The sequence below is a fragment of the Oryctolagus cuniculus genome, chromosome 11, assembly GCF_964237555.1.
Source record: "Oryctolagus cuniculus chromosome 11, mOryCun1.1, whole genome shotgun sequence".
NCBI classification, from domain to species: domain Eukaryota; kingdom Metazoa; phylum Chordata; class Mammalia; order Lagomorpha; family Leporidae; genus Oryctolagus; species Oryctolagus cuniculus.
The window spans coordinates 116,894,705-117,023,322 of record NC_091442.1 but is presented as its reverse complement, the minus strand read 5'-3'; the positions used below and the strand labels follow the sequence as shown (position 1 = coordinate 117,023,322).

General features: G+C 45.9%; 3 protein-coding genes and 1 long non-coding RNA gene across 15 annotated transcripts; 2 read left to right on the top strand and 2 right to left on the bottom strand.

Annotated features, from left to right (window-relative positions):
- Positions 1–8,714: 8,714 nt before the first annotated feature.
- XPNPEP3 (X-prolyl aminopeptidase 3) lies at positions 8,715–90,649 on the bottom strand. Of its 11 annotated transcripts, XR_011380293.1 has the most exons (12): positions 90,509–90,649; positions 67,664–67,780; positions 48,865–49,272; positions 46,103–46,305; positions 41,863–41,925; positions 40,163–40,276; positions 29,465–29,550; positions 18,080–18,260; positions 15,233–15,353; positions 11,855–12,719; positions 11,183–11,779; positions 8,715–10,366 (listed from the first exon to the last, which is right to left on the bottom strand). XR_011380293.1 is itself a non-coding variant. In XM_051834048.2 (11 exons), exons 2-11 carry the CDS (start codon positions 83,029–83,031, stop codon positions 12,553–12,555), a joined length of 1,503 nt encoding a protein of 500 aa, XP_051690008.2. In that variant the 5' UTR covers positions 83,032–83,091; positions 90,509–90,644; the 3' UTR covers positions 8,715–12,552. The 11 variants fall into 11 exon arrangements, 7 of the variants coding, with proteins under 7 accessions (XP_051690008.2, XP_051690011.2, XP_051690009.2 ...); XR_007914733.2 differs by having other exon boundaries at positions 11,183–12,719; XR_001795781.3 differs by lacking the exon at positions 11,183–11,779.
- Positions 34,088–38,475, bottom strand: LOC138844445 (uncharacterized). Its single transcript, XR_011380295.1, has 2 exons — positions 34,282–38,475; positions 34,088–34,216 (listed from the first exon to the last, which is right to left on the bottom strand). It is a non-coding gene; the product is annotated as an uncharacterized lncRNA (long non-coding RNA).
- Positions 81,390–82,701, top strand: DNAJB7 (DnaJ heat shock protein family (Hsp40) member B7). The gene has a single exon (XM_002721396.5). It carries the CDS (start codon positions 81,390–81,392, stop codon positions 82,317–82,319), a length of 930 nt encoding a protein of 309 aa, XP_002721442.1. The 3' UTR covers positions 82,320–82,701.
- Positions 90,650–90,710: 61 nt separating the features above from the next.
- On the top strand, positions 90,711–125,080 carry ST13 (ST13 Hsp70 interacting protein). Of its 2 annotated transcripts, XM_002721397.5 has the most exons (12): positions 90,717–91,252; positions 98,222–98,279; positions 100,128–100,203; positions 103,684–103,754; positions 107,355–107,421; positions 109,014–109,098; positions 109,237–109,347; positions 112,595–112,697; positions 114,927–115,043; positions 116,893–116,941; positions 122,418–122,551; positions 124,204–125,080. In XM_002721397.5, the coding sequence occupies exons 1-12, from the start codon at positions 91,143–91,145 to the stop codon at positions 124,330–124,332; spliced, it is 1,110 nt and encodes a 369-aa protein (XP_002721443.1). In that variant the 5' UTR covers positions 90,717–91,142; the 3' UTR covers positions 124,333–125,080. The 2 variants fall into 2 exon arrangements, with proteins under 2 accessions (XP_069909073.1, XP_002721443.1); XM_070052972.1 differs by lacking the exons at positions 122,418–122,551; positions 124,204–125,080 and adding an exon at positions 120,693–121,010 and having other exon boundaries at positions 90,711–91,252.
- The last annotated feature ends 3,538 nt before the right edge of the window (positions 125,081–128,618 follow it).

Sequence of the window (128,618 nt, the reverse complement as noted above, 5' to 3'; positions counted from 1 at the left end):
TAATCAAATAAATCTTAACAAAGAAAAGAAAGAAACCATGAAGGCCAGAAGGAAGTAGCCAAAATAATTTTTTCAGTGAGGAAACAAACCAAAAAAACCTGTTGACCCAGATCTTATACACAGTGAAGATATCTTTCAGGGATGAAAGAGCAATCAAGACATTTCAGACAAAGGAAAACTAAAAGAATTTGTCCCCAGCAGACTTACACCCAAAAGTGGCTAAAGGAAGTTCTCTGAGATAAAAAATAAAACAAGGGATCTTGGAATATTAGGAAGGAAGAGAGAATATAGTAAGCAAAAAAATAGGGGTGAATACAGTGATTTTCTCTTCTACCCATGAGCTTGGTTAGATGTTTGACAGTTGTAGTAAAGTCAGCGCACTCTCTGATTGGTTCTTGATCTGCAGAGAGCAAACAGTTAAGATAACCATAAACAGGGACCGCGCGGGGAAGCAGGTAAAGCTTCTGTGTTTCACACAAGCTGATAAAACGTTGACACCAGTAGACAGTCACAAGTTATGTATATAAAAACATAAAAGCTATACAAGAAAGGTACACTGGAAAACACTACAGCTAAGTCAAACTGGAATTCTAAAAAGGATTAGATTAACCCATGAGGAGTTGGGAAAACAAGAACAGATAAATAAAAAGAGAGCAAAACTGTAAACAAAACATGAAATGATAGAATCAACACATTAATAATTACATTACATATAAATTATCTAAATATAACAATTAAAAACCAGAGAATAAGAGAATGAATGAAACAGTATGACCCAACTATATGCTGTCTACAAGAAATTATGATATAGTAAGTTTACAAATAAGAGGATTGAAAGATATTTCAGGGGCCAGTGCTGTGGCATAGTTGGTAAAGCCACCGCCTGCCTCCCATATGAGCGTATGGCTGCTCCACTTCCGATCCAGCTTCACTGCTGTGGCCTGGGAAAGCAGTAGAAGATGGCCCACGTCCTTGGGCCGCTGCACCCATGTGGGAGACCCGGAAGAAGCTCCTGGCTCCTGGCTTCGGATCAGCACAGCCCCGGGAGTGAACCAGCAGATGGAAGACCTCACTGTCTCTCTCTGCCTCTGTTCCCTGTAACTTTGCCTTCAAATAAATAAATAAATAAATAAATCTTTTCTTAAAACAAAGAAAGATATTTCATACAAACATTTATCAAAGGGAAGTAGGAGTGCCTATATATATTTTTTTAAGTTATTTATTGGGGCCAGTGCTGTGGCATAGCGGGTAAAGCTGTCACCTGCAGTGCTGGCATGCCATATGGATGCTGATTTGAGACCTGGCTGCTCCACTTCTGATCCAGCTCTCTGCTGTGGCCTGGGAAAGCAGTAGAAGATGGCCCAAGTCCTTGGGACCCTGTACCCACTCAGGAGACCTGGAAGAAGTTCCTGATTCCTGGCTTCAGATTGGTGCAGCTCCAGCTACTGTGGCCATTTGGGGAATGAACCAGTGGATGAAAGACATTTTTCTCTCTGCCTCTGCCTCTGCCTTTCTGTAACTCTGCCTTTCAAATAATAAATAAATAAATCTTTAAAAATTATTTATTTATCTGAAAGGCAGAGTTACAGAGAAAGAGGGAAAGACAGAGAGAGAGAGAGAGATCTTCCATCCACTAGATTACTCCCCTGATGGCTGCAACAGCCAGGCCTGGGCCAGGCTGAAGCCAGGAGCCAGACACTCCATCAAGCTCTCCCATATGGGTGCAGGGACCCAAGCGCTTGGGGCTGTCTTGTTTTCCTTTCCCAGGCGCATTAGCAGGGAGCTGGATCAGAAATGGAGCAGCCAGGATGAGTGCCCATATTAGTATCAGATAATGTAGACTTTGGAGCAAAGAAAATGAGACAGAGATTAGATGATGTTTCAAGAGCCAATCAACTGGGATGGAAGGAGAAAGGGAATGTCATTATGTTCTTAGACTTGTATCTGCAAATCATATTGACTGTTAAAAATTAAAATAGGCCGGCTCTGTGGCTCACTTGGCTAATCCTCCGCCTGCAGTTCCGGCACACCGGGTTCTAGTCCCAGTTGGGGTGCCAGATTCTTTCCTGGTTGCCCCTCTTCCAGGCCAGCTCTCTGCTGTGGCCAGGGAGTGCAGCGGAGGATGGCCCAAGTGCTTGGGCCCTGCACCCGCATGGGAGACCAGGAAAAGCACCTGGCTCCTGGCTTCTGATCGGAGCAGCGCGCCTCTTGGAGCGGCCATTTGGGGGGTGAACCAATGGAAGGAAGACCTTTTTCTCTGTCTCTCTCACTGTCTAACTCTGCCTGTCCAAAAAAAATTAAAATGAAAAATGAGGCATTTAATATGTTAAAATAAAAGAGTCAATTGACTAAGAAGACACAGTGATCCTAAATGTGTGAAAAAAATCTGTGCTGCAAAACGTGGAGAGAAAAGATGGGCTGCGCCTGGTGCCATGGTGCAGCGGTAGCTGACGCCTGGGTCCCCAGGCTCCTGCCCCGGCTGCTCCACTTCCAATCCAGCTTCCTTCTAACGGCCTGGGAAAAGCAGCACAAGATGGCCCAAGTGCTTGGGTCCCTGCACCCACATGGGAGATCTGGAAGAAGCCTCTGGTTCCTGGCTTCGGCCTGGCTCAGTCCTGTTTGTTGTGGCCACTTAGGGAGTGAACCAGCAGATGGAAGATCTCTTTGCCATCTCTCCATCTGTCTCTATAACTCTTTCAAATTAAAAAAAAAAATCTTAAAAAGCAAAAAACAAACAAACAAAAAACCAGATGGGAGTGGTGCTATGGCGCTCTGAGTTAGGCTGCCACTTGTAGCACCAGCATCCCATATGGGCGCCAATTTGGGCCAATCCAGCTCCCTGCTAATGTGCCTAGGGAGGGTCCTGGTGTCCCTGTCACCACGGGGGAGGCAGGAATGAAGTTTCTGGCTCCCGGCTTCATTAGACCCGGCCCAGCGATGGCCACTGCAGCCGTCTGGGGTATGAACTCTCTCTCACTCTCGCTCTCGCTCTCTCTTCCCTCTCTCTATAACTTTGCCTTTCAAATAAATAAATAAATATTTAAAAAAGAAGGAAAAAAATGTGACTATGAAAGAGTAACCAAACTGTAGAGGATTCAGAAAGGTGGAATGAAATTCAAGAACACAGCACTCGCCGGCTGCTGATAGGCTGAGGAAATGCCTGTGTGGGTGAGGGGAGCAGCATTATTGAGGCGGCAGAGTCACAGCGGAGACAAAGTGAGGACCGGGGAGAGAGACAGAAGGAAACAGACACGTGGACCTGCACAGCACTGTCTGAGGGCTGACGTGGAACGCGGCCGGCTGCGAGTGAGAGGCTGGAGGTGGAAACTGGAATAGGCTGTGGCTATCAGCGCGTCCTTGAGCAAAGCACCCTGGTCGCCGAGGGAGGACACCTGGTGCAGACCTGCCTGTGCTCACCAGTGCGTGACCTCAGGCCCCTTTGAGAGGGTCGTGGACAAAGCCCCGAGCACCATTCTTGCCTCTGAAATTCCGAGTCTGAGAGCGCTTCCACTCACTGGCTCCGCGTCTGCCTAAAGGAGCAGCATAAAGTGCGGGGCTCCACCTGGAGCCTCTCCAATACTGGGACCAGCCATCACGCACCCCCTTACTTTTCTCTTCTCCACTCACAACAGCCTCTGCTCTCCCAGCCACTTTCGTGACAGTTATGTGCATGCTCCACACCGCCATCACTGAGGCAGAGTGAGACTCTGCAGAGCCTGAGACTCCACACTGAGTTAGCATTTTCATTCTCGCCGAATCACCCAAGTACTGCCAGCCGCAAAAGGCTTTTAGCCGCCTTCTTCCTGTGGCCCACATGCTAATACAGTTTTTCATTAAAATATTTTTTTTTTTGACAGGCAGAGTGGATAGTGAGAGAGAGAGACAGAGAGAAAGGTCTTCCTTTGCCGTTGGTTCACCCTCCAATAGCTGCCACGGCCAGCCCGCTGCGGCTGGTGTACCGTGCTGATCCGATGGCAGGAGCCAGGTGCTTCTCCTGGTCTCCCATGGGGTGCAGGGCCCAAGCACTTGGGCCTTCCTCCACTGCACTCCCTGGTCACAGCAGAGAGCTGGCCTGGAAGAGGGGCAACCGGGACAGCATCCGGTGTCCTGACCGGGACTAGAACCTGGTGTGCCGCCGCCGCAAGACGGAGGATTAGCCTAGTGAGCCGCGGCGCCGGCCTATTAAAATATTTTTAATGTGACAAGAATTGCATAGCACAGCACTGAGCACTTTTGGCACTTCCGAGTGTGTTCAGTGGCACTCAGCACACACACTCATTGTTCCGCCAGCATCACCACCAAACTTCTTCCCAAACTCCAGCTCACCAACAACTCCACGTCCTCCAGCTCCTGCTACCCACGGTTCTCCGCCCAGGCTCTGTGAAGCCGACTACACTAGCCACCTCATCTCAGTGGAACCATATAGCATCTGTCCTTTTTGCACGTGACGTATTTCACTTAGCATAATGTCTTCAAGGTTCGTCCAAGTTGTGGCACGTATCAGAATCTCACTCCATTGTAAAGTCGAATAATATTCCATTGTACGAGCTAAAGCATTTTGCTTAACTGTTGGTCCTTCCATGGACGTCTGGGTTCTTTCCACCTTTTGGCTATTTTGAGTATTGTGGATACTACTGGACAGCTGTTTGAGTCCCTGCTTTCAATTCTTTTTTTTTTTTTCTTTTTTTGACAGAGTGGACAGTGAGAGAGACAGAGAGAAAGGTCTTCCTTTTGCCGTTGGTTCACCCTCCAATGACTGCCGCGGCCAGCGCGCTGCGGCCGGCGCACCGCACTGATCCGAAGGCAGGAGCCAGGTACTTATCCTGGTCTCCCGTGGGGTGTACTCCCTGGCCACAGCAGAGAGCTGGCCTGGAAGAGGGGCAACTGGGACAGAATCTGGCGCCCCCACCGGGACTAGAACTCGGTGTGCCGGCGCCGCTAGGTGGAGGATTAGCCTAGTGAGCCGCGGCGCCGGCCTGCATTCAATTCTTTGGAGTGTATCCCCAGAAGTGGAATTGGTAGCTCATATGGGAATTGTTTACTTTTTTGGAACTGTTACACTGTTGTAACTATCTTTGTCAAGAGATCTTTTTCAAGCCTTTTACAAGTGGATTCTGTGCCTGTTTTAACTATTTTATGAAATGTTGAAGACAATTTATTATGTGTAATGATCCCTACGGTAAGGAGAATCACTTAAGTATAATGTATAGGCCACTGCCAGGATGATAATCAGTGCAGGAATTGGATGAAGTATATTAGAGACGTTAATCTATGTAACATACAGAGGCACACGAAATACTTTTTCAAGATGAATATATATATATATATTTAAACATTTTTATTATTTATTTGAGAAGTACAGACAGTGAGAGGGAGAGACACAAAGAAATCTTCCATCCGTTGGTCCACGCCCCAAATGGCCCCAATGGCTGGAGCTGGGCCAATCCAAAGCCAGGAGCCAGGAGCTTCTTCCCAGTCTCCCACGCAGGTGCAGGGGCCCAAGGACTTGGGCCATCTTCTACTGCTTTCCCAGGCCATAGCAGAGAGCTGGATTGGAAGAGTAGTAGTGGGGACTAGAACCGGCGCCCAAATGGGATGCTGGCACCGCAGGCAGAGGATTAACCTACTGTGCCACGGCACCACAGGACCCTGGAACTCCATCTGGGTCTCTCACGTGGGTGGCAGGAGCCCAAGTCCTTGCCAAAATTCTCTGCTTCTAGGCATATTGGCAGAGAGCTGGATAAGAAGCAAAGTAGCCGGGATTCAAACCAGCACTCCAATATGGGATGCAGGCATTGCAAGTGGTGGTTGAATCCCCTATGCCACAGCGCCCACCCCTCAAGATAGATATTTTTATAAAAAATTTTATATATCTGTAGTATTCCAATCTCAAGTGTTTTCCTAGAAAAGCATAGTTAGTGGCCAGTAGCCAGAACCAATGGGGTTTTTTTTATTTTTATTTTTATTTTTTTATTTTTTTTTATTTTTTTATTTTTTGACAGGCAGAGTGGACAGTGAGAGAGAGACAGAGAGAAAGGTCTTCCTTTGCCGTTGGTTCACCCTCCAATGGCCGCCTCGGCCGGCGCGCTGCGGCCGGCACACCGCGCTGATCCGATGGCAGGAGCCAGGAGCCAGGTGCTTATCCTGGTCTCCCATGGGGTGCAGGGCCCAAGCACCTGGGCCATCCTCCACTGCACTCCCTGGCCATAGCAGAGGGCTGGCCTGGAAGAGGGGCCACCGGGACAGAATCCGGCGCCCCGACCGGGACTAGAACCCGGTGTGCCGGCGCCGCTAGGCGGAGAATTAGCCTAGTGAGCCGCGGCGCCGGCTACCAATGGGGTTTTAAAACTGGTGGAATTCTGGATCAATATGTTCACCAATTTTTACATCCAGATTAAGTTCTCATCAGCACAATTCTAGGTTTTATGGCTCTAAGTGATTTTTAAATCCCCTAAGCGATGTGCCTTGAAATCAGGCTGGAGACACTGAGGGCTCAGTGCATTCTCGGAACGGCCAGAGATGGAGCTTGGTGCAGCTGGTGCACCCTCACCTGTCAGGATGAGCCTGAGACCCAGACACACAGGCGAGGAGGGGTGGCACCACTCCTGGTCTGCTTGCTTAGCACAGCTGTGGAGTGCTGTTGCACATCCAAGGCAAGGGGCCCGGAGATTCTGGAGCAGCTGGTGTTTCAGATACGTGGGAGCCGCTAGCCAGGGGTGTCCCGGACAAGGTTCCCTGCAGGTGCAGCTGCAGACAACACAGATCTCTGCTCTCCCTGTGCCGGGGACTTCTCCCCTCTGCACAAGAAGCTGTGAGCAGCGTGACAGTTCTAGCAATACATGGACGTTCTGCTAATTACAGCTGGATCATTTTCAATTATTTGATATGAAGGGATTCAACTGAATTACAAATCTATTGTCATTTTACTACAATTAAAAAAAAATTTATTTGTAGGCAGAGCCATAGTGACAAGAGACACAGAGGGATCTTCATCTGCTGGTTCACCACCCAGGTGGTTGCCAATGGCTGGGGCCAGGGCCGGACAAAGCCAGAAGCCAGAACTCCATTCGGGTCTCCCACATTGTCTGTAGAGTCCCAAGTACTTGGGCCTTCTTCCATTGCTTTTCCAGGTACAATAGCAGGGAGCTGGAACCAAAGTGGATCAGCCAGGACTCGAACTGGCTCTCTGATATGGAAGGTAATGTTTTCAGTGGTGGCTTAATCTGCTGTCACAATGCTGGCCCTCACACTATGATTTTAAATGAAAGGAAAAGTCACTAGATTCTTTAAACTTAGCTTCAATTGTAAAGTATCCCTTAAGAGTTAACTCACACAAAGCACACAGTTGTATGGTTTTGAGTATATTCTATTGTACAACTATTAGCACCATCCAGTTCCACATGTCTATCAGCTGCAGGAGCCCGTGCCTGACAGGGGTCCTCCTCCACTCCTCCTGCTCCAGCTCCCAGTCAGTAACCTATTTCCTGTCCTATGGATTTGCCTATCCTGGACATTTCATATAAACAGAATCATACAACATGGAGCCTTTTGTGTCTGGTCTCTTACTTAGCAAGTTTTTAAAGTTTATCCAGGTTGTAGCATTAACGGTTCCATTTTATGGTTGAGTAGTATTTCACTGGATGGATACAAACACATTTTGTTTATTCATCAGTTTAATATTAATAGTTTTTGTTTAAAAAAAAAAAAAACCTTTATTTATTTGAAAGGCAGAGTTACAGAGAGAGGTAGAGACAGAGAGAAAGAGGCCTTCCACCCACTGTTCACTCCCCAAATGGCCGCAACAACCGGGGCTGGGCCAGGCTGAAGCCAGGAGTTTTTTCTGGGTCTCCCACATGGGTGCAGGGCCCAAGCACTTGGTCCATCTTCCGTTGCTTTCCCAGGACATTAGCAGGGAGCTGAGTCAGAAGTGGAGCAGCCGGGACTCAAACTGGCACCCAAATGGGATGCGGGTGCTGCAGGCGGGGGCTTTAACACATTGTACCACTGTGCCCACCCCTAACAGTAAGTTTTTTTAAAAAGAATTATTTATTTGAAAGGCAGTTACAGAGAGAGAATCAAACAGGAAGACACACAGGAAGATCTTTAATCTGCTGGCTCTCTCCCCAAATGGCTACAATGGCCAGTGCTCCATCAGGCTGAAGCCCGGAGCTAGGAACTTCCTGTGGGTCTCCCTTGTGGGTGGCAGGGGCCCCAGGATTTGGGCCATCCTCCCTGTTTTCCCAGGAATGTCAGCACGGAGTTGGATCAGAAGTGGAGAAGCCCGGACTTGAACAGGCGCCCTTATGGGATGCCTGCATTGTAAGCTGCGGCTTAACTCGTTGCACCACAGCTCTGGCTCCAAAGTCTCTGAGTTTAAAGGTTAACACCTACCGGGGGGTAGGAGCTGCACTCATGCAAACGGATCCACTTCCTCATGCAATCCACTCTAGGACACGCGTGGCTATGACTTACAGTCTTGAGAGATTACAGGGCTGCCCAGAGGCGCAGGGGTCAGTTCTACGAAGAGTCAGTCTATTAACAGACTGGATCAGATACACGGGGTCTCCTCCTACAGCTAAGACTGTTTTGAGTCTAACATCATGATTTTGTGACAACAGTTAATGAATACTTGGGAATCAAAATATTTTTTAAACACAAATGTTCTTACCTTTAAAACTGTAACTTGAGATTGTCAAATTACACATACACCTTACTTCCATATTATTTTGTAAGTTTATTTTTAAAATGACAGTAACAAATGGTTTTCCCTTGCTGGGGAATGATACATCTATTTTCCGCGAATAAGGCTTTAAAAAGTAACAGCGTTTTGTCCAAACTGAACTTGTATATAATTGCACAAAAGTCACACAAAGCAGTAAGAAATGCCAGCAAAGATGGAAGCTTGCTCAGAGCCTCATGGAACACACCCCGAGTCCTTGATTCCAGGTCACCTGACGCAGACAGTGCTGATGCTCACCCACGTTCTTGGTGCCACACATGCAGAGACCACAGCAACCAGAACACTGTGGTTTGTGACCGCGGAATGCTGCTGTGTCAGGGTTTAATGATGCACTCGTCTGCTCATTACTCTAGAAACATTAAAAACACTTCAGTTTAAAAAATATTTGCCCAGCTTCGAAACATACACTGTCTACTTTAAATTGTATTTTAGGAAACTAAAACTACAAAAAAATGAAGCACACCTTAAAAATCTGTTCCAAGCTGGGTCCTTTGTGTGCCACCATCTGTGGCCCTTTACCCTCTCTCCCTCTCTCGCTCTCTCTCTCTCTCTCTCACACACACACACACGTAGCATTACCACCCACCACACTAGCTGAGGTTGGCAGATAAGAGCTAACTCAAGTCGCAAGTCTTTCTGGCCGCAGCCGGCAGGAACACTGTTAGAGGACGCGGGGTCCCCCTGCGCTGGAGGAGGAGTGCACTGCGTTTTGCTCCTGATCTTGACAAGCCCAGGAGGGGAGAGGTGGCAGCCAGGCTCACACCTGCAGCCTTTGTATCATTAACAACGCTGATGAGGGTGTTGGTTACCGGTATTCTGAACAATGCAACAAGGCCAAATTTTTGTTTTAATGATATAGAATGTCTTTATCTGGAGATTTATTTGGTGGATCTTAATCTCAATGCAGAAAGAGATGTCTTCATGTGAGGGTTCTCCCTTTCTGAACTAACACAACTTAGTGAGGAAAAAGCCCAGTGTTTTGAGGAAAAAGCCCAGTGTTTTGAGGAAAAAGCCCAGTGTTTTGAAAGATGATGCACAGGAAGCATTTTAAAGTCGTCACCAGAGCTCCTTCTCCGCTTGGAGGCCACAACAAGCGAAAGAGAACTCTTGCCCCAGCATCTCTGCTGTGGTGCTTCAAATAAGAAACACAATCCTGGTCACCTGCTTACGAGGGAAAAGAGCGATTCCTGAAACACACAGAGGTGAGCGGCACTGGCCAGTCAGATAAGCTTCTGCTTAGATGGTGTTGCTAATGATCCAGCCACAGCTCCGTATCTAGGGAGAAAAACCCCAGTGGTAACTTTGGAAGACGCTTTCTCACGATGCAGGCTTTCAGTAGGACACCCGGTGTACGTGTGAAGTACCAGGAAGACTCCTGAGCCAGAGGACACTCGGGCCGCAGCTGCGGTACGGCCCAGGAATGAGGGACACTCGGGCTGGGCTGTGGTGCGGCTCATGGATGAATGAATGACATCTGGGCCACGGCTGTGGCGCGGTTCATGAATGAATGAAGGAGATCACTGCGCCGTGCATACTTCTCTGTAGCACAACACATCCTGAGTGTATCAGACAGCCACGGAGGCTCACTGTGTCACCTGACTCAAACGCTCAGCCGCTGTGGTTAATCTGGGATTCAAAGAACAACGTAGCTAGGTGAGCAGGAACTAAAAATCACCAGTCACACTCACTACCACTAACATCTGCAGAAGAACTTGACTGGAACCTAACCACAACCTGGACCATGTCCAAGTTCGCTGCTTTACATAAAAGCCACGGAGGCTTTGAGCTGGAAGGCTGAAGTCCTCAGAATATGACCTACAGGAAGAACGGGAAAGTCCTTCTTCCCAGGACTGGAAATGAAGAAGGGAAAGAAGCCAAGGAGGGGGCTGTGGGGGCACAGAGGCCTGGGAAGTGAGAAGTCAGAGCTGTGGATTTCCTTCTCGCCTCTTCTTTTAGGGACAGCACAGGACTGAGAAGTTGGAGGGAGTCAGGGCAGCTGTGGGGGGTGAAGCCCAGCCGCGTAGCCAGGGGCAGCAAAGCTGTGCAGATCTGCATGAGCACTGTCAGGATGCGATTTCTACCACACTGGTTACAGTATCTTTGTCTCCTGTCTGCTTCTGGACCTATACTGCAAGTTTTCCTGAAATAACGAGCAAACTTCTAACACTGCAGAAACTGTTAATCCCTCAACTTGTGCCTAACCTCAATATGGAAAAAACAAAACCAAAAAAACCCACTTTAAATTCATGCTCTACCAGTTCGCAGGTTTTGTGTATCTTAGGCCCATATCTACATATAAGGGAGGTGAACACACTGGCTGTTAGTGCTTCCCTCTCCCAGAGATGCTCTGAGTAAACCATCTGCAGCCCCCCAGCCTGCTCCCCACACAAGCCTGGTCGCCATAACTGTATCCAGTGCTGGGTACAGCTCTCTACTACTCACCTTCCAGTGCTGACATCAGGACAGGTAAGGAATAGAGGATGCCTACAAGTACTGGGTGGATCCCATATCGCTCTCTCTCTCTTTTTTAAATCAGAACTAGAGGAAATCACAGGTGGACAACAGGGGTGCTTCTCTGAAAACTGGGTGCCACGACTCTGACTTAACAGGGCAAGTCAAGCATCTGCCTCAGGCCAGTGCAGACGCTCCGGGAGTGGCCTGATCAGAACCTAGAGGATGTCTAGGAAAGGAACCATCTTAAAAAAAAATTATGTGAGAGACAGAAAGAAGGAGAAGAAGGAGAAGAAGGAGAAGAAGGAGAGAGAGAGAGAGAGAGAGAGAGAGAGAGAGATTTTTTCTATCCACTAGTTTACTCCCCAAATGCCTGCAACAGCTGGGACTGGGCTGGGCTGAAGCCAGGAACCAGGAACTCAATCCAGGTCTCCCACAAGACGGGCAGGATCCCAACTACCGAGCCACAGCCACTGCCTCCTGGGGTCTTCAGTACTAGGAAGCAGGAACTGAGCCTAGCACTCTGATGTGTGTTGTAGACGTCTCCATTGGTGGCTTCACGAATGGCCCCCCAGGATTCATCTTTAACTGAAGAGAACAAGTGCTGGAAGTTTGGATCTGCAGTAGTCACATACCTACTCTTCCACTCCTTCATTTCCTTACCGAGAATTTAAACAGGCAGCCAAACAGCAAGAAGAGCTCGCTCCACAGCCAGTGTTGTTGGAATTGGGACTCGGCTGAATGGTGAGACAAACACAGCAGTGCCCTGCAGGCTCGTGTGGCTCCGGGAGAACAGGCAGGCAGGAGTTAGGAGAAGTACTGGCCACCCGCGATTACAGGCAGGTGGCCTTCAGCAGGGTCTGGGACAGGCAGGCAGGAGTTAGGAGAAGTACTGGCCACCCGTGATTACAGGCAGGCGGTCTTCAGCATAATAGGAACTTTGGTGATTAGCTCTAAATACAGGCATCATACAAACATTGTATGTTATCAGGAGGATCTCAGCAAAGTGCAAAAAATACTCTGAAAAAATAAGATAATTTTCTCCCTGTTTAAATGTGTAATTGGAATGCATGGACATACGTAACCAACACCCTTTTTAATGTTGATAAATTAAACTCGCTTAGGTCCTGAGCTCCAGAGAAGTCATGTTATCAAAGAGGCAGTCACATAGCATTTAAAAATTCTCTTTTCCGGACTTCTCTCTACTTGAAATAAAAAACCCACAGATGTGACTGCACACAGCCATCAGCTGCACTCCAGAAGGAAGGCGTATAGACAGGCACACAGGAGCCCCTCGGGGCACTCGTGCAGGGATGGCCGGGTGCCCCTCTGAGCCCGAGATGCACGTGGGGCCGCGGCGGTCAAGAGGCCCTGCTGCAGATGTGCTCGACGTCGCTCAGCTCCTTGGGGCAGCCCGCAGACAGCACGAGGGGCGAGTCCTGAGTCACCACCACATCGTCCTCGATGCGGACGCCAAGGCCCCGGAACTTCTCTGGTGCATCTCTGTCATCCTCGGGAATATAAATGCCTGAGAAGCGAGAAGGAGAACGTGCCGATCAGCAATGGCAGCTGAGCGAGTCGGGCAAGGAAGTTCACCTCTCTGTTACAGCTCCTTCACTTGTAGTACCGGACCTCAGTGGTTCTCACTGGGTCCAGCTGTGAGGAGCCAACGAGATAATCCACATAACATGTCTGGTGCATAATGGTCCATAAATGCTAAGCTACCATTAATACAGCTGTTATTATTGATTAATTAAGTTTTATTTATTTATTTGAAGGGCAAAGTGATAGACAGCGAAGAAGAGACAGAGAAAGAGAGCAACATCCCCCATCCACTGGTTCAGTCCCCAAATACCTGCAACAGTCAAGGCTGGGTCAGGCTGCAGCCAGGAGCCAAGAACTTCATCTGGGTCTCCTACAGGGGATGTAGGGGCCCGAGCACTTGAGCCATAATCTATTGCATCCTAGGCACATTAGCAAGAAGCCGAATCGGAAGCAGAGGTGGGACTTGATCCTAGGCACTCAGATATGGGAGGCAGGCATCCCAAGTGACGGCTTCACCCTCTATACCACAGTGATAATGTCGATCATCAGTCTGTCATATTTTAGAGTCTTAAATGGCCCATATAAAATGACTTTGGGGCCAGTGCTGTGGCATAGTGGGTAGAGCTGCCGCCGCCTGCAGTGCCAGCATCCCATGTGGGCGCTGGTTCCAGTCCCAGCCTCACCACTTTTGCTCCAGCTCTCTGCCGTGGCCTGGGAAAGCAGTAGAAGATGGCTCAAGTGCTTGGGACCCTGCATCCTTGTGGGAGACCTGGAAGAAGCTCCTGGCTCCTGGCTTCAGATCGGCCCAGCTCTGGCCATTGTGGCCATTTGGGGAGCGAACCACTGGATGGAAGACTGTTCTCTCTGTCTCTCTCGAATTCTGCCTGTCAAATACAATAAATAAATTTTAAAAAATGACTTAGTTAATGAGCGTGTCAGTGTATGATGGGATGCAGCAGACTGTCTTAGTTTTCTCTGGCATAATAGTCTCCTGAGAAAAGGGCACTTTGTTCAAATGAAGATAAAATGTATTTCAATAGATTTTAAATGTATTAACATTTATATATTCTTAGCTTTAGCAACCAGAAGCTGCAGAAATTGTCATTATACATTTTTCCCCTCCTCAAACAATAAAATAAGAGAGAAACAGAAAGACACTAATGTTTGTTTGGAAAAATCTACAAGCCCCAGGTAGAAGCTTCCCTAATCATAAGGTCAAACAAATACCAGGGCTTTTCCTCTGCTTTTTTTTTTTTTAATAAAATTTATTCACTTGAAAGTCAGAATTACAGAGACAGAAGGAAAAACATAAAGGGGGGGGGGAGAGGGAGGGAGGGAGGGAGAGAGGGAGATCCTTCATTCGCTGGTTCATTCCCTAAATGGCTGCAACAGCCAGGGCTGGGCCAGGCTGAAAGCCAGGAGGCTCTTCTGGGTCTCCCATGTGGGTACAGAGGCCCAAGCACTTGGACCATCCTCTGTTGCTTTCCCAAGTGCATCACCACGGAGCTGGATCAGAAGAGGAGCAGCCAGGACTCGAACTGGCGCCCATATGGGATGCTGGCACTGCAGACAGCAGCTCAACCTGCTGTGCCACCACAATGCTGGCCCCTAAGGCTTTTCCTTTTAAAGAAATTATAAACTTCTTCCACTACCCCCACAGAACTGCTTTGTGACAAAAAGATCAGTAAAAAAAAAAAAAAGAAAGAAAAGAAAAGAAAAAAGTGTATTCGAAATCTAAGGAAGCAAGCATATACTGACTAGGCTGGGCAAAATCACACCTAAGGCCACAGACAGCAAGTATGACCATGCTCAAAGGGGTATAAGAGCTTTCCCAGCCCTAAGGTGTAGAATTTGAGGTTAGAACATTTGAAAGCTACAACTGTGATCTGTTTGGATAACAAGAGCAGCAATAGTGTTTGAAAATCAACTCTGGTAACGCCAATCTCCATACTCCACCGTGGCTACCACTGCCCTCCTGCTGCCGGCCCAACACCCAGGACTGTCGCCATCAGGCAGTGCACTGACTGCTGGCCTTCGGTGGAGCTCCTGAGAAAGGACCTGGGTGCCAGGACTGGGGCAACGCTGGGGAGTGCAACACAGGGTGCAGAGGGGCTGCAAGTTGAGACAGGGAGACTGCGCGTCTCCTGCGTGCAAGCCCTGGGCTCCGGAGCTGTGAGGGCCCCCACCGCTAACCAGGAGACTAGGACAAACCAGCCTCGGCAAAGGCAGGATTAAAAAGATTCATTTCTTAATATCTGCTCACAGAAAGTATTCCCCATCTGTTGTTTATTGAAGCAGTCAAATTAAACAAACTGTGTGATGTTAAATAAGAAAGCTAAAGATAAATCTAAAATAAAGTCACTTTTTACACTTGTGAGGTTGTTTTCCTGTCTCTTCTAATTTAATTATGTTGGCTCAGGCAAAAATGGACAATGTTCACGTCACACTACTACTTTGTGTTGCACAGGACCGGAGGCTGCTGATGCCTCCCCTTACCTGGTTCAATCGTGATCACCATCCCCGGCTGCAGAGGGAGGGAACGGGGCATGTCTGGAGTGTCGTGGACATCCATCCCAAGGTAATGGCCAACATGATGAGGGCAGTATTTTCGAGCAGCCTGGAAGTAATTATCACAGTATTAATGCGGCAATAACTCCTAAAGGGGAGAGTTCCACATAGCATATGGATATATGAGCACGTGTTGATATACCTTCCCCATGGTCCCGTCAATCAGTCTTTCAATTTTTATTTATTAGAAAGCTAGACAGAGAGAGAGACAGACAGAGACAAAGACCGTCCATCTACTCACTCACTGCACAACTGGCTACAACTGCTGGAGCTTGGCCAGGCTGAAGTCAGAAGCCTGAAACTCAACTTGGGACTCCTGTGGGGTGGCAGGCACCCATGTACTCTGGCCACCATCTGCTACCTCCCTGGGTGCCCAGTAGCAGGAAGCTGGAATCAGAAGAGGAGCTGGAACTTGAACCCAGGCCCTGTGACACTGGATGTGGGCGTCTCAAGCAGGGTCCTGAGCACCAAATGCCTCCCACCCACCACTTATGTTTAAGCTATTTTTGGGCATATGATTAAGAGATAAATGGCTACCTCTCAGCCGGAGCTGTGGCTCACTAGGCTAATCCTCTGCCTGTGGCGCTGGCACCCTGGGTTCTAGTCCTGGTCGGGGTGCCGGTTCTGTCCCGGTTGCTCCTCTTCCAGTCCAGCTCTCTGCTGTGGCCCAGGAAGGCAGAAGAGACCCATATGGGAGACCAGGAGGAAGCACCGGGCTCCTGGCTTCGGATCAGCACAGCACTGGCCATAGCGGCCATTTTGGGAGTGAACCAACGGAAGTCCTTTGTCTCTGTCTCTCTCTCTCACTAACTCTGCCTATCAAAAAAACAAAAACAAAACAAAAAAAAAACAAAAAACAATCAACCAACCAAACAAAAAAAACGGCTACCTCTTGTATGCAGCACACCAATGGAATTTTAAATGATTCACATTTCTGTTCTCCATAATAAATATACTACACACATGCTAACTTGCGGAATCCCAGCAATAACTGTGGCAAATGAAAATCTCTTAGGGAAGATGAAGATGTTAGAATAAATCATCTCTTCAGTGCTCACACACACCCTCGGGAAGCCTACTCTGGAGACCCTAAAGATCTCAGAGCATCTTGTGGGGGAGGCATAAGTATTGGGCGTTTGACCGGTGTGGATGCTTCTGTAAGTTAGCTGGAGATTTGTTGGTCTAAGCAACAGGAAATCTAGAGCTTCTTTTCCATTGATAGCAGAAGTCCTGGCAGCCTAAAGTTGGAGGTGGAGGATGACCAATGGTCTGTCTGGCTTGACCACCTGGCATTTTAATTTAATTTTTTATTTTTTTAAGATTTATTTTGTATTTATTTGAAAGGCACAGTTACACACACACACACACACAGGTATCTTTCATCTGCTGGTTCACTTCCCAGATGGCTACAACAGCTAGGGCTGGGCCAGACTGAAGCCAGGAGCCAGGAGCTGTTTTTGGGTCTCCCACATGGGTGCAGGGGCTCAAGCACCTAGGCCATCTTCCATTGCTTTCCTGGGCACATTGGCAGGGAGCTGGATTGGAAGTGGAGCAGCCAGGACTCAAACTGGTGCTCATATGGGATGCTGCTGTCACATGAGGTAGCTTTTATCCATGGTGCCACAATGCTGGCCCTTAGCATTTTAATTTTAAAGTTAAGGTTTTACAGAACACCATTATAATCTCGGTATAGGAAAAATTCATTCCAAGACATTGGTCACTGAACATACTACTCAGTTTCAGCAATATGCAGCAGACACTTGACCTTCCGAATCTCCACAAAAGGATTGAGAGTTCACCTCTGGGGTGGGCACTGTGGCACAGCAGTTAAATTAAGCCACATACCTGCATCCTGTATCAGAGTGCTGGTTCAAGTCCTGGCTCTTCCACTTCCAATACAGCTACCTGCTAATACATCCTGGGAACACAGCAGATAACAGCCAAGTACTTGGGTCCCTGCCACCCACGGGGAGACCTGGACGGGGTTCCTAGCTGCTGGTCTGGGCCCGGCCCAGCCTTGGCTACTGTGGGCATTTGGAGAGTACACTAGTGAATGAAAGATCTCTCTCACTTCTCTCTCTGACACTCTTTCAAATAAATACATGAATATTTAAAATACATTTTTTAAAAAAGTTAACTTCTCTTTTTTGGTTGCTTTTAAATGCAATTTTAAATATTTATTACATTTTATATGAAAGAGAAATAGAGAAAGAAAGGGAGGGATTTACCATCTACTGGCTCACTCTCCAAATGTCTGTAACAGTCAGGGCTGGGTTAGGCTTTAGCCAGGAACCAGGACTTCAGTCTGTGTGCCCCACATGGGTGACAGGGACCAAAGTACTTGAGTCATCACCTGCTGCATCCCAGGGTGAGCCTTGGCAGGAAGCTGGGCTGAAAGCAGAGTTGGTTTTGAATCCAGGCACTCTGATGTGGGATGTGGGTATACTAACCGGCAGCTAAACTGCTGGTCAAAAGCTGGATGCACCTCTCTTCCTTGCTTCCTTTTTTTGTCTTTCTCTATCCTGTCTGCACTAGACTTCATTTTATGTTTTCTGAATACGAAGCTGGTTATGCACTCTGCAATGAACCAGAATGTGCTGCCATCTTCTGGAAGAAATGAGTACTGATTCTCTTTGTTTTAATCCTTGTTGAAGCTAAATCCTTGCAGAGAAAGAAAACCAAGAGCATTTCTAAGTCTAATTAGCTTTATATAAGGTAAAAACCAAAGAGCGTGTTAGGCATCAATGAGAACGGGGGTCCACAGACGTGCAGTACCTTGAAGGCATTATTTTCCTTAGTGTTCCTCACAATTCCCAATGCTTCAAGCTTCTGTCCCGTCAGTGTCAGCATCAAGCTGTAGATGTTCTCCAAGCTTGTCCCAGGGGAGCACAGGGCCAGACAGTTCTTCTGAATCTCTAGAACAGCTTCATAGAGCTCTGCCTGCGGGGCGGTGAACCTGGGGAGAGCAGAGCCAATTCAGAAGTCCGAACTCAGAATGATCTACTGCAAGACGTCTGCTTCTGTCTCAGGAGGGTGATGACAAGGCAGGGTTGACATGCGCTCTCTAGGAAACACGATGCATTTTTGCAGACAGGATCTTGACCATGGCCTGGGGGCTCAGTAGGAAGTACAGTGATCCAAGTGACCAGCAGACACTCGGCAGCTGAGGCTGGAAGGTGCAGCTGGCTGGGAATGCAGTCCGAAGGCCAGGCCAGGTGCACTCTTGATACTTTCTAATACCTTAGAGAGAGGCTACCACTGGAGAAGAGAAAAAGAAAAGAAGGAAAGCCTGGGACCCACCCTGACAGCTGAAACAGATGTCATGGAATAAACGAGTCAGGATCTCAAGGTACTAGAAACTCACCAGTACTGAAGTATCCTCAGAGTAACACTCTTTAGCAATCAGGTGAGAAAGAAGTGAGCTGTCTTAGCAGTGTTTTCATCCACTGCTGATGTGGATGTAAACCAGCACAGTCGATTGAATCCAAGGCCTTAAGGCTGCTCATGTAATCTGACCTAGTGACTGTGCTCTACGGATGTGCCTAAGAAAATAGTTTTAAATTTGAAAAAGTTAATGCACAAAAATGTGCACTGTGATTTCTGTAACTGGAAGACATCAGACAATTTCTAAATGTCCCCTAGCAGAATGGTTAAGTCTAACAATATAATAGGATAATGAACACCTATATACCCATCTCCCAGGTTCAACCATGATCAGTATCTCTATGATTTTACTGTCCCAAGACAGTATTATTAAATAATAATTTTTTTTTTAATTTTTGACAGGCAGAGTGGACAGTGAGAGAGAGAGACAGAGAGAAAGGTCTTCCTTTACAGTTGGTTCACCCTCCAATGGCCGCTGCTGATCCGAAGCCAGGATCCAGGTGCTTCTCCTGGTCTCCCATGGGGTGCAGGGCCCAAGCATCTGGGCCATCCTCCACTGCACTCCCGGGCCACAGCAGAGTGCTGGACTGGAAGAGGGGCAACAGGGACAGAATCTGGTGCCCCAGGAATTTCTTCATGGTTTTCCACGTGAGTGCAGGGGCAAGGACTCGGGCCATCTTCTTTCCAGGCCTTTGCAGGCTTTCCCAGGCCATAGCAGAGAGCTGGATCGGAAGTGGAGCAGCCAGGATTTGAATTGGTGCCCATATGGGATGCTGGCACCACATGTGGTGGCTTTACCTAGTATGCCACAGCACTGGCTCCAACAGTGAAATTTTTTTTAAAATTAAGATTTATTTATTTATTTGCAAGTCACAGTTACACAGAGAGGAAAGGCAGAAAGAGAAAGAGAAAGAGAGAGAAAAGTATTCTATCCAATGGTTCACTCCCCAGTTGGCTGCAATGACCACAGCCACGCTGATCTGAAGCCAGGAGCCAGGAGCTTCTTCTGGGAATCCCACATGGGTGCAGGGGCCCAAGGACTTGGGCCATATTCCACTGCTTTCCCAGGCCACAGTAGAGAGCTGGATTGGATGTGGAGCAGCCAGGTCTCAAACCGGCGCCCATCTAGGATGCTGGCCTCAAGCCAGGGCGTTAACCCGCTGTACCACAGCACCAGCCCCCAACAGTTCTCTTTTAAAATGAAATTCACATACACTGAAATGCACAAATCTGAGCTGTACAATTCTGACAAATGGATGTACCAATCCTGATAAAGCTGGGGACACTGAATGCCTAAATTCTGCTGAGTCATCGCTGCCCTAGAAGCAGCTCTCCTGCCATGTCTGAAGTTAACCCTGCTTTGCCTGAGAACCTTCCTGGAAGTAGTGGCCTCGGTTGCCTCTAGACCTGTAAACAGACTCAAGTCGCAGCAGGCTCCAAAAGTGTACCCATGCGGAGGTACAGCATAATTCAAAACCAACTGAACGGCTTTTCCAATTTATATGGACGAAAGACAGCAAAATACATATGACAAATGGAGATTCACAGTGTGGGGTTTTATGGGTCCACTACACAGATTCTGGACTCAATGTCATAGCTTTAGGGTCTGAGTAGCTCTAACAGTTTGGATGGTTGGTTGGCTGAAACACGGTAGCCTAAGGTAAACAAAGTCGAATGCCTGAACTTCCTTGGTATACAAGGGTTCTGCCTCAGTCCTGTAATATAAATGCTGCTTCACCTTCTAGCCTGCCCTATAGATGGGGACTTACGACTGAAATTCTTCCTCAAATTTCCAGCGTGCTGCTTTGCCCTACAACATTCAGATATGTCAGCCTCAACAAATGTACTGCGTACTTTCTTTTTCTCTAGAGAATCCTGATTGATACCGATCCATACAGAACATTTACACTGTCCCAGAAAATCCGCGTTTGCCTATATCTCATCAATACACTTACCTCCAGAAGCAAATGCTGTTCTGATTACATTCACCTTAGCTTTACGTACACTAGAACATCATATAAATGAAATCATATATGTCCCCTGTTGTGTCTGGCTGCCTTCATGTCTATGCATCTCATGGTGTTACTTCAGCCAAGTCTTTTTTTTTTTTTTTTTTTTTTGACAGGCAGAGTGGACAGTGAGAGAGAGAGACAGAGAGAAAGGTCTTCCTTTGCCGTTGGTTCACCCTCCAATGGCTGCTGTGGCCGGCGCACCGCGCTGATCCGATGGCAGGAGCCAGGTACTTATCCTGGTCTCCCATGGGGTGCAGGGCCCAAGCACTTGGGCCATCCTCCACTGCACTCCCTGGCCACAGCAGAGAGCTGGCCTGGAAGAGGGGCAACCGGGACAGAATCCGGCGCCCCGACCGGGACTAGAACCCGGTGTGCCGGCACCGCAAGGCGGAGGATTAGCCTAGTGAGCCGCGGCGCTGGCCTCAGCCAAGTCTTTTTAATGCCTGAGTGGAGTTCCCACTGTACGAACAGACCACAATTTACGTATTTACTCTCCTGTTGATGGGCATCTGGGCTGTTTCCAGCTCTTGGCTATTGTGAATAATGCTGTCATGAACATTCCTGTACAACTCTTCTCTTATGGACCTACGCTATGTGGAAGATCTAGGTAAATGGTTCACCGTTCATTTAAATTTAGAAGAAACTGTCAAATTCTAACAGTTCTAACAGTTTCCATTACCATGAGCAATGGAAAAGAGTTTCAGTTATACTGCAGTATTGTGAACACTTGGTTTGGTTAGTCTTTAATTCTGTTCATTCTAGTCAATGTGGAATGGTAGCAAATTGACGAACACTGCTGAGAGGCCTTCAATGCGGAATAGTGGGTTAAACCGCTGCCTGAGCTGGCGGCATCCCACATGGGCACTGATTTGAGTCCTGGCTGCTCCACTTTTGATCCAGCTCCCTGCTAGTGGGCCTGGGAAAGCAGCGGAGGACGGCCCAAGTGCTTGGACCCCTGCCATCCATGTGGGAGTCCCAAATAAAGTTCCTTGCTTTGGCCTGGCCCAGCCCTAGCTGTTCATTTAGGGGAATGAACCAGCAGATGGAAGATCTCTGTCTCTCTCTCTCTAACTCTGCCTTTCAAAAAAATGAATAAATAAATCTCAAGGGGCCAGTGCTGTGGCCTACTGGGTAAAGGCGCTGCCTGCAGTGCCAGTGTCCCATATGGGTGCTAGTTCCAGTCCTGGCTGCTCGCTTCCAGTCCAGCTCCCTACCAGTGCTCCTGGGAAAGCATCAGAGGATGGCCCGAGTGCTGGACCCCTGACCCACGTGGGAGACCTGGAAGCAGCTCCTGGCTCCTGGCTTTGGATCCACGCAGCTCCAGCCCAGAACCAACAGATGGAAGAGCTCTGTCTCTCTCTCTCCATAACTCTGCTTTCAAATAAATAAATAAATAAATCTTTTTAAAAATAATCTTAAAAAATAACTTAGGACTACTTTTACAGCGTGTACAGTCATTTGTGCATGTTCTGTTAGAAGTGTCCATCAAGTCTCTTTGTGAGATACGTGTTTAGTGAAAATTTTATCCCAGTTGCTGGCTATCTATTTTCTTAAGAGTCTTTCAATACACAGAACATTTTATTTTGATGGTCTATTTTATTAATTCCATTTTGCGGTTACTCTATGAGTTCTTACAAAATCACAACATCCAGGGCTGGGCCAGGCTGAAGCTGGGAGCCTGGAGCTCCCATCCAGTTCTCTTTCGTGGGTGGCAAAGTTCAATCACGTGGGCCATCCTCTGCTGCCTTCCCAGATGCAGTAACAGGAAGCTGAGTGGGATATGGAGAAGCCAGGACTTAAACCTACACTATAATTTGGGATACGGGCATCTCAAGTGGTAGTCTAACCTCCTATGCCACAATGCCCACCCTTCCATTTACTTATTCTTATGCTGATACCACATTGTCTTGACTGTTGTAGTTTTACAGTAAATTTTAAATAATATTTATTTACTTGAAAGGCAGAGTTACAGAGAGGCAGAGGCAGAGAGAAGTCTTCCATCCACTGGTTCTCTCCCCAATGGCTGCAATGGCTGACACTGGGCTGATCCAAAGCCAGGAGCCAGGAGCTTCCTCTGAGTCTCCCACATGGGTGCAGGGGCCCAAACACCTGGGCCATCTTCTACTACTTTCCCAGGCCATAGCAGAGAGCTGGATTCGCAGTGGAGCAATGGGACTTGAACTGGCATCCATATGGGATGCAGATACTGCAGGCGGCAGCTTTGCCCTCTATGCCACAGCACCTTCCCCCTGACCTTGTGTTCTTTTAAAAAGCTTATTTGATAGAGAGCAAGTACAAGCAAGCCCCCATCTACTAGTTCATTATCCAAATGCCTGAAATGGCCAAGAATGGGTTGGCCAAAACCAGGAGCTGGAACTTCATCCAGCTCTCCCTGTGGGTGGCAGGGACCCAACTACTTGGTCCATCACTGCTGCCTCCCAGGGTCTTCACTAGCAGGAAGCCAGCCAGGACTCAGAGCTGGGCACGGAGCCCAGGTACTCTGATATGAAGGCACTGAATTAAGTGTTAGGTCAACTGCCCTCACCTGACCTTGTATTCTTTGTGTAAAAAAAAAATGTTTTTATGAGAGAAAAGAGCCAATGTAATGGCCAATCTTTATTGGAAATGTCATAGCACATTTTGATCAGGTTGGTGCGGGGGCTGAGGGGTTATGATGGGTTCCACAGCCAGGGCATCACTGGGTTTCGCCTCTGTGCAGGCAGGACCAGGTGATGGCACTGCTGGCCTCACAGTGGCAGGTCACTATCTGCTTGTTGGTGACAGAAGGGACTGAATCAGGGTCTTCCTGGGTGCCTGAAGCTGCCTTTCGGGGTAGCATACTGTGCAGGTCCAGTCCCTCCTGTGTGCCACCGTGCCCTCCCTCTCTGCATTGACGCCCTCCTGCCTGCGGCAGTGCCACACCCAGCCGACCTTACACTGGAGATCTTGGTATGCCTCTGTGCTCAGGGACACTTCTTGCCAATCTTTGTTCTTTTTTTTTAAAATAAAGATTTATTTATTTATTTGAGAGGCAGAGTTACAGATAGAGAGAGGGGGAGAGAGAGAGAGAGAGGACTTCCATCCACTGATTCACTTACCAGATGGCTGGGCCAGGACAGAGTCAAGAGCTAGGAGCTTTGTCTGGGTCTCCCACGTGGGTGCAGAGGCCTGGGCACTTGGGCCATCTTCCACTGCTTTCCCAGAGAGCTGGATCAGAAGTGAAACAGCTGGGAATGGAACTGGTGCCCATATGGGATGCTGGCACTGCAGGTGGAGGCTTAATGTACTATGCCACAGTGCCGACCCCCAATCTTTATTCCTTTTACTTCCTTTGCTTACCTTATTATCCAAACTTGGTCCTCCAGTACAAAGTTAAACAGAAATGAGAACTGCGGATTTCTTGTTTCTGATATTCTTCCCCCTTTACATTTTAGTTGAAAGACAGAAAGAGAGAGAGAGAAAGCGATCTTCCACCTGTGGGTTCAGTCCCTAAATGTCCCTAACAGCCAGGCCTGGGCCAGGCCAAAACCAGGAAGGAATCTAGAACTTAATCCAGGAACTACATAGGAGTTGTGGGGCCTTAAGTACTTGAGCCATCACTGCTGCCACCCAGGATCCACATTATTATTATTATTATTATTATTATTATTATTTTTGACAGGCAGAGTGGACAGTGAGAGAGAGAGACAGAGAGAAAGGTCTTCATTTGCCGTTGGTTCACCTTCCAATGGCCGCCACCGCCGGCGTATCACGCTGATCCGATGGCAGGAGCCAGGTACTTCTCCTGGTCTCCCATGGGGTGCAGGGCCCAAGGACTTGGGCCATCCTCCACTGCCTTCCCGGGCCATAGCAGAGAGCTGGCCTGGAAGAGGGGCAACCGGGACAGAATCCGGCGCCCCGACCGGGACTAGAATCCGGTGTGCCAGCGCTGCAAGGCGGAGGATTAGCCTAGTGAGCCGCGGCGCCGGCAGGATCCACATTATTAAGACACCGGAATTGGAAGCACAGCCAGGGCTCTTTTTGCTTTTCAAATACAAATGAAAAATAAAAAGTTCTTACAAATCATGAGTGAGTGATTAATTTCATTAAAAGCTTTTTCTATAAATTCTGAAATTATCTTTTTTTTTTTTTTGCTGTATTCTGGATGATGGACTATAATGATTTTTGAATGTGAAACTAACTTGTATAAATATTTTTGGTTATATATTTATAGTGGTTATAAACCAGTATGTTGCTATATTCAATTTGCTAATATTTTGTTAAGATTTTTTTAAAGATTTATTTATTTATTTGAAAGTTACAGTTACAGAGGGAGAGAAGGAGAAGGAGAGAGAGAGAGGTCTTCCATCCCCTGGTTCACTCCCCAACTGGCCGCAATGGCTGGAGCTGTGCTGATCTGAAGCCAGGAACCAGGAGCTTCCTCTGGGTCCTCTCTTGTGGGTGCAGGGGCCCAATGACTTGGGCCATCCTCTATTGCTTTCCCAGGCCATAGCAGAGAGCTGGTTTGGAAGTGGAGCAGCCGGGACTTGATCCAGCGCCCACACAGGATGTTAGCACTGCAGACGGTGGCTTTACCCGCTACACCACAGCGCCGGCCCCTTGTTAAGATTTCAGTGTCCATCTTCTTCATGAGGGATAGAGGTTAAAATGCCTTTTTTTTGGTAATATTTTTACTCAAGTTTGGTATCATAGTTATGCTGGTTAAGTCATGTTTCTCAAGAGATTTGTCCATTTCATTTCAATTGCCATTTGACACAGAGTTGTTCATAACAGTATCATCCTTTTCATAACTAAGATTTGTAGTGATATCTCCTCCTTCATTGCAGATTATGATACATTTTTTCCCTTGCTAGACAGTTTATTACCTTCAATTATCTTTCTAGGGAACAACTATTTGGCCTTACAAATTTTTTCTATTGTTTGCCTTCTGTCTGCTTCACTGATACCTGGTCTTATCTTTGTTATTTCCTTCTTCCTTTTTAACTCTTGGCTTCATTTGCTCAATCTCTTAAAAAGCTTTTTGAGGTGGAAGGATGCATTCTTAATTTTAAACCTTTTTCAGTCTAATATAAACAGCTAAAGCTATAGATTTCTGTTTTAGCTGAATCCCCCAAATGCTGATATGTTTAGGATTTTCAATTGCAATCACACTGTAGTGTTTTCTTCTTTGGCCCAGGAATTATTTATGCATTAAATATTTGGAGATTTAACAATATAACTTATTGATATGATTTTCTAATTTAATCCCACTGTAGTCAGAAAACATATTTTGCAAAAGTTGAGCCTTTTGAAATTCATGAAGCTTAGAAAACTAAAATCTAATTTAGTGAATGCTCCATGTGTACTTTAAAGAACGTGTGTACTGCAGTTGCTGGGTAGAGTATTTTACAAACATCAACACAATCAAGGTAGTTAATGTCATTCAGATCTTTTATATTCTTTTAAATTTTTAGTTTTTCTATAAACTATTAAAAAATATGTTAAAAACTCTTGTGATTGTAGAATTGTATATGTTGAATACTATAATTTTTTATTTAAACAATAAAATATCTTTTTTTTTTTGACAGGCAGAGTGGACAGTGAGAGAGACAGAAAGGACAATAAAATATCTTTTAATAATTTTTAAAAATTTATTAGACTGAGCTTTCATCTGCTGGTTCACTCCCCAAATGCCCGCAACAGCTGGGGGTGGCCCAGGCCGAAGCCAGGATCTCCAGTTCTTCCACATGGGTGGCAAAGAATCAAGTACTTGAGCCATCGTCTATTCTCCCCAGAGAGTGCATTAGCATGAAGCTGGAATTGGAAGTGGAGTCAGGATTCAAACCAGGCATCTGATAGGGCGGGCTGGCACTGTAGCACAGTGGGTAAAGCCACCACCTGCAATGCCAGCATCCCATATGGGTGCTGGTTCAAGACCTGGCTGCTCCTCTTCCAATCCAGCTCTCTGCTGTGGCCTGGGAAAGCAGTACAAGTTGGCCCAAGTGCTTGGGCCCCTGCACCTGCATGGGAAGATCCAGACGATCCTGGCTCCTGGTTTCAGATCAGCACAGCTCTGGTTGTTATAGCCAACCAGGGAGTGAACCAGCAGAAGACGCTCTCTCTGCCTCTCTTTTCTCGGTATAACTCTTAACTTTCAAACAAATAAATAAATCTTTAAAAAAGAAAATACATAGCGTTTTTTTTTTTTTTTAAAGACAGGCAGAGTGGACAGTGAGAGAGAGAGACAGAGAGAAAGGTCTTCCTTTACTGTTGGTTCACCCTCCAATGGCCGCTGTGGCCAGCGCACTGCAGCCAGCGCACCACGCTGATCCAAAGCCAGGAGCCAGGTGCTTCTCCTGGTCTCCCATGCAGGTGCAGGGCCCAAGCACTTGGGCCATCCTCCACTGCACTCCCTGGCCACAGCAGAGAGCTGGCCTGGAAGAGGGGCAACCGGGACAGAATCCGGCGCCCCGACCGGGACTAAACCCGGTGTGCCGGCGCCGCAAGGCGGAGGATTAGCCTAGTGAGCCGTGGCGCTGGCCTAGATTGAGAACTTCTTTAACATTTTTATAGCATTTGTTAATTTCTTATTCTGCTGGCAGCAAATTTTTTCAAATTTTTAAATAATTTCTTTTTAAAACATTATTTATTTGAAAGGCAGAGTAACAGAAAGGGAGAGACTAAGAGAGGGAGGGAGGGAGGGAGGGAGGGAGGGAGGGAGGGAGGGGGAGGGGGAGGGGGAGAGAGAGAGAGAGAGAGAGAGAGAGAGAGAGAGAGAGAGAGAGATATCTTCTATCTGCTGGTTCAACTCACAAAATGGCCACAGTGCCAGGAACTCCACTTGGGTCTCCCAGTAGGTGGTGGCGGCACAAGCACTAGGGCCTTCCTCTGCTGCGTTCCCAGGTGGATTAGCAGGAAGATGGATCCTAAGTGGAGGAGCTGGGACCCCAGCTGGCACTCTAATGTGGGATAAGATCATTCCAAGGCGGCAGCTTAACCTGTCGCGCCATGATGCCCATCCTCAACAACCACAAGTTTTATTTATTTATTTATTTTTTGACAGGCAGAGTGGACAGTGAGAGAGAGACAGACAGAAAGGTCTTCCTTTGCCATTGGTTCACCCTCCAATGGCCGCCGCGGCCGGTGCGCTGCGGCCGGTGCGCTGCAGCCGGTGCGCTGCGGCCGGCGCACCGCGCTGATCCGATGGCAGGAGCCAGGAGCCAGGTGCTTTTCCTGGTCTCCCATGGGGTGCAGGGCCCAAGCACTTGGGCCATCCTCCACTGCACTCCCGGGCCACAGCAGAGAGCTGGCCTGGAAGAGGGGCAACCGGGACAGAATCCGGCGCCCCGACCGGGACTAGAACCTGGTGTGCCGGCGCCGCTAGGCGGAGGATTAGCCTAGTGAGCCGCGGCACCAGCCAACAACCACAAGTTTTGTTTCATCAGAAAACGCTTTTACTTTGCTGTCATTGAAGGAAGATTCTTTTGCTGAATAGAATACCACATTGACTTAAAGATGTGCTTCCAGTGTCTTCCGGCCTCTGCTGTTTCTGGCATCTCTCCTCCATTTCTCTCTAGCTATTTCCAAGATTATTTTTTTGTCTTTATGAAGTCGGCAGTTTGATTATGATTGTAAGTGGGTGGGTGTTCTTTGTGTTTATCTTGCTTAGGGTATGTTGAGCTTTTTGGATCCATAAGTTGGTGTCTTTTACCAAATCTGGGATGTTTTTGACCATTATTTCTCAAACATCTTTTCTGCCCTATTCTCTCCAATTAGGTATGTATCAGCAGTCTCTTAGATTTTATTCATTTTTCTACAGTGATATTTCTATTTCATCAACCAGATAATTTCTATTTATCATCTTTCAGGGGCAGATTTACATAGTTTCTAACTATTTTTTGAAAGCTCTCTGGTGCCTTTCATGTAGGAAAAGTCACAGATTGTTCATAAACTGAAGGCCACACCAGCCCCACGTCCATGTAACCCTATCAACCCACCTGTGAATCCACTGACCACTCCCCAGAATATACCTCTTCTTACCTGGGACCTGGGGACAATACTATGTAACCACTCCCCTTTTCAAAGCTCATAGAAGCTTGATGAAGGGGAGGGGGTTCTCTCTCTCTCTCTCCACCTTGTGGCCCCAGGACCCAGGATGAGCACAGCAGGGTATGGATTTCCCCTTTTACCTTTCCTGGCCCACTCTCCCTAAATGAAGCCCTCATGTGCCTGTGTATTCTTCTCACTTTGTAAATAAACCTGATCACACTGCATGCTGTGTTTGTGCCTGTACTTAGAACTCTTCTCTCAGTGAAAGGCAAGAGCCTAGGATATTAATTTAGGCCCAATCTAGCCCACAACACCTTCAAACAGTTGTTTTTAAATTTTGTCCATATTTCACAACTACCGTTATCTAAGGAGAATTAATCCAATCAAGTTATTCTATCATAACCTAATATTAATATTAAATAACATTAATTAATATTAATTAATATTAACAGAATAACTTGATTGGATTAATTAATTCCATTAGGTTATTCTATCATAACCTAATATTTAATATTAATAACCTAATGCGATTAGAAAATACCTGAATTTATTAAAAAGTAAGGAAAAAAGTGATATGATGAACAAAACAGTCTCAGAAAATACCCAGGACCTTTGCAAAGATCGTTAATCTGACCTAGAAGGGTTTTATGTATTTCTGGATTTCATACCAAGCGTATTCATATTCCAATTCAGACCCTCATGAAGCAGTGAGACGTGTTATTCTGTAGACGCCTACCTGCCATTGACAGGCCACGTACGGGTGATGTCACTCACGTAGCAGGAAGACTCGCAGCCTCCATCCAGAAGCACCATTTCCCCATCCTGGAACAAAGACGGCTGAAGTGAGCGACCTCATGACCATGTCATTTCCTTCTCATCTAAACTACGCCTTTTATTTGCTTCCTTCTCATAAGAAGCACGTCAGATCATTCTTTTTTTCTTTTTTTTAAAGATTTATTTATTTATTTGAAAGTCAGAGTTACACAGAGAGAGGAGAGGCAGAGAGAGAAACAGAGAGAGAGAGCGAGCGAGCTTCTATCCGATGGTTTACTCCCCAGATGGCTGCAACGGCCGGAGCTGTGCCGATCCAAAGCCAGGAGCCAGGAGCTTCCTTTAGGTCTCCCATTTAGGTGCAGGGGTCCAAGGACTTGGGCCATCTTCTATTGGTTTCCTGAGCCATAGCAGAGAGCAGGACAGGAAGTGGAGCAGCCGGGTCTCAAACCGGTGCCCATATGGGATGCCGGTGCTTCAGGGCAGGGCGTTAACCCACTGCGCCACAGCGCAGGCCCCAGATAATTCTTTAAAATTTTATTTATTTATTTGAGAGACAGAGTTACAGACAGAGAGAGACAGAAACAAAGTATCAGATAATTCTTTCAAATGAATTCATACTGTTCAAAGGTGGCACTGTAGAGTGGTTAAGTACCTAGGCTTTGGAATCATGCTTGGGTTTGAATTACTAGGTATAAATATTAGCATATCACAAAAGTTATCATTGTTAATCTTTTTTAAAGATTTATTTTATACATTTGAGAGACAGAGTTATAGAGAGAGCTAGGGACAGAGAGAGAGGTCTTCCATCCACTGGTTCACTCTCTAAATGGCCATAACGGCTAGAGCTGAGCCAATCTGAAGCCAGGAGCCAGGAGCTCTTCCAGGTCCCCAACGTAGGTGCAGGGGCCCAAGGACTTGGACCATCTTCCACTGCTTTCCCAGACACCAGCAGAGAGCTGGATCGGAAATGGAGCAGCCAGGACTTGAACCAGTGCCCATATGGGATGCTGGCACTGCCGGCCAGGACTTTAACTCTCTGTGCCACAGTGTTGGCCCCTATCATTGTTAATTTTTTTTAAAAGATTTACTTATTAGCCGGCGCCGTGGCTCAATAGGCTAATCCTCCACCTTGCGGCGCCGGCACACCGGGTTCTAGTCCCGGTTGGGGCGCCGGATTCTGTCCCGGTTGCCCCTCTTCCAGGCCAGCTCTCTGCTATGGCCAGGGAGTGCAGTGGAGGATGGCCCAGGTGCTTGGGCCCTGCACCCCATGGGAGACCAGGAAAAGCACCTGGCTCCTGGCTCCTGCCAGGATCAGCGCGGTGCGCCGGCTGCAGCGGCAGCCATTGGAGGGTGAACCAACGGCAAAGGAAGACCTTTCTCTCTCTGTCTCTCTCTCTCACTGTCCACTCTGCCTGTCAAAAAAAAAAAAAAAAAAGATTTACTTATTTATTTAAAAGTCAGAGTTACACAAAGAAGGAGACACAGAGAGAGAGAATGAGAGCGAGAGAGGAGTCTTCCATCTGCTGGTTCACTCCCCAAATGGCTGCAATGACCAGAGCCGCGCTGATCTGAGGCCAGGAGCCACGAGCTTCTTCTGGGTCTCCCACGTGGGTGCAGGGGCCCAAGGACTTGGGCCATCTTCTATTGCTATCCCAGCAAAGAGCTGGATTGGAAGTGGAGCAACCAGGTCTTGAACTGGTGCCCATATAGGATGCCAGCACTACAGGTGACAGCTTTACCTGCTATGCCATAGTGCTGGCCCCTCATTGTTAATTTTAATGTTGCTATATAAGTTGGTATCCTGGGCCTTATTCAAATATAATTACCTTTACCATTTAACTTTGGAATATCAGTTCTACTCATGTTCTCTCTCATAATACATATGGTGAAAGAAGAAAATTTGGGGATTTTTCTGTCTTACTACTATTCATGTAGTATTGAAATGATCTATGTTGCAGGCTAAGCCTCCACCTGTGGTGCTGGTTTGTGTCCTGGTTGCTCCTCTTGGGATCCAGTTTTCTGCTAAGGGCCTGGGAAAGCAGTAGAAGATGGCCCAAGTACCTGGGCCCCTGTACTCAGCGAGGAGACCCAGAAGAAGCTCCTGGCTCCTGGCTCTGGCCCAGCTCTGGCCGTTGTGGCCCTCTAGGGAATGAACCAATAGATGGAAGACCTTTCTCTCTGTCTGTCTGTCTGTGGCTCCACCTCTCAAATAAATACATATCTAAAATCTTAAAAATAAATAATTAAATGATCCATGTCCTCAAAGGCAAATCTTATTTATCTAAATAAGTACAAAATCTTGGACAAAACAGAATCACGGGCAAATAAGTACATATATAGCAATGGCAACTTCAAATAATGGATGTAGCTTTTATTTCAATAAGAACATATTTCCTACTAGAAAATAACCAGATATAAAAATATTTTATGAATGTTGACATTATACAGCATAACTGATGTCTTAAAGACCTACTGCTCTTTTTCTAAAAAAAAAATATTTATTTTATTTATTTGAAAGAGTTACAGGGAGAGGCAGAGAGAGAGAGAGAAAGGTCCTCCATCTGCTGGTTCACTCTCCAAACGGCTGCAACAGCCGGAGCTGAGCTGATCCAATACCAGGTACCATGAGCTTCTTCTGGGTCTCCCATGTGGATGTAGGGGCCCAGGGATTTGGGCCATCATCCACTGCTTTCTCAGGAGAATTAATAGGGAGCTGGATCAGAAATGGAGCAGCTGGGACTCAAACTGGTGCCCATATGGGATGCTGATGCTGCAGCCTGGGGCCTTTAACCACTGCACCGCAGCACAGCCCCTTGCTGTTCTTCCTAAAAAGACAGCCTATGGGGTTGGCACTGTGGTGCAGCAGGTTAGGCCACCTGTGATACCACATCCCATATGGGTGCTGGTTTGAATTCCGGCTGTTCTGCTTCCCATCCAGTTCCCTGCTAATGGTCTGAGAAAAGCAGCAGAGGACAGCTTGTGTATTTGGGCCCCTGACACCTATGTGGGAGACCTGGATCAAGTGCTTGGTTCTTAGCTTTGGCCTGGCTCAGCCCTGGCCATTGGTTGTGGCTATCTGGGGAGTGAACCAGCAGATGGAAGATCTCTCTCCCCCTCTCTGTGTAACTCTGAGTTTCAAATAAATACATTTTTAAAACGTAACAAGGCCGGCGCCGCGGCTCACTAGGCTAATCCTCCGCCTTGCGGCGCCGGCACACCGGGTTCTAGTCCCGGTCGGGGCGCCGGATTCTGTCCCGGTTGCCCCTCTTCCAGGCCAGCTCTCTGCTGTGGCCCGGGAGTGCAGTGGAGGATGGCCCAGGTGCTTGGGTCCTGCACCCCATGGGAGACCAGGAAAAGCACCTGGCTCCTGGCTCCTGCCATCGGATCAGCGCGGTGCGCCGGCTGCAGCGCGCCGGCCGCGGCGGCCATTGGAGGGTGAACCAATGGCAAAGGAAGACCTTTCTCTCTGTCTCTCTCTCTCACTGTCCACTCTGCCTGCCAAAAAATAAAAAAAAATAAAAAAAATAAAAAAAAAAACGAAACAAAAAAAAAGAGGCAGTGTTTGAGAATTTTATAGAACTGAGGAAAGACGTAAGCTGACGGACTGAGGAAACAAGAATAAATTTACATAAGATATATCTTTTTTTTTTTTTTTTAACAGGCAGAGTGGACAGTGAGAGAGAGAGACAGAGAGAAAGGTCTTCCTTTGCCGTTGGTTCACCCTCCAATGGCCGCCGCGGCCGGTGCGCTGCGGCCGGCGCACCGCGCTGATCCAATGGCAGGAGCCAGGAGCCAGGTGCTTTTCCTGGTCTCCCATGGGGTGCAGGGCCCAAGCACCTGGGCCATCCTCCACTGTACTCCCTGGCCACAGCAGAGGGCTGGCCTGGAAGAGGGGCAACCGGGACAGAATCCGGCGCCCCGACCGGGACTAGAACCCGGTGTGCCGGCAACGCTAGGCGGAGGATTAGCCTAGTGAGCCGCGGCGCCGGCCTAGATATATCTTTCTTATACATAATAAAACTGATGAATATTAAAGATTTTAAAAGCAATCAAAGTGGGGCTGGCGTTCTGGTGCAGTGAGTTGAGCTACCGCCTGCGAAGCCGGTGTCTTGTATGGGCACTCAGTTCCAGTCCCTTCACTGCTGATCCAGCTCCTTGTTACTGGGCCCAAGAAAGCAGCAGAGGACGGACTAAGTCCTTGTGCCTCACATGGGAGACCAGATGGAGATCCAGGTGCCTGGCTTTAGCCAGGCTCAGCCCTGGTTCACTTGTCTATTTGGGGAGTGAGCCCCCAGATAGAAGATCTCTCTCTCTCTCTCTGTTTCTCCTTATCTCTGTAACTCTGCCTTTTGAATAAATAATTTTTTGAAGTAGTCAAAGCAACAACAGATAGTTTTTTTAAGTCAGCAACTTGGAAAGTCAGAAGACAAGGGAATAATATATTCAAATTGATGACTAAAAATAATTGTCAATCTAGGATGGTTTCCTTAGCACAGCCATCTTTCATGAAAGAGAATGAAACAAAAGTATTTTCAGCTAAACAAAACCAGAAGATGTTCATCAGCAACAGACCTTAATGCAGATGTTTTCTTTCTTTTTTTATTTGTTAAAGATTTATTTATTTGAAAGGCAGAGTTACAGACAAAGGAAGAGATAGAGAGGGTGGGAACTTCTACTGGCCAGTTCACTTCCCAGATGGCCGCAATGGCAGGAGCTGGGCCAGACAGAAGTCAGGTGCTTTTTCCAGATCTCCCACGTGGGTGACAGGGGCCCATGCACTTGGGCCATCCTCCGCTGCTTTTCTCAGGCCATCAGCAAGGAGCTAAATCAGAAGTGGAACAGCCAGGACATGAACTGGTTTCCAAATGGGATGCCGGCAAGACAGGCAGCAGCTTTACCCACTATGCCACAATGCTGGTCCTGGAAAATAACTATTTTTTCTAAACAAAAATATTTAGTTAGGGTGCTGGCATTGTGGCTCAGTGGTTTAAGCTGCTGCTTATAATGCTATATCCTATACTGGAGCGCTGGTTCAAGTCCCAGCTGCTCCACTTCAATCCAGCTCCCCGCTAATGTGCCAGGGAAAGCAGCAGAATGACTCAAGCGTTTCAGCCCCTGCCACCCATGTGAAAAACATGGATAGAGTTCCAGGCTCCTGGCTTCAGTCCTGGCCACTGCAGCTATTTGGGGGAGTGAGCCAGCAATGGAAGATCTCTGTTTCTCCCTCTCTAACTCTTCCTTCCAAATAAACAAATATTTACAACAATATTTACGAAAGGGCACTGCTTTACATTTTTGTAAATCTCTGTCCAGTGGAACAGAAGACAGCTGCAGTCTCCCAGCTGCTCCTGCATTCAGTCTGCTCTGTTATCCTAAAGCCTCCAGGTCCCCTACTGTGCACCTGTGAGAGGAGGGGGGGGAGGCACACACTGTCTTGGTGTACTTGTGAAAATATGTTTAACCTCATGGAATACATACAGCAATGAAAATGAGCACACTACAGCTCTGTGCCACAATATATTACTGTGTGAAAGAAGACAAAATCAGATTTCAAATATACAAAATTCAGAAATAAGCAAAACGAGGGCAGGCACTGGGCCCAGAGGTTAGGTTGCTATTTGGGACCCCGCACTGCTCGTCAGAGTGCCTTGTCTGAGTTCTAGCTCCTCTGCTTCAGGTCCAGCTTCCTGCTAACGAACACCCGGGGAGGGAGCAGATGATGGCTCACGGACTTTGGTCCCTGCCACCTATGTGGGAAATGCAAATTGAGTTCCAGATTCCTGGCTCCAGCCTGGCACAGTCCTGGAAGCTGTGGGCATTTGGGTCGTAAAACAGCAGATGAAGAGATGAGACATCTCCTTCTCTCAAATAAAATGCAAAAAAAGAAAAAAAACCAAAATCAATTATTTATTCATTGCAAAATAAAAACAAAAGCAATTATCATGATTATCAATGGTTTAAGTACAGCGGTTATCCTGTGGGAAATGCTTCTTGGGAGTGGAGGGGATAGTAACATCCTATTTTGGGAGTTATGAACTTTTCTGCAAAGGGTGGGCAGTAAGTAGTTTACTTTGTGGGCCATGCTGTCTCCAGTGGAACTAGTCAACTTTCCCACTGTAGCTAGGAAGCACGAATGGCTGCGTTGCAAGAAAACTTTATGTACAGAAACAGGTGCAGGCTGGATTTGGTGTGAGGGGGGTAGTGTGTCCATAACCTGTTCTATTCTTAGAGCTGGGTAATGGTTAGATGGGTGTTCACTTTATAATTTACCCATTAATGTTTTATTCTTTATTTTTCTAGTAGGAAATTTATATTTTATTTACTTGTAAAGATTTATTTATTTGAAAGGCAGAGAGAGACAGAGAAAGAAAGATCTTCTATCCACTGGTTCACTCCCCAAATGACTGCAATGGTCTAGGCTGGGCCAAGCCGAAGTCAGGAGCCTGGAACTCCATCCAGGTCTCCCATGTGGGTGACAAGGCCTAAAAGCACTTGGCCATCTTCTGCTGCTTTCCTAGGCACATTAGTAGGGAGCTGGATTGGAAGAGGAGCATACAGGACTCATACTGGTGCCCACATGGGGTAAGAGCATTGCAGACAGAGGAGCCACAATACCAGCCATGGAAAATTACATTTTACAATAAAAACCATATGAAGAAAGGAAAGTGGTGGAGAGGTTAGGGATGGCGGTGGGGCTCAATACAGTAAAGATACTGAATTTGCTGAAAAGTCCCCAAAGGAGAGTATCAGGTCCAAATAGTTATAAAGATATGTTCTAAGACATTTTCAAGAAACATTAATTCAAGCTATTCCATAACATTATAAAAAGGAGAGACTATTCATATGGGCTTAGTTTGATTTTGATATGAAAACCACAAAATGACACTGTAAGAAAGAAAAATTATATACCAGTCTCACTCATGAACAAATCAGAATGTCCTGGAGCAGGTGTTTGATGTAGTGGTTAAGACACTGCTTGGGGCCGGTGCCGCGGCTCACTAGGCTAATCCTCCGCCTAGCGGCGCCGGCACACCGGGTTCTAGTCCTGGTCGGGGCACCGGATTCTGTCCCGGTTGCCCCTCTTCCAGGCCAGCCCTCTGCTGTGGCCAGGGAGTGCAGTGGAGGATGGCCCAAGTGCTTGGGCCCTGCACCCCATGGGAGACCAGGAAAAGCACCTGGCTCCTGGCTCCTGCCATCGGATCAGCGCGGTGCGCCGGCCGCAGCGCGCCGGCCGCGGCGGCCATTGGAGGGTGAACCAACGGCAAAGGAAGACCTTTCTCTCTGTCTCTCTCTCTCACTGTCCACTCTGCCTGTCAAAAAAAAAAAAAAAAAAAAAAAAAAAAAAGACACTGCTTGGGGGGCTAGCTCCGTGGCACAGGTTAATCCTCCACTTGTGGTGCCGGCATACCATATGGGTGACGGTTCTAGTCCCGGTTGCCCCTCTTCCAGGCCAGCTCTCTGCTGTGGCCTGGGAAAACAGTATAGGATGGCCCAAGTCCTTGGGCTCCTGCACCCACATGGGAGACCAAGAGGCACCTGGCTCCTGGCTTCGGATCGGTGCAGCTCCAGCCGTTGTGGCCATCTGTGGAGTGAAGGAAGGAAGACCTTTCTCTGTCTCTACCTCTCACTGTCTAACTCTACCTCTCAAATTAAAAAAAAAAAAAAAAAAAAAAAAAAAAGACACTGCTTGGGGGACCAGTATTGTGGCATTGAGGATAAACCTGCCTGTGACGCTAGCATCCCATATGGGCACTGCTTTGTGTCCTAACTGCTCCACTTCTGATCGATCCATCTCCCTGCTAATGGCCTGGGAAAGGCCATGGAGGATGGCCCAAGTGTTTGGGCCCCTGCCACTTATGTGGGAGACCCGGAAGAAGCTCCTGGCTCTTGGCTTCAGTCTGGCCCAGCCCTGGCTGTTGCAGCCATTCGAGGAGTGAACCAGTGGAATGATGATCTCTATCTCTCCCTCTTTCTCTGTAACCCTGGCTTTCAAATCAATTAATCTTAAAAAAATTTAAAAAGGACATGGCTTGGGATGCCTGCAGCCCATACTGGAATGCCTGGTTTGAGTCCTGGCTCCCTGTGCACCCTGGGAGGCAGCAGAGATGGCTCCAGCACTTGGGTCCTTGCCATCCACACAGGAAACCCAGACTGAGTTCCTATCTCCTCTCGTCAGCGTGGCCCAGTTTTGGCTGTTGTGGGCATTTGGGGAGTAAACTAGTGGATGGGGGATCTGTTTCTGCCTTTCAAATAAATATAATAAAGAAAAATATTTTAAAATCACAAATAAAATATCAATAAGTTAAAACTAGTAGTGCTAAAGTTAATAAAATATGCTCAATTTCACTAGTAATTAGGATAATTAAGAGTACAATGAGATGTTGTTTTATGCAAACTAGAATGGCAGAAATTAAGAAGTCCGATAATACCAGGGGATAAAGAAGATGTGGTCAACCAATCACACACAGATGGTGGAAGCATAAACAGTACCAATACTCAGAAAAATAAACTATTATGAGTTAAAAAAAACAGTCACAGTGGGATAGCATAGAATAGGGTACATAAGTAGGCACCATGCTGCTAAAATGTTTTGGCTCTAAGGATGAGCTAAGGATAAGTAACTGGCTCAGGAGTACTAATTTTTTTTTTTTTTTTTTTTTGGACAGGCAGAGTGGACAGTGAGAGAGAGAGACAGAGAGAAAGGTCTTCCTTTGCCGTTGGTTCACCCTCCAATGGCTGCCGCGGCCGGCGCACCGCGCTGATCCGATGGCAGGAGCCAGGAGCCAGGTGCTTTTCCTGGTCTCCCATGGGGTGCAGGGCCCAAGCACCTGGGCCATCCTCCACTGCACTCCCTGGCCACAGCAGAGGGCTGGCCTGGAAGAGGGGCAACCGGGACAGAATCCGGCGCCCCGACCGGGACTAGAACCCGGTGTGCCGGCGCCGCTAGGCGGAGGATTAGCCTAGTGAGCCGCGGCGCCGGCCGAGGAGTACTAATTTTTTTTAAAGATTTATTTATTTGAAATACAGAGTCACAGAGAGAGAGAGAGAGAGAGAGAGAGAGAGAGAGAAGTCTTCCATCCGCTGGTTCACTCCCCAGATGGCCACAACGGCCGGAGCTGCACTGATTTGAAGCCAGGAGCCTCTTCCGGGTCTCCCACGCAGGTGCAGGGGCCTAGGGACTTGGGCCATCCTCCGCTGCTCTCCCAGGCCATAGCAGAGAGCTGGATGGGAAGAGGAGCAGCTGAGACTAGAACTGGTGCCCATATGGGATGCCTGTGCTTCAGGCCAGGGCTTTAACCCGCTGCGCCACAGCACCAGCCCCATGAGTACTCATTTTTTTTAAAAAACTATGCTATTGGCCGGCGCCGTGGTTCACTTGGCTAATCCTTCGGCTGCGGCGCTGGCATCCCATATGGGCGCCGGGTTCTGGTCCTGGTTGCTCCTCTTCCAGTCCAGCTCTCTGCTGTGGCCCGGGAAGGCAGTGGAGGATGGCCCAAGTGCTTGGGCCCTACACCCTCATGTGAAGACCTGGCTCTTGGCTTTGGATCAGCGCAGCGCGCCAGCTTTAGCATGCCAGCCGTGGCAGCCATTTGAGGGGTGAACCAATGGAAAAAGGAAGACTTTGTCTCTCTCTCTCTCACTGTCTAACTCTGCCTGTCAAAAAACAAACAAACAAAACAACTAAAACCCTATGCTGTTATGGCTGGTATTGTGGTGCAGCATATTAAACTGCTGCAAGCAATGCTAGCATCTCATATGAGTGTAGGTTCAAGTCCTGGCTACTCCACTTCCAACCCATCTTCTTGCTAATGTGCCTGGGAAGGCAACAGAAAATGGTTCAAGTGCTTGGGATCCCTGCTACCCACTTGGGAGACCTGGATGGAGTTCTGGGCTCCTGGCTTCAGCCTGGACTAGCCCAGGCAATTGTGGGGATTTAGGGAGCGAACCAGCAGATGGAAGAACTTTAGCTTTCTCTGTGTCATTCTGCATTGCAGATAAATAAATAAATAAATTTTAAAACAAATGCCATATAATTTATCTGTCTGCTACATTTATGTTTGTGAATTAACTGAATATTAAAAGATAACTAGGAAACAGACTTAAAGGAATACACAATTATTCACTTGCAGAGTCCCATGGGAAGAAAGCTATAAAAAGTATGTTTCCTCATAGCCAATAATGTTTTCTTAAAATCCTCCCACCTCAAAAACACATTGGCCCACCACTGTGGATGCAAGTGCTTAGAGGAGTGTGATGAAATGAACAGACGAGTTAGAGGGGAATATGTGGCTATGTGCAGAGGGCCCAATGTGAGGATCAGATGAGAGAATGTCTACAGAACAATTTATAAAGAATAAAATACTTTTCAAATGGTACTCAGTTTGTGAGAGCTGACGGTCAGGGTGCAGTGAGGTTAGTGGCTTCCACGGGGAGATCTGGACCGAGTGGGAGCTGACGGTCAGGGTGCAGTGAGGTTAGTGGCTTCCACGGGGAGATCTGGACCGAGCGGGAGCTGGCGGTCAGGGTGCAGTGAGGTTAGTGGCTTCCACTGGGAGATCTGGACTGAGCGGGAGCTGGCGGTCAGGGTGCAGTGAGGTTAGTGGCTTCCACTGGGAGATCTGGACTGAGCGGGAGCAGTGCTGAAGCACATTTCGTGTACCTTGATGAGCTGATTGTTCTTCACATAGTGCAAAGTATTGGACCGGTTACCACCAGCAACCACGGGTGGGTAGGCTAAGATGTCAGCGCCCCGAGCCCGGCATTCAAATTCGAACTGTGGAAACAACAAGGAGGGATGACTCAAAGGATTTCTGTAGGGCCACTCCAGCCCAGTCTCTCTTCAACAGCTGTACCTCCAACCTGGCACTCATCCCAAGGCACGACTGGAACACTAGTCATCATATCTACGCCAACTTCTTATGCTGTAACTGCAGACCATTTCTTTTATTCCCACCCCACACACTATAATCTATGCTATATATAGTCTTACTCCCGTCAATCCTGTTCTTCAATCTCATTATCGCTATTATTGTTTATGTTTATTTATGTATTTTCATCTATCTGAAAGGCTGAGTGACTTGGGATGTGGGGAGAGGGAGAAAGGAAGAGCGAGAGACAAGGAGGGACAGAAAGAGAGGGAGAGGAAGCGGCAGAAGGAGAATTGGGCGGGGGGGGGGGGGAAGGAGGGAGAGAGAGAGACAGAGCCTGATCTTCTATCCCTTGGTTCACTGCCCAAATGCTTGTTAATAGCCAGGGTTAGGCGAGGCTGGAGCTAGAGGCTTGGAACTCCCATTCTGTTCACCCATGTGGGTGAGAGGGGTCATCTTCTACTGCCTCCCAGGATATGTTAGCAGGAAGCTGGATTGGAAGCAGAGGTTCTGGGAGTTGAATTAGCACTCAGATATGGGATGCGGGTTTCCCAGGGGGAAGCTTAATGACTGTGCCAAACATTATTACTTTTAAATTTATATGTTTTATTTATTCAAAAGGCAGAGAGAGCGAGAGCGAGATAGATCAATTTTCTGTTCTTTGGTTCACTCCTCAATGGCCTCTAACACTTAGGGCTGGGGCAGGCTGAAGCTGGGAGCCTGGAACTTCCATTCAGGTTCTCCCACATGGTGCAGGGACCCAAGTACTTGAGCCATCCCTTACTGCCTCCCAGGTGGAAAGTAGTAGAAAGCTGGATAGAAAGCAAGATGAGATGTGGGCATCCCAAGAGACATTTTAAGCACTGTGCCAGACTGCCACCCCTCAACTCCATGAACAAATCTGTTCCTACCGAGTGCTCCCTGTATTTCCAATGCTTTTCAAATCAGGTCCACAAGAGGACAGAAAATCCATGAAGGCTGAGTTCAGAGATACAATAATGTATGGTTATTGTTTGTTTATTCTTATTTAAACACTGAAATACAGCTGACATTTTTAACAATAGTTCTGAATCACGAATCTCGAAGTTCAAAATGCTAGCGATCTAAATGCCGTGGGAAAGTGAAAAAGGACGCGAGGCAAACTGAGTCCTCCCAGCTTCGCTGCTCCAGAGGGAGGCGGAAGTTGCCGCGCACCTGCCATGATGTGCGGCACCACTGCTGACGGTTCCGCCTTTACATCTGCCTGGACAAAGCTTTATTCGTCCCATCTCATCTTGGTAAGTCTTTCCTCCATCTGCTCTGCTCTGCCACTTTCTTCCTGTGATCTGTAGCAATGCATTCATCTGATAAATTATCCAAGACATCTGAGAACCAAATCCTCCCCAAGGACATGCTGGCTACTACCATCCAAGTCAACCGCATGCCATCTGCACGTGGTGACGCTGCATCACACTGGCCTCCAGCAATACCCTTCCAACCCCCTGAGGCTCACCTTCGCATAAAGAAAGGCCTCCTCCACGGGAGCTTTGCTGGCAAACATGGTCTCTATGAAAGCCTGCAAAAAGAAAGGCGTAAGAAAAGAAAAGTCAGCTATGCCGCTTACTCAAACATCCGAAACACTTCAAATAAAAAGCACTTTTGTTCCAATTTTGCCAACCTGAAGTTGTGACTCTGTAATAAGTTTTCTGAAGGGAAAAAATATTGCTTTGAAGACTATTTCACTAATGACAGACTTCATTCAGGGCATCCAACCTTCCCACTCAGAACAGACATCGAATGCCAGGATAAGCAACATGCAAATTGCGTCCCTTCCAAAATTCATGTTGAAAGTCAATCCCCAGGGGCCAGCACTGGGGCACTGCAGGTAAAGCGCCACCTGCAGTGCCAGCATGCCATATGGGTGCCAGTTCAAGACCCAGCTGCTCCACTTCTGATCCAGCTCTCTAGTATGGCCTGGGAAAGCAGTGAAAGATGGCCCAAGTCCCTGGATTCCAGCACCCATGTGGGAGACACAGAGGAAACTCCTGGCTCCTGGCTTCGGATCGGCCCAGCTCCAGCCCTTGTGGCCATTTGGGGAGTGAACCAGGGGATGGAAGACCTTCTCTGTCTCTCCCTCTCACTGTCTTGTAACTCTACCTCTAATTTAGGTCACTGATCCATTTTAAGTTAATTTTGTATATGATGTCATGCAGGGGTACAACTTAATTCTTTTGCATATGGAAATCCAGTTGCCCTAGCACACTTGACTCATCCTTTTTTAAAATTTTAATTTTTCTTCATCTTTTTAATACCTGACTCATTCTTAATCACAAATATGGCTGAATTTTTTTTTGGAAAAAAAAAAGATTCTGATAAAGGAGATAAGAATGAAATGATGTCCCAAGCCATCCTTGGTTTGAAGTAGCACGTTTCACAATCAATGGAATCTAAAAATGATAGAATCTGAACTTCATAAGGTAGCAAAATGGATTGGAAGGAAACTAAAAATTGAAGGCAGGTTAAGTTCAGGAGCTCCTGCAGATGAACGTGGCTCTTTGGTCAACAGAGAGAGCTCCAACCAAAAGAACCTGGATCACCATAATTTTAGATGAGCCAGCCATCCAGCGAGATTTGTTACAACTAAAATAACTCAGGAGGCAAGATAATGATGGAGAGTAAGAAGCCATAGAGGTAGAGGATATTCAGTGAAGGAAATAAGCCATTTTCCTACATTATTACATACATAAGAATGTCCTAATGAATTCTTATTAAAAATTAAGAATTTGTGATCAGGGTCCAGCATTGTGGTATAACTGGTTAAGCTGCCACCTGCAATGCTGGCAACCCTTTGGGGCACTGGTTCAAGACACAGCTGCTTTACTTCCAATCCAGCTTCCTGATAATGTGCCTGGGAAAGGAGTAGAAGATGGCCCAAGTCCTTGGGCCCCTTCGCCCATGTGGGAGACCTGGAAGAAGCTCCTAACTCCTGTATGGAACAGCCCCTGCCATTGTAGCCATTTGGGCAGTGAACCAGCAGATGGGAGATCTCTCAATCTTTGCCCTTCTCTCTCTGATTTTCAAATAAATACATATTTAAAAAAAAAAAAGATTTTGAGATCAGGATCAGCACTTCTGGCTTTGAACAGAGCTGAGTAAGTGGGTACATTTGGGCTCACCCTAGTCACAGGGAAATCCCTAGCACACCAAAATGGAGTAAGGGAGGGGTCAACCACATATATTTCCAAGTCGGGCAATTATCCTGTCCCTCCCTTGGCAAACACTCAGCCCCTACTGAAGCTGCAGAAATGCTATGGATCCGCAGGCAGCACTGTACTGGTTGTAAGACAGAAACCAGCTCCCTCATGAGGTGCCCCTCTCCTAAGTTATAATCGACACTGTGATAAAAATACCACCAACATGGACTTGATATATGTCTTTGCTGCTGGATCTCAGGAGGATATATAAAAAGGCAGTTTAAAAAACATTCACACCAACTTCTGGGACAAAAAAAATAGTAAATTTGAGATTTTTACAAAAGAAATGAAGTCCAGAAAAGGGGTATGAAAAAATGAAGTCAGGTCCTATCTTTTTTTTTTTTTTTTTTTTTTTTTTTGACAGGCAGAGTGGACAGTGAGAGAGAGACAGAGAGAAAGGTCTTCCTTTGCCGTTGGTTCACTCCCCAATGGCCGCCGAGGCCGGCGCACTGCAGCTGGTGCACCGCTGATCTGAAGCCAGGAGCCAGGTGCTTCTCCTGGTCTCCCATGCGGGTGCAGGGCCCAAGCACTTGGGCCATCCTCCACTGCACTCCCTGGCCACAGCAGAGAGCTGGACTGGAAGAGGAGTGACTGGGACAGATTTCAGCGCCCTGACCGGACTAGAACCCGGTGTGCCGGCGCCACAGGTGGAGGATTAGCCTATTGAGCTGCAGTGCCGGACCCAGGTCTTATCTTACAGCATGCACAAAAAATAACTCAAAGTAGATCAAAGGGGTGTGGTACTGTGGCTGCTTGTGATATCCCATTATCAGAGAGCTGGCTTAGTCCCAGCTACTGTACTTCTGATCCAGTCTCCTGCCAAATGCACCTAGGAAAGGAGTCAATTCAGGGCCAAGTGGTCCCTGCCAACCAGCGGGGAGACCTCTGATAGAAATTCCTGGTTCCTGGCTTTGGTCTGGCTTACACCTGGCTATTGCAGTCATTTGGGAAGTGAACCAGCAGATGGAAGATTTGTCTGTCTCTCTCTGTTGCTTAGACTTCCAAATTAATTAATTAATCAATCTTTAAAAAATGGATCAAAGACTCAGAAGTCAAAATCACAAAACTCTTAGAAGGAAACAGAGGAAAATCTTTGTGATACTGGATCTGATTTTGTGAATATGTGACCAAAAGCACAGGCTACAAAAAGATAAACTGGGAGCCAGCATTGTGACATAGCGGGTAAAGCCACTGGATGCAATACTGGCATCCCATATGGTCACTGATTCGAGTTCTAGCTGCTCCACTTCTGATCCAGCTCCCTGCTAATGCCCCTGAGAAAGCAGCAGAAGATTGTCTAAGTCCCTGGGCCCCTGCCAGCCAGGTGAGAGACCTAGAAAAAGCCCCTGGCTCCTGGCTTCAGCTTGGCCCAGCCCTGGTAGTTGTGGCCACTGGGAAGTGAAGCAGCAGATGGAAGGTCTGTCTCTCTGTCTTTCTGCTCTCCCTGTAACTCTGCCTATCAAATAAATAAATCTTTAACAAAAAGACAGATAAATTGGACTTCATAAAAAAATTTTTGCCTACCAAATGACAGTAACAGAGAGAAAAAAAGCCATCTGTCAATGAGAAAAAATTTGGAAATCATATATACATCTAACAAGGGACAGAAATATAGAATATATAAAGAATTTTAACAACTTGACAAAAAAAGGCAATTAAAAAATGGAGGTGGGTGTTCAGTGCAGGGATTAAGATGCCACATGAGATGCCTAGGTTTACGTTTCTGCTAACATGCACCCTGGGAGGCAGTAGATGATGATTCAAGTATCAAGTCCCTCCACCTGCATGGGACATCCAGATTCAGTTCTGGGCTCCTGGCTTTAGGCTGGCCCAGGCCTGGTTGTGAAATGCCAATCAAAGCCAAAATGGATATCATTTTATGCTCATTACAATGCTATAATTTAACAAACAGAAAAAGTGCTGTGTAGACGTGGTGAAACTGGAACCCTGTGTACTGCTGGGAATGTGAGATGCTGCAACCACTATGGAAAACTATGACAGCCCTCAAAAAATTAAACAAAACGTATCATTAGACCTAGCAATTCCACTTCTGGGTATATGCCCGAAAGAATTAAAAGAGACTAGAATAGATATTTGTATAATCATATTTCACAACAACCAAAAGATGCAAACAACCCAAATGTCCATCAAGGCATGAGTGGGTATTATGAGTCTGCTTCAGTAACCAATTTCTGTTTATTTTCCACTATTAGTGTAGTTATCATAAGGAAAAGAAACAGAATTAACGTTCTAAGGAGAAACAACTACAATTGATAGGTAAAAGATCAATTTTAAGAGAAGGCAGATTAATTCTGTCTTGCAAGGAATTGAGCGTGTCCCTAGATATGTTAATTAAACATACTGAAGTAGAAGCCAGATGCTGACCTGCTTGTGAAGCGATTACTGTATTGAGTCTATGACCTCAAGGTGCCTATTGAACCATAAAAGCTTATGATTTTTTTTTTAATTTAGAGAAAAGTTTTTCGGTAGGAACTGTACCTGTGATGTCAGCTTCCCGGCAATCTGCATTCGCTCAATTTCTGCGGGAGATTTGATCAACCGGAGGCGATGCACCAGCTGCTGGACACCCCGAACCTTGTTCCTACTCCTGGCTTTGTCCTCAGTCAGACGCTGCATGTAGTCAGAGTGAAGCTGTGCGTGAGAAGGCTTCATCCAGTCATACCACAGCGTGCTGCTCTCCGCTGACAATGAGAAGCCAAAAAATACGTTTATAATAAAACTAACAGCAACACCAATACCAACTGTCATAATGACTTGAACAACAGTCAAAACTGTAAAACCTATAGTGTGGGTCTCTACAGGTTACTCCAAACTCTTTTAGGTCTGAAGTAGCTGATGGGCTTGATCATAGAACACTGCCAAAGCTGTTTTCTGAAAATGGCAAGACATTCTGGTTTTTCTGCCCCCAAATTTCAGTGTTTCTTATAAACATGATAGGCAGAACTAAAGCTTTATTCAAGCTTTGATTTCACTTATTACCATTAAAGAACAATTACAGTTGTTCTCTACTTCACTATAAAGCAAGAGGCATAGTTGAATAATTGTACACAAAAAGAAAGAAAAAAGTACTCACATCATGACTTTATGGTTAAAGGGTCTCATTGCTTTACAAAATGATCTCAGTACTGGTGGAACAAGGTTCTTCTCTCATTTTAGAGCAATTAATTACTCACTGCTGCACAAACAGTGCAGTTGATAATATATGCTAATCCACACTTCCACACTTCTCCCTTCAGATCTGCTACTGACAAGTATTTGTGTTGTAAATACTCATGGTTCACCTTCAACATCGGAGACTAAAGCATTTGCTTGAGATGTATAATAAGGCTCATTATAAAAACTATTTGCCCTTAGCACTAGGTCTATATGTGCTATTTTTCTTCTTCTTCTTTGTTTTTTAAAGATTTATTTATTTATTTGAAAGGCAGAGTTATAGAGTGAGAGAAGACACATCTTCCATCCTCTGGTGCACTCCCCAAATGGCTGCAATGGCCGAGGCTGGGCCAGGCATAAGCCAGGAGCCAGAGCTTCTTCCAGGTCTCCCATGGGGGTGAAGTGGCCCAAGGACTTGTGCCATCTTCCCGCTGCTTTCCCAGGTACATTAGCAGGGAGCTGGATGGGAAGTGGAGTAGCCAGGAATCGAACAGGCATCCATATGGGATGTCAGCACTGCAGACAGCAGCCCAATGCACTATACCACAGTGTTGGCCGCAGATTTTTTTCCTAATAGTATCTATGAACAGTATCCCTAACAATCTAAGCTTGAAGAACCGTGAAACAGTATCAGGGAGAAAATTCCAAAAACTCTGGATATGTATTAGTAGCACTACATCCTAAACACTTTAAATAAAAAACCATTTCACTCGTATGTAACGTAGGAAACATTTATCCAATTTGTAATAGATGGGAATTTGTTATACTTTTGAAAAAGTAAAACAACCTGTACTCTCTGTCCTCAGTGTATGAAACCAAAGTTTAATTTCTTTAGATTTTTAAACTGTTAAATAACTATTATTTCACTAATTTTCTCGTTGTCTACTGCTTTTATCTGATAAGTTATTAATACTAAGGATGGTAGATGAGAAGTATTTTTGAGAAACACATTTTATGTGAGGGTTTAACTATCTTGGGTTAATGACATTTAGACTGAAGATGAGTATCTAAATGTAATATAAGAAATCAAAAGCCACAAAGACAGTAATTCTGTGCCCTGCATTTATGTGGACCTTGAAGTTTTAAGAAAGTCTGATGACTTGAACCAGATAATTATTTTGGTAAAATAGAAAATATTCTCATGAAGTAATACAAATAATTTCACCAAACATACCTGAATGGATATATTTAAATGAGTATATCTTTTGCAAAGAAATCTTTTTAGGAAACAACTCTAATACATTCCATGATTGTCAGGAGCATTTTGCAATTCTCTTTTGGAAACTGACTTCAGAAATGCTTCATAAGCCATGTAAGAAAAGCAAATTAAGACTTTATAATCAGGTATTATTTTGGTCTTAAAGGAGTATCTTCCAACTTGATCATCTCTTACTAAATTTGGTTATAAGTAACTTCTGAACACTTTGAAAAACAAAATGCTTCCCTGAGCAGAAGATTTATTAGAACTACTAAGGACAGTTTATGATGTGGCGTAGATTCTGAACAAAGCTCCAGAAAAGGAATCCTAAAACATTCTGAGTGACCAAAATTCACCAAAATAAAAACAGGAAAAGTAATGATCCTGAAGGGACAAGAATTCAACTGTATCAATGTCCCCTTGGAATCCTGTTAAAATACAGACTATGGTTCAGTAGGTATGAGATTTTACATTTCCAGTACCTATTTTGATTTACAACTCTAACATGTATCACTGGAATCACTGGTGATTCTGAGGGACACATGGACCATTTTCTGAGAATAGCGCCTCCTTTTGATAAGCTGGCAAAAGCAATCGAAAGGTCGAAGGTCGACAGGTTAGAAACTTAAGAGTGGCCTATTTTATCCTTTCCTTTACAAGGAAATTCTGGGATTTCACACTCGGACAGTTAGCAGTCACTTATTAATTCAGTGAAGATCTGGCAAACGTGTGAATAATCTTTAAAGCAGCTGGGTCTCGTGGAGACTTTCATGTCCTTCGTGACGCTCCGGGAAATGCTGCTACGATCCCTTCAGGAAATCAAGACTGCGTCTACCAGGGAGGGAGGCTGTTAGTCTGCTGTGTGACTGCCTTCGCTCCCACTTGTTACCTTTCAGTCTGGGCACGAGATGCTGAAATTCTTCTAGCGTATAGGCTTCATCCACTCCGGTCAGAGCTACTGCTCCATCAGGGCCGGATCGTGGACCATCCCAAAGTTCTCGACTGGGGTCTCTCCGAGGCACGAAAAGCACGGCTTTGTGTGATGGTAACTGCTTGCCAGGGAGGCTCTGAAGGACCAGAATGCTGTCAGGCTCTTGGAATCCGCACAAGTACAGGAAGTTGTTGTCTTGGTGGAAGGTATAGGGGATGTCGTTGCTCATGTAGTATGTGGGGCTGGAGAGCACGACCACCGTCTGGTCTGTCCCACTCTGCCCTTGGACCTCCTTGTGGATCAGAGACATCAGCTTGTGCCTGCGGAGTGCATATTCTACCTGAGATAATCCTGGCGTCACCTCCCCTAGAAATAACAAACAAAAGTTACGCTTTGCGCTTCTACAATGCCAAAGTCCTTAAGGAAGCTTAATAGTAGATGGAGACAACCATCTCTTCAGTTTATGCCAGATTTCCTCATAGCACAGGGAGAATTAAGGAGATAATTGAAGTTTCAAATTTCTGTTCACTGCAAAAAATTGGGAAAAAATGATAGGTAAAACATGGTCCTTTGTGAAAACAGGGATCATGAACCCTTAATATCTCTTCTAGTTCTTTGGTTCGTTCTTTCAGTCATTCAAATACTTGTTGAACACTATTATGTGTAAGGCATCATTAGGCACATAATCAAAGTTTTTTTAACAAGTAGTTTTTATTTTTTTAGAATTGTTTTTATTTGACAGGCAGAGTTAGACAGTGAGAGAGACAGAGAGAAAGGTCTCCCCTCTGTTGATTCACCCCCCAAATGGCTGCTGCGGCCAGCGCTCTGCGCCGATCAGAAGCCAGGAGCCAGGTGCTTCTCCTGGTCTCCCACGCGGGTGCAGGGGCCCAAGCACCTGGGCCATCCTCCACTGCCCTCCCGGGCCACAGCAGAGAGCTGGACTGGAAGAGGAGCAACCGGGACTAGAGCCCGGGCACCCAAATGGGATGCTGGCGCTGCAGGCAGAGGATTAACCAAGTGAGCCATGGTGCCAACCCCCTAATCAAAGTTATCTTCAAAGTTCAAAAATAGTAGAAAGGTTCCAATATCTGTGTATGACTTTCTTAAAAGAACATAGGCCCAGGGCCAGCACTGTGGCATACTAGGTTAAGATTCTGCCTGCAGTGCCGGCATCCCATATGGGAGCTGGTTCAAGTCCTGATTGCTCCACTTACAACCTAGCTCCCTGCTAATGCACCTGGGAAAGCAGTGCAAAATGGCCTAATTACTTGGGGCCCTGCCCTGCTCCCACATGGGAGCTCCTGGCTCCTGGTTTCGGCCTGCCCCAGTCCCAATTAACTGGGGAGTGAACCAGATGATGGAAGATCTCTCTCTCTCATTCTTTCTGTATGTAAAGAAAATAAATTGTTTAAAAGAACCAGAAAAGCACAGGCTCTGTGAGGACATAAATTTAAATTTTTTATTTGAACATTTTCTTCATTTATTTTCATTTTATTTGAAAGGCAGAGAAACAGAGAGATAGAGAGATCCTGGAGCTGGCCAGTGCCTGCATCCCATGTGGGCATTGGTTTGAGTCCTGGCTGCTGCACTTCCTATCCAACTCTCTGCTATGGCCTGGGAAAGCAATAGAGGATGGCCCAAGTCCTTGGGTCCCTGCACCCGTGTGGGAGACCTCGAAGAAGTTCCTGGCTGCTGGCTTCAGATTGGCCTAGCTCCGGCTGTTGTGACCATTTGGGGAGTGAACCAGCGGATGGAGACCTCTCTCTGCCTCTCTGTAACTCTTTCAGGTAAATAAATAAATCTTTAAAAAAGAAAGAGAGAGAGAGAGAGAGGGAACAAGTAAGCACTTCTATTTTCTGGTTCAGTTCCCAAATGCCTGCAATAGCTGCAACTGCCAGACCAAAGCAAGACCAGAACTCAATCCAGGTCTCTCATGTGGGTGGCAAGGACCAAGTACTTGAGCCAACATCACTGCCTCACAGGGTGCATTAGCAGGAAGCTGGAATGGGAAACGGGCCGGGACTTGAACCAGGTACTCCTGTATGGGATATAGGTGTCCCGAAGGGTGTCTTAACTGCTGTGCTAAATGCCCACTCTAAAGACACAGATTTTTTTTCCCTGTTTGTTTAATATTATATTCCCCGGGGCTTATAAAAATAACTTGAAAATAGTGGGCATCTGATGAGTATTTGTTAAATGACTATAGTGTTAAACAGAATAGAGTTTAAGGACAATTTCCCAATTTTGAGACCTGGAATAATTTCCCCTTCTGAATTCCCAAGACACAGTAAGACTTTTCTAATAAGACTTTTCACTCTCCACCTTGAATCTGCATTGAGCTGGATATATGCGTAAGTTTCTGGAGGGCTATCTTTGTATTCTCCAAAAGCCCTAAATAATACTGTCTACTTCTTGAGGTTGTTATGAGAATAAAACCTGATAAAGCATGCGGTTCCTAAGGATTGAAGGCTCCCTAATAATCATTTTAAGCTATGGATTCATTCTGTTCACTGAACTGCTTATAGGCACGTATAAACGTTCGACAGAAAATTTCAAGAGCCTTAGATTTCCTTAAAATCACCCCAAAAACCCAGATTAAGAACCTCTGTTATGAAGTATTAGCTCTTTTTTATTATTTATTTATTTGAAAGGCAGAATGACAGAGAATCTTCTACCTGCTGTTTTTTTTTTTTTTTTTTTTTTTTTTTGAGAGAGAGTTTACGGAGGGAGGGGGAGAGGGAGGGAGGGAGGGAGAGAGAGAGAGAGAGAGAGATCAAGAGAGAGACAGATATCAAGAAGAGAGCTTCCATCCCCAGATGACTGCAATGGCTGGGGCTGGGTCAGGCCCAGGCCAGGAGCTTCTTCCAGATCTCCCACATGGGTGCAGGGCCCCAAGCACTTGAGCCATCTTCTACTGCCATCAGCAGGAATCTGGATCAGAAGTAGAACAGCCGGACAGGAACCAGTGCCCATATGCAGGGGTTTTACTTGCTATGCCACAGTGCTGGCCCCATAATTTCCACTTCCTAAAGGAAGCGTTCACCCAGTTAGCACTGTGCTAGCTGCCAGGCAGTCTCCTAGGTGCTGATGCTAAGAATGAGTGCTTGGTGACTGGTGTTGTGGCACAGCAGGTTAAGCCACCATCTGCAAAGCTGGCATCCAGTATTAGCATCCATTTGAGTTATGGCTGCTCCACTTCTGATCTAGTTCCCTGCTCATGCACTCATATAATCACGTTTCCTTTTTTCTAATCACCAGTGCTTTACAAAAATGAAATACTAGGTCAGCGCAGCGGCTCACTAGGCTAATCCTCTGCCTGTGGCGCTGGCACACCAGGTTCTAGTCCCGGTTGGGGCGCCGGGTTCTGTCCTGGTTGCCCCTCTTCCAGGCCAGCTCTCTGCTGTGGCCCGGGAGTGCAGTGGAGGATGGCCTGAGTCCTGGGGCCCTGTACCCACATGGGAGACCAGGAGAAGCACCTGGCTCCTGCCATCGGATCAGTATTTCAAACATGAAATACTATACATCCTTCCGTATCTTGCTCTTCTAACATAATGATACCAATGGACCATCCAAGTCTTCTGGTGTGTCTGTAATGTTTCTTGGGGTAGATGTACTATAACTTACTGAGAAATTTTGTTGTTTTCCCATGTAAAGTTTATCTTTCCAGTAAATTCTTTTTTTTTTTTTTTTTTTTTTTTGACAGGCAGAGTGGACAGTGAAAGAGAGAGACAGAGAGAAAGGTCTTCCTTTTTGCCGTTGGTTCACCCTCCAATGGCTGCTGCAGCCGGCGCACCACGCTGATCCAATGGCAGGAGCCAGGTGCTTCTCCTGGTCTCCCATGCGGGTGCAGGGCCCAAGGACTTGGGCCATCCTCCACTGTACTCCCGGGCCACAGCAGAGAGCTGGCCTGGAAGAGGGGCAACCGGGACAGAACCTGGCACCCCGACCGGGACTAGAACCCGGTGTGCTGGCGCCGCAAGGCGGAGGATTAGCCTAGTGAGCCACGGCGCTGGCTCCAGTAAATTCTGAAGTGTGCATTCCCTTAAGAAAACGATAATTTTTACTTAACTTTTTGGATATCTACAGCAGAGGAAAATGTATACTTTTATTGATGAAATTGGCAAGAATAAAAGAAAGCGGTAATGGAGGGCCTAACAGGCCTCTTCGATTCTGGCAAAGCAGTGGAGAAGGGCTGAGAAGAGCTCCAATCACACTTTTCTTCCAAGACTGAGCTGGCTAAGGGCCGCTGCAGGACTCTTGAGCGAAACACTGAACTCTGTACCAGAGCTAAAGAACAGCTTAACTCACAGGTCATTGCTCACGCTGAGTCTGCCACCGTCACCCAGCACTGGAAACTTCCTGACCACGAAAGCAGTGAAAACTCTTTTATAAAAGCAGGGGCTGATTGTAATTGGTCGATTATCTGATCTTTCTTTTTTAGTTCTTTTTTACTTTTTCTTCTTATTTTCCCCCTTTACTGAGCTTTGCTTTTTGTTACAGAAATGAAAAGAAATAAGAAATTATTTTGTGATATGAAAATTCATAATTTTAATAACCTTTAATATTAGCTCTCATTTTCACCAATAACAAAGTATACATTAACATATGTCAGGAAATAATTTCTGAAAAAAAAAAGACAATTATTTGAAAATTAAAGTGGGATTGGAAAGCCTTCAAACATTCCTTTTTTTGCTGAAGCCAATGTCATCCAAATGACTATATGAGAAATTTTGAAAATACTGGTTGTGTCTTCCTAAGTCTAGCAGTAATTACCAACCCTGTGGAGTGATCATTAACCAAATGCTTCCAAACCTCTGAAATCACTAAGTAATAAAGAACTCTCTATCACAACACAAACACTGACGGCGGGGGGGGACCCCCTTCTTTTCACCTGGGGGAGGGAAGACAAGGCATGATAAAGCAACGAACTCTGAACCCTAGCAGCAAACCTGGCAGTTGTTATGGCCTTTGACCACAGACCTAATCACTATAGTCAATCTGGCCTGAATTTCTTCTGATAAAACTCCATCTGAACAGACTTTCTGGCAACTCTGTCAGGTTGTAAAGTATTAAGAAAGAAAGCCAGTATTCTATCCTGTGGAACCAGTTAAGGATGGCGGGCTGTGTTGACAAGCCTAGTTAACCAATCAGAATGCTAGCTGTCCTAAGACAGGCTCTGCACACAGCAGTCTCACACGCACAGACTTCCGAGAATCTGCAGCCCAGAAGAGCTCTCCCAGGACACTACAGACCGGGCGTCCTCAGAGAACCAGAAGAATGCTTTCTGTTTTTATCAGGCAAGCAGAAAACCCAGAGACAAAAGTGCCAAAGACTGGAAATGGATGGGAAGGTACAGATTTTGCTACAATTTAGGTACGTATTTTAAATTTTTAATTATTTTTAAGAGGCAGTGGGAAAGAGAGAGTGAGACAGAAAGAGTGGGTTCACTCCCCAGATGCCCAGAATAACTGGGGGCGGGCTGGAGTGTGGCTGGAGTACAGCGAGGAGCTGGAAGAGCTATCCAGATCTCCTTGAGGGTGGCAGGAACCCAATCACTTGAGCCACGACCTCTGCCTCTCGGGGTCTGCATTCGCTAAAAGTTGGAGTCAGCAGCCAGAGCCAGGTCTCCAACCCAGGCACTCCAATCGGGGATGCAGGTGTCTAACCACTAGGCAAAAAATCTGCTCCTTATCAGTGTATTTTAATTATTTCATCAAACTAAACAGATTAGGATTTTAATATACTGTGATTTTGAAGACAATGTTTAATATAGTATTTACTGCATATAAGTTCACAAACTGAATTATTATCTAGTTGAAAAATGAAGAGAAAGGAAAAGCTAGTATTTTCTTTAGAACATATAATATAGAACTCTCTTAAAAAATGAAATAATCAAAACTACTTTAAATTGACTTTACTTACAAACATTGGACAAAACAAGCCAGACAGAGAACATACATACAGACTGTATGATTCTTCTGATTCTTATATAACATCAAGAACAGGCAAAATAATCTATGTGGACAGAAACCAGAGGAGTGGTTGCCTGTGGAGGGAAGGACTGACTGGCAGGTACATGAAGGAACTTTCTGGGGGCAATGGAAATGATCTAATCTTGACTGAATTTCAGGTTGTACTGGTACATACGTTTGTCAAACTCATGGAAGTTTGTGCAGTTCATCCTAGGTAAATGTCACCTCGTTTAAAAACACAGTATACTACTTTCTAAACCTGAAATAACTTTTACACTAAGACTTTTCTCAGTTGGATTTCTTCTTGTCAAATATAATGAGACTTGGTGTCGGCACTGTGGCATAGTGGGTAAAGCCGCCATCTGTAGTGCCGGTATTCCATATGGGTGCTGGTTTGAGTCCCAGCTGCTCTGGTTCCGATTCAGCTCTCTGCCATGGCCTGAGAAAGCAGTAAAAGATGGCCCAAGTCCGTGGGCCCCTGCACCTACATGGGAGACCTGGAGGAGGCTCCTGGCTCCTGGCTTTGGATCAGCCCAGCTCTGGCAGTTGCAGCCAGTTGGGGAGTCAATCAGCAGATGAAGACCTCTCTCTACCTCTCCTTCTCTCTCAGTGTAAGTCTTTCAAATAAATAAATAAACCTTAAAATATATATATATGTGTATATATATATATAAAATGAAATTTTAAAAATTCCCAGATGACTACTCTCTGTGATGGGTGCCATGCCCTGCATCATTGTCAGTCAGTCAATGGTGAGCTGGACTCTCTTCTCAGCAACTTACTGAGTAACTTGGGAAGAGCCACCAAAATTCCCTATGCCTCAGTTTCCTCATCAGCTAAACGGCACCTACTTTATAAACTTGTCATCAGGATTAAATAAGTTAACACTGAACGCAGAAGGAACCATGTAAGTATTAGCTATAATTATTACCAAAATAAAGAATTTATTCTTGAAGAGGCTGTCATCTTGGTAATCCAAAGCCAGGCAGACCTTGGAAGAGTAAAATATCCATGGACACAACCATTCATATTGCAGTCATTATTTACATAGAGCCTTGGAAGTCTTTGGCTTTATTACACAACAGGCTCATGAATCCCAAGTGGCCAGTCAGGAGCTTTGCATTGTTACTCAGTCCATTGCAACATTACTGGTTCTTGTCTGGGGTTAATTCTTGCTAATCTTTAACTCAAATTTCTCCATATTAATAAGAATATGCATAAAGGTTAAAAAAGAGAAATAAATAAGTCATTTAAGGCACTAGTATTTACTTATTTATTTACTTTTAAACTTCATCTGGCTCTCCCACATGGGTACCAGGGCCCAAGTGCTTGGGCCATCATCTGTTGCTTTCCCATGCACATTAGCACGGAGCTAGGTCAGAAGTAGAGAAGCCTGGACATTAACCAGCACTCACATGGGATGCCAGTATTACAGGCAGTGGCTTAACATACTGCACCACAATGCTCGCCCCTACACACTATTATTAACCATGAGAAAACTACTATTGTATCTCGAAATTTTATATTTTCCTCCATTATTCAAAAAGAGAGGGGCTGACATTGTGGTGTAGTGGGTAAAGCCATCACCTGCAGTGCCAGAATCCTATATGGGCACTGGTTCTTGTCTCAGCTGCTCCACTGCGGGTCCAGTTCCCTGTTAATGGCCTGGAAAAAGCAGCAGAAGATGGCACAAGTGTTTAGGCCCCTGACATCCATGTGGGAGACCCAGAAGTTCTAGGTTCCTAGTTTTGGCCTGGCTCAGTCCTGGCCGTTGTGGCCACCTTGGGGAATGAATCAGTGGAATAAACATCTCTCTCTGTAACTCTGACTTTCAAAAAAAAAAAAAAAAAAAACTGGAGAAATCCACTGCAATTCTGCACTAGATGACAGTTCATAGAATTTTTATAAACTAGTTTTCAGTATAATGGTATCTCCTTTTTTAGGATTTTATTTATTTATTTGAAAGATAGAGCTATAGACAGAGGGAAAGACAAAGAGAAAAGTCTTCTATGCACTGGTTTACTCCCCAAATGGCCACAACAGCTGGAGCTGGGCTGATCTGAAGCCAGGAAGCAGGAGCTTCTTCAGGTCTCCCACATGGGTGCAGGGGCCTAAGCACTTGGGCCATCTTCCACTGCTTTCTCAAGCCACAGGCAGAGAGCTGGATTGGAAGAGCAGACGAGACACAAACCAGCATTCACATGGGATGCCAGCGCCACAGGTGGAGGTTTAGCTTCTTATGCCACAGCACTGGCCCCTCTTTTTTTTTTTTAAATATTTATTTTTATTTATTTGAAAGGCTGAGTTAGAGAGGGAGAGGGAGAAGGAGAGGCAGAGACAGAGACTGTAAGATATTCCATCCACTGGTTTACTCCCCAAATGGCTGCAACAGCCAGGGCTGGGCTAGGCCTGGAACAGGCTGAAGTCAGGAGCCCAGAGCTTCTTCCAGGTCTCACACAGGTGCAGGAGCCCAAGAACTTGGGCCATCTTCTGGCACTTTCCCAGGTGCATCAGCAGGGTGCTGGATCAGAAGTGAAGTAGTTGAGTCTTGAACTGGTAACCACATGAGATTCTGGCATTGCAGGCAGCAACTTCACCCATTACACCACAATGCTGACCCCACAATGGTTTACTGAAACAGACAGCCAACATATGTCACACATACATGTAAAAAAGAGTAGGTTTATTCATCTACCAAATTATATACATAAAGATAATACAGTTTTTACTTTGCACTAGAATTTAATTCAGAAGCTGAAGAGGAAAACATAATCAATTTGAATAGAGTAGAAAAAAGGGTTGAGGGGAAAAAAGTTACTTTATGAAAATAAGTTGGCTGGTGCTGCAGCTCACTAGGCTAATCCCCGACCTGCGGCGTCGGCACCCCGGGTTCAGGTCCCAGTTGGGGTGGCCAGATTCCAGTCTAGCTCTCTGCTGTGGCCCGGGAAGGCAGTGGAGGATGGTCCAAGTGCTTGGGCCCTGTACCCACATGGGAGACCAAGAGGAAGCACCTGGCTCCTGGCTTCAGATTGGTGCAGTGTGCCGGCCGTTGTGGCCATTTGGGGGGTGAACCAAAGGAAAGGAAGACCTTTCTGTCTCTCTAATTCTGCCTGTCAAAAAATAAATAAATAAATAAGACAATAAGTAGATTTTATGGTAAAATGTTTATGGAAAAAATAGGCCTTGCATTTAAATTAAGACTTGTAGAATATAAAACTTTCAGCATACTACTCGATTAGTATACTCTGTTAAAGTGTACGCAAAGTCATTATTTAGTAAATGTTTGCTGGGGATGATATCTGAGAGGTCTGGGGAAGGCACTTTCTCTATTTCCACGTGTAGCCAATGCCCACAGCTCTGGCTTGTCCTCATAAACCATGAAGCTGCTTAGGAACCAGCTAAAGGACTAACAATCTGAGCGGCAGTGTACATGGGAAACACACAGGGAGTGCTTCAGAATCTGTGTTCTAACCCCGCCCTCTCCGCCACTGTGATTCTGACCCAGCACATCTGTGGGGTCCTGCCTGTTTGTGGAGGGCCCCATCTGGTAAAATGGTGCCTACAGCACCAGCACCCCTGCGCTGCTTCACTTCTCTTCTAGATCCCTGCTAAGGTGTCTGGGAAACGAGCAAAAGATGGCCTGCCACCCACATGGGGGACCCACATGGGAGACCCAGACAGGAGTTCCAGGCCTGGCTTCAGTCCAGCCCAGCCCTGAAGTCACTGCAATTTGGGGAGTGAACCAGCAAATGAAAGATTACTCTCTGTCTCCCCCTCCCCCGTAATTTCCCATCAAATGATTACGTAATTAAATAGGGACAGTGTATACAAAACAATCTATGCAGAATTAAAAGATGCCTATTTCAGTGTTGAAAAATTTGAAATCCATTCACTTTTTTTCACATGCATTTTTTTTTCTTTTTGACAGGCAGAGTGGACAGTGAGAGAGACAGACAGAGAGAAAGGTCTTCCTTTTGCTGTTGGTTCACCCTCCAATGGCTGCCACGGCCGGCGTACTGCGCTACCGCGCTGCTCCGAAGGCAGGAGCCAGGTGCTTCTCCTGGTCTCCCATGGGGTGCAGGGCCCAAGCACTTGGGCCATCCTCCACTGCACTCCCTGGGCCACAGCAGAGCGCTGGCCTGGAAGAGGGGCAACCGGGACAGAATCCGGCGCCCCGACCGGGACTAGAACCCGGTGTTCCGGCGCCGCAAGGCGGAGGATTAGCCTAGTGAGCCGCAGCGCCGGCCTTTCACACACATTTTTCCATGAACTTTTTGAAGGTTCTTTTGTATATTTTGAAAACCTCATCCAAAAGTCTAGGGAAATTCAAATTATTTTCCATCTTTATCATTTCTTAGACATACAATCTTTTCAAGTGTATCAAAATTTCACTATCACCAAATTAGTATCTCTGCCTTTTAGATATCATTAAAGCCAATCACGTTTAACAACTTAAAAAATAATGCATTCCTTGTTCAAAGAACTACAATTAAATATCACTGAAAGATGAGTATCTAACTGATCTTGAGACTTTGAAGGGAAGAAGATTTGGAAATTACCATAACCCACTCTAGAACCAAGCTATCATTTTAAATATTACACCTTTCAATAACTATATGTCTTTTTGATGATAGAGGAAAAAAGGCAAACAGTAAAATAATTCTTTTACATTGTGTCTACACGGCTCATTCTGATCACTTCCCAGTGAACTTGGTCACTGCAGTAGCTGACTGGGGCTGGTGCTGCAGTGCTGAGGGTTAAGCCACTGCTTGCAATACCAGCATTGAGTCCTGGCTACTCAGCTTCTGATGCAGGTTCCAGCTAACGTGTAAAGTACATGTAAAGGCAGGTACTTGAGCCCCTGCCACCCATGAGAGAGACCAGGATGGAGTTCCAGGCTCCTGGCTGTGGCCTGGCACAGCCATAGCTGTTGTGGTTAACCATTTAGGGGGTGAACCAGCAGACAGATGATCTCTTTTTCTGTCTTTCCCTGTCACTCTGCCTATCAAACAAATAAAATAATAAGTAAGTAAAAAATTAAATAAATAAGTAGAAAGGAAAAAATCAAGAAGTGGCTCTAGATACACATTAGTTTTGCTTAGGAATGTAAAAATGTACAAAATACAGGTTTTTAAAAATAATGCTTCATGAGACATCCCACTGATTCTTCTCATTCATTTCTGATAAATTTTGGAGTTTCTCTGAGCTAAATACCATGCTGTTTTGCTAATAACAGCATTACTCTTATGGCAACACCAGGGAACTATAGAGTGTCTTTTTTTTTATTTAAAGATTTTATTTATTTATTTGAAAGGCAGAGCTACAGACAAGAGAGAGGGAGAGACAGAGAGAAAGGATTTCCATCCGCTGGTTCACTCCCCAAATGGCCTCAGTGGCCAGAGCTGGGCCAATCTGAAGCCAGGAGCCAGGAGCTTCTTCCTGGTCGCCCACATGGGTGCAGGGGCCCAAGCCCTTGGGCCATCTGCTGTTGCTTTCCCAGGCCATAGCAGAGAGCTGGATCAGAAGACCAGCAGGGACTGGATCCGGCTGCCTATATGGGATGTCAGTGCTGCAGGCAGAGGATTAGCCTACTGTGCCACAGTGCCGGCCCTGGTGTCTGTTTCTTATATAGATATTAGAACAAGTAGGAGCCAGCACCGTGGCTGATTAGGCTAATCCTCCACCTAGCGGCTCCGGCACACCGGGTTCTAGTTCCGGTCGGGGCACCAGATTCTTTCCCGGTTGCCCCTCTTCCAGGCCAGCTCTCTGCTGTGGCCAGGGAGTGCAGTGGAGGATGGCCCAAGTGCTTGGGCCCTGCACCCCATGGGAGACCAGGAGAAGCACCTGGCTCCTGCCTTTGGATCAGCGCGGTGCGCCGGCCGCAGCGCGCCAGCCGTGGTGGCCACTGGAGGGTGAACCAATGGCAAAAAGGAAGACGTTTCTCTCTGTCTCTCTCTCACTATCCACTCTGCCTGTCAAAAAAAAAAAAAAAAAAAAAAAAAAACACACACACACACACACACCAAGTAGGGAGGTGGGTGTCTGACCCAGCAGTTAAGACACTGGTTAAGAGGCCTTGTCCCATACTGGAGCGCCCGGGTTTGATGCGCAGCTCTGCTCCTGACTCCAGTCTCCTGCTAATGTGCACGTCCTGGGAAGCAGTGGTAATGATCAGTACCCTGATTCCTGCCACTCACACTGGGGACAGACCTGGACTGCGCCCAGCTCTCAGTGTGGCCACTGCGGGCATTTGAAAGTGAAGCAGCAGACAGATGGGAGCTACTCCCTACCACCCCCACCTGCAGCCCAATCCCGTCTTTCAAATAAAACAAATTTTTAAAATTAAAAGACACTAAAAAGTAGAACCACAGTTTATAATTATAACGTAGCTAAGAATGTCAATCACCTTGCTACATGGACTCATTTTCAGGCTGGGTAGCAAGTAGGGGGCATAGCAGTAATCCAGAAGGCTGACCCAAGTTTTCCGTCCCCACACAGTCCCGAGCCCAGGGACAACACTGCCGTAAGGAGCAGGAGCAGAAATGGTCCACAGTGCTCAGATTTCTTTAAGGACAGGACAAGTTCTGAAAGTCGCGAGAATTCAGGAGAGTCAGCCTAATTCTAGCTAAAACTCAGCAGCTCAGCCAGAACAGAATTCCTTTATCTCTGGTGTCATCCTGCCAAGCATTTTCCGAGCTGCGCTGCTTCAGGAAAGCTGACTGAGTTTGGCAAAGAAAACTCCAGGAGAAACAGCTCCCCAACGTTCAGAGGAGATGACCCAGTAATTCTACTTCTAAGAAATTAAGGAAATAACTGAAAACTATACAAAGAATATGCACACATGTACATACATACACCCTTCTATTCAAGAAATAAGTCTATAAAGAGACATACACCAAAATCTCAGTGATTTCCTCTGAGTGGTCAGATAATGGCAAGTTTCTTTTAAAACAAATTATGCCTAGGGGCTGGCGCCATGGCTCACTTGGTTAATCCTCTGCCTGCAGCGCTGGCATCCCAAATGAGCGCCGGGTTCTGGTCCCGGTTGCCCCTCTTCCAGTCCAGCTCTCTGCTGTGGCCCGGGAAGGCAGTGGAGGACGGTCTGGGTGCTTGGACCCTGCACCCGCATGGGAGACGAGGAGGAAGCACCTGGCTCCAGGCTTCGGATCGGCACAGCGTGCCAGCTGTGGTGGCCATTTGGGGGGTGAACCAACGGAAGAAAGACCTTTCTCTCTGTCTCTCTCTCTCTCACTGTCTAACTCTGCCTGTCAAAAAAAAATTATGCCTATCCACATTCTCCAACTTTTCTAAAATATATATAAGCTGTAATATAGTAATTAGGAAAGGGATTGAGATTTTTTTCCAAAGTTTTTCTTTCTTGAGGGACACACTTTTAAAAAAATTTATTTATTTGAAAGTCAGTTTCAGAGAGAGAGGGAGAGACAGAGAGATCTCCCATTGCGAGTTCACTCGCCAGATGGCTACAATGGCCAAGGCTGGGGCAGGCCAAAGCCAGAAGCCAGGAGCTTCACCTGGGTCTCACACATGGATGGTAGGGGCCCAAACACTTGGGTCATCTTCCTCTGCTTTTCCCAGGCCATCAGCAGGGAGCTGTATCAGAAGTAGAGCAGCCAGGATATGAACTGGTTTCCATGTGGGATGCCAGTGCTGGCCTCTTGAGGGACACTCTTAAACATCCATTTATTTATTTATTAAAGATTTATTTATTTGAAAGTCAGAGTTACACAGAGAGAGAAGGAAAGGCAGAGAGAAAGAGAAAGATCTTCTATCCGATGGTTCACCCTCCAATTGGCTGCCAATGGCCAAAGCTGAACTGATCCAAAGCCAGAAGCCAGGAGCCAGGAGTTTCTGCCCAGTCTCCCACGCAAGTACAGGGGCCTAAGCACTTGGGCCATCTTCCACTGCTTTCCCAGGCCATAGCAGAGATCTGGATCAGAAGTGGAGCAGCTGGGACTCAAACCGGTGCCCATATGAGATGCCTGCACTGCAGGCGGCGGTTTTACCCGGTATGCCACAGCGCTGGCTCCTAACATTTCTTTATTTATATTTGAAAGGCAGAAACAGAAAGACGGAGGCAGAGACTTTTGCAGCTGCTGATTCACTCCCCAAATATCCACAAGAGCCGCGGCTAGGCCAGGTTTAAGCCATGAGCCCAGAACTCAATCTGGGTTTCCCATGTGGAGACCCACTACCTCCCAGGGTTCAAATAAGTAGGAAGCTAGAATAAGTAGAGCTGGGACTTGAACGTAGACACTCTGATATGGGCTGTGAGTGTTCTAAGTGGCATTTTAACAAATGCCCAGTCCTCCAAAAGGTTTTTTCTTTTCAAAGATTTATTTTAATTTATTTGAAAGACAGAGTAACAGAGAGAGGTAGGCACACAGAGAGGCTTTTCATCAGCTGGTTCACTTCCCAAATGGCCACAACGGCCAGAGCTGGGCCGATCCGGAAGCCAGGAGCCAGAAGCCAGGAGCTTCTTTCAGGTCTCCCACGTGGGTGCAGGACTTGGCCATTTTCTGTTGCTTTCCCAGGCCATAGCAGAGAGCTGGATCTGAAGAGGAGCAGCCAGGACAAGAACCAGTGCCCATATGGGATGCTGGCACTTCAGGACAGCGCTTTAACTGAGCCACAGCCTTGCCCCCACAAATTTTAAATACTGTCATGTGTTGGAAAATTAACCACATCAAACAAAAAATCTTTTGGAGCAAAGAAGTACTAGATGACACAGGGGACAGTGCTGCGGCACAGCAGGTTAAGTTCAGCTTTCATTGCTAGCATCTCATATCCTGAGTCTGAGTCCCAGCTCCTCCTCTTAGATTCAGCTGCCTGCTAATGTACCTGGGAAAACAAAGAAAGATGGCCTAAGTGCTTGGCATCCTGAAATCCTTATGGGAGACCAGGATGGAGTTCCAAGCTCCTGGCTTGGGTTGGCCCAGTCTCGGCTGTTGTGGGCATTCTGGGAAGTGAACTAGCAAACAGAAGATTTCTCTATCTTCCTCTTTCAAATAAATACATCTTAAAAGCAAACAAACAAACAAAAGATGTTATAATTTTATACCCCATTTAGCAAACTGACTTCAGATGTGCAAAAGAGGTTTTTAAAAAAGTATTATATGGCTGGCACTGCAGCACAATAGGCTAATCCTCTGCCTGTGGCGCCGGCACACCGGGTTCTAGTCCCGGTCGGGGCGAAGGGTCCTGTCCCGGTTGCCCCTCTTCCAGGCCAGCTCTCTGCTATGGCCAGGCAGTGCAGTGGAGGATGGCCCAAGTGCTTGGGCCCTGCACCCCATGGGAGACCAGGAGAAGCACCTGGCTCCTGGCTTCGGATCAGCACAGTGCACTGGCGGCCACAGTGCGCCGGCCGCAGCAGCCACTGGGGGGTGAACCAACGGAAAGAGGAAGACCTTTCTATCTGTCTCTAGCTCTTACTGTCCACTCTGCCTGTCAAAAAAAGAAAAGTATTATATGTCTTAGGCCGGCTCAATAGGCTAATCCTCCACCTGCGGCGCCGGCACACCCGGGTTCTAGTCCCGGTCGGGGCACCGGATTCTGTCCCAGTCGCTCTTCTTCCTGTTCAGCTCTCTGTTGTGGCCCGGGAGTGCAGTGGAGGATGGCCCAAGTGCTTGGGCCCTGCACCCCATGGGAGACCAGGAGAAGCACCTGGCTCCTGGCTTAGGATCAGCACAGTGCGCTGGCCACAGCGGCCATTGAAGGGTGAACCAATGGAAAAAGGAAGACCTTTCTCTCTGTCTCTCTCTGTCACTGTCCACTCTGCCTGTCAAAAAAAAGAAGTATTATATGTCTTTTAGCTTTACTCAAAAATTTACTTTCTGCACCCTACAATCATTTTAACACTTCCATAAATTTTGCATCTCTGGATAGAGAAAGACAAATGATTCATACTTTGGAAATTGTTTTTGCCTGTAAAACTGTATACTTAATAGTATGCCTGATCGTTCCTGTGAAGTTTAAAACTCTGATATTCTGCTTTAAAATTGCATTACTTCCATCCTTCCTTACTCCAATGTCCATAATCCTACATCCAGGAGAGTAAAACTCAGAAGAGTATTCCTTCTCCCCCACAGAAGATACATATGTAAATATAGGAACACGTATGTCTGCGTATTTATCTATTTAAAATATAGTTGACATGCACATAGTTAACATAGTAAGCAGTCCAGGTATAAAGGCCATTATCTCAACACTACAATCACTAGGTTCAAGGCCTAGAAAAATGCAGCTCACCATGTGAAAACTATCTCACCACAAGAAATCAATCATTTTCAAAGCTGGTAACAGCATCAATCCCAGTTTTGTTTTTTGTTTTAAATCAGGCTACAGTTAGGTTGACAGGATAGAGCAATACTTAAAATTGACTGGCTTGCTATTAAGCTTACCTTACAGCTTTGAAAAACTCTGATTTCTTGTGGGGGTCAGTGGTGAGCTGCATTTCCTGAACCTCAGCCGACTTCCCGGCAGGAGCTCCGCCCTGATGAAGAATCACAAGAGGGAGCCCTCACTGAGACGTACTGTGTCATTCGCCGGGTGCAGACAGTGAAAGAGCAATGCATTTCTAAGGGCAATTCACATACCCCATTAAAATACACGCTTACATAGTCAATACACAGAAATCCCTCCCATGCAGAGGGAACAATCCATATTCCTTGACAACCTGACTGCTTTCCTACAAAGCCTTTGGTTTTAGCCCACCTCCCCACCTCTCTGCAATGATATTCATTTACCACAGCTTGCTCCTTAACTGCCTTTAAAAACAAAAATAAAAACACTTAATTCTTAGTTTGAGTAAGAGAGATGACGTATCTTTAAATAGCATCAATACTGAAATCTTACAGCAGAAAAAAATTAGCGCAATAAATCTCTCTGTTTTCTGCATTATGTTTATTAAACAAGATACTACCTCTCAAAACAGTGACAAATATGGAAATATTGCTTAATCTACATAGAAACTTTTTGATAAATAAAATTCTGAAATGAGCATTTTGCATTTTCAAGAAAACACATTTCCTAAAATACTTTTAATGCAGTAGCTCACACAGAACCAAGAGTTAGAACGCAGTTCTAGAAACTATGACTTGTGGGGGCGGGGCGGGGCGGGGGGGGGGGGTCACTGCTCAGGATGCCCTCATCTCATGCTGGAGTACAGGCTCGAGTCCCAGATACTCAGCTTCTGATCCAGCTCCCGATAAACGTGCATCCTGGGAAGTGGTCAAGATGGTTCAAGCATCTGAATCTTGACCACCCACATGGGAGACCTGGACTGAATTCCTGGTTCTTGACTTTGGCCTGGTCCAGTTCCAGCTGTTGTAGGCGTTTGGGGAGTAAATGAACTGATGGAAGATTGCTGTCTGTTTCTCTCTGCCTCTCATATAAAATGAAATAAATAAAAATTCGAAAAAAGAAACTTAGAAAGCAATACAACTTTTCTTTATAAATATCAGCAGTTCTTCTAAGTTATAAGGTTTATTGTATTGGTTTAGACTGGTGTTGTCAATACAGTACCAGTAGTCACCTGTTTATTTTATTAAAGATTTATCTTGGGGCCACCACTGTGGTGTAGCAGGTTAAGCCACTGCCTACAGTGTTGACATCCAATATGGGTGCCAGTTCAAGACCCAGCTGCAACACTTCCAATCCAGTTCCCTGCTAAGTGTCTGGAAAAGCAGTGGAAGATGGCCTAAGCTCTCGGGCCCCTGTACCCACATAGAACACCTGGGAAAAGCTCGTGGCTCCTAGCTTCAACGTGGCCCAGCTCCAGCCATCCAGGCCATTTGGGAAGTGAATCAGTGGATAGAAGACCTCTTTCTCCCTTTCTGTAACTCTGCCTTTCAAATAAATAAATAACTTTTTTTAAAGATTTATTTATTTATTTATTTGAAAGGCAGAGTTACAGAGAGAGGAGAGGCAGAGAGAGAGAGAGAGGTCTTCCACCCACTGGTTCACTCCCCAATTGGCTGCAATGGTCGGAGCTGCACTGATCCAAAGCCAGGAGCCGGGAGCTTCTTCCAGGTCTCCCACGTGGGTGCAGGGGCCCAAGAACCTGGGCCATCCTCCACTGCCTTCCCAGGCCAAAGCAGAGAGCTGGATTGGAAGTGGAGCAGCCGGGCCTCGAACCGGTGCCCAAATGGGATGCTGGTGCTTCAGGCCAGGGCGTTAACAGTGCCAGCCTCAATAAATAAATCTTTAGAACATAATTATCTTATTCATTTGAAAAGCAAGGCCACAGAGAGAGGCAGATACAGCGACAGCGACAGAATGAGAGAGAGGTATCTTCCATCCACTGGTTCATTCCCCAAACGGTGGCAACAGCTAGGTCCTGGCCAGGCTGAAGCCAGGAGCTAGGAACTCTATCTGGGTCTCCTGTGTAGACAGTAAAGATCCAAGCACTTAAGCCATTACCTGTCATTTCCCAGGTACATATCAGCAGAAAGCTGGATTGCAAGTGGAGGCAGGACTCAATCCCAGGCCCTTTTTGATACAGGAAGCAGACATCCTAGGCAGTGGTTTCATCCACTGTGGCACAATGCCCACCCTAAGTTTAAGCTTAATTAAATAAAAAAAATCTATTTAATTAAGAATTCTATTGGTTGCACCAGCAACATGATTAAGTGTACAACAGTTACATGTGGCTACCTTACTAGCACAGATCTAAAGCATTTCCATTTCTGCAAAAAATCCTATTGATGAGCATTGTTCTAAACACAGCACCTAAATGGAGAGACAGCCGTGCTAGTGAAAGGCCTTACCTGGTCTGAGAAGGTGTGGATGTGTCAAGGGGCTGGGCTGGCCCAAGTACCGGTTTGGGATCCTCCTCTCTGGGACAGGCTGGAGGGAGTACCTCCGCTGTGAACATGACACACAACCTGAGGAAAGACGAAGAGGAAGAAATGGAGCAATGCTCTACCAAGTCTTCATGGCACACTGCATTTATCTATCTCCAGTTTGGATGCTTTAGAGAAATGAAAACCAGTATTTGTTTCTTCTGTCCTTTAATATATATACAGATGACTGCTCCTTTGTGCCAAAGCCTGTGCTGGGTTACAGGAAAACAGAATGAGACCAACTGTACCCTAGACTTCAGCCTGCTATCCATCTTCATTTTACATATTCACACACACACACACACACACACACAGCAAAGGGACAAAGAAAGAACTATAACAGAGGAAGGGAACCAACAAAGGCAAGGGAGGATTCAGGAAGGGTTTCACAAAGGTAGCTGGAGGCTGTATCTTAAAATGCAGGAAAAGATAACAAACATCTATTTAAATTTTTATCTATAATTTTATTTGAAAGACAGAAGATTATTCACTGGTTCACTTCCCAAATGCCCACACAACAGAGAGGGCTGGGCCTGGGCCAGGCAGTTGAAAGGAATACGAGGAGGAAGTGGAACCTACAGATTAAGAAAACCTTACAAGACATACTCGATCACAATACATAGCTCTTATACGGCTCCTGATTCAAGCAACACATCACACAACAGCCACTCTTACTACATTTATGAGATAATTGAAATTTTGAATTGCAATACCATATTTGACGTTACTATGAAAGCAGTCTTTTTTTTTTTTGGACAGGCAGAGTGGATAGTGAGAGAGAGAGACAGAGAGAAAGGTCTTCCTTTGCCGTTGGTTCACCATCCAATGGCCGCCGTGGCCGGCGCACCGCGCTGATCTGATGGCAGGAGCCAGGAGCCAGGTGCTTATCCTGGTCTCCCATGGGGTGCAGGGCCCAAGCACTTGGGCCATCCTCCACTGCACTCCCGGGCCACAGCAGAGAGCTGGCCTGGAAGAGGGGCAACCGGGACAGAATCTGGCGCCCCGACCGGGACTAGAACCCGGTGTGCCGGCGCCGCTAGGCGGAGGATTAGCCTAGTGAGCTGCGGCGCCGGCCGCAGTCTTTTTTTTTTTTTTTAAGATTTATTTTATTTATTTGAAACATAGAGTTACAGAGAGAGGCAGAGCTGGACAGAGGGAGAGGTCTTCCATCCTCTAGTCCACTCCACAAGTGATGTCAAAGGCCAGAGCTGAGCTAATCTGAAGCCAGGACCCAGGAGCTGGGCCATCTTTTACTGCTTCCTCAGGCCATAGCAGAGGTAAGGTAAGTGGAGCAGCTAGGACTCAAATGGGTGCCCATATGGGACGCTGGCACTGCAGGCTGGGGCTTTAACCCACTGCACCACATTCTGGCCCCGAAATGCAGTATTTTTTTTAAATTATGTATTTATTTGAAAGGCAGAATCACACAGAGGGAGAGGGGCTGGTGCTGTGGCTCACTTGGTTAATCCTCCACCTGCAGCGCCGGCATCCCATATGGGCACCGGATTCTAGTCCCATTCGCTCCTCTTCCAGTATAGCTCTCTGCTGTGGCCCAGGAGGGCAGTGGAGGATGGCCCAAGTGCTTGGGCCCCTGCACCTGCATGGGAGACCAGGAAGAAGCACCTGGCTCCTGGCTTCGGATCGACGCAGCGCAGACAGTAGCGGCCACTTGGGGAGTGAACCAACGGAAGGAAGACCTTTCTCTGTCTCTCTCTCACTGTCTATAACTCTACGTCTCAAATAAATAAAATAAAAAAATTTTTTTAAATTAAAAAAAAGAGAGAGAGAGAGGGAGAGACAGAGACAGATATTACAAGTGCTGATTCACTCTCCAAATGGCCACAACAGCCAGGGCTGGGCTAGGTCAAACCCAGGGGCCTGAAACTTCACTTGGGTCTCCCATGTGGGTGGCGGCATCCCAAATACTTCCACTGCCTTCCCAGGCACACTGGAAGGAGCAGTGGGACCAATGCTGTGGGGTAGCATTTTGGGCAGCCACTTGCGGTGCTGACATCCAGTTTGAGACGTGGTTGCTCCACTTCCAATCCAGCTCCTTTCCAATGCACTTGGGAGAAGAGCAGAAGATGTTCCAATTGTTTGGGCCCCTGCACTCACATGGGAGACAAAGAAGAAGCTCCTGGCTCCTGGCTTCAGACTGGCCCAACTGCAGACATTGCAGCCATTTGGGGAGTGAACCAGCAGATGGAAAATCTCTCTCTCTGTTTCTCCATCTTTATGTCAGCCTTACCTTTCAAATAAATAAATCTTAAAAAAAAAAAAAAAGTGGAGGAGTAGCCAGGACTGGAACTGGCACTCATATGTGATGCCGGCATTGCAGCAGGCAGCTTAACCAGCTGTGCCATGCCAGCTCCTGGAAGCAGTTTTTTTTCACAGGTGTGACAATGGTGCTGTGGTTATGTTATCTTCTAGAGACATAAACTGAAACATTTATAAAATAAATGATGTGATCTGGGATTTATTTAAAAGTAATACAGGGGGCCGGCGCCGCGGCTCACTAGGCTAATCCTCCGCCTAGCGTTGCCGGCACACCGGGTTCTAGTCCCGGTCGGGGCGCCGGATTCTGTCCCGGTTGCCCTCTTCCAGGCCAGCCCTCTGCTGTGGCCCGGGAGTGCAGTGGAGGATGGCCCAAGTGCTTGGGCCCTGCACCCCATGGGAGACCAGGAAAAGCACCTGGCTCCTGGCTCCTGCCATCGGATCAGCGCGGTGCGCCGGCCGCAGCACGCCGGCCGCGGCGGCCATTGTAGGGTGAACCAACGGCAAAGGAAGACCTTTCTCTCTGTCTCTCTCTCTCATTGTCCACTCTGCCTGTCAAAAAAAAAAAAAAAAAAAAAGTAATACAGGGATAGGGTGAATTGAGGAAGAGATGAACGAAGGCTTGGATAATGTGAGACTGGTTGCAGAGCTAATTTTTTTTTTTTTAAGATTTATTTATTTTACTTGAAAGTCAGAGTTACACAGAGAGGAGAGGCAGAGAGAGAGAGAGAGAGAGAGAGGTCTTCCATCCAATGGTTCACTCCCCAGTTGGCTGCAATGGCCAGAGCTGCGCCAATCTGAAGCCAGGAGCCAAGAGCTTCTTCCGGGTATTCCATGCGGGTACAGGGGCCCATGGACTTGGGCCATCTTCCACTGCTTTCCTAGGCCATAGTAGAGAGCTGGATTGGAAGTGGAGCAGCCGGGTCTCGAACCGGCGCCCATATGGGATGCCAACACTTCAGGCCAGGGCATTAACCCGCTGCGCCACAGCGCCGGCCCAAGAGCTGACAATTTTTTATTTATTTATTTGAGAAGCAGACAGACAAGAAAGACATAGGGAACTCTCATCTGCTAGTTTACTCCCACAATGGTCCCCAGCTAGCAGTGAAATCAGGAGCTGGAACTCAATCCAGGTCCCCTAGATGGGCAGCAGGAATCCAACATCCTGAGTCACAACTGCTGTTTCCTAGGGTCTGCGCTGTGGGAAGCTGGAATCGGGGACTGGAGGCAGAAAGTGAACCTAGGTGATGTGGTAAGCGATATGGGTGTCTTAAGCATTAGGTTCAATGTCTGCCCTAGAGCTGCTAATTCTTAAAGCTGAGTGATGGGTTATTGGGAGTTCATTATACTACTCCATTTGCTCATGTGTATGTTTGAAATTTTCTGTAATAAAAGGTTAAAAAAAAGACAATGTAACTACAGTGAAAAATGAAGGCAGTGTATACTCTGATAGGAAATCTATATCTATGAGTTAAAAGCAGCACGTGATAGTATAGAAAGTGTTTGTTTTAGCTTAGTTCTTTTTTTTTTTTTTTTTTTTTTTTTGACAGGCAGAGTGGACAGCGAGAGAGAGAAAGAGAAAGGTCTTCCTCTGCTGTTGGTTCACCCTCCAATGGCCGGCGCACCACGCTGCTCCGAAGGCAGGAGCCAGGTGCTTATCCTGGTCTCCCGTGGGGTGCAGGCCCCAAGCATTTGGGCTATCCTCCACTGCACTCCCTGGCCACAGCAGAGAGCTGGCCTGGAAGAGGGGCAACCGGGACAGAATCCGGTGCCCCGACCTTAGCTTAGTTCTACTATCTATGTGATCTTGGCATTTTAATCATTCCTTTGTACCTATTTATGAAAAAAAGTAGTTGTATTAGGGAGTGACTTTCAAGCTTCTTTGCCAAAGATCCACAGTAAGAAATATATTTTAAATAATAAACTAACGTGGGACCAGTGCCTGTGATGCTGGCATCTCGTATCAGAGTGCTGGTTTGAGTCCTGACTGCTCCATTTCTGATCCAGCTCCCAGCTAATGGCCTGAGAAAGAGTGGAAGATGGCCCAAGTGCTTGGGCCCCTGCTACTCATAAGGGAAATCTGGACGCAGTTCCAGACTCCTGCCTTCAGCCTGGCCTAGCCCTGGCTGTTGTGGCCATTTAGGGAGTGAACCAGCAGACGGAAGATCTCTTTATGTCCCTTTCCTTCTCTATCATTTTACCTTAAAAATAATTCTTAAACACACACACACACACACACACACACTCAAAAACATACACACATTCATAATATGTAAAAATGCCACTAAATACTACTCTTCACTTCTTTTTCTGTCCTATCCCATTTTTAAAAAAGATTTATTTATTGGGGACAGTGGCTGTGACTTTCAAATAAATAAATCTTTAAAAAAGATTCACTTATTTATTTGAAAGTCGGAATTACACAAGAAAGAGAAGGAGAATCAGAGAGAGAGAGAGAGAGAGAGAGAGAGAGGTCTTCCATCTGCTGGTTCACTCCCCAGTTGGCCCCAATGGCTGGAGCTGTGACAATCTGAAGCCAGGAGCCTCCTCCAGGTCTCCCATTTGGGTACAGGGGCCCAAGGACTTGGACCATCTTCCACTGCTTTCCCAGGCCATAGCAGAGAGCTGGATTGGAAGTGGAGCAGCCAGAACTCAAACCAGCACCCATGTGGGATGCTGGCATTGCAAGCGGCGGCTTTACCCGCTACGCCACAGTGCCAGCCCTATTCCTTTTTTTTTTTTTTTTTTTTTACAGGCAGAGTGGACAGTGAGAGAGAGAGAGAGACAGAGAGAAAGGTCTTCCTTTTGCCGTTGGTTCACCCTCCAATGGCCACTGTGGCCGGTCCGCTGCAGCCGGCGCACCTTGCTGATCCGAAGCCAGGAGCCAGGTACTTATCCTGGTCTCCCATGGGGTGCAGGGCCCAAGCACTTGGGCCATCCTCCACTGCACTCCTGGGCCATAGCAGAGAGCTGGCCTGGAAGAGGGGCAACTGGGACAGAATCCAGTGCCCCGACCGACTAGAACCCGGTGTGCTGGCGCCGCAGGTGGAGGATTAGCCTATTGAGCCGCGGCGCCGGCCTAGCCCTATTCCATTTTAAAAAGCTTTTTTTCAATGTCTCCAAATAATTTCATTACTGTAATGGCTTGAAAGGTGGCCTCAAGAAGGTATGCCCATGTGCCAATCTCCAGAATCTGTGACTGTCACTTTTATTGGAAGAACAGTGATTAAGGATCTTCAAAGGAGACGATTATCTGAGTCGGCTCTAAATCTAGTAAGTGTCCCTTTACAAGAGAGAGATTTGAGACAGAAGGGGAAGACACAACATGACCACAGAGGCAGGGGCAACAGTGATGCAGATAAACCAACAAGCACCTACAGCCACTGGAAGCCGCAAACGGGAAAGCACAGATCGTCCTCCACAGTTGTTGCAGGTGTGCAGCTCTGCTGATACACTGACTTTGGACTTCTGGCCTCCAGAACTGCGACAAAACGACTTCTATTGCTTTAAGCTGCCAAATTAGTGATCATTTGTTTTGGCAGCTTCAAGAGAACCAATCCAGTTGTGAAGAGTTAGGCTAATAGCAACACAATAACCTACTAAGATTACGCCTTGCAGTTTCAGACACACTGAACAAGTCTGTGTCCCTATACTGAGATCAACTCCAGTTGGGGGATGCGGAGCAAGGGAGAGGATCCTCAATAATTTCAACTAATTAACTACGTAAAGCAGCAGAGAGAGAGATTCAGAGTGCTCCCACCCACCAGATCACTCCCAAAATGCCCACAAGAGGAGGGACTGGGTCAGGGCCAAAGGTGGGAGCCAGAAACTCAATCCAGGTCTCCCACATAGGTGGCAGGAACCCAACTACTTGAGGTATCGCCACTGCCTTCCAGGTTCTGCCTTGGCAGAAAGCTGGAAGCATGAGCCAGCCCTGAGTCCAATCCAGCAATCTGATGTGGGATGCAGACATCCTACCCTGTGTCTTAACTGCTGGGTCAAACATCTCCCTCTTACACAAGCCTTCAGAGTATAAACAGATCCTGAGACCAACCCCGAGCCCCCTCAAAGAAGAGACTTCCTATACTCTTACTTGCAAGCACCTACAGAAACAACCTTCCCCAAAGAATAGCACATTTGTTGCTTGACCCTTAACAAATATGTTTCTTCAAGGAAGAGAGGGCACGGGGAAGAGAGGATAGTGAGCGCATATGAAATGGAATAGCGTGAAGAAAAGGAGTATTATTAAAAGTTTCGCAGAGTTGCCTCAGGCTTATTCAGCAGTAAACAATCTCTTATCCTATGGGAGTTCTCATAATACAGGATAGAGCTACATTTTTCCTTACTAAAACAAACAGTAGAAGTGTAGTATATTCAGTCCTTTCAAACCACTGTTGGTCAGCAAAATAATGATCATGGTAGCAAACAGCTGTTCAGTTTTTCATCATGTTCCAGGAAGTAATGTATGTATTAACTTATTGAATCTTTGTAGCTGTATTATTTTAAATCAATTTTGGGATTAGTGACATATTTACACGGATCAAAACTCAAGATATAGGATGGATTCGCAGGAAAAAGCCTTCTTTCCATACCTGTCTGCAAGCTACCCTGTTACCCTTTCTTGAGGCAATGAAGATTATCATTTTTCTGTTACACTTATTTTATCCACATAAAACTAATCTATTCACTGATAGCTCCCTTTTAAAACAAATAGTAGCATTCTATGTTTGAGAGGGATATTATCACAGTACTCCACATTTAAAGATGAGAAAAAGACACTCAGAAAGGCTAAGTAATTTAAGACTTAAGATGAAACATAAAATAGAACAAGGATTCAAGCAGCAGTCTATTTCCAGAGCCTATAACCACTAGACTTCACTGTCTACACTCCCACTTCAGCAGTAAAATAACAGAATATTAAAAAAAAGTTGGGGTCGGGGTTGTGGCATAATGGTTAAGCCGCTGCCTGCAGTGCCGGCATCCCATATGGGGGCTAGTTTGCATCCTGGATGCTCCACTCCGATCCAGCTTTCTGCTGTGTCCTGGGAAAGCAGTGGAAGATGGCCCAAGTGCTTGGGCCCTGCACCTGCATGGGAGACCTGGAGGAAGGTCCTGGCTCCTGGATTCAGACCTGTGCAGCTCCAGCCCTTGGGGCCAACTGGGGAGTGAACCAGCAGATGGAAGACCTCTCTCTCTCTCTCTCTCTCTGTGTCTCTCCTCTCTGTGTGTAATTCTGACTTTCAAATAAATAAATACATACTTTTAATAAAGTTAACCAATTCGCTTTTTTTAATGCTCAGATGAAAGAACACTAGCATGTTCAATGTTTGTGATTTGGACACTCACAAGCAGAGGAAGGTTAACCCTAACAAATTAAAACAAGTAACACTCTCACATAAGATATAAATTGAGTTTATTCTCAGTAAACTAACAAATCAAGTCTCAATAGCTTTTAACTTACATTCAAGAGAACAGGATCTTTTGCCCACGGTCATATTACTACTAGCAAAGCCGGTGTATCGAGTCCCACTTCTCAAATGGCCAATTCATTCTCAACACCATTTCCTTAGTTTAGGCCTCCTCAATTCGCTGAATTGCTACACTATGCTCCTAACTGCTCTGCTTGTCTTGAATCTTGTCTTTCTTTTTTAATTCATCCTCTTTGTGGTAAGCTATTTCCAAAGAGACCACTTGTATTGTAGTCTTTTGCTTCAAATTCTTCAGAAGTTTCTTCAAGATCTGTCCTAACTTTCAAATTATCCACATTAATGCTATAAGCTTCAAACTCTTGAGGTTAACCATTCATGATCTTGACCCCGCTCTCTAGTCTGGCATAAATCTTAAACAACAATGCAGCCACACTCAATCTCTTGAAGAACACCAGTCATTCTGTATCGTAACAGCATCTGTCTTCAAAAATAGTTTTTTCTTGCTCTAAAATGGACTTTGCCAGCTTCTGTGGTCACATCTCTAAAGTCTCAGCTCAAACATCACTTGCGCAGGAAGCCACCTCTTGGACGCCGCACGCACTGCTCCTAATGCGCATGTTTCTCCTCAATGTGCCTATGCTTGTTTCTATTTTAATCCTTACTGTACCGCACATAATGGCTAATTAGCTTGACAGTCTATTAGAAACCTTCAGAAAGCAGGGACGATTTGTTAGTTGTCTTTATTCTATATTTTGAAGGTAAAAAGTCAACGAGTCTGGCTTATGACTGGATGCAGGGAGCAAAGAAAACACAGGAATGAAGTACAATTTTTGGTTCAAACAAGCGGGTCCAAGGGTTGTGCTGTTAAATAAAAGAGGAAAGTTTCAGATACTTATTACAATGAAGAGGCCAAACAGTCAGTCTTAAGTTCAAGGGGGGAGAGTGACAGGCTTTATTAGTGTCACAGGCACAGAGACGGTAAAATCAAAGCTACGGGACTGGTTATGACTTAAGTCTCCTTAGGGAGACTAAGCGTGACAAACACAGGAAAAAGAAGAATGTGATATTTAGAAAAAGTTATTTAAGAAGGACAGGCTCAAACTATGGAAAGTGTCTCAAAATAATAACATGAAAATCACTGGAGACCCAAATGACAATTTTAGCAGAACATAGAAGACAGAAGCCAGACTGGGGTGTGCCACAGAGAGAATGGGATGTCAAAGTTCAGACACCAAGACAACAATTTTAAGTTTTGTTGAGAAGGGAGCACAGATGGGGCTGGGCGCTGTGGCATAGCGGGTTAATGCCCTGGCCTGAAGCACTGGCATCCCATATGGGCGCCGGCTCGAGACTCGGCTAGTTCACTTCCAATCCAGCTCTGTGCTATGGCCTGGAAAAGCAGTAGAAGATGACCCAAGTCCTTGGGTTCCTGCACTTGCGTGGGAGACCCGGAAGAAGCTCCTAGCTCCTGGTTTTGGATTGGCGCAGCTCTGGCCATTGAAGCCAACTGGGAAGTGAACCAGTGGATGGAAAACCTCTCTCTCTCTCTCTCTCTCTCTGCCACTTCTCTCTCTGTGTAACTCTTACTTTCAAATAAATTAGTAAATCTCAAAAAAAAAAAAAGGTAGCAGAGAAAGAGGCAAGGATCAAAGGGAGGGGGTAACTGCAGAAGCAGATCCTTGTGTCACACTTTTTTTTTTTTTTTGGACAGGCAGAGTGGACAGTGAGAGAGAGAGAGACAGAGAGAAAGGTCTTCCTTTGCCGTTGGTTCACCCTCCAATGGCCGCCGAGGCCGGCGGGCTGCGGCCGGCGCACCGCACTGATCCGATGGCAGGAGCCAGATACTTATCCTGGTCTCCCATGGGGTGCAGGGCCCAAGCACTTGGGCCATCCTTCCCTGCACTCCCTGGCCATAGCAGAGAGCTGGCCTGGAAGAGGGCAACCGGGACAGAACCGGCGCCCCGACTGGGACTGGAACCTGGTGTGCCGGTGCCGCAAGGCGGAGGATTAGCCTAGTGAGCCGCGGCGCCAGCCTGTGTCACACTTGAACAAATGCATTCTACCGAGCAGAATTTTTCATTCTTGAATTTTTCTCAGTTTCATAGGTTTTCAGTATTTATTTGGGAAATGTCTGAACTCTCTTAAGTCCTGGTCCAGAGCTAGCACTGTGGAGTAGCAGACTAAGTCACCGTTTGCCATGTTGGTATCCCACATGGAAGTGCTTGGTTTGAGTCCTGGCTGCTCTGCTGCTTTTTTTTTTTTTTTTTTTTTAAAGATTTATTTAGTTATTTGAAAGGCAGAGTTACAGAGAGAGGGAACCAGAGAGAGAACGAGATCTTCCACCCACTGGTTCACTCCCCAAAGGGTTGCGACTGCCGGAGCTGGGCCAATCTGAAGCCAGGAGCCAGGAGCTTCTTCTGGTTCTCCCATGGGGGTACAGGGGCCCGAGCACTTGGGCCATCCTTTGGTGTTTTCCCAGGCCACTAGCAGGGAGCTGGATTGGAAGTGAAGCAGCTGGGACTCAAACCAGGGCCCATATAGTAGTATGCCAGCACTGCAGCTGCGGCCTTGCCCACTATGCCATGGCATCAGCCCTGCTCTGCTTCTTATCCATCTTCCTGCTAATATGCCTGGGAGGGAGTAAATGATGATTCAAGTACTTGGATCCCTGTGACCCACATGGCACACCTGTATGGAGTTCCTGGCTCCTGGTTTCAACATGGTCCAGCCTGGAGGTTGTGGCCATTTGGGAAGTGAACCAGCAAATAGAACCATTCTTCTCTGTCATTCTGCCTTTCAAATAAATCAATCTTTTAAAAAAATAATAATTAAAATAAAGTTTGGTCCAAGATGTTTATGGTAAAAAGGAAAGGGCAGAATTCGGACTCAAACTCAATCTTCACTAACAGGTCATGTAGCCTTAGGCAAATTATGTCTCAGAACCTCCATTTCTTATGGACACAAACTATTTTACAGGAGTGCTGTCAATTCCAGGAGACACTGCGTGTAAATTACTTGGTAGTGTGTGACTCAGGGTGAACTCAAACAACGTTCAATATTATTAGCATGACTATCTTCAATGGCAGGCAAATACAATCACATGTATGCCACACACAAATACATGGAAGCACATACACTGGAGAGAATTTATTCAGTCATATTCAAACAGAAACATTCAGATCTGGCAAATGATCTTGAAACCCTATCTGGGAACATAAACTATAGTTTATTTCAGTAAAGTATTATTTGAGAGATGTATAAATACAATGGTAAATAAAACAGGCTAATTCTATTTTCTCACATACAACTCATTATTCACATACTAGCCACTCATTCACTTAAAATTTAAGCCGCAGCTCACTAGGCTAATCCTCCGCCTTGCGGTGCCGGAACACCGGGTTCTAGTCCCGGTCGGGGCGTCGGATTCTGTCCCGGTTGCCCCTCTTCCAGGCCAGCTCTCTGCTGTGTCCAGGGAGTACAGGGAAGGATGGCCCAAGTGCTTGGGCCCTGCACCCCATGGGAGACCAGGATAGGTACCTGGCTCCTGCCATCGGATCAGTGCAGCGCGCCGGCTGCAGCGGCCATTGGAGGGTGAACCAACGGCAAAGGAAGACCTTTCTCTCTGTCTGTCTCTCTCACTGTCCACTCTGCCTGTCCAAAAAAAAAAAAAAAAAAAAAAAATTAAATCAGATCAGTAAACTCTTATATCCCCCTTGATGGCTTACCACTGTACTTAAAAAGAAAAAAATACTAGTTTTATTTGCAGTAGCACCGATCTGTTGAAATATCTATCAACATGGCTAGTAGCTACCATATTAGATCACTATGTGGCTGACTGCCATTTGGTCCCAGAAGCCTTTAAAAAAAAAGATTTATTTAATTTATTTGAAAAGGCAGAGTTACAGGGAGGCAGAGGCAGAGAGAGAGGTCTTCCATGCACTGGTTCAATCCCCAAATGGTCACAACTGGGGCTGGGCCAATCCCAAGCCAGGAGCCAGGAGCTTCTTCCAGGTCTCCCATGTGGGTGCAGGGGTCCAAACACTTGGGCCATCTTCTACTGCTTTTCATGGCCATAGCAGAGAGCTGGATTGGAAGTGGAGCAGCTGGGACTGTAACCAGCACCCATATGGGATGCCTGCACTGCAGGTGGCGGCTTTACCCACTACACCACAGTGCTGACCCCCCAGAAGCCTTTTAAAAGCCAATCTAAAGTGGCTCTGCTCTCTTCATATTACTCGATTTTTTTCTTGCCTATCACACTTATCACATTTTATCTTCTTAAATTTGTTTAAAAACAATTTTTATTTATTTGAAAGGCAGACAGACAGTACTCCCCAAATGCTCACAACAGCTGGAGCTGAACCAGATCAAAGCCAGGAGCCCAGAACTCAATCTAAGTCCCCTATATTGGTGGCAGGGATCCAACCACTTGGGCCATCACCTGCTGTCTCCCAGGGTACTCATTAACAGGAAGCTGGAATGGGGAGTTGGTCCATGCCTTGAACCTACACAGTATGATACAGGATGCAGGCATCCAAAGCAGCAACTTAACCAAATATTTGTTCCAAGTTATCTGAAAATATTTTATCTATTATTTGTATTTTATTAAAATGTAAGCACCATGAAAACTGTAACTTTTTATTGAATACTGTTATCATCAGTGACTCAAATTGTGCCTGGCACAAAGTAGGTATTTGATAGCTACTACCAAGTACATAAACATACACTTCTGAAAAATCTTTACATAAACTTTAGGTGGGGGAGTGGGTGTTTGGCCTAGAGATTCTGGGAGACAGTGGTAACTCATCACTGTTTTTCTGCCACCCACAAGGGAGATGTGGATTATATTCCTGGCCCTTGGCTTTGGTCCAGGCCCATCCTCAGCTCTTGCGGACATTTGGGGAGTGAATTCATGGATGGGAGCTCTTTCAAAAAAATAAATAAAATTTAAAAAACTGTAGGGGGGCAAAGTTATCTTCTCTAATGACTACCCACTGGCACGCAGAAAGCCTGCACAATAGACTACTTCCTCTGGGAAGCATGTATTCCCTGGCACCCCTTGTCTAGCCAGGTTGTCTGTCCCATGATTCTTTAGCATTCAGGGCTTTCCCTATCACAGTCCTTAGTATACTGTGACTGAGATGTTTCTATCTCCTACTGAACTTTTTTTTTTTTTTTTTTTTTTTTTTTTGACAGGCAAAGCTAGACAATGAGAGAGAGAGAGACAGAGAGAAAGGTCTTCCTTTACCGTTGGTTCACCCCCTAAATGGCCGCTACTGTGCCGATCTGAAGCCAGGAGCCAGGTGCTTCCTCCTGGTCTCCCATGCGGGTGCAGGGCCCAAGCACTTGGGCCATCCTCCACTGCACTCCCGGGCCACAGCAGAGAGCTGGACTGGAAGAGGAGCAACTGGGACAGGATCCGGCACCCCAACCGGGACTAAAACCCGGGGTGCCGGCACCGCAGGCGGAGGATTAGCTAAGTGAGCCACGGCGCCAGCCTGAACTCTCTTAACTGTAATAAACACATCAACTAACTGAATTTTTTTCACATAATTCATTAACACATGGAAGAGCTGGAAAGTAACTAAGGCTCACGGTCATATGACATAAGTTGATACAGTGGCATTAGCAATACTTCTCACTGGTATGAGGCACTGTCTGAGGCTCCCAGGGAAACATAGGGGAAATGATCCAGAGGATCCAGGATGGGTTGGGGTCGCTCTGGACAAGCTCCATTTGGAAGGTCCAGTCCCTCCCCCACCCTGGAATGACACCACAATGCAGCCACCTCTGACATAGCTTGTAACTCTGCTTGCCACATACTGAGTATTCAGACATCTCCTAGCAGGGCCCAAGAGAATACTGTCCTCAGTTTAACATGTGCCTATCTGCAGTCACTGCTTCTACCACCACCACCAGCACACTTGCTTCCAGTAAGCTGTTAAAGCATGATGGATTACTATGAAGTTCTAGGAGTGCAGAGATATGCTTCACCCGAGGACATTAAAAAAGCTTATCATAAAGTGGCACTTAAATGGCACCCTGATAAAAACCCAGAAAATAAAGAAGAAGCAGAGAGAAAATTCAAAGAAGTAGCCGAGGCATATGAGGTATTATCAAATGATGAAAAGCGGGACATTTATGATAAATATGGCAAAGAAGGATTAAATAGTGAAGACAGAAGTCATTTTGATGATGAATGTGAGCACAGTTTCACATTTCATAAGCCAGATGATGTTTTCAAAGAAATATTTGGTAAAAGGGATCCATTTTCATTTCACTTTTTTGAAGATTCATTTGAGGAACTTTTAAAGGTTCCAAGAAGCTCCTATGGAAGCAGAAGCACAGGCGCAGAACCCTTTTTCTCCACCCCCAGTGAATGGCCAGCTTGGGAGAGCTTTTCTTCGTATGATAGAGGATATTCATCATACAGCTCTCTGGGGCAGGAGGGCCCTACTTCATTCTCTTCACTGGCATTTGATGATAATGGGATGGACAACCACATCTGTGTCACAACTTCAGGCCAAATTGCTCATGACAGAAACATGGGTATCAACACAAAACTAATTGAGAGTGATCAAGAAAGAGAAGTTGAAGATTATGGGGAGTTGAACCCCTTCCTTGCAAATGGTGTGGTAGATATAGAGGGCTTCGCAGAACACAGCTGGAGAAGAGCATCATTCAACCATTACTCACCCAACTGCTACTGTCCCACACACATGTGTCAATACACTTTTGTGGACAATGACAAGCAAGGTATACCTTGGGTCACCAGCTACTGGGACCCCTCTGTCTTCTCACCAGGGGTCAAAGAAGGTGGTAAGAAAAAGAAAAAGAAGCACAAAGAGGTGAAGAAGTCGACCAAAAAGAATCACTAAATTGACTCTTTAGACACATTATGTTCATGTGACATTAGAACATGACTTCTGGTGTGCTTTGGTTCATCACAGGGGTCGTGGTTAACATGTAATACTATACTAAGATTCTGTTTTTAACACTTTTAGCAATATTTTGGGCAAGTGGTCAGTAGTGGTTTGGCTGAGGCAAGCCAAAGAAAGATGAGTTTGTGGGGACAGTTGGTGATGTCAAGAATCTGGAAAACTGCAGATATTTTTACGTTTTGGTTTTGAGCTGTCTGCCTATAGAACTTTTCCTTAGTAGAATTTCTGATCTACTTCATTCCTTTCAGCTAATTAAAACTACCATATAAGCTTCTTAAATATGTATAGTATTTAGAAAATAAAAATGCGTTAAAACATATAGGTTCAGACCATATAATTATTCATGAAATGATTTTTTTCCAATTGAGGCAATCTGACACATACACTACAAATTAAAAATTAGAATATAAATTATTTTCTTCTAGATATATTTGTACAAACACATTCACAGCAGCACTAGTTACTATAGCCAAGAGGAGGAAACCATCCAAATGTCCATCAAGAGATGAATGGATAAACAAAATATGATACACACACATAAACATACACACACACACAGGTACTTTAAAAAGTTCATGGAAAAATGGAATTAAAAGATAAGCTTACTTTGCTGCAAAAGCACTTTGAATTTAATGGATAGGTTTTTCATGATACATTTTCCATGAATTTTTTGAAGATTACTTATATATACAATGCAATTATCTTCAGCCTGCAAAAAAAAAAAATCCTGTCATATGCTAGAACACAGATGAATCTTGAGGATATATACCAGGTGAAATAAAAGAGTTATTCAGAGACAAATAATATATGATTTACCTAAATATCTAAAGTAGTCAATTCAAAGAAACAGAAAGTAGAATGGCAGTTTCTGGGGGCCTGGGGTGGGAGGGAAAGAGGAAAAGTTTGATGGGAATGGAGTTTCAGATTTACAAGATAAAAAAAATTGTGAGCATCTGTTTCACAGATTTGGCTGTATTTAACACCACTGCAAATTTAAAAATGGTTAAGATGGTATATTTTATGTAATGTGTAATTCACAACAATTTTAAAAAGAGCCAGTCTCATCCAGGATTCCTCAGAACTTTCTGGCTACAACATGTGTGGCAGAACATCAGTGAATCTTTTCAGATAGGAAGTTTTCTCCTTTTCTTGTAATTTGTACACAGGATCGACAGACACATTACTTTTTTTTTTTTTTTTTTTTGGACAGGCAGAGTGGACAGTGAGAGAGAGAGACAGAGAGAAAGGTCTTCCTTTTCCATTCGTTCACCCACCAATGGCACTACGCTGATCCGAAGCCAGGAGCCTGGTGTTTCTCCTGGTCTCCCATGGGGTGCAGGGCCCAAGCACTTGGGCCATCCTCCACTGCACTCCCTGGCCACAGCAGAGAGCTGGCCTGGAAGAGGAGCAACCGGGACAGTATCTGGTGCCCTGACCGGGACTAGAACCTGGTGTGCCGGCGCCGCAGGCAGAGGATTAGCCTATTGAGCTGCAGCACTGGCTAACAGACACATTACTTTAAAAATACCATTTATAGTCATTTTAGGGTCATGTTTTCATAAAAATAGATGAGTTACAAACACATCAGATTTCAAGCAACTGGTCTGAACTAAATATTTGCATGTATTTGTTCCTTTAAAACAATTTACCATGATTTCAATACAATTACTTCTTAGCTTCCTGTAATGATTTAATTTTCTGTGTAACCTCAATCTCTTATTTTTATTCACTGTCACTCATTCAACCGTATTTCTTGAACACCTACTATATTTGTCAGGCAATGTTCTAGGAACCTGAGGTACAGCAGAGGATGAAAGTATCAGATGTCACAGTTTATAAACTTGAAACAGACATGAACAAATACTGAATAAAATATAATCTGTTAGTCATAGGTGCTAAGGGAACAAAAAGTAAAAGGGGATAGAAGTTGTGGGGTGTAGACTGTAATTTTAGCTGAAAGCCAGGGAAAGTGATGGTTTTAACAAGTGATAGAGTCAGCCACGTGGATAATTCCAAGCAGAGGGAATAGCAGGCTGCAAAAGGTATTTTTGAGGAAAACTGAGAATTTCTACTTATTTTGGGAGACAGTGACAGAGAAAGAGACAGAGACAGAGATCCCCAGCTTCCTACATGCTCTGGTCATTCCTCAAAATATGGAACTCAATCCAGGTTTCCCATGTGGGTGTCAGACCCCAAACCAATTGAGCCATCAGCTGCTGCCTGCCAGGGTATTATCAGCAGTATGCTGGAAGGAGGAGCAGAGCCCAGACTCTAACCCAAGCACTCCCATACGAGATGCTGGTATCTTATTGCTACACCAACCCTAGTAAGCAGAGGACATCAAAAAGGTTCAAATGTAGAACTGAGACTCAGCTCACAGCATGCACGGTGGCAACCATGCAGGGGATAAGAAGTCACAAGACGTTTTTAAGAATGGGGTGACGGCCGGCGCCGTGGCTCAATAGGCTAATCCTCTGCCTTGTGGCGCCAGCACACCGGGTTCTAGTCCCGGTTGGGGCGCTGGATTCTGTCCTGGTTGCCCCCCTTCCAGGCCAGCTCTCTGCTGCGGCCCGGGAGTGCAGTGGAGGATGGCCCAAGTGCTTGGGCCCTGCTCCCCATGGGAGACCAGGAGAAGCACCTGGCTCCTGCCATCGGATCAGCGCGGTGCGCCGGCCGTGGCGGCCATTGGAGGGTGAACCAACGGCAAATGAAGACCTTTCTCTCTGTCTCTCTCTCTCACTGTCCACTCTGCCTGTCCAAAAAAAAAAAAAAAAAAAAAAGAATGGGGTGACATAACCTATGTATACTTGTGGCTGTTGTTGTTGAAAACAGACTCAAAGTAAGAGGAAGAAGCAGGGAGGCAGAAGAGGTGGAAGCTACACTACAGACAAGAGATTACAGTACCCTGGGTGGTGGCAGCACAGGCCATGCAGTCATCAAACTAGAGATACATTCTAAACATACAGACAGGATCACTGCGAGACCAGATGCTGGCTTTGACAGGAGTCAGGGATGACAAGGCTTGTGGCACAACTGGCAATCAGATGAAGAAGCTGACAAGGGTGAGTATAGCAGGCGCTGAGCTTTGGTAAGGCTGCATTTGAGATATTTCAATTAATAAGCATTTATTAAGAATTCCTTGCATTGACTTGGATCCTGAATATGTTCAGTTATTGAATTTTTTATTTTTGGCAAAAACATTTAATGATCCTATTTTTTACTTTTATCTCTTAGAAGTATGATTACTGTATGATGTGAGCAAATAATCTAGCAGCACTAAAACCCAATTACTTTTAGCCAAATACCAACACAAAACTGGGAGCCAGAAATCTGTTTTTTAAATGACTGCCATAGTAAAGTGTGTGTTTTCTTTGTGTTGATTGATTTTAGCGGATTGGCAGATGGGAAGGAAAGGTCATTTATTCTCTAAGAGGCACTGGCAACAATTAGCATTTAGACTTTATTACCAGAAGATGAACTTATAGGGCAGGCACTTTGTGCAGTGGTTAAGACATCTGCAACCCTGCTTGAGAAATCTGCATTCCACTGGAGTACCCGGGTTTCAATAACCACTCCACTTCTGACTGCAGCTTCTCGCTAACGCGCACCCTGGAAGGCAGCAGGTGATGGCCCAAGTATTTGCATTCCTACCACTCATGTAGGAGACCTGGATTGAGTTCTGGCTTCAGCCTGGCCCAGTCCTTGGTGCTGCAGGAATTTTTTTTTTCAAGATTTTATTCATTTATCGGAGAGGTAAAGTTACAGAGAGAGGGAGACAGAGAGAAAGCTCTTCCACCGCTGGTTCACTCCCCAAATGGCCACAATGGCTGGAGCTGGGCTGAATCGAAGCCAGGAGCCTCTTTCAGGTCTTCCATGTAGGCACAGGGGCCCAAGCACTTGGGCCATCTTCTACTGCTTTTCCAGGCCACAGCAGAGAGCTGGATCAGAAGGATGCTGGCGCCTCAGGCAGAGGTTTAGCCCACTACACCCAGTACTGGCCCCCATGCTACAGGAATTTGAAGAGGGAACTAGAGGATGAAGGATCTCTTCTATGGGGCTGGCATTGTAGCGTAACGGGTAAAACCACCGCCCGCCTGCAACTCCCTATATGGGTGATACGGGTGCCGGTTCCAGACCTAGCTGCTCCACTTCCAATCCACTTCCTGCTAAAAGCCTGGGAAAGCAGTGGAATATGGCCCAAGTGCTTGTCCCCTGCACCCATGTGGGAGACCCGGAAGAAGCTCCTGGCTCCTGGCTTCAGCCTGGCTCAGCCCTGGGTTGTTGCAGCTTTCTGGGGAGTGAACCAGTGGATAGAAGAACTCTCTCTCTCTCCCTCATTCTGTGACAAATAAATAATCTTAAAAACAAAAAATAAACAAAAAAAAATCCCTCTGTCTCTATTGCTCTCTCCTCCATTTCTCTGCCTTTCAAAAAACTAAAGACATCAGACCAAAAACAAAATAAAAATCATAAAAGTTTAGGGTATTTTAAAAGCTACTTAGATAAAATGTGCCTTAGCAGTGTTTATGTTATCATGTCTGTGGTATTAGAGTTGAAAACACTGCATTTTCCCACAAAAGCAAACAAAAGCATAACCAATGCTTCAGAAAATTTAAGACTGCAGAGGGTGGCTGGTGCAATGGGGTAAGCCGGCACCTGTGATGCTGGCATCTCATATAAACATTGGTTCAAGACCCAGCTACACTGCTTCTGATTCCTGCTAATAATAAATCTTTTTTTAATACATGTATTTATTTATTTAAAAGGCAGAATTAGAGAGGGAGAGAGATTCCCACTTGTACCGGTTCACTTCCCAGATGGTTGTTAAGGGCCAGGGCTGGGGCTGGCCAAAGCCAGGAGCCAAGAGCTTCTTCAAAGTCTCCCACATGGGTTGCAGGGGCCAAACACTTGGGCCATCTTCCACTGCCTTTCCCAGGCACATTAGCAGGGAGCTGGATCGGAAGTGGAGAAGTTGGGACACAAATCGGTGCCCATATTGTACCACAACACTGATCCCCTCAAACTAAAAAAAAAAAAAAAGAAAAAGAAAAAGAAAATTTAATACTACAACGATATGCTCTCCAGTCCATTTTTTTACTCATAATAGAGACCTAAAAATTTACACCTAATCATTACTTAATAGCTTAAAATTCTTCAATGGTTTCCCATTGCTTAGAGAATATATTTTTTCTTAAAATAATAAACAAGGCCCTCCGTGAACTAACCACTAGCTTACCAACTTCATTTTCTATCACTTCTTCCCATAAATCTCATGCTTTAGTTAATTTTTCCAAACCATGCTCCAGGGATACCAGTTCAAGACTCACCACAGGGGCCGGTGCCGCGGCTCACTAGGCTAATCCTCCACCTAGCGGCGCCGGCACACCAGGTTCTAGTCCCAGTTGGGGCGCCAGATTCTGTCCCGGTTGCCCCTCTTCCAGGCCAGCTCTCTGCTGTGGCCCGGGAGTGTAAGGGAGGATGGTCCAAGTCCTTGGGCCCTGCACCCCATGGGAGACCAGGATAAGCACCTGACTCCTGCCATCAGATCAGCGCGGTGCGCTGGCGCAGCGTGCCAGCCATGGCGGCCATTGGAGGGTGAACCAACGGCAAAAAGGAAGACCTTTCTCTCTGTCTCTCTCTCTCACTGTCCACTCTGCCTGTCAAAAAAAAAAAAAAAAAAAAAAAAAGACTCACCACAGAAAAGAGAATCCATGGTCAAATACATATTGCCAAATACATCTTCTCAGAGACTGAGAATTACACTGTTATGGACATTAAGAAACACAGTACTGCCCACACGTGGGTCCTTGTGGTGTAACACATATTTTAAAAACAAAAATCTCCAGTCACACCAATGGCTGCAACCCATAGATCAGCCGTTCTGTTTCAGTTCTGTGCCTCTGCAGATGTTCCCTCCACCAGGATAGCTCCTTTCCTCTAGTCTGCTTGCTAGAAGTCTTTCAAACTTCAGATTAACTTTCTGATTTTTTTAATTGTTAATTTGAAAGGTAGCCAGACAGACATGGACTTGAGGTTTTCTAAATGACAAGCAAGGGATGGGCATTTGGCCTAGTGGTCAAGATGCCCACGTCCCACAGTGATTCTTCTGCCTCCTATTCCACATGCCTTTGATGCAGACTCTGGAAGGCAGCAGCTGACGGCCCAAGTAGCTGGGTCCCTGCCACGCAGGTGCGAGACCTGGACTGAGTTCCCAGCTACATGCTGTAACCATGGCCGAGTTAGGCCTGTGCAGGCATTTGGGGAGTGAACTAGAGTATGCGGCTGTGTATGCTAGGGTTCTCACTCTCTGCCTCGATTATATAATTTCTTAAAAAAAAAGATGGCCGGCACCGCGGCTCACCAGGCTAATCCTCCGCCTTGCGGCACCGGCACACCGGGTTCTAGTCCCGGCACACTGGGTTCTAGTCCCGGTCGGGGCGCCGGATTCTGTCCCGGTTGCCCCTCTTCCAGGCCAGCTCTCCGCTGTGGCCAGGGAGTACAGTGGAGGATGGCCCAAGTGCTTGGGCCCTGCACCCCATGGGAGACCAGGAGAAGCACCTGGCTCCTGCCTTCGAATCAGCGCGGTGCACCGGCCGCGGCGGCCATTGGAGGGTGAACCAACGGCAAAGGAAGACCTTTCTCTCTGTCTGTCTCTGACTGTCCACTCTGCCTGTCTAAAATCAAAAAAAAAAAAAAAAAAAAAAAGGGAGAAGAAGAAGAAGAACTCCTGACTTATTGTGATCCTGTTTCAGCTCCTCACTGGTCAAACAAGCACCTCTGCCCTTACTGGACTTATGACAATTCAAGATCATTCATTGAGTTCAAAAAGCTGATATATATTTTATGACATAAGAGGTTAAACTAGGGGCTGGCGTTATGGTCTAGCGGGTAAAGCCACCTGTGACATTGACATCCCATGGGGCACCGGCTCACCTTCCAGTTGCTCCATTTCCAATCCAGCTCCCTGTTAATGGTCTGGGAAAACCAGCAGACGATAGCCCAAATGCCTGGGCCCCTGCTATCTATGTGGGAGACCTGGAAGAAGCTCCTGGCTCTTGGCTCCTGGCTCTGTCCTGGTCCAGCCCGGCCTAGCCCTGGCTGTTGTGGCTCTCTGGGGAGTAAACCAGCAGATGGAAGATGCCTCCGTCTCTCCCTCTCTTTCGAATAAATAAAAAAAAAAATCTTTTAATAAAAGAGGTTAAACTTGCTAATTTATTTCAAATATTTGGGCGTGTATAACCAGTATCTAGTCCTAAGTCTCAATTACTCGGGTGCTGGACAAAGCCTCCTGAACTCCCCAAGTCAGAGGCACAGACAGCTGCAGGTGTGGCCTCTGCGGTGAGCGCTCAATCGCACGGGTGCCTTTTCGCTGAATTCCACGCAGGCAGCTTCCCGCGGCCGATCTACAGAACGCAAGAGCAAGTCCGGCGCGCTGGACACTGGCTTTTATTCTTACGGAGTGAGGAGGAGGTGGGTCCGTTTTTCCAGGACTCCGTATACACACGCACCAAGGGACACGGATTTGCTGTCCAATACCATATGCCTGTTACGGCCCCCTCCCAACCTGAAATCCGACCCCATGGCGGATCCGCCTGGAAGGTGCAAGATGCAGCTTCCACTCTCACCAGGTTAAACAGCACGCCTGGCAGAGGGCAGTCCCCCTTACTCCTCTCGTCTCCACAGACAGGGCGGCCCGGGAGTAGCTCTTGTGGGGAGGGCCTGTTCAGAGAGGCTTGGGTCTTGTGCGTGCTGAAGTCAACCCCGACGACGAACGGGATTTTACGTTGACTTCACCGAAACTGGAGCTCCCTGGCCTTAAGCAAGAGGCGACCACTGACTCAACGTGCGTGGGCCGCAGCATCTCGGGGAGACAGCCCCCCTTTTCGGGGCTGGCACACGTTCGCAGTCACCGCAGCGACAACGCACGAGCCCACCCTCTCCCAGGCGCAGGCGGGAACGCAGACGTCCGCAGAGAACGCACAGCGCGGGTTAGGAGCGGCGGGCCCCAGTAGAAGCGTCCGCAGACACCAGGGCCCGCCTGCGGCCAACCTGAATCCCCGTCTAGCGCGCCCCAGTTTCTCAGGGCCGGCACTACAGGGGACACCTTTTGGGAGGAGAGGTCTGACCTGAGAGGCCGCGAGCGCCGGCTATGGCGGGAACCAGCTTGGGAGCTGAGAGCAGCCAAGGCATGACGGTCTAGCCCACGCGTCAGGAGAAGAGGCCCAGCGCTCCGGGAAGCCGCCTGCAGCAGGGCCGCGTCGCCAGGAAACCAAGCCAACCGACCCGCCCCTTCCGGCGGGCGCCGTTCCTGCGGGCGTGCTGTGATGACGTCACGCCCCTCCTGGGGCCTTCGCTCTAGCCGGAAGGTCCGTTCTTCGGTCCTGGGGTCAGGCTCCACTTAATGCCCACGTCCCCAGAAGGTCGTATTCTGACAGACTGCCCGGAGGGGCCGTCTCCCGCTTCTTTGAAGGCACCCACGTAGGGAGTCGGCCTCTCCTGGGAGCCGGTTCAGAGGTGTGTGCGACGAGAGGCAGGCAACAGCACGAACACCCACACTTCTAGAAGGTTCTGAGCAGTGCGCAGCGGGTAGCAGCGAGCTAGCGAAGGACCCGGGGTCACGAGACCGTTGGGTGGGCGGAGCCGGCGGCCGGGGAGGTTCTAGTCTGTTCTGCCTCGCGGCAGCCGCCCCCCTACTAACGCGGTCACGTTGAGCCAGCGCCCGGGCCTGGAATCGGGGCCGCCAGCCGCCGCCCGCCGACCATGGATCCCCGCAAAGTGAACGAGCTCCGGGCCTTCGTGAAGTTATGTAAGCAGGACCCGAGCGTCCTGCACACGGAGGAGATGCGCTTCCTGAGAGAGTGGGTGGAGAGGTGAGAGCCGGGCCTGGGGTCGGACCGTTGGCGGCGGCGGCGGGCGGGCGCCCCTCGGCGTCGGGGTCCGGGTCCGGGCGCGGGCGGCGATTTGCCGGGCCCGAGGGAGAAGCCGGGGGTCCCGGCGGCGGGCAGCGCTGCGCCCCGACCACCTCCCCCCGCACCCCGAGGGTGGCCAGGCGTGCAGGCCATGGTCGCCAATGGACGCCAGTGGACGCCGGAGTCCTGGGCGTTGGGCGCCGGGCGCGGGTTTCCGTTTCTGCGGCTGCCGCGTTGGGTGGTGGTGGTCGTCGCCTCGCCGAGGTTCTGACTGCGTAGACGTGGTTACGCGCGGAGTCTGCCCCGTTAGCAAACGTGCGACCCGAGGCCCCCCCCCCCCCCCCCCCCGCCGAGACCAGAATGTTCCCACGATCTGTGCTTGGCTCCGCGCAGGGAATTCATTCCGCAGGCGCCGTGCCAGGCGCCGGGTGCGCGCGAGCGCAGGCGGAGGTGCGCGCTGGTGTGTGGAAGTGGCGGCCTGCACGCCGCGGGGTCTCCCGAGACGGGGCGCGGCGGGCGTCCGGGGACCCTGAAGAAGGCACCCGTCCGCCCAGGAGCGCCGGCAGCGGCCAAGCGTTTATTCCACGGGATTTCTGCTGTTGGAGGGGAAATGAACTTGCAGCCGCCCAGATATGGGGAGAGTATTTCAGCACGTCTGCTCCCTAAGGAGGAAACTTAGGTTAAAATCTCTGAATATTGTTTACGGTGGCTTCAGTTTTTTTTTTTTCCTCTTGAGAGATTTTTTTTTTTTTTTAGGTTTTTCTCCCTACCAAATTTCTACCTACTGTGAGGTTTTTACTCGTGTGGGAAGTTCTGAGAACACTTAAAATTTGTGACTGTAGGGACTCTGTCGTTAACAGCCTTGGACAAGAATCCTATTTCAGAAGCTCGGTGCTTCTCTGAAACCTGGCCAGTGGAAGTAATACCAGCCAGGAGCTCAGCGAGAGATTTTAGTCGTGTTTTCCTTTTTTTAATTAGTCGATCCAAAAGTGTCAGTACCTACTTGTTACAGGAAAGAGCCTATCCTTCATAAATTGTTCCTAAAATTTCAAATGAAATAGGTGTACACCACAGGAAGGCGTAATGGGGGGGGACATTGTGTTGGTGGTTGTCATGTTTTTCTCCGTTCCTACTAGAGAGGAATAGGGGACACTGAAGAAAAAACATTGAAACGTGCTGCCTGAGAACAGTGTGGTAGCTGGGCTGGAGTGATCATAGCCATGCGAAGAATTCCAACATAAGGCCTGCAGAGTGACTTATACGCTGCTCCTCCCCCAGAATGGCCATGCATCTTATTTTGTTTCCATTAATTCCAGTTTTTCGTTCTGGTTCCGTTTGTATTTTTGTTGTGGCATTCTAAATTGTTGGTTTAAGCATGGAGCAGAGCATCTTGGAAAAGGCGGCAGGCAGGCAGAAAGATCGGTCTTCATCCACCGGTTCGCTCCCCAGATGCCAGCAACAGCCTGGGCCGGGCCGGGCCGGGCGGAACCCAGGAGCCAGGACTCAGTCCCAGTGTCCGACATGTGGCAGGGAGCATCACCTGTGGCTTCCAGGGTGTGCATTAGCAGAAGTTGCACTAGAAAGCAGAGCTGGGACCAGAACCCAAGCACTTTGATACCGGATATGGGTGTCAGGGGTGTCCCAAGCTGTGTCTTAACGGCTTTCACTAAACTCCCTAAACTCCCGGTCCAGTGGTCTTATTTTAAATTTAAATTGACACATTAATCTTTGGTCCTAGATTTAAATTCAGGGGTGGGCATTTGGCCTGGCTGTGAAGATGCTGGCGCTGTGGCATAGTAGATAAAGCTGCTGCCTGCCGCACCAGCATCCCGAATGGCCGCCGGTTCCAGACCCAACTGCTCCACTACTGATCCAGCTCTCTGCCGTGGCCTGAGAAAGCAGTAGAAGATGGCCCTAGTCCTCGGGCTCGTGCACCCACGTGGGAGACCTGGAAGAAGCTCCTGGCTCTGGATCCACGCAACTCCAGCCAACTGGGGAGTGAACCAGCGGATGGAGACCTCTCTCTCTCTCTCTCTCTCTCTCTCTCTCTCTGCCTCTCCTTCTCCTTCTCCTTCTCCTTCTCCTTCTCCTTCTCCTTCTCCTTCTCCTTCTCCTTCTCCTTCTCTCTCTGTGTAACTCTGACTTTCAAATAACTAAATAAATCTTTTAAAAAAATGCTATTTCCCATATTGCTTGGGGTTCCAGTCTCATCTTCACTCCCTTATTCCACCTTCCTGCTTATGTAGATAGTCACTGGGAGACAGGAGTTACTGCCTCCTGGCTTTGAACCCAGCCAGGGATCTTGAAGTTTGCATTAGGTGTTTTCTTTGCCTTCATAGGATTCAGAGCAGTCCAAGACTATAGCTGATGGGGTGAGTGTGGAGACTTTGGGGTTCAGAAACAGTCCTACAACTGTTCCTACTGTTAGGGTTCCTTGAGTTGAGACCATTTTAGAGTTTTCTCTCATTCATACAAATTAGTTACAGGTACCCAGGCTTCGATGTTGAAGAACAGCTTATTTGCTAAAATTATTTTGATGTGAGGATTTATTAGTTCAGAGGCTGTAGTAGGTTAAGCATCCGCCTGTGGTGCTGGCATCCCATTTCGGCGCCATTTCAAGTCCTGGCTCCTCCACTTCCAATCCAACTCCCTGCTGATGGCCCAGAAAAGCAATAGAAGATTCTCCAAGTGGTGGGCCCTGCACCTGTGTGGGAGACCTGGAAGAAGCTCCTGACTTCGGATTGGCACAGCTCCAGCTGTTGCAGCCATTTGGGGAATGAACCAGCAGATGGAAGACCTCTCTGTCTCTCCCTTTGTAACTATGCCTCTCAAGTAAATAAATCTTTTTTTAAAATGCTGAACTAATAAATTCTTTTAATTTCAAAAGGGTATTTTATTTTTTAAAAAAAGATTTATTTACTTGAGAGGTAGTGTTACAGAGAGATCTTCCATCCACCGTTCATTCCCCAAATGGCTGCAACAGCCGGTGCTGGGCCAGTCAGAAGCCAGGAGCTTCTTCCCGGTCTCCAACGTGGTTGCAGCGGCACTAGCCCTTGGGCTAGTCCACTGCTTCCCCAGGCACATTAGTAGGGAAATGAAGCAACAGGGACTCGAAACAATCCCCACATGGGACGCTGGTCTTGCAGGCAGTGGCTTTACCTGCAACGTCACAGTGCTGTCTCTCACCTTCAACAATCTTGAACCGTGGGGGAAAAAACCTGAACCAACAGTGGGTGGGGATCCAGGGACACTGTGTTCTTTTCTTGTTTTTGTTTTTCAAATATTTGAGAGCATTACAGAGAGAGGGAGAGACAGAGAGGGAGGTATTCCATCTGCTGGCTCATTCCCCAAATGGCCTCAACAGCTTGGAGCTGGGCCGATCTGAACCCAGGAGCTTCTTTGGGTCTGCCACGTGGTTGCAGGGTTCCAAGCACTTGGGCCGCCTTCCACTGCTTTCCCAGGCATACTAACAGGGAGCTGGATGGGAAGTGAAGCAGCCAGGACTCCAACCAGTGCCCATATGGGATGCTGGCCTTGCAGGTGGTAGCTTTACCTGCTACACCACAGTGCTGACCCTCACCTTTAACAGTCTTGTGAACCATAGGGGAGAAAACCTGAGCAAACAGTCAATTTGGATCCAGGGACTTCTCTTCCCTGCCCTGCCCTGCTCTCCCCTCCCCTTCCCTGTTTGAGAGGCACAGTTAAATAGACATAGGTCTTCTATCCACTGGCTCACTTCCCAAATGGCAGCAATGGCTGGAGCTGGGCTGATCCCAAGCCAGGAGCTTCTTCCCAGGCCTCCTGTGTGGGTGCAGGGGCCCGAGCACTTGGGCGGTCTTCTACTGCCTTCCCAGATCAGTTCACGGGGAGCTGGAAGGGAAGTGGAGTAGCGAGGACTGGAACTGGTGCCCATATGGGATGCTGGTGCCACAGGTGGAGGTTTAACCTACTATGCCACAGTGCTGACCCCACTATGTTCTTTTCCTCAAATGTATTTTGAAATGTCTTTTTGAGGAAGAAGCATTATTTGACACCTGCTCTCCTGTAATGACTTTGTCCACTTTGTGTCTTATATGTGTTTTATGGTTTTACTTGATGATTTAACTAAGTTCAAAACAAGTAACGTTGTGTTCCTCCCCAGCACAGCACGTGGCTTCTAGTAAATTCATTAAATGAAGTTAACAGGACATTTCTGCCCTCAGAATTTAGAACATAACATCCAGTTCTGTTGTACTGGGACATGTGTATAAATAGCACAAAGCAGAGTGAAGGTTTTAATTTTCTAAGAAAATTATGAATGAAGTCTTGTGATCCAGTGTGAGGAAAGTCTGCACCAGCCCACTTGATTTTGTAATGTGAAAGCCCACACTCGAGCAAAATCCAAGCAAGAATTTTTGGATGGAAACTGGCTTGTTCAGAATCTGGGAAGCATTCATGGAAGTTTCTGAGTATATAAATGGGTGTTACCTCTCAGTAGTTAAGTAGAATTTGGAATGTGAGAAACTTCATCCTCAACTACTTGAGAGTGAGCTGCCAACCTTATGCCTCCAGCGCCACTGAGTGTATTTTTCCTACAGTCTCCATAATACAACCATCGAACTTGGGAAGCTAATGTTGCTGGGTTAGTGCTGTATTCCTCAGGATTACACACTGCGTTAGTTGTCATCTTCTATTCCTGCAGCCTTTACTTTCATTGAAGGTCTTGACATCCAGTGTTACAGTCTAGTTATTTTTGTAGACTTTCCCTTCTCTTAGATTTATCTGATCTTAGAATTAGATTTAGTGTTAATATATTTCTTGTCAGGAATATCACTTCCCAAAGTTAGACTGCTGTAAATGTGTTTGGATGTCACTCTGTTCATTCCTGATGCTGCATTTTGAAGCTTAGGAAAAGCACAATATAAGAAGCCTCGTTTTCATTTATATCTTAACTGTAAAGAATTAGTATTGGATTTCTGTACGCTTTGAAAAATAGTTTTTCCCATAGAAAAGAATTTTGTGATGTTTGCATGCCTGTTTATTAAGACATTTTACTGTGTGGAATGGCCAGTTAAGGATGTTTTGGATCATGTACTTGTTTTTGTCACAGAGGAGCCGTTACTTACAAGGTTCTGAGTCATTGAAGATCTTTGGTAACTGTCAGGCAGAATGGAAAAGGTGTACACAATTTTCTCCAGCAAATGGTGTTTATAGGAAATCCCAGAGTTACTTTTTGATTCCATTTGCAGCTTTGCATTGATATTTTGGCTTCAAGTTGAGTTCATCAAAAGATACACTGTGAAAAGGCAAACCACGGGTGTCAGAAGATATTTGGGACACATAAAACTGACAAGCTTACACATTAAGACTGCCTGATAGAAAGCTGGATGAGAGTTGAACTTTACTAAAAGGACTGTGCAGTCGGGCAGTAAATAGTTGGAAAGAGACTCAGCTAAAACGAGATGCCACCACACAGCTATCAGTACACCCCTGTCAGCATGGCTAACAGTAGCTAGGTGAGAATGTAACTTGGCAAAGACAGCTTTGGAAAACTGATAGCCATTAATCCTCCACCTGCGGCGCCAGCACCTCAGGTTCTAGACCCAGTTGGGGCACCAGATTCTGTCCCGGTTGCCCCTCTTCCAGGCCAGCTCTCTGCTGTGGCCCGGGAAGGCAGTGGAGGATGGCCCAGGTGCTTGGGCCCTGCACCCGCATGGGAGACCAGGAGGAAGCACCTGGCTCCTGGCTTCAGATTGGCGCAGTGCATCGGCCGTAGCGGCCATTTAGGGGGTGAACCAATGGAAGGAAGACCTTTCTCTCTGTCTGTCTCTCACTGTCTAACTCTGCCTGTCCAAAAAACAAAACAAAACAAAACAAAACAAAAACAAAAAACTGATAGCCATTTAAATTCAGCATACACATACTGTGTCCACAAATTCAACACAATTTAAATGAATGTAAATGTGAATATGGCAACTCTGTCAGCATTTTAAGGGCATTTTGGAAGAGGTTCCTGTTTTCTAAATTAATATCTTTCCTTGTTTTACACAAGAGTTGATGGCTTTGTTGTTGCCCCTCATGTTTTTAAGCAAATTTTAGTAGTCTTTGTGGCTTCTAACTTTTACTGTTGTGTAGTATTCTTAAGTTCACCAAAGATTTAATCACTGGGCTATTTGTCTTTATTTTTAAGTTATTTGCATATGACTTATAGTATTCCCCTGGACTGTTCAGAAAGGAAGGGTTTGGAAGGCCAAGAGAAAGTTATCAGTGGGTAAAGCTTAGAGGGGATGAGGAGACAATCTTTTTTTTTTTTTTTTTTTTTTTAAATTTTTTTTTATATTTTAAAAGCAGCCGGAACTTGAACTGGTGCCCATATGGGATATCGGCATCACAGGAGGCAGCTTTATGCACTGTGTCACAACGCCAGCCCGAGAAAGAAAATCTTCAATTTTGAGGGGAGTGGGAATATAAGCAAAAAGAATCCTTCTAGGTCACAGCCAGATGAAGCATAAACATTTTGAATTATATTATGACTGCATAATTATTTCATGAGTTGCCTGTTTAACTGAACTGTTGCTAAACGTCACATTTCGAGTTTGGATTTGAGTATACTGACTGGAATCTAAGCTGATGATTGTTGTAAATGGTTTTGCCACTGCTTTTTGTTTGTGTGCTCATTTCCCTCCAGGAATGGGCACAGAGGAACCATAATTAGGGTTACTAGGCTTACTGAGCCAGGGCAAAGGTTTCGTGAACCAGTGTGCTAAAAAAGTAAATAAAATTTTGAGGTGAAATGATAATATCAAGGAATTCAGATTAAATAAGAACTTACTGTTAAGTTTTGGAAAGGTAATTATCTAAATGTTGTGGCTTCTTTTTTAGGCATAAATATGTTGCATGACTTAGTGAATTTTAATTTTCTAAATAATTGCTGTTTTTATTTTCTTCAAGCATGGGGGGTAAAGTACCACCTGCTACCCATAAAGCTAAACCAGAAGAAAATATCAAGGTGAGTTTTCCTTTCAATTGTATATTTAGTGATGAAATACCATAAAGTTTCTTAGGGGCTATTTTTAACTGTTCTCAAATTACATTCCAGATTTCTTCAAGATCACTTGGAAATAATACCTTTTAAAATTATGTCTCTCTCTTTAGTACCTATGTTTTGTAGCTACTTCATTAATATTTGCAAAGTAAACTAACAGGTTGTCCAGATCAGCACTGCTGAATTGCTTCGCCCTACTAGCTGAGAGTTGTTTGTGACTATGATTCATGGTATTATTTTAGCATATTTGCAGAAAAGATACAGCAACAAGGGATTGCCAGTTGCTGAAATTTAGAGAAGAGGAGAGAAATAATACTCTTTCAAAAATTTTTTATTTGGGGGCGGCGCTGTGGCCTAGCGGGTAAAGCTGCTGCCTGCAGTGCTGGCATCCCATATGGGCGCTGGTTCGAGTCCCAGATGCTCTGCTTGTGATCCAACTCTACAGTGGCCTGGGAAAGCAGTAGAAGAGGCCCAAGTCCTTGGACCCTTGTACCTGTGTGAGAGACCCGGGAGTGAAGGAGCTCCTGGCTCCTGGCTCCGGATAGGCCTGGCTCTGCCCATTGCGGCCAGAAGTAAACCAGCAGATGGAAGACCTCTCTCTCCACCCCCTCCCTCCTTCTCCCTCTCTCTCCCTCTTCCCTTCTTTCCCTCTCTCCCATCCTCTGCCTCTCTGTAACTCTGCCTTTCAAATAAAATAAATCTTTTAAAAAATTTTTTTATTTGAAAAGCAGAATTAGGAAGAGACAGAGCTTGCATCTACTGATTTACTCCCCAAATGGCTGCAAAGGCTGGGGCTGGGCTGGGCTGGGCTGGGACTAGCAGACTAGAACTCCATCCAGTACTCTCACGTGGGTGGCAGGGGCCCAAGTACCAGACAGTCTTTTACTGCTTTCCTGGGTACATTAGCGAGGAGCTGGGTCAGAATGTAACAGCAGGGACTGGAACTTGCACTCCTAGGAGGTGCTGGCATCTCAGGTGGCAGCTTAACTCACTGTACCACAATGCCAGCCCTTAGAATTCTTTTTTTTTTTTTTTTTTTTTTTTTTAAGATTTATTTATTTATTTGAAAGGCAGAGTTAGAGCTCTTCCATCCACTGATTCACTCCCTAAATGGCCATAACAGCCTGGGCTGGGCCAGGTTAAAGCTAGGAGCCTGGAGTTCCATCCCACATGGGTGCAGGGGCCCAAGCACTTGGGCCATTTTCCACTGCTTTCCCAAGTGGCATTAGCAGGGACCTGGAAGTGGAGTAGCTGAAACTTGAACTGTTGCTTATATGGGATGTCAGCAGCCTCTAGAATTCTTGATACTTGTAGGATGGGGAGTTTACATTCCATCATGATGTATACTTTCAGATTCTTTAAGTTTTCATTGTTAATATACTGCGATTTCATAAATCTTCATTTACAATTCCAAAACTCAAGAACCCTTGAAAAGTAAAGATTTTTAATAAACTTGGTGATAAAACATCTGAATGAACATGAGGCTTTGTAGTTTTTATATCACTAATTGTGAATATCCAGACTTGACTTCGCAGAAATGATGACGTGCCTGACGATAGAGTTGTGGGCTGCAGTGCCCGTTGAAGGTGTTCCATAATATATGCTGCACGCGGGGTTTAGGTTCTAAAACATTGTGCTTCAAAACTAAGGCTAGTTTACAATGAGGAGGGGAGCATTAACAAGTGGAATGTAATGTTGTATGAACAGATTTTGCATAAATTTGTCTAAATTAAGATATATATATATATATATATATATATGTATGTAGTGTGTTACTCAGTACTGAAAGCACTGTTTCCCTTCCTTTGCTAGGAAGAAAAAACAGATAGTAAGAAGGCGGAGGAGACCATACAGACAGACGAGCCGTCAAGTGAGGAAAGTGATCTAGGTGAGGAGGTAGTGGTTTGTTTGGTAATCTTACAAGAACTCTGTGTTGATTTTTATTAAAGTAAATCACTGATAGAAGTATAATGTGAGCTAACATAAAAAGTGACACTTTCTGGTAGCCACATATTTTTAAAAGTAATCTTGAAATTCACATTTATGTAAACACCGTGGTTAAAATGTTAACATAAATAGAATCATTATTAAAAAAGCTGTTAATGAGTTATTTTTCTTCCCCTAAGTCTAAAATCTGGAGTGTACTTTACAAATAGAGCTCCTGTCAGTTCAGGTGTTAATTTGACTGGAAATTATTTAGACTTCATAGCATTTATATTTGAAAAAGTCATCACATATGCACACTGTCCTAAACAGCTTTAAAAGTTTTCCAATAATATTTTACCAACTTTCCATCATGAAGTATTTTTTTGTGTACAATACAAACTTAGGCAAGCTGTGTTAAAATTTGATTAAATTTTTTTGTTCCTACCCTTGTATAAGGATACAAACTTCAGTTATGATCCACATATGTGGAGATTTAATGCACAATGTGGGGACTAGTTAATGTATTATGTACTTGAAAAATATTAAGAAACCAAGTATTCTCACCAGGGAGAATAAAATGAATATATAGGTGAGATGATGAAAACGTTGATGAACTGCTTGGGTGACTCATTTCACATTGTATACTTACCTCAAAATACCATGTTGTGCATCAGTATATACAGTATTTATTTGTCAGTCATGCTTCAATTAAGAAATTTGGGCCGGCGCCGCAGCTCACTAGGCTAATCCTCTGCCTTGTGGCGCCGGCACACCGGGTTCTAGTCTGGGTCGGGGCGCCAGATTCTGTCCTGGTTGCCCCTCTTCCAGGCCAGCTCTCTGCTGTGGCCAGGGAATGCAGTGGAGGATGGCCCAAGTGCTTGGGCCCTGCACCCCATGGGAGACCAGGATAAGTACCTGGCTCCTGCCATCGGATCAGCGCTGTGCGCCGGCCTCAGCGGCCACTGGGGAATGAACCAGCGGCAAAGGAGGACCTTTCTCTCTGTCTCTCTCTCACTGTCCACTCTGCCTGTCAAAAAAAATAAATAAAATAAATAAAAATTTTTAAAAAAAATTTAAAAAAAGGCAGACTTTCCACTTATCTACAGAGGCATAGTACAAAGATAAGTCGCCACGGTGGGGAAAAAAAAAAAGAAATTTGTTGGGGCTGGCACTGTCGTGTACTGGGTTGGCTCCAGCATCCTATATGGGCACCGATTTGATTCCCAGCTGCTCCACTTACGATCCAGCTCCCTGCTGATGCACCTGGGAAAGCAGTGGACAACGGCCCAAGTCTTTGGGCTCCTGCACCTCTGTGGGAGACCTGGAAGAAGCTCCTGGCTTTGTATCAGCCCAGCTCTGGCCATTGTGGCCATACTCTGCCTTTCAAATAAATAAATAAATCTTTAAAAAAAAAAAAAACGGAAGAAAGCAGTTTTTGTGGATGCCAATTCTCAGTTCAGATGGCTAATTGTAATTTCATTGGTTCTTTTTTGACTGTTAAGAGGAAACTACTTGTCAGATTCACTCTTTGCTACAAATCTCAGTATTGTTCACTTTATTATTTAGTAATGATTATCACAGTTATTTTGTTTTCCTCTGCTGTGGGAAATTATAGTTGACATTCAATGTGAAACTCACATGATACCTCTTCAGTTCACTGTTTTGGTTATAGTACTAGCCTTGGGACTCAGTTCTTCATCAGTAGTTTGTCTTTATTTTAAAATTAAATTTGCCCTTACTACTTTTAAAAATGAAAATTATTAAAATTAGTGTTTCACTATGTATTTTAAATGTTTTTAAAGATTTATATATTTCAAAGGCAGTTACAGAGAAGAGGGAGGAGAGACAGAGATCTTCCATCCACTGGATCACTCCAAAAATGGCCACAACAGCTGGGGCTGGGATAAGCAGAAGCCCGTAGCCAGGAGTTCTTCTGGGTTTCCCCCATGAGTGCAGGGGCCCAGGGTCTTGGGCCATCCTGCACTGCTTTCCCAGGCACATTAGCAAGGACCTGCATCAGAAGTGGAACAGCCTAGACTCAAACTGGCACCCACATGGGACACCAGTGTTGCAGATGACAACAGCTTAACCCACTATACTGCAATGATAGCATTTTTTTTTTTTAAAGAGTAATTTATTTGAAAGTTACAGAGAAAGAGGAAGAGACAGAGAAATCTTCTGTCCACCGGTTCATTCCCCAAGTTTCCACAGCATGGCTGGTCCAGGCCGAAGCCAGGAGCTTCTTCAAGTCTCCCATTTGGCACAGAGCCCCAAGCACTTTGGGCCATCTTTCACTGCTTTCTAAGGCACATAACCAGGGAGCTGGATTGGAAGTAGAACAGCTGGGACTCAAACTGACACCCTTATGGAATGGTGGTGGCTTAACCCACTATGCCATGATAATGGCCTGTACATAAAAATTTTATAAAAGATTGATTTATTTGAAAGAGTTAGAGAGAGGCCGGCACCGCGGCTCACTAGGCTAATCCTCTGCCTTGTGGCGCCGGCACACCGGGTTCTAGTCCCGGTTGGGGCGCCGGATTCTGTCCCGGTTGCCCCTCTTCCAGGCCAGCTCTCTGCTGTGGCCAGGGAGTGCAGTGGAGGATGGCCCAGGTGCTTGGGCCCTGCACCCCATGGGAGACCAGGAAAAGCACCTGGCTCCTGGCTCCTGCCATCGGATCAGCGCGGTGCGCCGGCTGCAGCGCGCTGGCCGCGGCGGCCATTGGAGGGTGAACCAAGGGCAAAGGAAGACCTTTCTCTCTGTCTCTCTCACTGTCCACTCTGAATGTCAAAAAAAAAAAAAAGAGAGAGAGGTCTTCCATACTCTGGTTCACTTCCCAGATGGCTGCAACGGCCGGAGCTGTACTGATCCAAAGCCAGGAGTCAGGAGCTTTTCTGGGTCTCTCACGTGGGTGCAGGGGTCTGAGGACTTGGGCCATCTTCTACTGCTTTCCCAGGCCATAGCAGAGAGCTGGATCAGAAGAGGAGCAGCTGGGACTCGAACTGGTGCCCATATGGGATGTCAGCACTTCAAGCCAGGGCTTGAACCCATTGCACCACAGCACCGGCCCCGACATAAAATATTTTTCAAGGAACATTATAGTGTTTCAGTGTATGGAAAATTATTTGAACTGAATCAAGTTTTTGACACTGACTAAATGAGTGGTGTATTTATGTGTGATTCCAAAAACTGCATACACCCTCAGTCCACTGCAATCTGATGATAACTGCCTTAATGTGATGTTTTGGTTTAAATGAAATGTCTTACCAAAGCAATAAAATTGTGTTTAGTGGGGAAACACTTTGCAGTGAACATTAAAATTGTAATTGTGTATTCAGTTTGTTAGTTGCAGTAGCCATAGTGCTTCAGTTTTTGTTCCATGTGTCTAGTGGCTACTGTCTGCACAGCACAACTCTTACCATCATCTTCTCACCTTGGCAGAAATTGACAATGAAGGTGTAATTGAACCAGACACTGATGCGCCTCAGGAAATGGGAGATGAAAACGTAGAGGTAAGGAACCTTCTGCTTAGTGTAAGAAATGTGGAGGCCTCCGGTGGCAGTTACTTTATGCTCTTCCAGGAAGAGCACATTTTGAATCTACCTGCCTTAAAGCATTTAGGAGAGCATTTTATTTCATCACTTAAAATACTTGGGAGAATTTTCATGTTTTCAAGCATACTCTGCAACATTCACCTCTGAAATCCTGTGCTTTGTGTGTTTTGCAGCCTTCTTCAGGGTTGCGTCTTTCTTCTCGTCCTTGACTGGTCTTTAGTGTTCCCCTAAAGTGTGTTCCAGATGGAACTGCCTCTGATGCTCTCTTGTTTTTAACAGTGGGCTCTGAGGGGGGTGAAAAGTGTTTCTTACTGGGGAGGGTTGGAAAAATTTTAGAATGATCTTCAGTTTCTGTATGTTCAAAAAGTTTGGAATAATGTAGTTAGTAGGTAAGTTTATTTGGGAGCAGAAAGAAATTGGAAATACGGCGTAGGCATAGTTAAAATCCATACCCAGGTTCTTCATAGTATGCATTATCCATGAACCTTTCGGAGACCCTACATATGCATAGATTTCAAAGTTTTTGCCCCAAAATAAGCTCATGGTTTTTTGCTTTCTGAGAGAAAAAGCTCCCATCCACTCATTCCCCAGATGCCTACAACAGGTCTCCCATGTGAGTGTTAGGAACTGGATTACTTGAGCTGTTACTGCTGCTCCGAGGGTCTGCACTGGGAATGTGCAATCAGGAGCTGAAACAGGACAAGTAACCTAGTTACTGTGGTACAGAACGCTGGCATCCTAACTGCTAGACCAAGTGCCCACCCTAAGCTCATCTTTCAATCCCATTTTTCCCTTCTTTTTGTAGGACCCTCATATATGTTGGGTGTGTTCAGGGCCTTGCCTAGTTTTCCTATACACTAATGTCACATAGTTATATACTGCTGTATAGTAAATCCTATTATCTGGTAGGACGGGACACCAAAACTTGAGTATTTTGCTTGTTCTTGGCTCTTTGTTTTTCTATGTAAAGTTTAGAATCAGATTATTAAACCTCCCTACTTGAATTACCCTATAGCTAAATATTTAGGTAGAATATTGATACAACCATTCAGGTCAGCTGTCCATGAATGTGGTATCTAATTTTTACATATTCTAAAAATGTCTTTCAATAACAATTTTTTTCAGTCTTACAGATTATTAGCAATAAGCAACATGAGTACTCTGTCACTGTGAAAAATTACAGAGGAGTTACAGTTTACAGAGTTAAAGTTTACAGAGGAGTTTCTGTTTATCATTGGTTATATGTGACTTCGTATGTCTATGTACATTCCTAACTTTTGTATAGCCTACTTGTAATTCATTGGGAATCTTAAACTTTAGGGCGGTAATGTTCTTTGGCTCTAAGATTTATTTATTTGAAAGGCAGAGTTACACAGAGAGGCAGAGAGAGCAAGGTCTTCCATCTGCTGGTTCACTCCCCAGATGGCCTCAAAGGTCGGAGCTGAGCTGATCCAAAGCCAGGAGCCAGGTACTTCTTCCAGGTCTCCCATGTGGGTACAGGGGCCCAGGGACTTGGGCCATCTTCTACTGCTTTCCCAGGCCATGGCAGAGAGCTGGATCAGAAGAGGAGCAGCTGGGACTAGAACCAGTGCGCACACGGGATGAAAGCGCTGTGGGTGGTGGCTTTACCTGCTATGCCATAGTGCCAGCCCTGGCCCTAGAACACTTTTAACTTTTTATGTTTTGTTGTTGTTGTTGTTTTTGAATGTTGTCTTTTTCTTGCTCTCTATACTCGGTCATTTGGAGCCCTGACTAGATTTATGTTCGACCTTTTTCACTACTAAGTTTTATCTCTGTCGGTGCTTCAGATCAGTGCAGCTCTGGCTGTTGCAGCCATCTGGGAAGTGAACCAGAGTATGGAAGACCTCTCTCTCTGCCTCTGCCTCTCTCTAACTCTGCTTTTCAAATAAATTAATTAATCTTTAAAAAATTTTTATTCATTTTTGTTTATTTGAAAGAGACAGGCAAGCAGAGATGGATTTGCCATACACTGTCAGGGCTGGGCCAGGCAGAATCCAGGAGCCCAGAGCTCAATCCAGGTTTCCTACATGTGTAGCAAGACACAGGTACTTAAGTCCCCTTCTCAGGGTGAGCATTAGTGAGCATTAAGCAGGAAGCTGGGATCAGAAGCAGAGCCAGGATTCAAACCTAGGCACTATTGTAAGATGCCGTCCCAAACAGGTTTAATTACTATGCCAAATACCTGCCTCCCAGAGGTTGCCAAAACTTCTAGGAATTTTTGTTGAAATTGCTTTGAATTTATTACAAAACTTGGTAGTAGATTAAAGTATTCAAAATAATTTCTATAAACATGGCATATATTCTAAAAGTTCTTGAAACGTTTTTTATGTTACTTAGTGGCGCCCCCCCCCTCTCCTGTGGAAGTATTGTGGTCTTAGAAATGGTGCTTTATACGTGTAGTTGATGTTCTAAATATGTTTTTTATTATATTTACTAATGATTTTTGCTGGTTCGAGAAACTTTTGTGTGTATGTTGTTTTTATAACTGACAATTTTTTAGGAAAGATTTATTTATTGACTTGGAATTCAGAGTTTACAGAGAGAAAGCGAGGTCTTCCATCCTTTGGTTTGCTTACTACATGGCTGCAAAGGTCAGGGCTGGGCCTGTCCAAAGCTAGGAGCCTGAAGCTTCTCCAGGCCTCCCATATGGGTGGCCAGGTGCCCATGCACTTGGGCTATCTTCCACTGCTTTTCCCAGGACATTAGCAGGGAGCAGCCAGGACTCAAGCAGGAGCCCATATGGGACAATTTTATAGAATTATGTCACTAGATACAATAGCTTGCCAGTTCTTAAGCCTGTGAAAGAATTTTCTTAATGAGTTAACCAGCATCTCCAGTTAATATTTTACACAATGGTGAACTTGCATCTTAGGAAAGATATTTGCTTCTATATTTTTGTTCTTATTAGCCACTGCACTGTTAGCAATCTTGTATTTTTTCTGGCTATCTAGTGTAAGTGTTCAATAGATGTTTAAGGGAACAAAGGGATGAGATATTTTTTCTTCTAAAGCAGGGTTGGGGCAATGTGGCCTTCGAGCTGTCTAAGGCCAGCTAAGTTCTTTGTTCTGGCCCTATCAAGGCACGGGCAGGTGGGACTGGAAATTCAGGATATCTGTAGCAGGTCAGCTTTTAAGTTGGTAATTTTGTGTGGCTTGGGGATGATGTTATAGTCAGATGGCCTTGGCAGAAAAAATGTTCCTCACCCTGTTCTCAGGATTCAAACTGAGAATAACTAGTGCCTCTTTGTGAGTTTATGGCTTTAGTATTTACAGATAACTGTGAAGGAACTAGATAACTAGGGCGGAACAGAACACATCAGCTAGGGTAGAGGGAAGCAAAGGTGATGTCTAGGATTCTCTAGTGTTAGGGAGTTTAATTTGTTTGGTATGAAAGGTAAAAAGTTCTTTGTTCATAATTTCTCACTCGTCAGTCATGGTGATTGTCATCTTTGCTCTCTGGAGATTAGAGAACGAATGAAAAATGTGGGTCCTGATTGCTTCCTCTGCTGCCTCTAAGTTGAATTTCTCTTTCTGTTAGATAACTGAGGAGATGATGGACCAGGCAAATGAGAAGAAAGGGGCTGCCATTGAAGCCCTAAATGATGGTGAGTCTTTTTCATTTTCTCTACTACCTTTCTTTAGTAGTCTGCATATTCTCCACTGCAGGAACCGTTGACTGGTGGGAAAGTGCAAGAAAATTTAGATTTACTGAGTATCTTACACTGGAGCAGATCGATGTCTTCTGTTAATGGAGGCCTCAAGGCATGGGCACATCCTGATCTTAATCAGTCTGCTTGCTTGACTGGGTCATAGTGTGTCTGTCTTTAAACTTTATTCATCTGAAAGAGTGAAGGGAGGTAGGGGGTAAAACATCTTGAAATTCTATGTTTGTCTTGTTTCCCCAAGAAAAATTGCTCTGGTTCTGTAGTATTGTTGGGTGAATGACTTCATTGACTAACTAACTCTGGAAAAGGCACTTGGCACAGCAGTTTTCTGGTGCCCACATTCACTATCAGAGATCTGGCTCCAAGTCCCAGCTCTGCTTACAGTTCCAGCTTCCTACTAATGGGCATCCCGAGAAGGCAGTGGGGGATGGCTCAAGTACTTGGGACTCTGGGAGACTTGGATCGAATTCCAGGCTCCTGGCTAAGAATTGGCCCAACACCAATTGTTTGGGGCATTTGAGGGGTGAACCAGTAGTTGGATGATCTCTCTCTCTCATTGCTTTTCAAGTAAAATGAAAATATGCATAAAGACAAAACAGTGGTGGGCTTTGGAGCATGGTGGGTTAAGCTGCTGCTTGGGACACCCACATTCCATATGAGAGTGCCTGGGACGTAGTCCTGCTTCCAGTGTGGCTCCCTGCCGATGCACCGGGGAAGCAGAGGGAGTTCTCCAAGGTTTGCTTTAAAGAGCTAATTTTGTGATATATATATGGGGGCGGGGGGGAGGGAGGGAGGACACTAAGCTTTTTTATAACTAAAAGAATTTAAAACACTTCAACTGGAAAAGAGATAAAAAATTTTTCTTAATTTTTATCCTCTTTTAAAAATGTATTTATTGGCCGGCGCCGTGGCTCAATAGGCTAATCCTCCACCTTGCGGCGCCGGCACACCAGGTTCTAGTCCCGGTTGGGGCGCCGGATTCTGTCCTGGTTGCCCCTCTTCCAGGCCAGCTCTCTGCTGTGGCCCAGGAGTGCAGTGGAGGATGGCCCAAGTGCTTGGGCCCTGCACCCCATGGGAGACCAGGATAAGTACCTGGCTCCTGCCATCGGATCAGCGTGGTGCGCCGGCCGCAGCGGCCATTGGAGGGTGAACCAACGGCAAAGGAGGACCTTTCTCTCTGTCTCTCTCTCTCACTGTCCACTCTGCCTGTCAAAAAAAAAAAAGAAAAAAAATGTTTTTATTTTGAAAGAGTTACAAAAAGAAACAGCCGCAACAGCCAGCACTAAGGCAGGCCAAACCAGGATCTTTTTCTGGGTCTCCCACGTGGGTGCCAAGGGCTCAAACACTTTAGCCATTCTCCACTGCTTTTCCCAGGCCATTAGCAAGGAGGTGGATCAGAAGTGGAGCAGCTGGGACACAAACCAGTGCCCATGCCCATATAGGTTGCCAGTGCCCCAGGTGACAGCTTTACCTGCTACGCTACAACGCCAGTCCCTGTTTTTATCTACTCAGTACCTTCTGTTTCACTTCAGGTGAACTGCAGAAAGCCATAGACCTGTTCACAGATGCCATCAAGCTAAATCCTCGCTTGGCCATTCTGTACGCCAAGAGAGCAAGGTGAGAGCTCTAAACAGCCAGCCATGCGCTGTGCTGGGGAATAATTCTTGCTCATTTGTTTAAATAAAATTCATTCTGTTGTGATCTCAAAGGTTTCATTTTATAGTTTGAAATGAATATTTTTAATATATCTCTTAGTGTCTTCGTCAAATTACAGAAGCCAAATGCTGCCATCCGAGACTGTGACAGAGCCATTGACATAAATCCTGATTCAGCTCAGCCTTACAAGTGGCGAGGGAAAGCACACAGGTAAATAATTGAAATTTTCAGAACTTTTAAAATTTAAATGTGATGTTTTAATATGCTTCATTTGGAGGGAAAAAATGCCTAAGGACTTCATTTCAAAGTGTCATGTATACTCAGTATGGAGACTGGAGAGAATATAAAGAACAAATAAGAAAATATTCTTTTCACTTCTTTAATCCAAAATAATAATTTTCAGCACATATAGCCAAGTGTAAGGTAAATTTTTTTTAATCTGAAAATTAGTTCCAAGAAAAAGTAACCTTGTATCAGTGTCCTTTACAGATTTTTCTTACTTTCGGACTTTCTCTTTGAAGCTTCACATTGAACAACCAATATATTCCAGAAGAAAGAATATAGTAGTCTGAAACTACTTTAGTCACCTCAAGGATCCCTGAAAAATCAGGAAAATGGGAAAATAAACTGGTGGATTTAACCTAGATACAGAAAGCTACATCACAACACTGGACTTCTCTGTGTTTTTGACACTGTTCTTCCACAGTCAAATCTTGTCCCCACTAATGTGCTTACTTGTATCATCCTGTTAGACACATAAAATTGTTTTATAATTTCCTTTGAAGATTTATTTATTTGAAAGTCAGAGTTAACTCAGAGAAGGAGAGGCAGAAAGAGAGGTCTTCATCCGCTGGGTCACTCCCCAGCTGGCTGCAGCGCTGGAGTGCAGGTGCAGGTCCTTGGGCCATCTTCTGCTTTCACAGGCCATAGCAGAGAGCTGGGATCGGAAGTGGAGCAGCCAGGTCTCAAACTGGCGCCCATGTAGGATCCTGCCATTGCAGGTGGCAGCTTTACCTGCTATGCCACAGCGCAGGCCCCCCGTAATTATAATATTTAAAAGCAGAATATCTGTTAAAGTGTGTGTGGTTTGGGGGCATTTCTTATCCTTAAAATATGTCCCACTTAAGATTTACAAGGAACCTGTTTTAAGAGTTTCTTAAAATTTTTTTAATGTACTTTTTGTTGTCAGTTTATACATACAGTTAAGTTATCCTCTTACTGAAGTTTGTATTCAGGTTTAGGGCTTTCCATCCTTTCTGATTTTTTTTCCAGTATGTAAAACACTCAAATTTGAGTCAAAGGTATACCCATAGTCCTCTCAATTCCATTGCTGTCTTCCTCTACCCCATTCTTAACTGTCCTTGCCAGCCTTTCCTTTCTGATTCATTTTTTGTCACTATTTTCAGTAAAGTATACCTACATACGTTATTTTTCCTTCTCTTGTACATCGTACATAGAAATCCGCATTCTAAATATAGATCATGTTAATACTGTTTCTAAGTACTTAAAAATATTTTTGTTTTCATTTTTTATTTGAAAGATAAAGAGGCAGATATCATCTGTCCACTGATTCACTCCCCAAATGCTCCAAAAACATTTGAGGCTGGGCCAGACTGAAGCCAGGAACGCAGGACTCAGTCTGGGTCTCTTCTGCGGGTGTTAGGGACCGCAGTCTTCAGCCATCGTTTTCTGCTTCCCAAAGTGCTCAGTAGCTGGCAGCTGAATAGGAAACCCAAGAACTGTGACTCAAACCCCGTTCTTTGATAAGGGATGTGGCTGTCCCAGGTGGTATCTTAACCATTATGCCAAAGACCCATCCTTAATCCTGTTGTTGTTGAGTTTGAAAGTTAGAACTACCTGCCCTTTTTTTTTTTTTTTTTTTTAATTTATTTGAGTTGTAGAGAGCTCCATCTATTGGTTTGTTCCTCAAAAGTCTGGCCTAGTGCTGAAGGTGGGAGCAGGAAACAATCCAGGTCTCCCACTTGGGTGACAGGAACCCAGTTAGTTGAACCGTCACCCTACTGCCCAGATTCCTCTTCTGCAGTAAACTTCAATCAGCAGACTGAGAATTGACCTAGGCACTCTGATATTGTTATGTAATGTGGGTATCTTATTCAGCAGGCAAAGTGCCCACCCTTAAAATATGATTTTTTAGGGCCGGCGCCATGGCTCAATAGGCTAATCCTCCACCTTGCGGCGCCGGCACACCAGGTTCTAGTCCCGGTTGGGGCGCCGGATTCTGTCCCGGTTGCCCCTCTTCCAGGCCAGCTCTCTGCTATGGCCAGGGAGTGCAGTGGAGGATGGCCCAGGTGCTTGGGCCCTGCACCCCATGGGAGACCAGGAAAAGCACCTGGATCCTGGCTCCTGCCATCGGATCAGCGCGGTGCGCCGGCTGCAGCGGCGGCCATTGGAGGGTGAACCAACGGCAAAGGAAGACCTTTCTCTCTCTGTCTCTCTCTCTCACTGTCCACTCTGCCTGTCAAAAATAAAAAAAAAATTTTTTTTAAACGTAAAATTTTGTTTATTTGGAAGGCAGAGTGATAAAGGTGACGAGAAAGATTAGTCTTCCACCCATTGGTTCAGTCACCAAATGGCCACAATGGCTGGGGCTGGTCCAGGCCAAAGCCAGGAGCCTGGAACTCAATCTGGGTCTCTCACTTGGGTGGCAGTAGCTCAAGTACTTGGACCATCTGTTTTTCAGATGCTTTGACAGAGGAGCTGAGACTCAAACCAGCGCTTTGATTTGGGATGGCACACAGCAGCCTGCAGCGGAACTCACTGTGCCAGAATGCTGGCCCCTTATGGGGTGTTCTTAACATTTTCAGCGTGTGTGTGTTTAAAGCTTTTTTTTTTTTTTTTTTTTTTTTTTAAATCTAAGAGCAGCTTTATCAGTGTCATAGAGGAAAGTTAAACTCCTTCAAGTTTCCGTAGTGTTAATCAGCACTGTAACAGTAATTGAATTGATTGATGTTACAGAATATTTAACCACTTAAACTTGTCACAGTCTTTTTTTTGGGGGGGGGGGTGATTTATTTATTTGAAAGGCAGAGTTACAGAGAGAGAGGGACAGACAGAGGTCTTTCATCTGCTCCTACTCCCCAAAGTGGCTGCAACAGCCAGTGCTGGATTAAGCTGAAGCTAGGAGCTTCTTCCAGGTCTCCCACATGGGTGCAGGGGCCCAAGAACTTGGACCATCTGCTGCTGCTTTTCCCAGGCCATAGCAGAGAGCTGGATCAGAAGTGGAGCAGCCGGGACTCAAACTGGCATCTATCTAGGATACTGGCGCAGCAGGCAACAGCTTAACCTGTTAGGCCACTGTGCTGGTCCCCCATAGTCCTGTTTTATAAGGAAGCGAGACACCAAGCTACGTAGATACATATTGTAATGTCTGATGTCTACTGTAATGTAATAGGTACATATTGTAAATGTCTCCTAAGTGCGTTTAAATCTGTTTCAGACTTCTGGGCCACTGGGAAGAAGCCGCCCATGATCTGGCCCTTGCCTGCAAACTGGATTATGATGAAGATGCCAGTGCAGTGCTGAAGGAAGTTCAACCCAGGGTATGTTACAGGCGGCAAGGAGTCGTCATGGCTGTAATACTGCATACTTCTGGCACTTACGCCCTGGCAGCCATAAATTACCTGAAAAACAGGTGCAAAGAAATACACATTGGCAAGTTGTGGTCTGGGACCACTGAAGCTTACTCAGCTCTGGAAGTCTCGTTAGGTCTGCATGCTTTCCTTTCTTGTGCTGTATGGTAGAGAGTCCACTGTGAGACCACAGTGTAATTACAACCAGAAAGTCAGAAATGAAAGACTACCTGGTAACAACAAGGACAGAAAAGGGAAAAAAATCTATAAAATGTGACCCTAGGTTTGAGCCTGGGCTGTCCTTGTATACTTTGAAGGTATATTTGTCCACTTTGGAAGTTCCGTTTCAACCTTGTAAAAATACTGAGTCCAAAAACTAGAACTACTTTTTTTTTTTTAAACCACTCTGCCTTATGCTTGTTAAAGGTTTGGGTCTCATGCTTTTAGAGGTTTATTTATTTGAAAGGCAGAATTAGAGAGCAAGAGGGGGAGAGAGCTTCTGAATACTAGTTCACTCTCCAAATGGCCACAGTAGTCGAAGCCAGGAGCCTGGAACTCCATCTGGGTCTCCCAGGTGTTGCAGGGATCCAAGCACTTGGGTCATCTTCTATTACTTGCCTAGGCATGTTAGCAGGGAGTTGGATCTGATGTGGAGCAGCCAGAGTTTGCAGTGCCCATATGGGATGTCAGCATTGCAGGCATCTGTGTACCTGTTGTGCACAGTGGAAACCCCTAGAACATTCCATTTTAAGATAATCTCTATCTAAAATAATTAGTTAAAATTATTTTAAGTATACATGGTAAATCCTTCGGCTTTGTTGGAAGTTACACTTCCAGGAATTTGTTACCAAAGGTTTTAGCACAGTGGAAGTCTTACTGAATTAATTTATTACCACTGGAGACTTCAGTTGATTTTCTTTTCCTTCTCATAACAAGGCTTAAGTGGGCCAGGTTGTACAAGATATTAATAATAGTTCGAACAAGCTAAAAGAACAATTGAATACAAGTCCCTTATACTTATTTTATTCTCCTAATAAATGAGAGATCCACAGCATTCCGTACAATATATGATGCCTTTTATGTGTTTACATATGTTTTCCTTAATCCCCATAGGGATTTGATAAGAGTATGTGTGTGTCTTCCTCTGTTTTATGGATAAAGAAACTTAAATGCAGCAAGATTGGCAAATAGCTGTGTGTCCAGTCTCCGCCTTCTCATGGTGGAATCACTGGTGATCGCTTCTGCAGCCCTGGGCTATAACTTCTGCATCCGTACACTGTGCAGCTGTAGAAACTCTGAGCAAGTGTTGTCTTGCTATTTGAATTTGCTAATGTTGAGTGAGCATAGTTACTTGTTTGATAATCTTTGTCTCTGATTTCACATTCTAGAATCTTTTTAACAGTGCTTTGTACAGTTGGGATTGGTCTTGTTAAAGCCTGAGTTTATATCAGGTGGTTTTCTGTCTTTTTCCCCCCTTAGTTTTTTTTTTCCTCCTTTGTTTGTTGGTTTTTAAGATTTACTTACTTAGTTGAAAGGCAGAGTTACAGAGAGTGAGATGTCTTCCATCTGCTGGTTCACTCCCCAAATGGCCCCAGTGGCCAGAGTTGGGTCAGTCCAAAGCCAGGAGCCAGGAACTACCCAAGACAGCCCTGTGGGTACAGGGGCCCAAGTTCTTGAGCCATTCCTTTGCTGCTTTCCTAGTCACATTACCAGAGAACTGGATCAGAAGTGGAGCAGCTAGGACTCAAACCAGTGCCCGTGTGTGTGAGACGCCGGCACCACTTTACCTGTTACACCAGAGGACCGGTCCCTGCTTTTTTTTTTTTTTTTTTTCAAAGATGTATTTATTTATTTGAAAGGCAGAGAGACAGGTGTCTTCCATCTGCTGGTTCACTCCCCAGATGGCTGCAATGGCTGGAGCTGAGCCTGTACAAAGCCAGGAACCAGGAGCTTCTTCCAGGTCTCCCACGTGGGTTCAGGGGCCCAAGCACTTGGACCATCTTCTGCTTTCCCATAGCAGAGAGCTAGATTGGAAATGGACTTGAACCATCATGCATATGGAATGCCGGCACTGCAGGCAACAGCTTTACCTGCTGTGCCACAGCACCGGCCCCCAGAAAAGGAACTCTTAACAAAGCTGTTCAGTTGACCTTACTACTTTTGGAGCAGACTTAATTTTCTGTGGCTCTTTTTATCTAGGCCCAGAAAATTGCAGAACATCGGAGAAAGTATGAGCGAAAACGTGAAGAACGAGAGATCAAAGAAAGAATGGAAAGAGTCAAGAAGGCTCGAGAAGAGCATGAGCGCGCCCAGAGGGTAACGTTTCTGGAGTCCAAGCTGGGACGGAGAGGCTGACGCAGTAGACCGTGGAGCTTGCGATGCTGCTTTGAGTCTTGCTCCTGTGATTAATGCAGACTGCAGTTCTGCAGAACTGAGGATACTACTTAAAGTCTTTCTCTTGACTGTGTCTAGCTTCTGTGGAGATATTTTTAAGTCTTCAGATTCTAAGTGTGCTTGTATTTTACCATCTTAAATTCTTGTTCATGTTCATCTAGAATCAGGAATTCTTCCTGGTCAAGTAATTAAAAATTTGGCCATAGTTTTTTTTTTTTTTTTTTTTTTTTTTTTTGAGAATGCTTGCCTTAATGAGTTTTATGATTTCTCCTGTTCCAACAATAGGTTCATAAGTATTAAAAATAGATTTCATATATTTAGTTATAAAGTCCTGTTGTATATAGAAATTACAAAAGGGATTGTCCCCAATCCTTTTGTAATATTGTTCCTGCTCTTAAATTGCTCCCAGTTTTTGCCTGTATTTACTTTGTAGGTTTATTCTGTCAATTTTCACTTAATGTGTTTCTAGCATTGTTGAATGAAAGATGTAATGCTGTAGTATAATTTCATAACATTAACACCTAGGGTTTATTTATTTATTTATTTTTATTTTTATTTATTTATTTGACAGGTAGAATTAGAGAGAGAGAGAGAGAGAGAGAAAGATCTTCCTTCCCTTGGTTCACCCCCCAAAATGGCCACCACAGCCGGCACTGCGCCAATCTGAAGCCAGGAGCCAGGTGCTTCTTCCTGGTCTCCCATGCAGGTGCAGGGACCCAAGCACCTGGGCCATCCTCCACTGCCTTCCCAGGCCACAGCAGAGAGCTGGACAGGAAGAGGGGCAACTGAGACTAGAACCCACCACCCATATGGGATGCCGGTGCCGCAGGTGGAGGATTAACCAAGTGAGCCATGGCACCGGCCCCAGTTTTTTATTTATTAAACATCATATTTGATTTTTAAGGTTATACTTTGTAATCTTTAAAAGTAATTTTTGGCCAGCGTCGCGGCTAAATAGGCTAATCCTCTGCCCGTGGCACCAGCACACTGGGTTCTAGTCCAAGTCAGGGCGCCAGATTCTATCCTGGTTGCCCCTCTTCAGTCCAGCTCTCTGCTGTGGCCCAGGAGTGCAGTGGAGGATGGCCCAGGTGCTTGGGCCCTGCACCCCATGGGAGACCAGGAGAAGCACCTGGCTCCTGGCTTCAGATCAGCGCAGTACGCTGGCCGCAGTGCGCCAGCCGCAGCGGCCATTGGAGGGTGAACCAACGGTAAAGGAAGACCTTTCTCTCTCTCTCTCTCTCACTGTCCACTCTGCCTGTCAAAAAAATAAAAAATAAAATTTTTATGTTTAGCTCATTAATAGTATTGTATTTTGCTGTGAGGTAAATTTTTATCCTCCCTTTTGTCTTTATAAAACTCCAAAAACAAATCTGTAAGTCTCTTAGAGTTTTGTTAGGGAAAGTGTAGAAAAGGTGAACATCTGATACAAATGTCATAGCAGTCTTAGTAATAAGTCCTGTCCTTTAGTTTGACATTTTAAAAATATTAAGTTTAAAATTTTACAGGGCGTATCATTACTATAAATTGCTTCTCCAGTTTTGTTCATTTTCTAGGGTAAAGTACTCTCCCTAAAATCATTGCTCATTAATACTCATTGTGGACCTAATTAGAAAATTTATTATTCAGTATTGTGAATTGAAATGTGTCGTTCTTGTTAAGTCCTTTACTAGCTTATTTTACAACTTTTTAAAGAGATTTTTCATAGATAATGTTAAGGGATGACATTACTTTTTCCTCTTACTATATAATTTATTTCTTTTTTGTATTAAAGGAGGAAGAAGCCAGACGACAATCAGGAGCTCAGTATGGCTCTTTTCCAGGTACATTTAAAGAAAAATTAAGGCTGTTACTGTTGTAAATAATTTTTTTAAAGATTTATTTACTTATTTGAAAGAGTTACACAGAAAAAGAGAGGCAGAGAGAGGTTGGTCATTCCATCTGCTGGTTCACTCCCCAGTTGGCTGCAACGGCTGGAGCTGCGCTGATCCGAAGCCAGGAGCTTCTTCCAGGTCTCCCATGCGGATGCAGGGCCCCAAGGACTTGGGCCATCTTCTACTGCTTTCCCAGGCCACAGCAGAGAGCTGGACTGGAAGTGGAGCAGCCAGGTCTTGAACTAGCAGCCATATAGGATGCCAGCACTGCAGGCGGCAGCTTTACGCTCTATGCTACAGCTCTGGCCCTGTAAATAATTAAGATGTATTCTGATTTGGAGATGGAGCAAAAGAGTATTCTCAATTCAAATGCATTTGGTAACATAAGTTCCTGGAACATTAGAAAGGTTTGTTTCCATTAGAAACTTTGTTAGTGGGACTAGTGTTTTCTTCCTTTTCAAACAACAGTTTGAGTTGTATTAAAAAATTGCGAGGGAGACTTCCCATCTGCTTGTTTACTCCACAGATGCCCACAGTGGCTGGGGCTGGCCAAGGGGAGGAACCGCTATCTCTGATGTGAATGACAGGACCCAGTTACTTCAGCCATCACTACCACCTCCCAGGGTCTGCATTAGCAGGAAGTTGGAGTTAGAAGCCTGAAATGGATTTTGAATCCCTGTGGTCTGACAGGGAATACAGACATCTTTTAATTTTTTGACAGGCAGAATTAGTGAGACAGAGAAAAAGGTCTTCCTTCCGTTGGTTCACTCCCCAAATGGCCTCAACGGCCAGAGCTGTGCTGATCCGAAGCCAGGAGCCAGGTTCTTCCTCCTGGTCTCCCATGCGGGAGCAGGGCCCAAGCACTTGGGCCATCCTCCACTGCTTTCCCAGGCCACAGCAGAGAGCTAGACTGGAACCCGGCGCCCATATGGGATGCCGGCGCCACAGGCGGAGGATTAACCAAGTGAGCCACGGCGCCAGCCCCAGAATACAGACATCTTAACCGGTCTTAACTGCTTGCCCCTGCATTCTATACTTTTTATTACTTATGGGAGCCTGAACAATGTGCTTTATTATATGTAAATAAATAAGTTATTATGGTGTAATTAAGTATTTCTGCACTGAATAATGGAATTTCTGCTGCTTTATACAGTGATATTCATGAAGATAGTGCACTGGATAGAATGGGAATTCTGAGGCCGGCGCCGCGGCTCACTAGGCTAATCCTCTGCCTTGTGGCGCCGGCACACCGGGTTCTAGTCCCGGTTGGGGCGCCAGATCCTGTCCTGGTTGCCCCTCTTCCAGGCCAGCTCTCTGCTGTGGCCCAGGAGTGCAGTGGAGCTGGCCCAAGTCTTTGGGCCCTGCACTCGCATGGGAGACCAGGAGAAGCACCTGGCTCCTGGCTTCGGATCAGCAAGGTGCGCCGGCCGCAGTGTGCCGGCCGCGGCGGCCATTGGAGGGTGAACCAACAGCAAAAGGAAGACCTTTCTCTATGTCTCTCTCTCTCTCACTGTCTACTCTGCCTGTCAAAAAAAAAAAAAAAGGGAATTCTGTTAAAAATACTTTTTTTTTAAGATTTATTTACTTATTTGAAAGGCATAGCAACAGAGATGTTTCTTTTTCTTTTCTTTTTTTTTTCTTTTTTGTTTTTTTGTTTGTTTGTTTGTTTTTTATGGACAGGTAGTTATAGACAGAGAGATACAGAAAGATCTTCCCTCCATTGGTTCACTCCCCAAATGGCTGCTACGGCCGATGCTGTGCCGATCTGAAGCCAGGAGCCAGGTGCCTCCTCCTGGTCTCCCATGCAGGTGCAGGGCCCAAGCACTTGTGCCATCCTCCACTGCCTTCCCGGGCCACAGCAGAGAGCTGGACTAGAAGAGGAGCAACTGGGACTAGAACCGGCACCCATATGGGATGCCGGTGCCGCAGGTAGAGGATTAACCAAGTGAGCCACGAGCGCTGGCCCCAGAGAGATGTTTCATCCTGTGGTTCACTCCTCAAATGGCCACAACACTCAAGGCTGAACCAGGTCAAAGCTAGGAACTAAAAGCTCCATCTGGCTCTCTGTTGGGAATGGTAAGGCCCAAGTTCTTGGACCATCTTGCATTGGTTTCTCAGACACAGTAGGAGCTGGATGAGAAGTGGAGCAGCTGGGGCTCAAACCAGTGCCCATGGATAGATACTGGCATCGCAGGCAGCAGCTTCACCTGCTGTGCACAACTCAGGCCCCTGATGCTGTTTTAAGAAAAGCCAAGAAAATAAATTTTAGTTCCTAGCTTATTTCTTATTTAAAATAGAAATAATCGTATTTGTCAAGTACCTTTGTTTTTAAAAAATGACCACTAGGGTTGAGTGTTTGGTGACAGAGCAGTTAAGATGCCACAAGTGATATCCACATCCCGTATCTGAGGGCCTGGGTTCAAGTTCTGGCTCCATTTCTGATTCCAGCTTCCTGCTCATGCACACCTGGGAAGCAGCTGGGATAACGGAAGTACTTGGGTCCCTGCTACATGGGGGTTGAGTTCTGGGCTCTTGGCTAGCCCAGCTATTGTGGCCATGTAGGAAGTGCATCAGCAGATGGAGGATGCTTGTCTTACTGTCGTGCCCACCCCAGCCCTACTCGGCTTTCAAGAAAAGGAAAATTGTTGAAAACAATTCCAAACAATTGTGGAATGGTACTAGAGATGATTATTACGTACTTTTTATTATCTAGATTTAAAAAACCTTGAACTGCTTGTTTAACAGTAGGAATTAATTTTTTGAAGCCTGTAGTCAGGTAATCCTGAAGTTGTTTTCAAGTCTCCCTAGATTTGCATTCACTTTTGACAGTTACAGTCATGTGTGAACTATTGTGGAGTCTGGTGTAATGACCATATTACTATGACACTACATATATGTGGTGGTGCTTGATCTTGCAGAATACATCAGTATCACTTGTCTCTCCCTTCAGGATGCCCCTATATTTAGCATAATGAATTCCAGAATATTGCCAATGGAGATGCACATTTATGGTAGTAAAGAAATACAACAGGAAATAATTTGGATTTATTATCTGACTATACTGGGAGAATGAAATACTATTTATTAGAACAGTGTCTAACGAAAAAGTGGGTTTCTACTTTCATTTCAGAAATGTTGATTATCGTTGGGAAAAATGAGAAATCCACAAATTTCATAAAAAGCATTTTAGGTAGTTCTTGAAGGAATAACTGCTCTGCAGCAAACATAGTCAGAATTTAAAAACTACAGTAAACTTGTATGAATTATCTTTAAAAAGGATACTGTTCAAAAATGAGGAGTATGTACTGGCATCTCATGGGCACCAGTTCTAGTCCTGGCTGCTTCTCTTCCGATCCAGCTCTCTGCTGTGGCCTGGGAAAGCAGTAGAGGGTGGCCCAAGTGCTTGGGCCCCTCCCTGCACCCACATGGGAGACCATGAAGAAGCACCTGGCTCCTGGCTTCGGATCGGTGCAGCTCCAGCCGTTGAGGCCATTTGGGGAGTGAACCAACGGAAGGAAGACCTATCTCTCTCTGTCTCTCCCTCTCACTGTTTCTCTGCTTCTCAGATAAATAAATAAAAATCTTCAAAAAGTGGGGGCGGGGGCCGGCACTGGGGTATAGCAGACACAGCTGCTGCCTACAGTACCGGTATCCCATTTGGGCGCCGGTTCAACACCTGGCTGCTCCACTTCCGATCCAGCTCTCTGCTGTGGCCTGGGAAAGCAAAAGATAGCCCAAGTCCTTGGACCCCTGCACCCACATGGGAGACCCGGAAGAAGCTCCTGGCTCCTGGCTTTGGATCAGTGCAACTCCAATCGTTCCATTGCAGCCATTTGGGGAGTGAGCCAGTGAGTGGAAGACCTCCCTCTTTCTCTCTTTTTCTTTCTCCCTCTCCTTCTCTCTGTGTAACTCTTCCAAGTAAAAATCTTAAAAATTGAGGAGTAGATATTAAAGATCAACATGACTGACAATTTAATTTTACAGTTCAGAGGGACTATTGATTGCCTTTTTTTTTTTTTTTTTTTTTTTAAAGATTTTTACTTATTTGAGGCCGGCGCCGCAGCTCACTAGGCTAATCCTCCGCCTTGCGGCGCCAGCACACTGGGTTCTAGTCCCGGTCGGGGCGCCGGATTCTGTCCCGGTTGCCCCTCTTCCAGGCCAGCTCTCTGCTGTGGCCAGGGAGTGCAGTGGAGGATGGCCCAAGTGCTTGGGCCCTGCACCCCATGGGAGACCAGGATAAGTACTTGGCTCCTGCCATTGGATGAGGATCAGCGTGGAGTGCCGGCCGCAGCGCGCCAGCCGCGGCGGCCACTGGAGGGTGAACCAACGGCAAAGGAAGACCTTTCTCTCTGTCTCTCTCTCTCTCTCTCACTCTCACTGTCCACTCTGCCTGATCAAAAAAAAAAAAAAAAAAAAAAAAGATTTTTACTTATTTGAGAAATAAGAGCTACTGACAGTGAGAGGGAGAGACAGAGAGAGGTCTTCAGTCTCCCGGTTCACTCCCCAAATACAATGGCTGGAACAGTGCCAATCCAAAGCCAGGAACCAGGAGCTTCTTCCAGGTCTCCCACATGGGTGCATGTGCCCAAGCACTTGGGCCATATTCCACTGCTTTCCCAGGCCATAGCAGACAGCTGGATTGGAAGAGGAGCAGCCAGGACTCGAACCGGCACCCATATGGGATGCCAGTCCCGCAGGCAAAGTGTTAACCTGTGCGACAGCACCAGCCCCTTGTTGCCTTCTTTAACATCATTTTCTTTGGCACTTTTTTTTTTTTTGGACAGGTAGAATTAGTGAGAGACAGAGAAAGGTCTTCCTTCCATTAGTTCATCCCCCCAAATGGCTGCCACAGCCGGCACTGTGCCGATCTGAAGCCAAGAGCCAGGTGCTTCCTCCTGGTCTCCCGTGCGGGTGCAGGGCCCAAGCACTTGGGCCATCCTCCACTGCCTTCCTGGGCCACAGCAGATTGCTGGACTGGAAGAGGGGCAACCGGGACAGAATCCGGGGCCCCAACCGGGACTAGAACCCGGTGTGCCGGCGCCGCAGGCGGAGGATTAGCCTAGTGAGCCGCAACGCCGGCCTGTTTGGCAGTTTTATTAGGAAAACATGAATCCAGAAGGTTAGTAAAGTCTCATTTACAGCCTTATTTTTAAGAGAAAATTAGAAGTTAAAAATTCAGTGGCCCTTTGGTTCTCTATACCCGTGTGTGTGTGTGTGTGTGTGTGTGTGTGTGTGTGTGAAGACTATTTGAGAGTACCTTTGGTTTCTGTACATTTTGGTTCTCTGTACGCGCGTGTGTTTTTGTGTGTCAGACTATTTGAGAGTATGGTTTCTGTACACTTTGGTTCTCTGTACACATGTGTGTGTGTGTGTCAGGCTATTTGAGAGTGTGTCTGGCCTCTGTACACTTTGATTATTCTTGCAGGTGGCTTTCCTGGGGGGATGCCTGGAAATTTTCCTGGAGGAATGCCTGGAATGGGAGGGGCCATGCCTGGAATGGCAGGAATGCCTGGCCTCAATGAAATCCTTAGTGATCCAGAGGTTCTTGCAGCCATGCAGGTAAGATCTTTGAACTTTATATTATATATATTTTTTAAAGATTTATTTATTTGAAAGGCACAGAGGCAGAGAGAGATCTTCATCCACTGGTTCACTCCCCAAATGGCCATAACCACCAGAGCTGGGCTGATGAGGAGCCAGGAGCTTCTTACCTGCACTGACAGTGCAGGGGCCCAAGCATTCGGGCCATCTTTTTCTGCTTTCCCAGGCCATAGCAGAGAGCTGGATTGTAAGTAGAGCCAGCCAGGTCTTGAACTTGAGGCCCTATGGGCTGCTGGCACTCCAGGCAGCAGTTTTATGTGCTATGCCACAGTGCTGCTCCCCCTGTTATTATATTTAAGGTATTTCTTTGATAGTTCTTCGTGGAGTAGAGGTCATTCTCAGTCATTGTTGGTTTTCAGTTGTTGTTTTTAAGATTTATTTAAAAGAGTTACAGAGAGGGAAAGAGATCTTCAATCCACTGGTTCACTTCCTACATGGATGGCAAGTGCTCAAATTGTGGGCCATCCTCCACTGCTTTTCCCATGCCATTAGCAGAGAGCTAGATGGGAAGTGGAGCAGCTGAGAGTTGAACCAGCCTCCATATGGATGCTGGTGTTGTAGGTGGCAGCTTTACCCGCTTCACTGCAACGCCAGCCCCAGCCATTGTTTTCTTACCAGTTGCCAGACAGTTAATTTTGCAGGTGTGACAATTTCATTTTTTCAGAATGAGTTGGTTTTATTGTTTGTTTAAAAATTTTACTTTTTATTTATTTGAAAAGCAGAGTTACATAGAGAGGTGGGAGAGAGAGGTCTTTGATCCACTGGTTTGCTTCTCAGATGGCTGCAACAGCCAGGGCTGGACCAGGCCAGAGCCAGGAGCCAGGAGCTTCTGCTAGTCTCCCACATGGGTGCAGGGGCCCAAGCACTTGGGCTGTCTTCTGCTTTCCCGGGTGCCTTAGCGGGGAGTTATTTAGGAAGTGGAGCAGCACTTATATGGGATGCTGGCACTACAGATGGCAGCTTAACCTGCTGGCACACAGAGGTCTCCTCTGTGTGGATATACTGTTTTTTCATGTTCCAGTTAAAGTGGCACAGCTGAGCTTTACTTTCTTGAAGTGTGCATTAATATTTACACTTCAGGAAGTTGCCTAAACCCCAGCTAACTTAGCAATGATAGAATTGCACGTCTAAACAGCTGGCAATAGAATAATAAACTTGTTCCCTGAACAAGACACTTTTTAAAAATCTAAAAGAGAGGCTGGCACCGTGGCTCACTAGGCTAATCCTCCGCCTGCGGCGCCGGCACCCCAGGTTCTGGTCCCAGTTGGGGCGCTGGATTCTGTCCCGGTTGCTCCTCTTCCAGTCCAGCTCTCTGCTGTGGCCCCGGAGGGCAGTAGAGGATGGCCCAAGTGCTTGGGTCCCTGCACCCACATGGGAGACCAGGGTAAGTACCTGGCTCCTGGCTTCAGATCGGTGCAGTGCTGGCCATGGCGGCCATTAGGGGAGTAAACCAATGGAAGGAAGACCCTTCTCTCTCTCTGTCTCTCACTATCTGTAACTCTTTCTCTCTCTCTCTCTCTCTCTCACTGTCTACCTTTGCCTTTCAAAAAAAAAAAAAAAAAAAATCTAAAAGAGAAACCAACTCTCCACCCCTCCCTCCTTTTTTTCAGGATCCAGAAGTTATGGTGGCTTTCCAGGATGTGGCCCAGAACCCTGCAAACATGTCGAAATACCAGAGTAACCCCAAGGTTATGAATCTTATCAGTAAATTGTCAGCCAAATTTGGAGGTCAAGCATAATGCCCTTCTGACAAAGCCCTTGCTGAAGGAAAAGCAGCCCAGATCACCTAATGGATGTCGCAATAATACAAACCAGTGTACCTCTGACCTTCTCATCAGAGAGCTGGGGTGCTTCGAAGATAATCCCTACCCCTCTGCACCAAATGCAGCTGAAGCATTTGACAGTGGTTTGTCATTAGGGTATTCATTCAGATAATGTTTTCCTACTAGGAATTACAAACTTTAAACTTTTTAAACCTTAAAAATGTTTAAAACAAATTAAAAAGGGTGTTAATTCCTCCATTTTTCTTTGCTAATCATTTTGAGTTTTTTTCCTTTGAATAATTGGGCGAGGAAGATACATAAGTACAGAAGATTTATTGCTCTAGTGTGAGTGAAATAAAGGTTAGTAGTTGGCAGCATATATAACTCATTTAAATAGATGAAGGTTTAGTTGGATATATGGTTACTGAGGCATTTTGATTTGTCCTTAAATGCTTTATTTTTCAAAAATAAAGTGATTTATTTCAATAAAACTTGGGACCACCAGTATTTCTGTAGGACCTGGGTAGGGACTGGAAGCACTTGGCAGGGCAGTGGCAGTCTTACCATGTTTTATATGACACGCACCCTTGAGCAGATTACACTGAAATCTCACACTCTGGTGAGGGGATGATTCTTTTGTAATGCTGCAGTAGTGTTGGATTACTTAGCTCTGTTCTTGTCCAATATATCAAATAAATGCTTCATATTATTTCCACAGATAAAATACAGGAGTACTTTTCTTGTTATATTTCTGTGTTTAAGATTACCTTTCCTGATCAAAAACTTCTAAACTCTGTGTCCATTTTCTGTTTGTCATATTTTTCCTCATAATCTTCTTGAGCTCAAGATTTTTCACTAGCAGCCTCACAACTGTCATTATTCACATTGTGATTGTGCAGGCATATTTATGCTGGGTTCAATGTGATATGTAGTATATACAGTGGTTGTAGAGTAATGCCCTTAACAGCTGTGATTTCATACTTGGCATGAGATCACCTGGTGAACTGCTTTCTGGCAAAAGGTTTTATCTGGAGACATTAGAAGAAGGGACTCCCTTGAGTATTTAGTCCTCTGCTTAATTACCTGTTACAGTTTGAGTTCATCTTGTGGTATTCACCTCCATGTTTCGAATAATGTTAAGGTTTGAGTTACTTGCTATGAGGGGAGCTGATCTCTTGACCCATCATCGAGTTGTAACACAATTGAGAGCCAGAGTTAATCATGACTTATTTCCTGAGGAGCCATTATCTTCCTATGCAAGCTTTTCCTTAAACAACGCAGCCACAGTGCCACCTCTGCTTTCTCTCCTTCCTTCTGCAAAGATAAAATGAGAATAAATTCCATGGAGTACGTTTCTGAAATGGTACTCTTCTGAAATCATAAGTCTTTTCAGGTTGTTACTAAGAAAAAGTTGTGTGCTAATAGAGCATGTTTTTTATAAATCTCTTAAAAACACTAAATTTGAATTTGGGTTTGCTGGTGTTTTTTTGTTAATTTGTGTTCTTTCCTAAAACTTACAGTGTGTGCTTTGCTTAATTCAAGAGCAGTTTAATCTGGATTCCTTACTTGATTTTCTAAATTGTATATTACCTGAGTATATTCTAGTATTTCAATATCAGCATAAACAGGAAAAAGTAAACTTGTTCTTCTGGAACCGTGTCATGTGCTTTCAGACTTGTAAATTCCACATATGTGAAATTGTCTTCAGTTCCATCAAGATTGTTACCACTTCTAAACCAAACCAGAAACATTCCTATTCCTTTCTTGTGCTACTGATGCTGTAAATCAAGAAAAAGGGATATTTTTTCTACTTAAAATTACGATTATTGGATATCTCTAGCTACATTAAAATACAGTTTCAAGCTGCTTGCTGACTTCCCTCCCCCCTTTTTTCCACATTGTCTATTTTATGTCTGCATAGTAGACTACAGATGAGGAAGTGTTACCAAGGACCCCTCAAGAAACACTGGCTTTAGTAAAGTAGCTGTTTGCTTTTCTTAGTGGTACCTGTCTAAAGTTGAGCAATTTTGCAATAGTTGAGACGGCAGCTCCAATTCTTGAGTCCAGAGCTGTTGGCTCTGGCACTCTTCCTGCAGCCCGAGGAAACAGGAGAGAGGTGGTCAGGACAGCTTCTGAGGCTGGAAGGTGGAATTAACATTTCATGACTTCTCATGTCCTGTTGGTTGTACTTAGTTGAAAGGAAAGATGGGAAGTATGTAGTCCATAGTTGTGTGGTTATGTGGCCAACAACAACAAGAAAAATTGGAAGAAAAGCCTTGGAATGACAGTCTGCCATACCAGCAAATACTGGTATGATGGTGAAGGAGAAACAACTTCCACGTTGCTGATAGCTAAAACTAAAGCACTTGAGTATGCACAGCTGTAAAGCAGGTAGCAAATAGTCTATGCCAGGGACTATTTGCCAGTCTTGTCTCAGCTGTGTTAATGACCAAGGGTAAGTACCCCTGTTACCACTTCCCCATTGTATGGGTGAGTACTTGTAGCACTCACTCAAGTCAATTACCTGTGATAACACAGCTGAGTATTTGTAAAGCCTGGATTCCTGGGCTGCTTGGTTCAGAGGTCTTTCTCTTAAACTCTTTTATCTTTTTTTTTTTTTTTAAGACTTATTTATTTTATTTGAAAGAGTTACACAGAGAAGCAGAGAGAGGTCCTCCATCCAATGGTTCACTCCCCAGTTGGCTGCAACAGCTGGAGCTCACCGATCTGAAACCAGGAGCCAGGAGGTAGGTTCCTCTGGGTTTCCCACGTGGGTGCAGAGGCCCAAGGACTTGGGCCATCTTCTACTGCTGTCCCAGGCCATAGCAGAGAGCTGGATTGGAAGTGGAGCAGCCAGGTCTCGAACCAGCACCCATATGGGATGCTGGCATTTCAGGCCAGGGCATTAACCTGCTGAGCCACAGCGCCGGCCCCTTCTAAGGTTGATATTTGCTCAGTTGCAAACTGAAATGTGCATTTGGATTGAATTAGACAAGGAGTATTACTCATCTGCCTGTGCTGATAGATACAGCTAACAGGTTTTCTAATAGTAAGGGACAGATAGTATAATTCAAGTGCACAGTCCATTTGCCTAGAAATAAGGACAAGAAAAAATATTCAAAAATAATAGGAATTCTGAGTAACGGTGTATGTCAATATTTACAACCAGTACAGTATACTTAGGTCATATGAATTCAGTTTGTGGAGGAAAATAGCCAAATAATAAAGAGTATTTTTTTTTTTTTTTGACAGGTAGAGTGGACAGTGAGAGAGACAGAGAGAAAGGTCTTCCTTTTTGCCATTGGTTCACCCTCTAATGGCCGCTGCAGCTGGTGCGCTGCGGCCGGCACACCGTGCTGATCCGAAGCCAGGAGCCAGGTGCTTCTCCTGGTCTCCCATGGGGTGCAGGGCCCAAGCACTTGGGCCATCCTCCACTGCACTCCTGGCCACGGCAGAGAGCTGGCCTGGAAGAGGGGCAACCGGGACAGAATCCGGCGCCCCGACCAGGACTAGAACCTGGTGTGCCGGCGCCGCAAGGCAGAGGATTAGCCTAGTGAGCCGCGGCGCCGGCCAAAAGTAATAATTGTTAAACCTTTTTCTTTAGATTATTTTAAGGGAGAGTTAAAGACATCCTCCATCTGCTGGTTCACTCCCCAAATGGCTGCAATAGCTGGGACTGGGCAAGGCTGAAGCCAGGAGCTTGGAAGTCCACATGTGTCTCACATGGTGGCAGAGGCCCACTATTTGGGCCATCAGGTACTTTCCCAGGCACATTAGCAGGGAGCTAGATCAGAAGTGGAGTAATCATGATGTGAACCAGCACTCACAGATTCCAGTGTCATAGGCTCTGGTTTAAACTGCTGGGCCACAATGTAGTCGGGCCCTTAAGCCTCCCCCCCCTCCTTTTGCATACTTATTTGAAAGGAAGAATAAAGAGGAAGGAAGCAGTAGACAAAATGAGGGGGACATCTCCCAATCTACTGGTTCACTCCCCCAAATGACTGCAACAGCCAGGACTGGGCCAAGCAGAAACCAGGAACTCTAATCCATCATCTCCCACATGGGTGCACTTGGGGCACCGTCTGCCTTCCCAGGCGTATTAACAAGGAAGCTAGATGGAAAGCAGAGTAGTCAGGACTCTTAAAATAGGGATGGCATTGCTAAGCTTTTGCAAATTTAAACAATGGTATGTGACGTTGGGAAGAGCTTTAAAAATTTCAGCAATAATTTAGTGAGACCTTTTATAGAATGCTGTTGAGAGT

Bases quoted from the DNA above. Each gene is read 5' to 3' on its own strand.
- DNAJB7 (XM_002721396.5), top strand. From the start codon at position 81,390: ATGATGGATTACTATGAAGTTCTAGGAGTGCAGAGATATGCTTCACCC.
- XPNPEP3 (XM_008275180.4), bottom strand. From the start codon at position 90,572: ATGCCTTGGCTGCTCTCAGCTCCCAAGCTGGTTCCCGCCATAGCCGGC. The intron at 67,781-90,508 runs GTCAGACCTCTC...GTCTTTCCTCAG, and splicing joins CGGCGCTCGCGGCCTCTCAG to GTTGTGTGTCATGTTCACAG. The intron at 49,273-67,663 runs GTAAGGCCTTTC...TGTTATTTCTAG, and splicing joins TCCACACCTTCTCAGACCAG to GGGAGGTGACGCCAGGATTA.
- ST13 (XM_002721397.5), top strand. From the start codon at position 91,143: ATGGATCCCCGCAAAGTGAACGAGCTCCGGGCCTTCGTGAAGTTATGT. The intron at 98,280-100,127 runs GTGAGTTTTCCT...TTCCTTTGCTAG, and splicing joins AACCAGAAGAAAATATCAAG to GAAGAAAAAACAGATAGTAA. The intron at 112,698-114,926 runs GTATGTTACAGG...CTTTTTATCTAG, and splicing joins TGAAGGAAGTTCAACCCAGG to GCCCAGAAAATTGCAGAACA.